Source organism: Cupressus sempervirens, chromosome 2 (assembly GCF_028749045.1).
Source record: "Cupressus sempervirens isolate cs-2001-9-10 chromosome 2, ASM2874904v1, whole genome shotgun sequence".
Taxonomy (NCBI): domain Eukaryota; kingdom Viridiplantae; phylum Streptophyta; class Pinopsida; order Cupressales; family Cupressaceae; genus Cupressus; species Cupressus sempervirens.
The window spans coordinates 632,375,601-632,519,779 of record NC_143119.1 but is presented as its reverse complement, the minus strand read 5'-3'; the positions used below and the strand labels follow the sequence as shown (position 1 = coordinate 632,519,779).

Sequence of the window (144,179 nt, the reverse complement as noted above, 5' to 3'; positions counted from 1 at the left end):
CTCACATTAGGTGTATGACCATACCAAAATTCATAAGGTGTCTTGTTTGTTCTTTTCTTTAGTTGAACTCAGTTGAGAGTATAGACTACAATACTATCTTATTCTCTCCAAAAAAGAATAGCAATCTCTTTCTCAATCATTAGCATCCTTGGACAATCAAGAATAGACTTGCTTCTTCTTTCAACAACTCCATTCTATTGTGGTGTCCTTAGTGTAGATAATTGTCTCTTGATTCCATTATGAACACATAAGTTAGTAAAATTAAAAGACATAAACTCACCACATCTATCAAATCTTAAACATTTGAATTGTTTTCCAATCTCCTTTTTAACTCTAGCTTTCTACCATTTTAACATATCAAAAGCATGTAATTTAACTTTCATGAACATGATAGTCATCATCCTAGAACAATCATCAATAAATAGTATGAAATATATGTCACCATAATAAATTCCCACTCTCATTGGTCCACATAGATCAATATGCACAAGTTCCAAGGTATCATTATAAGTATGTGTTTTACATGCAATTATTGACTTTTTCATCTCATTGAGTTGACATTCTTTGCACATAGATTCTCAAGTTTTTGATGATTTAGTAAGTCTCTAACTCTTTTTTTTTTCCTACTAACCTTAATTATTTCCTCAAAGTTAACATGACATAACCTTTTGTGCCACAACCATACATCTTCAACTTTTGCAAACAAGCAAGTATCAATTGTATGATCAAGGTAGAACATCTTACATTTAGCTAGTTCATTAGTACTGACCACATTTCCATCATCGTCAAAGATTTTCACTTTCCTATTTTGAAATTCAAGCTTATGACCTTTATTATTCAACTATTCAACACTCACATGATTATATCTTAGTCCTTAAACCCAATATGCATCATCACATTGTAAGTTATCATTAAGCATCAATGATCCAAGTATTATTCATGTTACCATGTGAAATAATCACTTTACCTTCTTCATACCTTTCATGATTAGGGTCTTTTTTATAGAAACATATACCATTTCTTCTCCATCTTTCTCATCTCCAGTATCTAATTCAATATTCTTTTCCTCAATAATGTAACATGATTTCTTCCCCTTATCTTTGTAGTCTTTTTTCTTCATGTACTTGTGATCTTTCTTCTCATTCCTATACTTTTTAGGGCATCTAGCTACAAAATGCCCTACTTAATTACATTTGAAACATATGAGAGGTAATTTACCCTTTTCTCTAGATAACCTCATTGCAAGAAATACTTCAATCTTAACTATATCATTTTTTGATTCTGACTTACTTTCATCTTTATTGCTCTTCTCCTTCTTTAAACTACTAATGGTTAGTGGAGACTTGAAAGAATTCCCAAGTGTAGGCATACTATTATCATAATTTCTTAATTCATATGTACTCAACTAACCAACTACACCATCAAGTGTAAGAGCATTACTGAGCATAGCTCTAGCTTCTTGAATTGTAGATGATTTTATTACATATATAGGTAGAAGTGTTCTAAGAGATTTACATATAATTTCATTATCACTGATAAATCCTCTAGCAACTTTAAGTACACTTACAACTTCCTTGATTTGGTTCAAATACTATGTATCATTCTCACCTTCCTTCATTCTCATGTCATCATATTTTCTTCTCAAACTCTATAACTTAGCTCTCAATACATTCTCATCTCCACCATGTAAAAGTGCCAATTTGTCCCACATGTCTTTAGGATTGGTTCAGTTCTTGATATCATCAAATTCTAGATCATTCATGACACATAAAATTTCAATCATCATGTTATTGTGTTCTCTTTTTTGATTCATTTCATCCATAATCATAGGACCAATAGGAGCAACATATGCATTGTCTAGCCAATTTAGAGCACAATCTCCAACTCTAGATAAGTGTAGCCTCATTCTATTTTTCCATGGGATAATTTATCCTTTTTCATCTTATTTTCATCTTAGGTACCTCTCCTATGTATGACATCTTCATATCTTTAGCTCAAGTCCTTTTAAACTTCTTTCTTCTAAGCACTTTTCTATGGTACTAATTGTTAGATAATTGGTGGGGGGAGGTGGGGGGGGGGGGGGGGGGGGGGTGAATTAGTTATATCCATCTATCATGCATGCCTTAAAACAATTCAACACCAAATTAAACTTCATAAATTTTCATATCACTTCATAACCACTTTCAACAACACCAAATTAAACTTCATAAATTTTCATATCACTTCATAACCACATTCAACACCTTAATTCACACTTATGATCATTTAACTTCAAACTGTCATCTCACTATTTATGATTATACAAAGTATCATAATAATTATTTTAGCTTAAATACCGAGTTGCAACATAAAACATTAAGCATGAAATAAAATTATCAACACATAAGAAATCACACAAATGCACATAAAGTTTTAACGTGGAAACCTTGCTAAGGGAAAAACCAACAACTCAAATAATTCACTCTTCTAAAGTGATATTTTCTAGGATCCAACCTTGTAAAAGGTTCACATGCACATTTTTAGTGTGACTTGGTTAGAGGATTTTAACCAAATATCATCTATACCTTATCAATCCTTGAAACTTCTAAAGAGTGGTGTTCTTTAAAGGACTTAGAAACATCACTAATATATAGGATTTCATAGACTTGTTAGGTCCACTCAGTTAAGAGATTATCTCTACTATAATGAAAAAAAAGTAACAATAAAATGATCTATTTAGGTTTAGCACTACATTACTAGTTCAAATCTATATTATACTCAGTCTTCTTCCTTCTAATCTCTTTCTAAATGATTCACACTCTTTCTCTTTCAACTTGCACTTCCTTTTCTTGATCTTTCTTCCTTTGTTCTATTCGGTTCACCTTGGAATTCTTCCTACTCAAACTTCACACTTAATCAAAATTCAAATTGCAACTAATCAGCAACCAAAATGGTCTTAATCATCTTCTTAAATAGTTAACTTCAATCTTCTATATCCTTCAATTTTGTTTCCACTTAAACACATTCGTAGATCTCAAATTCTCCCAAATATAATGCATATAGAAACTCATAAAATAAAACTTTATTAAACTTTGTGTTCATCCTTATCTATTTAAAATATCCTTCATAAGGTATTTATTATATTTTTCTAGTTGTAAACTTGTAAAAAAATTTGACTTTAGCCTTTGAAATTCTTGAACATTATTTTATTTCCATCACAAGTCAATCTTAGATATCATCTTCTTTAACATGTTCTTCCAGCTCATACTTGGTGAGTATTATAACTTGATTTGAATAAAACTATACTCGATTAACACTAGAACCACTTAATGCTAAAATCCATCTTTAATTTTTCATGCACTTAATTATTGCTTTAGTACTAGTGTATTCCTTCTTTTACTGTGTAGACTATTTGGTTAGTGAATACATGAACTTCAACACTTTCTCATAATATTACATGATTGCAAAATAATCAAATCAACATTACACTATCATGGTCTAATTCATTCAAGTTCCCATTGAATACCAATACTTATCAACTCTATCATCATCATATTGTCTTCAAATCCTCTTTAAGAATCAAATGATATGGCACTATACTGAATTAGCATAATGTCTAACCAACTAATGCTTGAAATCAATGACAATATAACAACATATATGACTCTTTTAGGGACAATAATTGTTGGTATCTCTAAGTTTTTTTGTCTATTAGTGTAAAACACTTAGTCATGTACAAGGTAGAGTCAGCCGATCATCACTATGACTGAGTTACTCTGTACAGGCTAGGTCACATAACAATTTGTAAATAACCATGAATATGTTGAGCTCTATAGGAGTAGAGCAAGTCTTTGGTCATCAAGTACTTTCAGTAGAAATTAAGTATAATGAATGTCGAGAAGCCAAAGCACATAAATGCAAAGTTATATAGAAGGAGCTGAGTAAATTAAGGCTGAGCAAAAATATAAAGAATAATTATGACCGAGCATCATAGATAGTGCATGCCGTGTAACACAAAGAGAAACAAATATGTAGAATGGTACAAACTTTGAGGTTAACCATTTCAAGTCAACATGTAAACAATATTTAATGATTTTACACATTTTCAGATGGATCATTGATCCCTAGGAGGGATGATAAACCAATCAAATAAAGAGGCAAAAAGGGAGCGTCTAGAAGACTCTAGAAATATCTTTAAATAGGAAGATCCAAACCCTATTTTCATATATGGAGTGAGCTATCCTATAAGAGACTTCATTGATAAATTTAATAAGATGGTCAATAGGATCCTTGTTGCCAGTAAGCCTATAACTAATAACTGGGAGATGTTCTTCATTAGTTATATGCCCCATGACATAAGCTTTCAGAACCTAGTAGTTGAGTTGGAGGATGATCTGCTAGTGGTCAAGAAATGGAAGAGAGAGACTCAGAGTGGAGCATCTACAAGATTTGTCCCTGGTGTAATTAACAATGTTGAAGCTATGCTTCAGAAGCTCTCTAATGAAATGATTGCCATGAAGAGAAAAATTGGTAAACCTGACACTTTGCTCCAACAACCATATCATGAAATTCCTCAAAGGAAACACAGACATACCATTGCATTTTCCATCTTCTCAGAAAAAGTTTTCAATTGAGGCACCTCCCAAAAAAAAATGTGCATTTTTTATTTGCAAGTAGATCATGATGGTGATTCATTCCTAGAAATGAACAAATATAAGAAGCTCACTACTTCTAACAAGATAACCATTGAGTATCTGGAATGTGAATTTTCATGGTGGCTCTAGAACATTCTTTTTGGAGTATGAATCAAATTTAGAGGCTGGAGTTGACTGCTTTTCCACCTTATACATAATTTAGATGACTATAGCTACAAGAAGTCAAAAGGAGAACAATCTAATGAACTTTGTTCCTTTCCAAAACACAACCACTAGCCCTTCACTAGCTGCAACTAGAGCATCTACTTCCTTATCCTAGAGGAAAGAGAAATTAAAGTTTGACCCATGTGGTAAACCTCATTCCTCATTTGATATTATATAATATTGTAAGGATGCTCATATCTAGGTGTCTCCCCTTTGGTATAACAAAACTCATCTAATTGAATTACAAAAGCTAGTAGATTATTGTAAAAGTGATGCTAATGCCAAAACACAGCCTAATGTCAACTCCTCCATTAGAAATGACCAAACTCATTTGGATAGTGGCCCATTAGCTAATGAAGAGCCTATTTTTCCTACGCTCTTCAAAGAGGAAGAAGCATAAGTTTTAGCCACCTCCTATAGTCAAAAGCTAGACCCATTCTATGTGTTCTTATACATAAATGGCCACAAGCTTAGTAACTTCATTATTGATTTTGGAGCCTTTGATAAAATCATGCCCTCTTTATTTGCTCTTGCCCTTGGCTTGACCCTCACCAAAAGTTTTGGATGTTCCTATTCCCTGGATGCAAAGCAAGTCCCTCTAATAGGTCAAGTAAATGATTCACAAGTAGCATTGTCTTCTCACCCTACAAAGAGAATGAAGCTAACTATCCTGGTAGTAGATATTTTGACTAGCTATGAGATGCTTTTGAGTAGAAGCTTTTGTAGAGACATGGGAGGCAAAATGAAGATATATTAGTTTCATTTCATTATTCTTGTGGGGAATAAGAAAATCAAGCTAGAAATTGAGGGGAAGGATAAATTTATAGTTTTAAAGTCTAATGATCCCAAGGCCTAGATCCTATATCAAGAAATGGAGTTTGGGAATTATATGATGTTCTCTAACTCTGATTATTTAGAATAAAAACTTGTTCCTTTTAGTGACAAGTACTTTGAAGGGAGTGAAAATGTCTACAAGGATTTCTCTCCTCACACCAAGAAAGAGTTGGAGCTCAAAGTTGAACAACTCAAAGATAACAAGATTTGTCAACATCTCATTTCCCTGGAGAAGCTTTTTGATAGGCATGATGCATTTATTTGAGGGGGAAGAGGAAGGAAAGGTGTAACTTCTAGAAAGTATTAAGGGATGAATATCAACACTGAGGATAAACTAAAGATGGTTAATATCGATTGTAGTATCTATAAGAAAGAAAGAATAAAAGAAAAAAGTTTAACGATAGAATACTAGGATGTGTTTTCTTGGGGCTATGAGGACCTAAAACCTTTCAGGAATGGTGAGTTCAAGCACAAATCCCCCTCAAGCCTAATGCTTCTCCCTTTAGGAAAAAGCAACATAACTACAACCCTATGGTCTTTGATGCCATCTTTAGGGAGGTGCAGAAGATGTTGGAAGCCAAAATTATCTACCTTATACATTATTCAACTTGGATAGGTACCATTGTCCCAGTCTAGAAAAAGAGTGGGGAGATTAAAATTTGCATGGACTTCAGAAATTTGTATCAAACATCTCTAAAGGACAACTACACTTTTCCTAACATGGATCACCTACTAAAAATAGTTGTTGGCTCTAAAATGATGTCCATGCTAGATGGATTCTTAGGTTTCAACCAAACTAAGGCAAACCTAAAATATTAGTTCAAGATAATGTTCATCAATCCTTGGGGAACATTTGCATATAAAATAATGCCTTTTGGGTTTATTAATGTTGGAGCTACCTTTCAATCGGGTATGAATTCCTCCTTTTCTGATCTAAAGGATAAGATAACCATCATTTAATTGGATGATCTAACAATCTTCTCCAAGAAAAGAGAAAATAATCTAAGGGACTTGGAGAAGGTGTTGAAAGGATGTAGAGAGCATGGGATTTCTATCAATCCCAAGAAATTGGCCTTTTGTGTTACATAAGGTAAACTGTTGGCTCACATAGTCTCCTAAGAAGGCATCAAGATTGACCTAGAACATATTAGAGCCATCCAACACCTAAATTTTCTAGGATGTAAAGATAAAGTTAAATCATTCTTTGGATAGGTAAGGTTTTTGAGATGCCTCATCCCTAATTTTTCCAAAATCACCAAGTGCATTATTGGTATGGTGAATGGGAGTTAGAGTTTCAAATGGAATGACTTTGGAAGAATGAATTTTGATCAAATCAAGGGTTTTATAGCCAAAGCACCTATACTGGTACATCTAGATTACACCAATGAGTTCATACTATACAACTATGCGTCAACCCATACCTTGTTTGCAATACTCATGCAAGAGAACAAGGAAGGCATCCAAGCACCAATTGCTTTCATGAGTACCCCCTTAAGGAGCATGAGATAAGATATTATCAAATTGAAAAGCATGCTTATGCAGTGGTAAGAGCTCTCAAAAAATTTAGATTCTAAGTACAACACTCTCATTTTATTGTATTTGTACCTGATTTGGCTGTCAAGAGTATATTGACTCAACAAGAGATAGGTTGTAGAACCAAAGGTGCATGGATAGATGAGGTTCAAGAATATGACATTGAATTGAAGCCAACCAAGTTGGTGAGAGGGAATGGCTTGTGCAAAATGATAGTAGAAAATTAGGACTTAAGCCAAAAAGATGAATCAATAAAGGTACTAATTGTTAGTCTTTAGGATCCCTAGTTCTCAAGCATTGCCTACTTTCTAACCTATAAAGATTGCCCTAATGGATTGACATACAAGTAGAAATGAGACCTCATAATCAAATCAACTAATTATGTCATATATGAAAATCAACTATACAAGAGGGAAATAGAAGGGACATTTCAAAGATATGTGGATAAATCTCAATAAGAGAGGCTACTTCATAGCTTCCACAATGATGCCTATGGTGGTTACTTTTCATCAACAATTACATCATATAAGATCTTAAGGAAATGCTACTACTAGCCTGACATGTTCAAGGATGTGTATCAGTGGGTGACAAAGTGTGACAAGTGGAGGATGTTCTCACACAAGTCCTAATTAGCTACTCTGCCTTTAAAGCTTGTTGTAATTTAAGGTCCCTTTTTGTAGTGGGTAATTGATTTCATTACACCAAATAGTCCACCCTCATCTACTAGTCATTTATATGTCATCACTACTATAGACTACTTCACCAAATGGGTGGAGGCCCAAGAAAGTAAGAAGACTACTTTTGAGGTAGTCTATGAATTCATAAAAGAGAATATCTTGATAAAGTTTAGAGTGCCAGTGAAGCTTTTCATGGATAATTCTTCCTTTTTTTCTTCAGGGAAAATTATAGAGTTCTACTATGACAATAGTATTCACCTAAGTTACTCATCATATTACTTCGCTTAGGGAAATGGTCAAGCAGAATCAAACAATAAGAACTTGATCAATATCATGAAGAAATTGGTCTCTGAGAACTAGAAGAACTGGTACAAGAAATTGTATGATGTGCTTTGGGTAGACAAAGTTATACCTAAAAAGGTAATCAAGATTTCCCTATTTTAGCTAGTTTACAACATTGAAGCCAGTCTTTCTCTTCCACTAGAGCTATCCATTTGTAAACTTTAGCAAGTGATTGAGGATCCAAAATTCCAAGATGGATTATAGAAGTGTATTATGTATCTAGAAAAGTTGGAAGAAGAACACATAAGGACAGTTGATCATATTAGAAAACATCAGAAGCATGTAAAGACATTCTTCAATCAGAAGGAAAGACCAAGGAAGTTCATGGAGGGTGACTTGGTCCTATTATGGGATAAAAGGAATGAGCCCAAAGGTATGCATCACAAGTGTGACTCCCTCTAGAAGGGCCCTTTCAAGATTATGCGAGAAAAGTAGAATAATTCCTTTGTTCTAGCATATCCTTCTAGAGAGTTACTACCATTGCAATGGCTAGCATATGAAGTTATATCAAATTAACAATTGAAAAATAGATAACCCCTATAGTTAAAGTTAGTCTAGAGAGGTTTCATTGTAGCTTTATAGGCTTTATTTTCATGCTTTCCTAGTTTAGATTTCCTTTCTATTGTTTTCTTAAATTAGTTGCCCACTATAGTTTGCCATTCTAGTTAATGTGAAAGCAAAGGTTCTAGTCCCATCTTAGACATTTTTGCAAATGCCTAAGTCCCTAGTTAGAGCTAGCTAGTGCCAAGTTTTAGTCTTCTCTTTTTAAAGCTTGAGGTCATAGGTTCAAGTGAGTGTCTTTCCTAGTGAGAGGTGTCTAAGTCTATTTTAAGTTGCTTACTTCTCATCTTTCATGAGTGCTCCACTCTCTTATTTTTTTGGGTCTCCCTTCACAATACCATTTATCTAATCTTTGCAAGTGGGTTTCTTGTTTTAGCAGTGCACACAAGGATAAGGTGATTTAGGCATGGTTAGGGTGTGATATTGTGTCCTCTCGATGAGAAGTAAGTGTTCTACATTTTATTATCTACTATCTTTCCCTAACATTTCATATCTTATGGATTCTGAGCTTTTGAGTTGACTTTCTCCTTGTACTAACTATAACAAGTGTGAATTTGAATGTTGGAGTCATGGAAAGTGATTAAAAGACTAAGAAGTATGCTTCTGCCTACACCCAAAGGGTTTAGGAAGTTGTGGATAGATGTCAGGGTAAGTATAATTTAGATTTATGGAGAGAAGATCAAGTGTTGCTAGGGAATACAAATTTATGGTTTTACTACCACATATTCATGGAAATGAAGCCATTTTGTTCTATTTACATTGATGTATGATCTTGAGCCAAATGTCAGTTTGAATGATCAATTAATGTTAGCATAGTGTTGAAAGAACTATTTAAAGGATCATAATAAGTGAGGCATGCTCAAGATCTAGCTTCAAGGCCATCAGATTGAAGTAAAAGGTTGAATTCTCTTTGCTGTGCCTTAGTTTGGAAAATGTTGCTGAGAAAAGAGTTTTCTACCCAAAGGTAACAAAATGGGCTAATTTTGGGAGGCTTTGAAGATACAAAGTAAAGTTACCCTAAAGTTTGAAAATCCTTTAGAGATGCTCAAAGGATACTTCCGAAGAAGTTAGTGTTGGAGATGTGAACTTGTTATGAAGGAAAAGCAGTGTTAAAAGCCTTAGGCAAAAAAAGGAAGATCGAAGTGTGCAAGCTAGCAAAAGGATTAATTCTTGTGCTATAATTTTGAATATAATGTTGCAGAAAAGCTAAGTGTTTCTTTCTCTCCTACATATGTTAATATTGTTAAGCATATCTACTTTATGGATTTTGATGTGACGTAAGGCAGTTCCCATAAAGCTAAAGTATTTTGTACTGTTAAGTGACTCTTAGTCGTATCACTTTACTTTAAGTAAAGTAAGAGTACTTTTGGGAACTTAATATTTTATGTGAAAATAAATGGAAAGTTTAAATAACCTTTACTCATGGAATTAAATGCAAATCAAGCCATTATAATCATTGGCCAAAACTTAATTTCATTCATGTGGCATGAATGTTTTGATTCCTAAAGCTATTTCATCAGAATGTTATGCAATTAGTTTCTACAAGTATATTATAATGACTATTTATTGAGAACTACATTCTAAGCAATCATAGTGAATTAAATTAGAGCTACTGGTTACAAAAGATTAATTGTCTTGGAGAGTGATTTAAAAGAGCTTACATATACATCCTTAAAGTTATACAATCTTGGTGATCTTCATAGGAGGTTCAACACTCAAACCATAAACCCAGTCACTCAGAATCTTAAAGAGAGTGGATTGGTAGAAGCAATTGGCTTTCCAATGGTAATTAATGCACTTGATTTAGTAAAAGAGTGCATACAGATATACAATCCATAAAAAAAGTAGATTTTGTTTCAGACTAGTCTATTCTCTTGTCAATTAACTAGGTGCTAATGCAGTCAACATTTGGTATCCTTGTGCAAGAGCAATAGTATGATATTGATTTTGGGTCCTTTGCATCCATGTTTAATGAGAAGAAGGCCCTCAAATGGGAAGACATGCAAAGTACCTAGTTCTAGATTGCTCGCTCAAAGAAGAGAAAAATGCCAAAGACTCTATTTATCACAAATCTTAAGTGAGATATCATTGATATCCTTGCACTTCTCCTCAAATTGAAGGTGTAAGAGGAAATTATGGAGTTCATCGAGCACTATTTCTGCCTAGTATAAGAAATATGTGCTGAGGATATGAAGATTTTTAGTGGAAATAATTAATAATTATTATACTTTACTTAAGTTTACATAGGAATATGCATAGACATATGAGTTGTCTTGTTGACAACACAGGAGTTAGCAACTTCTTTGAGCACATGGTGTCTATAACATCTCTTCTTGAGAGACACCTATGGAAATTTATCCTCTCATCATTACACAAACTCCTATGCTCAATGGAGGATAATCCACTCTTGGTGGACATGTGCTGAGTTGTGATGTTTATCTCTTTGCCGACTCCTAGTCATTCTAGTTGCCTTTATATATAGGCACTTCTAGTGTGTATTAAATCATATGATATCCAATCATCCAATCATCTGATATCCAATTATTTGATATCCATTCTCATTTGATCATGATTAGTCTCTCTTGTGCTATCTATTGAGCTTCTTGATCTTGGTGTTGAATTATTGCCTTCTTACATGGTATCAAAGCTATACCAAATTCTTACATGGTATCAGAGCCATAGGAGTTTCATTACATAGCCATTGGAGAGACTTTCTTTTTAGGTCAAGATTGGAGCTCGCTAGTGCAAATCAAATATTTGCATCACATTTAGAAGGTCAAAAAAACCCTCAAATTGACTTTTGTTTCATCAAAATCAGAGATCTGAGGTGAAATCTAGAGTCATTTGATTTTTGGAGGTACGACGATGGTGATTTAGGAAAAAAAATTATAGAGGTATTATCAAACAAAGATATCTCCTTCACATGGACTCATTTTTATGAGCAATGTTTTTTGTTTTGGGGTAGAATTTCATGATCTACACATTGCTGCAGGTTGTTTGCAATCCCTATTCCTGGATTTTTCTACAAATCACAAATCCCAATTTTTACAACTTCAAAGGCTTAGTTTGGGCTCATCTGGACACATATTGAGGTTCTATTTTTTTGAGAGAGCATGATTTTTTGTCTACTTTCTAGATCTAGTATCAGTTTAGAGTAATTCTGAGTAAACATAGTACTTTCAAATTTTGGTCTCATTTTGGCCCATTCACACTTGTAATTAATTAGATCCCTGAGAGGTCTTGTGTCTTATCTTGTTGAATTTGATATAGCTTCATATTTTTTTTTATAATTAGAAAAATTAGAAGTCCACTTTGGTTCATTTAGACAAGTGGCCTATTGTAATGTCACTAAATATAAAGTGCCAAATCATACATTAGGTGGGGTTCTTTGATTTTTTGCATTTTGGGGGTGCATACATTATTTGATATATTGAGTGATGTCACAAAGTGTCAATTTGGTTAAAGAGTTAAATTGACAAAAAAGAACTATCGAAGATGGAGTGCTTTGATGACTGATCATATAAGAGAACACAAGGAAGTATTTCCTTATCTATGTTCTAAAGAATTGCCTTCTTCTACTGATTAGATGGTTCTTATAATGATTTTTCAAGCCATTTTATAAATATTAATATGGATTGTTTTTCTATCCTTAGAAAGGAAAGTAATCCTTATGAACTTTGGATATGTCTTTGGGAAGCATATGGAGATCTACAAGTCTCTCTATTCTTAGAGGACATTCTCTCTCTAGTCACTCCAGTTACGGTACCTACAACTCCAGTTGAGATCATACCTCCTGATGCTCCTATTGCTTCTACTAATCTAGTTCCAGTCATAGATGCTCCTAATTCAGTGTAGCTGGAAACACCATGTCTTCCTATTTCAACTTTATGGGATGACTTTCTTCTAGACATTGCAGTGTTGTTTGTGGAGTCTTACTTTAAATATGTGGGAGACATTATCGATGACATCAATCTTCTCTTTGTTGTAGAGAATTCTTCTTCACTTATTGTGAGGGAACACTCTGACCCTCAATCACTTGATCATTCTTTTGAGACTCACATGATTGTGGCCACTTCTTTTCAATAGTTGGAGGAGGGCTCTTTTACTTCAAAGGAGACATATTAGTCTTTGGAGATTGTATTCCAGTTTCCTTAGACATCATATCTTTTGAGGATTCTTCCTACTAGTTGGGGAGCATTTTTTAGTACACCTATGAAACCATTTCTTCCCACAAGGAGGAACATCATTCAATTTTCATGGTGTAGTTTATTTAGTCATTAAGGAGCTTCTTTCATGGGTGTGCATTCATCATTGAGGGGAGGCTACATTGCTTCTCTTCCCATATCTTCCTATAAGGATGGGTTTTTTTTTTGAGTTTGATTCACTTTCATACATGGACATGTTACCTTATTTTCCACCTTCTTTTGGGCATCTACCAAATTGGCTTGTGGCATCTACATTCATCAAGGACTTGTCAACATATGAGAAAACTTTAGAGGCAACATCCATAGCATACTACATATGAATTCCTCATCCATCTTCCTATCCATAATGGGAAGTATACTTGCACCTATACTTGGTGTATCTTCTTCCTAAAGGGAGAAATGTCATTTGTAGCCATTGGATACTTTTTTTTATTCATGACATCCTTGTAGGAGATTGTATTTTTTCTTATGGGGGATATATGCTTGTACATGCATGATGTATGTCATACTAGGGGGTCTTGATTACTCCATCCTTGAAAGCATATTGAATTTCTTCATCTCTCTTTTTGAAGGAGGTCTTTCCCATGAGGTTTTCCCTCTTTCTCCATTTTAAGAGAGATTTCATTACATTTCATTACAATACACCTCATTGTATGTAGAGCATTGCATTTGTACATGGGTATCTAACATGGACTAGTAGCCAGGACCCACATTGCATTTTGCATTTAGCTTTATGAGCTTAAGAGAATTCCCCTAAGTTGCACTTAATGGGGGTTGTTAGTGTAAATAAATAATTATTATTACACTTTACTTAAATTTACTTAGGAATATGCATAGACATATGAGTTGTCTTGACGACAATGTAGGAGTTAGAAACTTATTTGAGCACATGGTGTCTACATCTCTTTTGAGATACACCTATGTAAACTTATCCTCTCATCATTGTATAGACTCCTATGCTCAATGGAGGATAATCCACTTTTTGTGTACATGTGCTTAGTTGTGATGTTTATCTCTTTTCTGAATCCTTGTCATTCTATTTCCCATTTAATATAGGCACTTCTAGTGTGTATTAAATCATATCATATCCAATTATCCAATCATCTAATATCGATTCTCATTTGATCATGATTAGTCTCTCTTATGCTATCTATTGAGCTTCTTGATCTTGGTGTTGAATTATTGCCTTAGGCAAATTCTTATGTCATATTAGAGCTAGACCAAATTCTTAAAATGATTGATTGGGCACAAGTCATCTATGATGATGTTGCCTCATGGTTGAATCCTGCTAGAGGATTCAAGCAATTCTATATGTCCTCTTATTTGATTTATGCTTTGGCAATACACCATTTGTGGAGTAATCTCCCTAGCATCAAAAATTATGATGAGCACACCAAGGTCTATGAATCCTACCTACATCTACAACTCCAAAGAAGCTATTAATAATATGTAGCTATCAATGATCCTTTTAGAATGAGGTTGTGTTGGGAATTGCTAGGGTGCCCAAAGAGGAGAATCTCATGATAGGAAATTTTACCTATAATCTAGTTTGGATACTCATTCATCCTATTTTTGAGCTTGTTTTATTTGTGAATAGGAGCCTATGATGGATTTCCAATGAGACTTCCCAGATATGCAGAGGACAATTTAGTTCTAGTTGACCTGTGTTGTCAAGTCCTAATGTGCTCAAATATTAAGAAGATTGTTGGGATTTTATTCCCTATTGTGGTAGGCCCATATTCATGTGCCTCTACATTAGTTGCTTAAAATATGGTAAAGAGTTTTGAGGTAAGATTAAATTATTAGATTATGAGGTGCTTAGGCCTATATATGATCTAGTGAATTTTGTAAGGGATCATTTGATGTTGGGATATGCCTATAGGAATGTCTCAGATATTGAAATTTTTTGGTCAGGGTGTCTTAATGAGTGAAAAAAATTGGAAGATATTTTGGTCAAGACTATCTATTGATGAAATAAAATTGTATAAAAATTCTATTGATGTCTCTAACCTTGCAGATGATGTAGCATACATGCACCCCACATCTTATGAGAAGATCAAGAATATACCAATTATATCCACTATACCTAGATAGTGAGTCATCAAAGTAATTGAGGTTCTCATGTGAGGAATAATCAAGAGAAAAAAAAAATGGGTGGAGTGTACTTGAACAAGAAAGAAGAGGATTAGAATTGCCAGTTCAACAGATGGAGTATCAGCTAGAGTCGCCTAGTTAGTTGTAACCACAACGACCACAACATTTCCATCTTCAAGGCCATCTCAATCCATTAGCCAAGAAGGAGACTAGCCTCCCAAAATTAATGTGCTAATCACTCTTAACTATTGGGTTGGACCTTTTTTGAACATTAGAAAGACTTGAGAGAAAGAAGATGACAAGGATAAGGGGAAGAAACAAGAGAAATATGTGGCTAAGTCATCCTCCCCTGTTCAAATCATCAATTTGGATGGCGATACTAATCCCATGGATGGCCAGGACCAAGATGTCGTTGACAATTGGATAGTAGTTATATGTATTTGTTTTCTTTTATGGCAACACATGATGTACATGTTCACAAGAAACCTTGGAAATAAAGATACTTAGTGTTTGTTAGTTAGAAAATTGTCTAAGTATAGAATTTGGTTACAATGGTGTATTTTTTTGTTTATAAATTGTTGTTGACATCATATTATGACTAGTGAAGTTAGATGGAGATAATATACATGTTGGTGATGACATGTATAACCTCAAAAGTTAGTACAAACTGTACAAAATAGAGAAAATCATGTTTGATGTGAATCAGGACAACAAAATTGAAGGAAAGGATTATTTTGTTTAAAAGATAATTACTTGTCCAATTAGGGCCGAAATCCTATATGTTTACTCTAAGTTGAAAAAGTAGATTTTGGTCTTAGCCAACCCAACAACAATTTTTATAAAGTCATGGTATTTAGCAAAGGACATTTTGCAATAAGAAGTGCAAGTGAATTGTAAGTTGTGTGAATATTGTGATATGTGAACTTACTATGAAAGGGATACATGTGAAGTTTTGTAAAAGCTATTTTGTGATTTGAGATCGAGCTAAAGATTAGAGATCAGTCAAGGCAGAAGATACAATACCCATTCCAAAAGTTTGATTACTTGTTTGGATAGTGAGCTCTTCTTGTAAATAGAAGTGCATGTTTGGGTAGTGGGGTAATCTTGCATCTACTATACTACAACTCCTAATAGGGATTCAAAGTCTCCTAACAAGGACTTCTTATACTAAGTTTTCTCACTAACTCCTAACAAGGTCCATCCTTTAACAAGGCACTTATATATCAATATTTTATCTAGTGGGTATCATCCCCACCGAGGTTTTCCCTTGGCCATGGTTTCCCTAGTTAAAAAAATATGGTGTTATGACTTATCTTTGTGCATTGTTACTGTTACTCTTCAACATTACATTATTTATTTGTTATGTATGGTTTAAAGTAAGAAATAATATCCAATTGGCGATTAAAGTTTGTAGATTTTTGATTCACTCCCCCTCTTAGTAATCCCTATTTCTAACAATTGGTATCAGAGCATAGGTACTTTGAAAAGGCTTAATAGCTTGACCAAGATCCTTATGGATATAGAACAGTTGATGAAGAACCTTGAAAAAGCTCTTGAACAAATTGATCTCCTTACTAAAGAAAGAGATAAAGGGACAGATATGAAGAATCCAAAGTTTACATTGGTCAATTGAAGGAAAAGATTGAAAATCTCAAGCCTTAAGCATGAATTGAAGATTAGAAATCTAAAGTTGAATTTGAGAAATCATCCTAGCAAAATTGATTTTGATTTGAAAACTGAAAATACAAATATGACAACAAGTTTGGCAAAGAAAACATTTGACTTTGAAAATTTGAAAGACGATCATGAAGAACTCCATAAGTACAATACTATTGTGAAAGGTTAATTAACTTAGTGCAAGTAGCAGCTTGAAAAGCTTTATTTTAGCAGTGAAAAGCTTGAAAATTTAATTTCAATACATAGACCTACTTATGATAAGACTAGTCTTGGTTATCTAGTTAACATGTCTACAAAGAAACCTAAGATTAGATCTGATTCGAAAGAAAACAAAAAATCCAATGATAAGATTGAATCCAGTCAATCTTCTAATAAACCTAAAGAAATTTAGAAAAACAAGGAAGTTGAAATCTTGGATGAACCAAAGCATGTGGAATCTCCTAAAGAAACAAGGTATGAGTTTAGAGGTAAGTGCTTTTTATGTAATGAAATAGTTTATATGAAAAGAGATTGTACTAATAAGTCATTTAATCATAATTGTCATGGTATGGGTCATAATGCAATTGATTGTAGGAAACCTAAGTATGATAATGATAGAAGAAATAGTAGAATGTCTATAAATGCTAATATTATAGATAGAAGAAGATCTAATGAAAGGACATCAAGAGAAGGAAGATCTTACAAAGAAAGAAGACAAATCATGTGTTATAAGTGTAACAACTTAGGACACATTGCTTAGAATTGTCATGCACCTAATGATCAATAGAATCCTAGAAGAAGAGTACCTACATGTTAGTTATGCAACAACTTTGGACACATAGTAAAGTATTTCAAAATAGATAGAAAATTCAGAGATAGAAGAAACAATGGAAGAAACATTGGGAACATAAGGAATGATGGAAAGAATGTCTGGAATGATAGAAGAAACTCTGAAAGTAACAGAAAAAATGAGGAACATAGAAACATTATTACTAAACTTTGAGAAGAACTTAATGAGGCATTGTAAAAGGAGTAGATATCTCAAAGGAAAAGCTAGATGATGATGAGATAGGAAGACCAAAGCTAGTTGTTAAGCTAGATTCAACTAAATTGAATTACGCTTGTTCACAACATCAAAATTTGAGAACTTCATTCAGAGATCAAATTAAAGGTAGTGAAGTTGGGAAAAGAAGTATACAATTATGTTTAGATGGTACCTAAGATCGCTCGTAATTTGGAGCTCATCCAAACAAGTTATGAAGGAATTTAGAGTTATTGGTATTGCAACAAAGGCTAATTCTATGATTGAAAAGGATTACTAGTTCCTCTCTATAACACTTGGGAAAAATGGTGAGCGGGATTGGTGAGAGTTAGAGCAAGAATCAAATTTTGAATTCCCCTATACTTGGTGAGCAGTCTAAGGATTCCCCTATCAAGTCTAGGGATGGTGAATTTGGAGATGTTGATGATGGCAAGTTCTTGGTAGACGTGGGAGGGGGGCTCAAGCAGAATAAAAAATGGTCAAGTTTGTTTGGGATTCAACCTATTGGAAAATCTGCTTTTTCGTCGGTCAAAGACATATCTGCAAAGGATAAAGGTAAGTTCTCTACTGAAATTCCTAATCAGATCATTGATAGAAACATCTCTTGTATGGATTCCACTCTGGTAGGGCGCTTCATTAAAGTGTGACCTAATATCTAAGATGGGCATGCTCTTGTCTAAAGAAAATGGTATCTGAAGGGTCAAGTGGATATTTCTGCTATGGACAAAGGCTATCTTTCTTTTTGTTTCTCTTGTTATGAGGATAAGAGAAATATCTTGTGTAGCAGTCCTTGGGTTATGGAGAAGCATACCCTGCTATTATAGAGATGGGTCCCCAATCTTTACTCTCTAGATGATTCAGATATTCAATCCTCTATGTGGGTGAAACTTCATGGTCTCTCTCTTGAGTTTTGGGTGGAAGATGTTTTCAAGGGGATTGCCAACACCTTTGGGGAACTTCTCTCTTTAGATCCGGTGACGATATGTAGAAGGAGATTGAAATTTTCTAGGTTTTGTGTTGGAGTATCCCATGGGATAGATCCCCTAGGATCTATTGCTCTAAAATCCAAACTTGGTGTTTGGGACCAGAGGATTGAATATGAATCTATCTCTTTCACATGCTTCCACTACAAGAAAGTGGGTCATAGGCTAAGATATGTCCTCTATTGAAAGGAAAGCTAAAAAGAGTGCTAAGAGGAGTAAGAAAATTTGGGTAAAGAAAGACCTATCTAAAGAGGCAGTGGTGGAAGCTGTGGTACCTATTCCTCCAAAGAAAGACCTATCATTGAGGTTTTTGTGGCAATAGTTGAGGTGCTTGATCCTACTAAGGACCAAGCTCATAAGGATAGTTGCAAAAATCCTGTGGTTGAAGCAAATGTGGTTGGAGCAGATGTTGCTTCCCATCAAGATATTCTAGTAATGCCTGATCTTTCTAATAATAGTGGGGAGAATAAGACTTGAGAAATCAAGCTGGGGAGGATAGTGTCTTATCTGGTCCCTCAAAGGAGCTTAATCCTACTATACCTTTACAAATGATGGCTGATATGGCTACCCCTACCCAAGATTCTTTGGCGGTTCCTTAGAATGGCTGCACATAGAGGATTCTTGAAGCTTTGGAGTTTCCATTAATAGAGGATAAAATTTCTAATTCAGATGGTTCTCACAAGGATGCTTTACCTCGAGCTCCTGTGTTGAAGGATAATTCTTTTTTCAGTAGAGTGGTTGAAGACATTCTTACTATTTCCCATGTTAAGGAAGTAGTGTTGGAAAAGGATAGTTCTGAGACTAATTGGATAACAGTAGGGAAAAAATCTAGGGGCAGAAAGAAGAAAGAAGATGAGGACTATGCCCCAATGAAAAAAAAGAAGAAGGGAGCCAAAGTTGATTCTAAGCCTTCAAAGGGTAAGTTTGGTTTGTCTAAGAATGGTGGTGCCACTATCAAGAATGGTGACGTTGGGTCTTCTCCATCATCTATTGGTAGAACTTCTAATCAGCACAAAAGGATAGCTGAGGCTATTAAGAGCATTACTAATGGTTGTCAGAGAACCATCCTTGAATCTAAACACTTTGTTAAATTATGAAGATTATCTCATGGAATATTCAAGGGATAAATAACCCTCAGAAATATGATATTTAAAAAAATATGATTAGGGATAATAGACCTGACATTTTTTTCATTTAGGAAACTAAGATGCTCAAGGATAAGGTAGAATGCCTTTCCATTTTCAAGGGAGGAAAGATTTTTGGGAGTGATTTTGATGGTGGATTGGTGGTTTTATGGATTAATAAATGGATTTAGGGGGATCTCATTTATCAAAGTAGAAATATGATGAATGTGCATTTTGTTAATTCTAAAGATAATTTTAGTTGGTTCCTCACTAATGTTTATGCCCCCAATACCAAATGGGGGAGGAAGGCTTTGTGGGAAGAAATTTCTAATCAGAGAAAGCTTTTTGCAGAGGATAAGTGGTTGGTGATTGGGGATTTTAATACCCCCCTAAAGGAATCTAAAAAAAGGGGAGGCAATTCAGACCATTTTGGATAATAGATTAGACCTTATGAACTTTATTAACTCTCATATGCTTCATGATCTTGATTTACATGGGATTGAGTACACTTGGATGAATAGAAGAGTTGGTAAGGATCTTATTCAGGTTAGGCTAGACCATGTCCTTATCAGCAATGACTGGATTTTGAAGTATAAATGCTCCCTCAATGATTAGGTTTGGGTGGGTTTTGATCACTACGCAATCTTCTTTTCTACTAACTCTATCAATTTTAAAAATAATTTTCCTTTCAAATTTGAAAAAATGTGGACCCTTCTTCCTAATTTGGAGAACCTCATTCAAGAGTGGTGGAATGTTGATGTTGAGTGTACAACTATGTTCAGGGTGGTGGCTAAATTGAAAAATGTCAAGAGACACATCAAAATCTGGAATAAAACTAATTTTGGTAATATTTTTGAGAACAAAAACAAGATTTTGGAGGAGCTTAAAGTAATTCAAAATAAGATTCAAGCTGATGGTTATGAGATGGTCTCTAGGGAAGAGGAGAGTATTAAACTAGTTGCACTTCATGATCTTATTTCTAAGGAGGAAATTTTTTGGAGAATTTGTTCTTGAAAGGTTTTTCTTAAAGAAGGTGATAGAAATACCAAGTTCTTTCATATGAAAACCTTGAAACATAGGATGGCTAATAGAATCTCCAAACTTATGATGGTTGATGGTCTGACTGATCATGAAGATGTCATTAAAAGGGAGGCAATGGTGTTCTTTGGCAACTTGCTGCAGTGCGACCCAAACCTGAATTTAGAAAAATAGAAAATGTTCCTAGAGAGTATTCCTTCCTACATCTCTAAAGCTCAGAACTCTATCCTAACTTCCATTCCCTCTTTGTATGAGATCTCTAAGGAATTTTTTTCTTTTGAGAGTGATAAGGCCCCTGGTCTTGATGGTTTTCCCCTCTTGTTTTTTCATAAATATTGGCATACCATTGGTTCAAATGTTTGTAATGGTGCGAAGGAATTTTTTGGCTCAAGAAACATCCTTAGAGAGTTAAATGGGACCTTCATTTCCCTTATTCCTAAGAAGGTAGGTGCTGATAGTCTAGATTAGTTTAGGCTTATCAGCTTATGTAATTCTTTTTATAAGATTATTTCCAAAGTTCTGACTCTTAGAATTCTTTCCATTTTTTTGGCTATTATTTTTGGTCAGCAAAATGGTTTCGTTCCTAGCAGGCAGATTTTGGACTCCATTATTTTGGTTCATGAAAATATCCATTCTCTAGTGGTGTCTAAGAAGGAAGGGTTTCTGCTTAAGCTTGATCTCTCCAAAGCATATGATAGAGTTGACTGGAACTTCCTTCTTAGGAGTTTGGAAGCATTTGGTTTTAATAAGAGATTCATGGATCTTATGTTTATGTTAATTTCTTCGGCTTCCTTTTCAATTCTTGTTAATGGTTCCCCTTCCTCCTTTTTTAAGGCTTCCAAGGGCCTTAGACAGGGAGACCCAATTTCTCCTATTCTTTTTATTATCTTGGCTAAATGCTTGGGAAGATTTATAAATAATATGGTTAAGAGAGGAGACTTTGTGGGTCTCAGCCCTTCTCCCTCTACTCTAGTGTGCTCACATCATCAATTTGTGGATGACTCTATTGTCATGGGGGAGGCTTTGGTGAGTAATGCTAGGAACATTAAAAAGGCTTTAACTGACTATGGGGAGGCTATTGGCCAAACCATTAATTGGAATAAAAGTGTGATTTACTTTATCAATGTTAGTGAGGCTAGACAATCAAAGATTAAAAGGATTATTGGGTGTGAGAGTGGAACCTTTCCAGGTACTTATCTGGGGCTACGTTTGGGTTTATTTCATCTTGATAGTTTTTGGAACTCTTTGATTGACAAGATTCACTTGAAACTTGTTGGCTAGAAGGGATCTCTCCTAAGTCAGGCAGGGAAGGTTATTGTTTTGAAATCTATCCTTCAAAGTGTGCCACTCTATGCTTTGAGTGTCTTTAAAATCCCTAGAAAGTTTGCACTTGTTATTGAGAAAATATAGAAAACCTTCTTGTGGACAGGTATGGAGACCAAAAAGAGACTTCCTCTTATTGCTTGGGAGAATTTTTGCATTCCCAAGGGGAAGGGAGGGCTTGGGATTCAGAGGATTTCTTTTATGAATGAAATTTTATTAGCTAAAATTCTTTGGAGATGGCATAAGGAAGAGGGGGAATGGAGGAATATCTGGGATGAAAAATATAACTGGGATAACTCTAATTTTTAGCACTTCCTATTTTCTTATTCTGATCAAGGGGGTTCTTAGATATGGAAGAATACTAAAAAATTTAAACACATTTTAAGGAAAGACTTAAATGGAGGGTTGGAAACAGTTTGAAAATCCTTTTTTGGGAAGATATTTGGATTTTGGATTATCCCCTTTGTGAAAACCCAAGGTGGAATTGGTTTATGGAGCAGTGCAAGATTCAGTTTGGTACTCTGGTTAGTGATTACTAGAAGGATGATTCATGGGTGAATCTTCTTAGGGTGGATCTAAATTTGGCCGAGCTTGCAAAATGCTTGAATGCTTGTTGTCTGAATCATGAAGATGATGTTTTAATTTGGAAAAAGGATCCTAGTGGCATGTTTTCTACTGCATCAGCTTATGCTAATCCTTTTGAGAATCATGACATTCCTTGCTGGGCTATGGCTTGGGTGAAAGGTATGACACCTAAAATTAATATCTTTTTTTGGATTCTTTTGCAAAACAAAATATTAACTCTTGATAATCTTAAGAAGAGGGGATTTTTCATTGTTAATCGATGTGTTCTTTGTAAGAATGATGAGGAATTAGTGGATCATATTATGGTCCATTGTTCCTTTACTAATAAGGTTTGGGATATAATTTGGATTTTAATGAACATGGATTAGGTCCCTCATGCTACTATCTAGATATTCTTTTCTTGTTGGAAAGATCCTTCTAAGAACCCTCTAATTATTAAATTGTGGGATTTTATACTTCCTTATCTTTGCTGGGGTGTATGGAAAGAACATAATGACAAGCTATTTAGAGGGGTGGAATCCAATCCTATTTAGGTTTTCCATAAAATCAAGGTCCTTCTACATGAAAATATCAAAATTTGTGGTAAGGGACAACAACCTTATAATGAATGGGATGTGGGGGTGATTAATAATTGGAATATTAGGAGTTTGATATTGAACATAAAGGATCCTTACCCAAGGAAAAGTGCTAGATGGGATTGTCCTCTGATCAACTGGTTCAAGCTGAACTTTGATGGGGCCTCGAAAGGGAACCTAGGCATTTCAGGTTGTGGAGTGGTGATTAGAGATTCTAATGGTGATTTTTTTGGTGGTATGGCAATACCTTTGGGGTGTCAAGCCAATCACGTAGCAAAATTGTCTACTACTCTTTATGGTATTATTTATGCCAAAGATTTGAATTTGAAGAACATTCGGATTGAAGGTGATTCCCTTGATATCATAAACTGCTTAAAGAAAATTTACCCACCTTCATGAACCAAAAGCAATATTATTTCTAAGGTAGGCCATATTATTAATTTTTTTCAAAATTGCATCATATCCCATAATTATAGGTAAGCAAATGGCTTAGTCAATTGGGCTTCAAATGTGGCGTGTTGTAATGATCAAAAAATCATATGGGATTCATATGAAACTTTATCTACTCATGGCCACGAGCATGTGAAGCATGAAAAATGGACATCCCAACAAAAATCTCTTAATAATGATGTTGTCAGGGAATTATAATTTTTACTTCTTTGAAGTGAGGTGGGCAATTATTTTTGGAAATGTGAGCAGCTCACACAAATTATGGGTTACTTATTTCTATCCGTGTTTAGGTATTGGTGAGTTCAGAGTGTTTGGGGTTTTTTAGTGTAAGAAAATTAGTGCTTCTAATTGTAGAGTGTTTGGGGTTTTTCAGTGTGAGCATACCAGTGCTTCTGTTGTAGAGATACTGGGGGAAAGAGGAAATGGGTTGAACCACCCAGCTGTGCAGAATGGAAGAATGAACTAGAGGTTTGGAATATCCTCAAGCATGGAAATTTTACCGGTTACATGGAGATACTTAAAGGAAATAACCTGGCAATCATGCACCAATCTGTAAAATCTTGAAAGGATGGCTCAATTTTGGTCAAGAATCAAAGGATGGAGGTCATAGAAGAAACCATTGCAGAGGCTACTAGTTTGGATTTGGACGGGATTAATTTCTATTGGGAAAGGAAGATATCAGACAAGGTAGTTGATGACTTTGTTGAGACTGTATAAGAAAGAAATCATCTAGTTAAGATAGGTAATTCTTACTTCAACCTGGCTTCTATGTGTCATCCGTGGTAGTTTGTTTTCTTTGTTATTATGGAATATTTGACTTTGGATGGTAGATATACAAAGTTGTATGGTTACCACTTTGTGTTGGCAAATCATTTTTTTCATAATATTAGGGTTAATTTTCCTTCCGACCTATTGCAATCTCTTGCCATCTCTACACAAGCCATTCAACGTGACCCAACTAGAGAACATGTCTTCCATGAAGGGTTTATGGTTTTGATCATGAATGTGCTCAAATCTAAAAAAATCCCAAAACCTAGGAAATTTAAAGGGGGAGATCAAGACACTGAAGGGAGCATTCAAGAAAAGGGCTACAACTTTGATACATAATATGAGGTCAAAGGAGGTCTGGTGAACCAAAAAAGAGTTTCAAATGGTAGCAATAAGAAAAGGAAAAATAATTCTGAGAAGGAGGATTCTGACTAGGAGAGGGAGAGTGATTTTGTTGAAGAAATTGTTAGAGAGTACATAAAAAATAGGGGATGCAGCAAAGGTAAGGGCAAGGGTTGTCATAATGAGAAGGCCTCTCCTCATTCTAATGATGAGCCTCTGGCTCAACTCTTGGAGAGGAAAAGGAAGTCTATGTGGCGACAGGATAATAAAAATGTTAAAAAGGTTAAAGAGGATTCTGACTATGCCGAGGATAATGAGCAGGGGTCTAAATATGATGGGGGTGATTATGTAGGTAGTGGGCTAGGGTCTCCTAAAGGTTTGTTTGGAAACTCTGGCTCTATTCAGAAAGACATTGGCATCTTAAAGCATAAATGTTTTTGCTGAGCAAGGAAATGGAGCAATTATCGAAAATGGCTAGAGGGGAAAGAACCTTAGGACAACATATTGACAAGCTCTTGGAGGTCAAAGGAAACACTGAAGAAGTAAAAAATCTTATGCATAAGATTCCTATGATGGAAGCTAAGTAGAGGGTTATGGACAAGGACATTAACAGTGTCTAGGGGAAGGTGTCTAAACTTGAAACTAGGCTAGGCAACATGGATAAGCAGCTTAAGAAAATGGTGGATAATGTAACTAATTTCTTGAAGAAGAATGAGGCAGATAAAGGCCAGGATTCTCCCTTGGCGGCTAATTCTCTAGGACCTAGTATGCGTAGCCAGACCCATTCAAAGAAGATCAAGGAAACTAGTAGGAAAGATGAGGTGAAAGCTGTAGAACAAGATTTAGTATGCAAAGAACATTAACAAATAAAGTAAACATTCACAAACCAAAAACTAAATTCACATATATGCTTAGACAAAGAAAGCAAACAAGAAGTGCAAACTTCACAAGAGAAAACACTCCATGCTTTCTTGATTCTGTAGATGTGTCCTTTTGCTGTGGATGTATGCTCAAGATGCTCAAAAGCTGCTTCAACGGAGATGGGTAATGGCAAATTGGTAGCTTTGTGAGCTCTCAATTTGGCATTATAAGGGTAAGATTGATGGCTTTGGTTCTCAAAATAGCATGGTAACTTTAGCTCAAAGATTGTTGATGAAATGGCTTGGGATGGGATTCAATTTATAGGCTAATGGGTAGAGGGATGGAGGGCTTAGATGCAAGGATGGATGAAGGCTTAAGGAGGGCTAGGATGCACTCAAAGGAGAGCACATGGATTGTGCTTGTTTAGCACTAATGGGAAGGTGACACTTGTCACAAGGAGGATGAGTGTGAGAGGGTAGGGTAAAGGGTTGGTTAAAGGCATGATGAGTGAGGTTGAGTATGTAAGAGGGATGTAAGAGGAATGAGTGTGGAAGAGGGAAGAGTGTGGAAGATGGGTGTAAGAGTCATGAGTGGGCTTGTAAGAGTCTTTTATGTTTTGTAAGAGCACTCATGACTTAGTGGTTGGGTTTTTTGAGGGGAGACTTTGGTTTGGATTAGGAAAGTCTTAAACTTGTTTAAGGAATGTGACAACATTAGGGGGTGGATTAGGCTTGGGTTTAGGATTAGATTAGGGATGTTAGAGATGTGCAAGTGGATGGCATTAATGAGGGTGGGTGAGTTAGTGGCTAAGCTTGGTTAGTATGGGTGGATGGGGTGGATTAGGCTAAATGGAGGATTAGAGATAGGTTAGGGGTTTTTGAATTTGAGGATTTCATTTATCAAATAGATTTATTTAATAAATGGGGATTTTTGGAATTAGATAGGAGAAAAGGATTTAATTGATAAATAATAGATTATTTGATTTATCAATTAGGACTATAGATGATTAATTAAATTAATCAACTAGGGATGGCAAAGGATTAATTAAATAAGAATTTAATTAATGATGCCTTTAGAGATGGCTAAATTAGATTACCAAAGCAGTGTAATCAAATTTAGGTGTCTACATTTTGCCCCTCTTTGACATAGTGTTGAGACAACACTATTTCAAAGAAGTTCGAATGAAGATGACACGAGGAAGATGTTTTAGCAACAAGGTTGCCCCAGTCTCGGATAAGAAGAGGAGAGACTAGACTTAGATGATGCCCCCTCAAGAAGGCGGCGGGGAGAGAAATGAGGCTCGACGACTTCTTGAAAAGTACAAGAAATTGAGACGAGCTGAGACGTAGGTTGGCGAAGAGAAGGGGCTGAATTAGCTCAAACTCTCACTATGGGAGAATGATAAAGGGAAATCAGAGGCACAATAGTAAAGCAAGCTTAAGACTTTCCAGGATTGGGGGGGGGGGGGGGGAGATGGAGGAGCAGAGCGCTATAAAAGGAATCCATGGTAGGGAGATGGATGATAGAATGATAAAGCTGATGCAATAGGATTTCAAAGAGTCAGACTGGCGGAAGATGGGTTTTGGAGATCCCTAGGACTAGGATTGTGGATACCTAAAGCTAAGCGTGAGGAGTGATTCAAAGAGATACTGATGCATAAGCTGGGGTAGGAGTGACAGATGTAGGATATGGATGGGGGATAATGGAGATGAAGGGAATCCATTGAAGCTTTTTGAGCGGGGGGATACTTCAAAGAGAAGTACCACCATGTAGTTGAGCACTAGATTTGCTATAGGACTGTTGGTTAATTGCCAGGGTTACCAAGAACATCAAGGCCTTTTTACCAACCATCCAGAGGACTGACGAACTGACTCAAAACAAACACACAAGGATTGCCCCAGTATCACACATGAATCCCAGAGGAAGCAGCGGGGAAACGACACTAGGTAACCCACAAGTAGAAAAAGAAAACAAGCAAAAGACCTGATCAAGACCTTACACTCTAATTGCCCCATTCGCAGCATACCATGATATGGAAGATCGTGGCAACCTTGAGGAGGGAACAAGGAGATTGCTTGGAAAAGATATTTCAAGACCCAAAAGGGAAGATCCCAAATCAAAAGAAAGAGAAAATCCAAAAGAGAACTATTTGCCAATGAGATGGGTAGGATGAGGTACTAATGGACCAAGATCAGACATGAGGAAAGCTATATCCTGCAAGGATCTATCAGAGAGCACCTAAGCTGATGGATCTAGATGAGTGATGTGTCTGGCAAGCTGAACTAAGAAGGATAACACTTTGGTGACAGGAGATCTAGCTAAAGGATGCATTGGAATATCTAACCAAGGTGTGCGATGTGTGCAAGATGTCGACCAAGGATAAACTAACACGAAAGCCAGATAGATACAATGATACTAAGCTAAAGAGGATGTACAAGCTGACAGAACAAGATATGTTACAAATATACAAGTTTGTTCATGTTTTGGTTTTTTTGTGAGATGGAAATGTTTGTGAAGGATGGGATGTCTATAATAGTTGATACGTGGATAGGTAGATGGTTTGTGAAAAGCTTAAGGAAAATGGGATTCTGTGTGTGCATGTGATAGGATACAGGCTAGGATACAAGATTATTTACAAGCTGGAATATGGTACAAGCTTTGGACAAGATTCAGATATATACAAGGTATGGTACAAGATTTACAAGGTATAATACAAGCTTTGGTATAAGATTTACAAGTTGTACAGGAGGTATTGACAAGCTCCATCAGATTTTGGATATTTGATTGGAACACCAAGGGAACAAGCAGGTGTTTTATGGGATGGTGGGTGGATGGATGAGGGATATGATAGTGATAGATAATGGATTAGTCTTTAGCACACAAGGCGCCTAAATTACCAGGTTTTCACCAAGGTACCTATCCAAGGCGGTTGAATTGCCAAGTTTTCACCATTGGATGCTTATTTCTCTTTACTATTTTTTTGTATTTTTCAAAAGCTGGGTATACCAAAGATCTTCAAGCATAGAACTTCTTGAGATGAATGATGTTAGTGGGATCATTCAAGAGTTCTCCTTCTGGTGTAGATAATTGATAGGCTCCAGAGCCAAAGGAGGCAGTAACCACATAGGGACCAAGCCATGTAGGTTCAAACTTGCCTTTCTTTTCTCGATCTGCTTGGACTTTCATATTTTCTTTGAGGACCATATCACTTGGCTGAAAGTGTCGTGGGAGCACCTTCTTGTTGAAATTCCTTTTGAGATGAGTTTGGTAGACTGTGAGATGGTCATAGGCTTGTTGTCTCTTCTCGTCTAAGAGATCTAGCTAGGTGAGTTGAGCTACTCTGTATTCTTCATCTGAGATTTGCCCTCGCAAAGATATGTGTAGTGAGGGAAGTTCAACTTCTATAGGTAATACCACTTCGGCACCATAGACTAGGGAGTATGGAGTTGTGCCTGTGGATGTACGGAAGGAAGTTTTATAGGCCCATAGAGCCAGATTTATTTGAAGGTGCCAATCACGACCGGAATCATTGACAACTTTCTTTAGGATTTTGAGGAGGGTTTTGTTAGTTGCCTCTGCCTGGCCATTACCTTGTGGGAAATATGGGCTAGAAAAGTGGTGATGGATGTGGAGGGAAGTGCATAATTCTTCCATGTTGAGATTTTCAAAGTTACCTCCGTGGTCAGTGAAGATGGTGGATGGGATGCCAAAGCGGCAAACAATGTGGTACAAGATGAACTTGGAGACCCTAACTCCTGTAGCTGAGACTAGGGGGACTACTTCCACCCACTTAGTGAAATAGTCTGTAGCTATTATTATCCATTTATGTCCATCAGATGAGAGAGGGGTGATAGTTCCAACTAGATCAAGGCCCCAACAAGCGAAAGGCCAAGGTGGTGCAATAGGCTGTAGATCTTGTGCTGGAGCGTGCACAAGATTTGCATGCTGCTGACATGGGAGACACTTTCTGACAAAGTCACAAGAGTCTTCTTCAATGGTAGGCCAATAGTAGCCTGCTCTAAGGATTTGTCGTGCTAGGAGAATACCACTCGTGTGGGCACCGCAAAGTCCAAAATGCACTTCTTTTAATGCCATCGCGGCCTCATTTTCATCTAAACATCAAGAGAGAGTATCGTGATAACCCGGATGATATAGGGTATTGGCTATGATAACATAGCGGGATGATTTTTGAATAAGGTTCTAGCGTTGGGTGCATGTGAGGTGAGGGGATATGATACCATCGTTAAGGTAAACATGAATTTCATGGTACCAAGGGGATTGGGGACCAACCAAGATACAAACACGATTTGAATCCTCATTCGCATAAGCGGGTGTGAGGAGCTGCTCAACTAAAAATTCATACTGCGTAGCATCTTGGGGAATTTCCAAGAGTGAGCCGATAGTGGCCATGGTATCTACTGCCTTATTCTGCATTCGAGGCACTTGTGTAAACTGAAGCTTTGTAAAATGCTGGGTCAGTTGATCAACTAGCTCTTTGTAGGGTAATAGCTTTTCATCTTTGGTTTGATATTCATTTAAGACTTGTTTGATGATGAGCTAGGAATCGCCAAAGATTTCTAACTCAGTGATATTCCATTCTGCAGCTATCTTTAATCCTGCTACAATAGCTTCATATTCTGCTATATTGTTGGTGCTAGGGAATTGTAGCTTGAAGGCTTTTGGAATGTAATCTCCTTGAGGTGTAACTAATAATATTCCTGCCCCTGATCCATGAGAGGTGTATGAGCCATCAAAATAAAGCTTCCATGGGGGCTGTTCTTCAATTAGGCAGATATGCTCATCTAGAAATTCTGTGAGCAAAGGATATGCATCTACTAGAGGTGCATCAGCTAGGTGATCTGCTATAGCTTGCCCTTTGATTGCCTTTCTGTCCACATACTGGATGTCAAACTCACTTAGTAGCATAACCCATTTGGCCAAACGGCCTGTAAGTGCTATTCTGGAGAGCATATACTTGAGAGGGTCAATCTTGGAGACTAGTTGGATGGTATGACTTAGCATGTAGTGGTGAAGCTTTTGAGTTGAGAAAACAACTGCCAAACAAGCTTTTTCCATAGGAGTGTAATTGAGTTCATAACCAAATAGGGTTCTACTGATATAGTAGATGGCTCTCTCTCTGCTATAATCATCATGTTGTGCTAGAAGTGCCCCTAGAGCAGTAGGTGTTGCTGATATATACAAGATCAAGGGACGACCAGGAATTGGTGGAACCAAGATAGGGGGATTGGTGAGATACTGCTTGAGCTGATCGAAGTTGCGCTGACATAAAAGACCCCACTTGAAGTTCTCATTCTTCTTTAGCAAGTGTGAAAACGATGTACACTTATCTGCAAGTTGGGAGATGAAGCGCCGGACAGATTGAAGTTTTCCTTGAAGAAAGCAAAGCTGTTGCAGTGTCTGGGGAGGAGGCATGTTTAAGATAGCCTTGACCTTTTTGGGGTCGATCTCTATACCTTGTTTAGAAACTATGAAGCCTAGAAGCTTGCCAGATGTGACCCCAAAGACACACTTCTTAGGATTTAGCATGAGATGATATTGGGCCAACCTATTAAAGACTTTCTCTAGGTCAGCAAGATGATCCATGAAGGTGTGAGATTTGACTAGGATATCATCCACATAATCCTCCAAAATGCTATGGATAAGATCATGGAAAATGGCTGTCATAGCTCTTTGATAGGTAGCCCCAACATTCTTTAGGCCAAAAGGCATCATGGTGTAGCAAAAGGTTCCCCAAGGGGTAGTGAATGCTATCTTATGCTGGTCCTCTTCTACAATCTTGATCTGATTATACCTGGAAAATCCATCCATAAGGCACATAATTTCATGTCCAGCTGTAAGATCTACAATCATATCTATGTTGGGCAAGGGAAAATCATCCTTTGGACAAGCTTTGTTAAGATCTCTAAAATCAGTGCAGATTTTGATGTCACCGGAAGGCTTAGTGACAGGGACCATGTTGGAGATCCATTCTGAGTAGTCGATAGGTCAGATAACCTTAGCAGTTAACATTCTTTCTAATTCAGCTTTGACTAGTAATGCCACCTTGGGGTGCATTTTTCTAAGCTTTTGTCTGGCAGGCTTGATCTTTGGATCAACTGCAAGATGATGAACTACAAGCTTTGGATCAAGTCCTGGCATGTCCTGATATGACCATGCAAATTGGCCAATGTTCTCTCATAAAACCTCAAAGAGGAGGTCAGCTTGGTCTTGTGATAGGGATGCAGCAATGTGAACAATTCTAGGGATCTCTGAAGAACCAATGTTGACTTCTCTAGTATCCTCTATTAGAATAGAAGACACCTCTGGTCGATTATCTTGAGGAGGCAATACTAAATCCTTATGTTCTGCTTGTGGCTCTAGATTTTCTTGCTAAGGGGTTCTCTTCACTGCCTTAGCTAGTCCCAGATTTACCTTAGTTCCAGTTTTGGGTGTATCGAAACTAGGTTGGGGATTTTCTCCAAAATACCCCTTGGGATCTAGCTTGTAGATGTAGGCAGAATCTAGCTTTGTCTTCTTATGAGGAGTTTCGGCTCCCATGAATCTTAGAAGTGCTTCCTCTGATGCGAACTCATCAATATGTATGACACTTGGTTGGTCCCAATCTATGAGTTGTGGATGAGCAAGTGGTAGGTCAATGAGATGGATGGATAGTTCTCAGAGAACAGAGTCTCCTAGGAAGATTTGGTCTGGGATATCGTCGTAGGCTCTCTTTTCAACTTCCTCAGGAATGTCTTCGATTTCGACAAGGTCACGGTGGATGTTCAAAAAAGCGTGACCGTTCTTGTTGGTGCCCCTAGTTGTGGGTATGCCAAAGCCAAGACCTGACTTCATTTCCCAATTATGTGCTTCGATGGGACATTGCATGCCCCTTTCTTCTGGTCCTAGTCCACCTCCTTGATAGTTCCATTTTTCAGTGATGAGCTTATGTTGTTGGGGATACTTCTGGTTGAAGTGATCAAGGCGTGCTTGATTTCTTGGAGGTGCATCCTTATGTAACCAATTGTTGATATCTGGAGTGAGCTCCTCATGAAGAGGCATTTTTGAGGACACAAAGGTGGTTGGGCCAAACCATTTGTATCAAGGAGGTGGAATCTCCTTAGCTTTGTGATATGTTGGCCGTCCATGGGTATGTGGATCAAGTGGGATTGCTCCGACAGCAAATGCATCTGATAGACTATATTCTCCATAGCCTTTGTTGTTGATCTTTATAGTAGATAGGGTGGAGGCGAGGATGGTTTCTGCATCATTATAAGTGTGGGATGAGCTGGTGATGGTTGTGCCGATGTCTATTCTAGGGCAATGGTTTGTATATGAAGCTTCAACCGCATTGCAGTAAGCAAAGGGTTCTGGATTGGCATGGATGGTTACCTCAGTGCCTTGATGCAGAAATTTGATGCACTGATGGTAGGTGGATGGAACAGACTTCATAACATGAATCCATGGGCGACCGAGGAGGATGTTAAATGGTAGGTTTAGATCAACAACATGGCAAACTGTCTCTTGGATGACCGGCCCAACCTTGATTGGTAGCAAAATAGTCCCTTCTGTGGTCCTTTCCAAGTTGTCATAAGCTTTGATGGTGATAACCTCACTGATCATATCTGCCTCAGTATACCCAGCTTGTTTTATGAATTTTAGGGTGCAAATGTTCAAGGCTGATCCATTATCTATCATTACTCTTTTCACGAAAAAATTGGACACCATGATGGCTATGCGAAGTGGAAGGGTGTGATCTGGCTCAACTGCGGGTATGTCGGTGGGTTTGAAAGATAGGGCACATGAGGATGAAAGGTGTCCAAAAGGATTACAAAAATTAGTAGCATTGATATCAGAAGGGACACAGGATTCTATGAGAGCACTATCAAGGATGTCTTTGTACACAGGACTAGTGCGGAGAAGGTCTAAAATGGAGATTTGGGCTGGCATGTTCCCAAGGTGTTCCAAGATATTGTATCGGCTTTTTGATGGAGCTGATGGTGCTGATGAAACTGGTGGGCCTGCGATGTTAAATTGAGCTCTTCGAGTGGTGACCGCACATTCATTGTCTGGTCCTCGAATATTGATAACATTGACAGAAGGCTCTTTCTTAGATATACAACCTATAAGGCTACCATAGTCTATATAGGATGAAGTGTGGTCATTGTTCTTCCCATGCTGTTGGTTTGGCTGGCGGTTGTTGGTGTTGTTTTGGATAGGTGCTTTTCCAGGATTTTGGTTGTTGTGTGGAGGAAAAGCATTTTGATAAATCTGTAAACCTGCATTGGGAGAGGTTTGGGCACCAACAGTGATTTCCTTCGGATCAATGAGGTCCTGCACATAGTCTTTCAGTTTCATGCATCTGAGGGTGGTGTGACCGTTTACCCTATGGAACTTGCAATACTCATTGTCCTTGTACCATGCAGCTTTGGATTGGCTTGGATCAATTTGCTGGGTAGGAGGAAATTTGATGAGGTTTTCCTTAGCCAATTTCTCAAAAATAACATCCAATGGCTCACCAAGGGGTGTATAGTTTCTAGGTGCAGGTTGGAATCTGGGCTTTTGCCCTGCAGCTACATTGATGGCATTAGCTTGATTGTTAGACCCTTGAAAGTTGGGTCTTGTATTGTGGTTTTGATAGCTTTGGTTATTTTGTTGTTGGTAATTGATAGCTTGTTGGTTGTTTGTTTGATATGGTGGGTTAGACTGGTTTTGAGAAGGACCAACAATATTCACATGTCTGGTGTCAGTAACCCCATCTGTTGCAACATGCTTGTTTTTGTTCCAATACCTAGACTTGTCATTGGAATGTGATTGATTTTGGTTGGCCTCTTTGTAAATCTTTACCACACCATCTTTGATGATTCCTTGCTCAAGAATCATTCCTTTCTCTTTGATATCCTTATAGGTCTGCAAACAGTTCATGGTCATGTGGTGAGCCAAGCTGGGATGTGCATTATCAATAAACATTTTCACCACATGGCGTTCTGGCAAGGTGCAGGATATGCGGGTGGTAAGGGTTTGCCATCTTTGCAGGTATTCGACAAGGCTTTCTCCACCTTTTTGCTTGGTGTGGACAAGATCAACTATTGATAGCTCTGTTTCAACAAGATGGGCATATTGGGCTACAAATGCCTCAGATAATTCAGCAAAGTTTTTAATTGTGCCATAGGGGATTCTATAAAACCATTCAAGAGCTGGTCCAGCCAAGCTTTTGGGAAAAAGGCGCAAGAGGAAGACATCATTGTATGCCACGTCTTGGAAATGCATGTAAAATTCTTTGATATGTGTGACAGGGTCTCCTTTTCCTCTAAATTTGTCAAATTTAGGTACCTCAAAGTGTTTGGGAAATGGTGTCATGGTAATGGCTCTGTCAAATGGGTAAGGACACACATTCTCAAACTTGAATGTCTTTGGATCATTCCCTTCTTGGATGGCTTTCAGAGCTGTCTTCATTTGCTCCCACTCTGAATTAATAGGTGATGGTTGGGGTGCCCCCAATGTAGGAGTGCCTTGAGGTAGGTATGTGCTGGATGGGGCCATTGAATATGGATGGTTATGAGGGATTTTCTGATAGGGATTATAAATTGTTTGGGCAGCTGCATGGTGGATGATGGGTTGTTGAGGGGGAGGTGGCGCATATTGCTGCATGTGCTGCGAGGCTTGCTGTTGATATGGGATTTGAGGTTGGGATTGAGGAACATAAGCTGGCTGTGGGATAAATGGATTGCTTTGTGGAGGTAAGGTATAAGATGGTTGTGAGGCTTGAGGAAAGGATCGGGGGGCTTGTGGGGTTTGACCAATATATGTGGGTTGTGCCCCCATTTGGGATGGTATCTGCAAATAATTGGTGGTTGTCTAGGGTGGTGGATTACCTCCTAGAAGTGGCATTGAAAAGTAGTTGGTAATAGGAGGTAATGGATTAGTTGGTGGTGGAGGTGGTGGGAATTGAAAGCTTGAGAATGGAATTGATGGGGTTTGATAGCTTGGTGGCTGGATTTGGAAGCTTGGTATAGTGGTGGCAGGAGCTGGGGTCACTTGGGAGCTTGGTAGAAGATTGGCAGTAGCTTGTGGGATTTGATAGCTTTGTGGAGTGAAGGTAGTAGCTTGTGGATTTGTGGCTAGTGGTATTGAGCTCCCACGACCTAATGGAAATGATGGGATTGTGCTTTGGGCTGTGGTGAACAAGCTGTGGGCGATGAAAGGTTGATTAATTGGCCCCATGGGTGGCATCCCTCTTGTATATTGCTGAGGTTGGCCAAAGATGCTAGCACTGATTTGGGAGATGGGTGGATTTGGAAGGCTGGGTTGGGGGGCAGCAGCAATAGTGAAGGGGGTGAACGGTGAGATGTTTTGGGTAAAGGGGGTTTGGAGCGGAGAGGTATGAACCAAGGATGGAGTGGTGGTGGCTGGGTTGGCTTGCGGCATGGAGATTTCAACTTGGGTGGATGATGGTATGTTTGGGTCTGTTGGGTCATATGGATTGGCTGAAGGCTCTTCTTTTGGAATATATTGAGGATAATTTGGATCATAAGAGCCTATGGGTGGTGGCAGCTACCCAAACAACGGGTGAGATGGATCTGATAATGGAGGGGGTCCTCGATATACGCAAGGTACGTGAGGCCCAAATCCGTAGATGAGACCAAAAGGATGTCACACAGCCGAGAGGAGCGGTAACCCACTTCTCCTCTTTCACTTCTCAAGGGTATAAAGTTCCTTGAGGCTTAGCTCAAATGACATAATCTTGATCCCAAGAGAGGTGTCTTTCGATTCACCTCCCGATTCTTATACTCCACCGGAACGCTGGAGTTGAGGTCGTCCAAGGGGTGATGAAATCCCCAAGTAGGCCTCCTAAAAAGAAACAAGGTTTTGGATCCTAATCTTATGCACCCAAGATGGCCTCGAAAGACGACAAGGGGAGAGAAGACTTGGATGACCTTGGGCTAAAAAACACGCTTGTTCTTTTACCAACTGACTCTTATGTGTGCTAATCTAGACTTTGCAAGCGCTCATGTTTAAGAGACAATGTTCAATTTCAACTTGAAGCACCAACAAAAGTAAATCGATCAAAGAATGCAAACAATAAGAAGAGTTAGGGTCAACAAAAGCAAACTCGCGCGCCCGGAGGCCCTCCATGTCAAGTATCGATTAATTTTGTTTAAGGCATTCAAGATTGAGTGTGAGTTTTTTTTAAGCCCAAAACAAAAGTGTGTGAGATTCGATTTCAAGCGCGCGCCCGGAGGCTCTCCACGTCAGTTGTTGTTCAATTTTAGTGCCCAAACTTGAAGTGTGATCGATTTAATCTAGAGTTTTGGCCATTTAAGAATTTTGATAAAGTTAAAGCAAACGTTCAAAGACCAAGTGAGTGAGTTAGATTGTGGAACATTTAACACCTTTTTCAAGTAGACCCATCCCCATAAATGGCGCTGAGATTGCAACCAATGGTTAATATTTGATGGGTGATTAGAAAAGAGGTGAGTCCAAGGAACTATTCAAATTGATTTTTGTAAATTTGTATTTTAACTTAACAAAGTTTCTTAAATGTCCAAAAATCAAACTTTACATAGATTGCATGTGGAAAAGAGATTTGTTTTGTTCAATTTTAGAAGCTCCAAATGAAGTGTTTTGATATTGCAATGGTTAATTGATCCTTGGCATTCAAGATTGGATTTGTTGTTTTAAGCATGCATTCCAAGGAAAGTTGATTTTAATCCATGACATTCAAGAGTGTGTTTTGGGCAACATTCATTCAATGGAAAATGTGTTTAACCATTCAAGTTCATTTTTTTAGCAACATGCATTCAAAGACAAATGGTTAAACATTCAAGTTCATTTTTTAGCAACATGAAAACCTGCAAGAAACATGGTTAGTGGTTCCATATGTGCTCCAACCTGCAATGAGACAAAAAAAAAGCAATTTAGTTAGTTAGCCAAAATCTTCAAAAATGAGAGCTTAACTATGGAAATTTTTTTTAAAACTTTTTTTTGCTATTTTTTCTACGCGTAAAAATGCTTAAAATGGTCTAAATCCTACGGAACCACTAAAAGTCAAATTTTGATTTATACTTTTTTTTTTTTTTTTAGCTACAAAGTGCAAAAATAAAGATTTTAAAGCAGAAATGCAACATAAGCAGGCAGAGACGACAATCTATCAAGCGGAAACGCCAAAATATGAAGATGCTAAAATACAGAGACACTAGTATTCGAAGACGACAAAATAGATTTGCGGCACAGAAAACAGGTGACAAGCAGAGACATCGATTTGCGCAAATGCGGATTTTTGCAGACGACAATTTGGATTGGCGGTGGCGGAGATGTCGATTTGCACAGATGTGGATTTTTGAAGACGTTGATTTGCGCAGACGCGGATTTTCGCAGACAGAACAGGTTGCAGACACCAAAACTACGCGAAAAAAGTTGAAAAACACAAATTTTTTTTTTTAGATGGTATTTCTTCTTCCTAAGTGCATTCTTTAACCTGCAAAAAAAAGAAAAACACCCTCACAAAAAACTCAAACAACAACAAACATTAGATGGTTAGAAAAAATGACATATAGATGAAAATAGATGATTAAATGACCCATAGTGGGGTCCCACCGGGCGTGCCAAAATGTAGAACAAGATTTAGTATGCAAAGAACATTAACAAATAAAGTAAAAATTCACAAACCAAAAACTAAATTCACATTTATGCTTAGACAAAGAAAGCAAACAAGAAGTGCAAACTTCACAAGAGAAAACACTCCATGCTTTCTTGATTCTGTAGATGTGTCCTTTTGCTGTGGATGTATGCTCAAGATGCTCAAAAGTTGCTTCAATGGAGATGGGTAATGAAAAATTGGTAGCTTTGTGAGCTCTCAATTTGGAATTATAAGGGTAAGATTGATGGATTTGGTTCTCAAAATAGCATGGTAACTTTAGCTCAAAGATTGTTGATGAAATGGCTTGGGATGGGATTCAATTTATAGGCTAACGGGTAGAGGGATGGAGGGCTTAGATGCAAGGATGGATGAAGGCTTAAGGAGGGCTAGGATGCACTCAAAGGAGAGCACATGGATTGTGCTTGTTTAGCACTAATGGGAAGGTGACACTTGTCACAAGGAGGATGAGTGTGAGAGGGTAGGGTAAAGGGTTGGTTAAAGACATGATGAGTGAGGTTGAGTATGTAAGAGGGATGTAAGAGGAATGAGTGTGGAAGAGGGAAGAGTGTTGAAGATGGGTGTAAGAGTCATGAGTGGGCTTGTAAGAGTCTTTTATGTTTTGTAAGAGCACTCATGACTTAGTGGTTGGGTTTTTTGAGGGGAGACTTTGGTTTGGATTAGGAAAGTCTTAAACTTGTTTAAGGAATGTGACAACATTAGGGGGTGGATTAGGCTTGGGTTTAGGATTAGATTAGGGATGTTAGAGATGTGCAAGTGGATGGCATTAATGAGGGTGGGTGAGTTAGTGGCTAAGCTTGGTTAGTATGGGTGGATGGGGTGGATTAGGCTAAATGGAGGATTACAGATAGGTTAGGGGTTTTTGAATTTGAGGATTTCATTTATCAAATAGATTTATTTAATAAATGGGGATTTTTGGAATTAGATAGGAGAAAAGGATTTAATTGATAAATAATAGATTATTTGATTTATCAATTAGGACTATAGATGATTAATTAAATTAATCAACTAGGGATCGAAAAGGATTAATTAAATAAGAATTTAATTAATGATGCCTTTAGAGATGGCTAAATTAGATTACCAAAGCAGTGTAATCAAATTTAGGTGTCTACAAAAGCTGCTACTAAAACCATGCATTCTCTGGTGGACTAGGCTGTGAATCTGATCAATACTCCTTGTCTGGTCAGTTGTTGTACCTTTGTTGGAAGCTATCTTTTCCAAAACTATCCTCTATTACCTCTTTTTGTTGTATAAGGTTTGTTTCATGTTTGTTCTTGGTTTCTTGTCTCTATTGTCCTTTTCTCCTGCTTCTCTCTAGAACTCTGCTATTATAAAGAATTCGGGTCCTTTAAAACCTATTTTTACTTAATCAAAACAAAGGCTAATTCTATAACAAAAGATGAAAAGTATTTTTTTTAAAGAGAATTTCATGATGCAAAGTCTTGTAGAGTTTTTCTATGATGGAGACTAGCTATGGCAAACCTCAGGTGGCACTTGAAGATCAGATAGATGATCTTGAGTAATTATTCGATTCTAGAATGAAATTGATAGCTTTTTCGTGTTTGCAAAATACATGATTAATGAAAGTTTAATTTGATGTAATAAATGGAGTACAAAATTGATTATCACTTCATTGCGAACACATCCAAAGTGAGGAGCACTTAGAAGTGACTTGTTAAGGCAATTTTTGAAGCAAACCCTATTTTTAGAAAGAGGTATTTTATCAGTTTTTTTTTGAAAATTAGTTTGGTAAAAGTTCCTTTTTGATAGAGTCATGGACATGTTAGTAGTGCATAATGTTGAGAATGAGGATAGACCTAAGTTAAAAGTTGTTTCCAAAAAACCTATTGAAGGAAACTCTAACTTAGCATTGTCTATCACTTCGAACAACATAGTATATCTTGAAGATGTAGGAAGTTATCTGAATAGTAAGTTTGAGTCTATTGGTAGTGAATTCATGAACAAAGATATGGAATTTTTTTTCAATCAAGACATGACTTTGAAGCCTAAATTTGAACATCTAAAGGAATTAGACTTGTTTAAATATCACTTCTACTGTGATTTAGACACATATGAGTGGACACACATAATATTGAGTAGGATACATGATGGTAAATTATGGATTCAAGACAATTTATTTGATAATTATTAAAACCTTATTCATGAGGTAATTGGTCTTAGTAAACAAAGTAGGGTACCTGTAGGTGAGAAAATGGTCAAGAAGAAAGTTGAGAGTTATACTAAAGTAGTGTATAATGGAAATGCTATGGTGATCATCACTATCAAGCAAGATGATGTAAGATCTTTGAGTCAAATTATTGCTATTCTATTTGTTCAAGTTCAAAGATTGATGTCCTTTCAACAAGATTAATCTATGCAACATATAAGATATGTGTAGAGAAAGAACAAGTGAATCTTAGTGAAATACTGAGAATGCAAATCTTAGAGAGCCTATAAAAGATCTAAAGGAAAAAGAATGATGTGTTTAGGTTCTAGTCATTGATCAATCACATATTATTTCATGTACTTAAAATATTTCCTTACTTATTAGTCATAGACATAATGAGTAGTGATAGATGCATAATGGAGAAGATTACAAAAGTATGCAGAAAGCATCCTACAAATAAGATATTAGACAGTGGCAACCTAATAATGAGAACATTTCAGAATGAAATGAAATAGAGATTAAAAATTGCACATGCAATTTTGGACATATTTAAAAATGACATTTACATTTTGGTTGATACTGATTATACCTATATTCAAGAAGTGGAACCTGAGAAAATATTTCTTGATCCCTTGAGTTATGAATTAAATGATGATATAGTAGTTATTTATATTGACTTGTTATTGAATTTAGATAGAAACAAAGTAGAATACAAATCTGGTACATATGATGAGATTACATAGTCAACTCATTAAGAAACCTTAGAGAAGGCATCACACAAGAAAGTAGATTTTATAATGAAGCAGGCACTATTAGAGGTTAGAATGACAGAGAGTGAATATGATGTTGTATGACAAATGATTAAGAAAGGAATACTGAACATTCAACCTTTGTAAGTATTTTTTATAGAGAAATCTTTGGAATAGAGAATTCCATATGCAACAGTATCAGATGTTCAGCCTAGTGAACTAAAAATAAAATATGAAAGATTGGTGGAAGTAGTAACTACTAAGACCAAGAGGGTAAAACAACAAGCCACTAAACCAAGAAAAATATAGAAAAAATTGTTAACAATTGATTCCAGTGATGAAGAAGATGAGGAACAAGAACTCAAGAAAATAGAGAAATTGACTCCATCAAAGCAATCAATAGGAAAACCTCAACAATCTTGGAAGCCAAAGATAGAGAAGATCAACATAGCTATTTCCAATGAAGGTAACTTTGTTCAAATGAACAATTTTTATGATTTATATAATAGTTCTAAAAAGGATCATATTGATATATCTACTGTGAGATATATTATAGTAAACAATCTAAAATTGAAGGATCTTGAGACCATAATTAATCAAAAAGTCTATGAGGGACTCATTTAGAATAAGGCTCTTGCAAGGGAAGAAGATCTAGAACTTTGGAAGTCTATGCTTAGAACTATTTTCAAGACTAATTATGAAAAAGAAATTAAAAGATTGTTGAATAACCTTGCACCATATTTAAGGAATAAATTTAGAATGTTTCTATTCATGTTTGGTGAAAAGGATAAACTAAGAAGTGAAACTATAGTTGCTATCAATCAGATGTTGACAGAGTCAAAGGTAGCATCTTCTCCATCACCTAGAACCTAAAAAGTGTCAGTGAGCAGTGACACTATGCAAATTGATCAAACCAATGTTACCATTAACATTGATGATACCAATCCATTTGGTGGTTTTGAACCTAATGAACCAGACACCAAGGATATTGAGGACAAGTTGAGATAGATTGTAGTAGAGAAAATGTTACTTGAAGAAGAAAAAAAGAAAATACAATAAGCCATGAAGAAATTGCTTCAGGAAGAAAAGAAAAGAGAGGAAGAAGAGGAAAAGAGAAGAATTACAAAAGAAGAGATGAGGAAGAAAACAAAGGAAGATGAGAAGAAGAGATTGGAAGAGAAAAGAGTAAGGAAATAGAGGAAATGGAAAATAAAGAAGAAGAAGAGAGAAGAAAAAAAGCGGTAGCTAAGAAAGAAAGGGAGGGTAATACTAAACCATCATCCACTCTACTCTCTCTTGCTAGTTTAGCTACTGATGATGACGATCAAATAGATCTGATCTCATCCCTAACAAAGCTTATTGAAAAAAATAGGAAAGTGAAAGGCTTATAGAGAACCGTAATGGAAGTTACTAATAGATTGCACAATACCTTGGCAGTACAACATAGTGAATTAGATCCTGAACAAAGGGCACAAGTAGTGCTGAAATCATTTGATGAAAAGTCTACCAATTTATTGAATATTGCAAAGGCAAAGGCACAAATTTCCCATGATGCTAACTTGTTTAGCACCATCTGTCAAAACATCAAGAATGATTTGATTAATCTTGATACTTGTATAAATAAATTTTAGAAATGGCAACAAGATAGAAAAACTCTGTATACTAAGTATACCTTATCATAAAAGCTGACCAAAGATATTGATAGTTAGATAGAAGGAAAGATGAGTGAGCTAGAGGCTTTACCCAACCACATCCAACATCTATCTTGCAAAGTAGATGATTTTGAAGGACAAATAAATCCATCTTATGGTGAAAACAACTTCTTGTGGCACCTTGGATAAATACCATGATGAAAACTTGGTAAACAAGCATCATGCATAATTCTTCCATCCATGACATCCCATCATGATCTTGCTTATCCTTCAGATGTCCTCATTCCCAAAATCATTTAGTCATAACCTCCATAATAAACTTTGCTATCCTATTTAGTTACCCCTTTGGTCGTGATCAATGAAAGAAAGAAGAAAACTCAATTCCTAGCAATCTCTTGACATGGTCATTTTCTTGAATTACTTACATGATATTCTTCATTACACCATGAGCTTATATTGCTATATCCCTTTTCCATAGCTTGGTTAATCTTGTGAAGACTTTCCTTGAGGGTAACATTCACTCACTTCATACTCCTTTCCTATCCATCTCTGCCTATCGACTAGCTTGTTAGTACACCTTGTCCTCAACCTTGCTATATCTTGAAGGCAAAATCAATGTAATCCTTCTTCAGAGCTAGTTATCTCTAAAAAGTTTTAAAACTTTGAAAATATTTTGAAAAAAATCTAAAATTGCAAAGTGTCTTGAAAAATCTAAAAATTTCAAAATGTCTTGAAAAAATCTAAAATTTGTAAAATCTCCTGAAAAAATAAATCTAAAAATTGCAAAAGTCCTCAAAAAATTCATTACCCAAGTGAAAACCTAGCAATATGGTGCCTTGGTAATACCAAAAAAAAAAAAAAAAGAAAAATACCAAAAAATTGAAAAAGAAAAAAGTGCCATTGATGAAAACTTGGCAAATAAGCATCATGGTAGCAAAAAAAAAAGAACCTTTTGCAAGAAGGTGAAAACCTGGTAAACTGGTGCCTCTTGTTCAAAATGCTATATCTTGTACTACATCTTCTGGCTCATTGTATAGCTGCTTTCCTACTTTTGTTTACTACTTTCACTCATGTATCCATGGATTGAATCTTGTCATAACTTGGGGGTAACCCCAATAGTGTCATAGGAATCTCTCGCATCAGTCACTAGTTGTTCTAACTATGTCTGTCTACTATTGCTAGTGTCACTTAGAGATTCCTCTCACATAATCTCTCATGTTAGTCACCATATACTATCACTAGTGTCACTTAGAGATTCCTCTCATAGAACATCTCTCACGTCACTCACCACTTTTTTTGACTATCTCTGCCTACTATTGCTAGTGTCACTATAGAAATTCCTCCCATGAAAGTTCTCTCTTGTGTCAGTCACTAGTTGTCGGAACTGTGTTTGTCTACTTTCGCTCAGTTTCCTACCAAGGATCTTCTTACTGAAGATTCCTCTTTGACTTCAATCAATAGTCATTTTGACTGTGTCTATCTACTATTGTTACCTTAGTGAAGAGATTTATTTCATATAGGTTCTAAACATTAACACTTGACATCAATCCTATAACATAGAAAATGAAATCAAAATGAAATCAAAATGATGACTTTGTTTGGAATATGCTGAGCTTTTCTTCACTTGTTTTCTTTTGCTTTATCATGTCTCTTTGCACAACTTAATAATATCACTTTCAACTAGAGAAGCAATGACTAGGGGCATGATCTTTTCTTTTCTTTCTATTTGTACTTTAGTTCTAATGATTTGAAGCATCTACATAAAAGGGGTGTCCACTATAAGAGCCTTTATCTTTTATTGGATGGCCATGTGTACATCGACTCCTTTTATATAGATAAATTAGTGAGGTTTTTTCTTCTCCTTGCTTGTTGTAGTGAACTCTTTATGCTATAATAAATTCTGATACTCATCCTGCTAAGTGAACGTATGGGTCATTGCGAGTATACCTAGCACACTTCTATCTTAGGTTATGAATGCAAGGGTCATTGTGGACATAATACTTACTGATTACTTAGCATAAGAAGGATCTCTCATGTGTCTGGTGTGTTTGCACACAAGAAACATTTTGGCCATCCTAGCATTTATGCTTTGATGCTTATGTTAACTTGCTACATTAAAAGTGACAAATGTTTTGGTCATTCAAGCTTCTTGTGCCTTGTATGCTTACATTTAATCCTATCAAAACTAGAACATATGTCTTATTCATATTTCCATGATTGCAATGTCAGTGGAAATTGTATGATATATGGGGTTTCTCTATATGCTCAGTGATGATAACTATAGAAGCTTGGTAACCAATTCTAGGGTTACATTTAGCCTAAGGTTGCATTTAGCACAGGGTTACATTTCATGAGCACATAATTTGAGTACAAATCTACTTGCATTCTTTGTGATGAGGGATTTTTGGCTTCTTCAAAGTATCATGCTTCTTTGTGCCTGCATAAGTGTTTGGTTCTTTGGTTCATCCTCTCAATCTTCATGGATTACTTGTCACTATCAACAAACATAACACTACATGATATGTTAGTCCATTCACATTTTTCATTTCATACATACTACGATGAATCATATCATCTACATTGCATTCATACATTGTATCAAATGTGCATCCATACATCACATCATATTTGCATTCATAATGATAAGCATAAACATCTCATGTACAACAAACTATAAAGATAGAAAGTGACACATGCGATGGAACTCAAATCAAAATCTCATATATGTATGAAAAGTGTACATTCGGGGCAAAAAATGAATGCTACTCGTGCATTGTCAATTTAAAAAATGATACAAAATGGTGCTGGTACATCAATTGATACATAGCTAGATCAAAATTAGATGAAGTAAAGCCAACTCTCTCTTGCCACCTCACCTCCTAGTGGAGGAGGAGAAGGAGGCATGTCTAGTTGTGCTACAGGCTGTGCTCCTCCGGACTCTTGTGCATACTATGGAAACTGAGGTACCTGCTCAACCTCATCTAGCACAACTACTACATAAGCTACAAAATAATAAGCTATCCTAGCTGACTATAGTCAGATTTCATCCTAACGCTACTCTAATCTTGTATCTGCTAGCTCTAGTTTCTCTTGCAGCCCATGGATCTCACACTCCCTGTCTGCTTTCTAGGAGTCTCTCAAAGCTACCTATATCTATAGCTCTCCTAGCTACCACTATGTGGTCCATATGCACTCTTTAGCTCTCCTCAAAGCCTCTTGAGTTTATACTAGGGCATCTCCACCTTGGCTCCCTATAGATGTGATTGGTCTCGAGTGAGGGGCGACATCGTCACACAAAAACTGAGAAGAAAAATTTCAAAAGTCCTATAACCTTGAAATGCATAAAAAATTAAATTTGAAGCAAGATTATTGACTACTCACTAGAGGTCTATAATCCACCGGTCGACTATGTCATTGGAAGCGCTTGAATTGATGAGAAGACATAGGGAGCACCATTTTCTCCTCAAAGCTCTCTTCCCCATAAAAGACAAAAGCACAAATGATTTGAAAATGACCCTTTGGGCCCATATATTGGTTTTGACCTAATTCTTCAAAGTGCTCCGATTTCTGCAAAAATCAGTCTCTAGCTAATTTTACTACTCTAAATCCATTTTCAAGATCGAATTCAAAATTTTACACACTTAAATAGCTCAAAATCACATTTTCAAATTTTGGGACCGAAGTGATCGAATTCTTGTGTAGTCCAATTTTTTGATACTTTTGTGAATCTTGGAATATTTTCAAATCACATTTTCTTCAACTTTTCAAATAAAATTTTGGAAAAAGTCAAATCTGGTCAACTTTGGTCAAGCTTGGTCTTTTGGGTCTCGAAATCACTTTGCATCAACTTCAAAATTTCTTTTGACTATTCTGGTCTCTTTTATATTATTTTGTACCTAAGATTTCTCTAATATCTTTCACTATACTATTCTACATCACATTTTTGGTGTGTCATCTTCAATTTCACTGCCAAGGGTGCAGGATGATTACATCATTAAATCTAATTTTCAATTAATTTGAATCTTATGTTCTCATCACTCAGGGAATCTTATCACTCAAGGCATCTTGCTCCCTTCTATCTTACATCTATCTCATCTTTTAATTAGTTGATCACATCTTATAACATTTCTAGTCAAAGTTCGATGGACAGGTATTGGGATAGTCTAAACCCTAACTGTTGAGGATCAAGCCTCATTCTGGGGATGATTCTACAACTCATGATTGGATCTTACTATATTTTATGGACTAGTATTTAGGTGTTCTATCTAGACTCTGGGGGATTAAACTCCATTCTAGAGATAATTCCAAATTCTTGCTAGGGATTAAGCATTGTTCTGGAGATAATCCTAACTTTTGCTGAGAAATAAGCCTCATTCTAAGGATACTTCTATGAATCATGATCAAATCTTTGTCATCTTTTAATGGACAGGTATCAAGATAGTCTAAACCCTAGCTCTTGAGTATTGAGTCTTGTTCTGGGAACAATTTTATGGAATTTGACAATCTTTAAAGCTTATTGATCTAGGTATCTAGGTGTTCTACCTGGATTCCCTAAGGTTAAGCTTCATTCTAGAGATAACCTTTAAAGTCTTATTGATCTTAGTATCTAGGTCTTCTATCTAGATCCCCAAAGGTTAAGCTTCATTTTGGAGATAACCTCTAAAGCTTATCAATCTCGGTATCTAGGTGTTTTATCTAGATCCCTTAAGGTTAAGCTTCATTCTAGAGATAACTTTTAAAAAAAGCTTATCAATTGGTTTCTATATCATCAATTTTAGAACCAGCCTCATTTCTTAATCTGTGCATCGTACTTCTAATTTCTTTGAATCAGATGTGCTGCTTGCACATTCATTCAAAGGGGGCAAATGTAATACCCCAAAATTGGCACATTGTCATGTTAACCAATTCTAGTCTATTTGATTATTCCTAAGTCCTATTTTACTAGGCAATTCTGGTTCTGATTATTGCTACTTGACCTAAGTGTCAAATGCAGAAACCATAATTTGCATTAATCACACTCTTTTATTTAATTCCTAAGTATTGACTCAATTTAGCTACATTAAACCCATTGATTAAATTAAATTTAATTATAAGTGTTCATACTTTAATTAAATCAAATTACTTATTTAGCTAATAATGCAAATGAATTAAATCTATTTAATTTAATAATGTCCTAATTTTAATTATTGAATTTAACAATTAATTAAAGTTTATACATTTATGAGGTCATATTTCACTTTATTAAATTAAATAATCTCTTCAAATCCTCTCTTTAGTTCCAAAATGGAAACTTTGAGTGAACTATCTCTCAAATTGGAATTATCTTAGTTAACTTGCTCTCACAATCATGTAAAACTCAGTTAACTCTTCATCACACTTACATCTTAAAAAGTTAACTTCATCTGCATAAGGAAGTTTCCATCTCAACTGAATCTCCTCTTCAATCTTGACCATTCATTTTGATTAATCTTGACCATCGATTGATTCTAAAAATCTATTTAGGAGGACTTCAATTCCTCATTATGGAGTTTGAATATTGGATGCATCAAATTACTATCAAAATAGATACTCAATTGCTTAATACTTTCATAGCTTTCATAATTGCTTATTCTTCATATCATATAGATTAAAATGCACCCATATAGCATAATTTTTTTTTCTTCTTTTAAGATTAAAATTCATTTTCATCTAGATTAATTGCACTATCATACAACTGCATTAATCCTTCATACTAGGGGTTTGGTTGCCTACTTCTCATTCTGAGAGCAAAGGCAAAATCCTTCTAGTTAGAAGGCAATAGGTTGCACTATTGGATTTCTTGGATAAACAATTCAATCTTTATTCTAGGTTGATCTATTAGGTAAAGACCATGTTGAAGTGTATATGAGGATCAAAGGCCCACATTTCACATATATAGTGGCTAGTATTCACAGTGACATCAGGAAACTAGAACTTTGTAAGGAAAATATTTTGAAGAGGATACCAAATTTCAAAGAATCTATTTCTCTAAAATTATCTTTCATTGAGAAGTAGTTAGAGGAATGTGTCAAGGCCAAGGACACATATTCTAACTTTTTGTATTCAGATCTTAATGCAGTTGAGATTGAATCATATGCTCTATGAACAATACTCATGTCAGCTGAGTCCACCAAGGAGACATGGACTAAGGAAGGACAAAATTTTTGGATAGATTTTGGTCATTTTGGCCTTTTCCATTGATGTCAAAGGGTTGGGGGGGGGGGGGGGATTGAAATTGAATTATAAAAAGGGGAGAATATTGTAAAGTATATTGTAAGGGGGAGCATATGTAAAGTTGGACAAATTGTATTAGATGTTATGTGAGGTGTTATTTATTTTTATTCTGTTAAGTTTTGTCACTTAGCCAATTTTCCCTATTTTATTGTCATTAATGCCAAAGGGGGAGATTGTTGATAATTGGCTAGTAGTGACATGGAATTGCTATCATTTATGGCAACACATGATGTACATTTTCACAGGAAACCTCAAAAGAAACATACTTAGTGTTTGGTAATAAAATAAAATCTAAGTATAGAATTTGGTTACAATAGTGTATTGTTTTTTTTATAATTTGTTTCTGACATCATATTATGACTAGCAAAGTTTGATGGAGATAGTATGCATATTGATGATGGTGTGTATAACCTCAAAAGTTAGTACGAACTATACAAAATAGAGATAATCATGTTTGAAGCAAATTAGAATAACATAATTGAAGGAAAGGATTATTTTGTTTATAAGATAATTAGTTGTCCAATTAGGGCTGACATCCTAGATATTTACTCTAAGTTGGAAAAGTAGATTATGTTCTTAGATAACCCAACAAAAAATTATGTAAAGAAATGGTATTTATGCAAATGAAATTTTGCGATAAGAAGTGCAAGTGAATTGTAAGTTGTACAAATATTGTGATATGCAAACTTACTGTGAAAGGGATATATGCAAAGTTTTGTAAAAGCTATTTTGTGATGTGAGATTGAGTTGAAGATCAAAAATAAATCAAGGAAGAAGATACAGTACCTATTCTAGAAGTCTAATTACTTGTTTGGGTAGTGAGCTCTTCTTGTAATTAGAAGTGCATGTTTGGGTAGTGAGCTTCTAATAGGGTTGGAATCTCCTAATAGGGATTCAAAGTCTCCTAATAGGGACTTCTTATACTATATTTTTTCATTGAATCCTAATAGGGTCTATCCTCTAACAATGAACTTATATATCAATATTTTATCTAGTGAGTATCATCCCCACTGGGGTTTTCCCTTGCCCAGGGTTTCCCTAGTTAACAAAATATAGTAGTGGGTGACTAAATTTTGTAGATTACTGATTCACCCCCCTCTCAGTAATCCCTATTTCTAATAGATGCATCTTAGCATGTGGATACCTTCTGCCTTTTAGTAAATAAGGTGGTTACCTTACCTATTGCTTCTTAGAGCAAGCCAACTCCATTGATTCTAAGAAAGCTTTTTGACCCCACAACACTATAATCTACTATCAATGTGCTCTTTATAGAGTCTTGGCTCAAGGATACCATTGATAGAAGAAGAGGAGATACGAGGATGTAGCCCTATCAAAGGACTTGATCACACAATTCACCTCATCTCAGCCATCAAAGAAGACAAAGAAGTAGAAGAAAATCATTGCATTAGCTACAGATTCAATAATTGGCCATATTCTAGTTGAGATTTTAGAGCCTCGAAAAGAAGGAAGATTTCAAGAGCTCTCAAAGGATAAATTCCAAATTAGAACATTGGATCTTGGAATTCTAGTTCATGAATCCATGATGAACATATGGAAGTCAACTAATGAGAAGATTAAGGAAAAGTTGGAAGAGCTAAGAGTAGAAAAGGAGATATTGAAGGCCTCAAATTGGGAGGTAGTGGAGTACATAAAGTCCAAATTTGGGAGTACTTATTCTAGCCAATTTGACCTAAATGTAGAGGAGAAAAAGAACCTACTACTCAAGATACAACAAAAAAGACAATCCAGGTAGATAGGCCAGGTATGGGTAGATTAAATCAAGGCTCAAGGCCCCCCATTAGCTAAAAACTTGGGAATCGTAGTGTTGGATGTTCACAAGCTTAGAGAGACAACCTAAGATCATAAAACAACCATATAAAAGGAAACACATAAGCTAATAGAGAAATTGGCCCTTTTATAAGAAATGATAGATATGAAGACAAATGTGACCATTGCTCATGGGATTTTGAAGACTGGCAAAGAATTAGTTTTCCACTAGAAGTAGTCCTTGGAGTTTGTCATAGAAAGCTCTGTGAGATCTATAAATGAACTCAAGGATATGCACGACCTAGTGCAAAAGATCATTGCCAAGTTGTTTCAATATTTAAAAATCTTGCACACAAAGTCCTTTATGTCTACAAATGGCAAGCTGGTGGACATTAAAAGAATGAAATCCATATTTTTGGCATTTATTGATGAGGTCATTGACCCACACAACTTGCAAGTGTCCAAGGTCTAGAAACTGTTAGTAGCAAACATAGTCATAAAGAGAGAAATGGAGAAGTTACAATCAAGGGTGACCAAAATCGATGAAATCATAGAGATGCATGACTACTAGATGATCCAAGTTGACAATATCCTCATTCTAGGTGTCAAAGAGCTAGATAAATTAACCAAATCCATGTAAACATATAAGGCTAAATTAGTTACTTCCAAGAAGGAATGATGATTTTTAAGCTTTTCAAGACATATGTTATTCTTCCCCTCCTCTTTCTTTTGTTTCCATTCATGGTATTTTTTCAATCTCTATAACAAACAATGATTCATGCTTGTACGTTTTAGATTATTCCATTTAGAGATGCTCTGCAAAGGTAGTAATCCAATGTGACTGACCATTTTGAGAAGGCCTATAAATGTAACATTTTTATTTAAATAAGATCAAAAAAATTTACATTGGGAAAACCCTTGTAGCTGGGACTATTGTATGTCACTATGAGTTCATTTTAAGTTTTTTTGTTCATCTAGTTTAGAAGTTGAGTTTATGGAATGAATGTGTTAATGTTGATAGCTGAATGAATGTGAATGAACTTGGCTTTGTTTCCTTCATTCAATAGATTGTATGGCTTACTATATTCAGCATAAGCATGTTTTCTATTCTTTTTGGTATGTGTGTTTATCTTAGTTCTTTACATAAGGAAGCTAGAAATTGGTGTGTGGAGTAGTTGAGGGATTGAAAATCTAGGTATTGTCAAAATATTGGCTAACTCTATAATCTGGGACTTGCTCTCATAGTTATTCATTCATGTTTCCATTTCTTTACATTATTAGTTTGAGTAGACTACATCTTGTGAGATTTCCCCCTTCTTTGCCTAGGCTTTTTAAAGTGTTGAGCAACTTGGCTCTTCTACTCTCTAGTTAAGAGCATACCCCCAAAAACCAAAAGAAAAATTCATTACATATCTTGTACTTATAAGGGAGCTATACCTTTCAATTTAGGAGTCTTTGATAGATTAATACATTGACCCATTCTATTTTTAACTTTTGTGTTTTGCATAAGCCATTGGGCAACTCAAGAGTCATGGTATAAACCAAATACGAAGGAAGACAAACTATTAACCAATGGTTTTTGATGACTCTACTGGGGAATTACTTATACGTCCTAACTCCTCCTAAGAAAGTCTATCTGTGGCTTGACTAAGAAACTTAGAAATTATCTCTATGGCACTCAAAAAGTTGATACATATATAAAAACTCTTAATGAGAAATAGTGTTGCCTCATGAGGGACAAATCCTAGTAGTGCAACCTAACCTTAGTTTCCAAGAAAAGCAAGAAGATATCATAAATTAGTTGAATACCCTTGCCTGGAAAAGACAAAAGTCCCTAGACCAATATAGAAGAGTAAGCTTCTCCCTTGAGAGGGAGGAAGGAAATGTTTAATATTGGGAGGGAGTATTATGGGAAAGAAGATTAAGAGAAGTGGGTCCATTATGAGCTAAGAAAGTTCACCTTGGATTCCACATATACTTGCAATCCTCATGGTAAACGTAAAGTTGACCCTGTGTTTGAAGAATTGTAGAAAGTTGATTTCCCTATATTGAAATATCCTATAGGAAGAGGGAGAACACATTCTTAAGATCTAGTGTATCAATGTATCTGTGGTGCTCTTTTTTTGCCTCCTCATCCTATTGTCTGAATATGTAGCCATTCATTATTGCCTCTTATTTTTTGTACTCAAATCCCATCATTTTGTAATACCCTCACTCTTCACGGAGTAGTTACCCCTACAAATGAAGTTAAGGTCACCCAATCCAATGGAGAAGGTGATCACACCACCTCAAACTGATTAGGAAAACTATGTAAGGAGCTATATATCTAATGACTTATCTTACATCAATTCCTAATATAGATTGTCCAACAATTCATATTTACATGAGATAAGATGTATTAGAACATATCTATGAAAAATATAGTGCAACAAAAACATTTACATTTTGGGTGTTGGGCATCAATAAAATTGTCTATATTGATTGAGAATCACAATATTGACAAGTACCTCAAATGTCAAATTTATGTAGGCCGAATTAGATAGAATTGACCAAGCTATATAATGGAGATCGAGTTTAAAAGTTTAGTAATGATCGAGACAACATAGAGAACACAACATTAATGGAGACCCTAACTTGAATTAATAGAGGTATATATCAAGAATTTGAAGACATTATACACATCTTACATTAAGATTTAGAGAGAACAGAGCAATTAGAGCAATTTAAAAAGAAATTTTAAATCAATTGAAAGCAGACTAGAAGAGGATGAGTGATTGATTATTGATTTTTAGTTATTTTGAGTTGTTCAGAAAGCAAAGTTTCAAAACCCTAACATGAGAAAATGACATCTTCATCATCTATAGTGAATACTCAAGGATAAGAGGTAAGAAATGTTCAATTGGCGAAGAGTGACACTTGTCCTCCACCCAAGTATCATGCTATTCCTAAAATTTCCATGGAAGTAGATTTAATGGGTGCATTATCATCAATGCCACCTAAGGTTATTATGATCCGTCATGTAGAGAGTTGTTATATGTACAAAATTGGCAAAGTTAAAGACTATGAGATTCGTGTGGCATATGAAAAAATATGTGATTTAGGTACATTAAAAGACGAGTTTAAAATTGTTGAGGGGAAAGGGTTAACTCATGCCCTAGATTTTCCAAGAAATTTCAAGATTGAATGGATTAAGGCTGTGCTGATTAGAATTCATGATATGGAGTTGTGGTTAGAGAAAAAACTAGTTAAGATTACAAAGAAGATAATTCATGCTATTACTTGCTACCCAACATTTGACAAGAAGAAGATAATATATTTTCAAATCAAAGAAGCTATTAAGAAAAATGCAAAATCTAAGTAGAATGGACGCGACATGTGTATTTCAACCATCACTGATCCATTGATCAAGTTTGAAATGAGAGTGATCTCTCATAAGTTTTTTGAGTCAAGATGACTAAATAGTGTGTCGTGTAAGAAAGTTGATTAGGCATAGAATATTGTGATGAAGGATTATGAATATGATCTTGTTGAGTTACAAAAGTTGCAACTAATAGAGAACTGACATCAATTAGGAAAGCAAAGATTTCATTGTGTAAGTTTAGATCATTGATTATGTGTATTTTCTTTTACACACAAAATTATTTTCTACCTATTGTGAGTGTTGTATGGAAACAAGATAAACCTGTTACAAGGTAAATTAGTGAGTATTAACAAATTTGGGAGAAAATTTTGAGAATGTTCTTGATGGATATTTTGAATGATTCAAATAGAAGATGAGAAAGAGATTAAGGATTCCTACATCCTTAGTTAAGAAACACTATAATGGTGTATGTTTTCTAGTTGATATAGATAACACATTTGTATAGGTAGTTAAGCCAAGGACAACATGGCTTCAACCTTTTGGCTATGAAATTGAGAGTGATGATGTGAGTGCAACCATTACTACATTACTTAAGTAGGAAATTGATGCAAAGTTTGAGCCCTTTGGAAAATTTGAAGAAGAAAGAACTGGAATAATTATTTATATCAAGATTGCTTCTACTAATAAGAAGAGAAATACAATGATTGAAGACCCAGAAGAGAAAATAGGAACACACTCCAAAGGAAAATAAACTTTTATATTGACACAAGGTCTTAGAGAGGATTAAAAAAAAAACATTGATGATGAGGAAGAGGAAGAGAGTGTAGAGAAATAGGGTAAAACCCTAGCACTTGTCACCCACATGCCAAGAAGGCTATAACAGTGAAAACCACTAAGCCTAAGGTGAGGAAGGATGAAAATAAGATAACACCTAAGCCCCTCTCTCTTCCTGCACCATAAAGACTAAGGACTAGGGTAGTGACAATGACCAATGTTAAGCCACTAGTCAAGAAAGGAATGATAAAGATGTGTTGTCTGACTTTTAGTTACCTATTTTTTTAAGCTTCCAAATCAACCCATCAAGAAAATCTTTTTTCGGTTCATTTTGCTAATTATGTTGTTGTAGGATTCCTCTTATAAGAAGATAGAATTTGGTGAAGGCACTAAACCTAAATCCTAATCCTGAAAGTTTAAATGTTCAAAACTTTACACGCACTTGGTTTGAATCAAAGTCAAAGTTCTAATTCTAACTTACAGTTTCAAAGATTATGAGCACAAGTTACCTGTTTAGATAATTAGATCATTAGTATGAAAGTTTAGGTTTGAAGTTTAGAATTTTTCATTTCAGAGGTTTATGTAGAATTAATGGTTCAAGGAAAGTCCATAGTTCAGGTTCAAAGTGTAGATTTATAAACATAGTTTCAATTCAAGTTTAAGAAGACAGATTCAGAGGTCAAATTGGAGAATTTGGAGGCACACCATTACAATTTTAAAGTTCGGGGATTTCCCTTTATGTTTACCTTTTTGTTTTCTCCATATACCTGCAAAGTCTTTCATGAATACTCTAAGAGCACAAAGTATTTTACTACACAAGAATCAACCTTCCAGATGCAAAATGGATATATGAAGAAAAGAAAGTGAATGTTTTAAAAGTTCTAGCTACAAAATGATAAGATGTCATATGTAGACTCTATAGAAGATTTGACTTCCTGATTATTAATTTGTGGTAGAAAATTTCCTTACTATTGAGAAAGTGGTTTTGAGGAAGGAGGAACATTTGAACAAGGAAACCTCTGAAGATGAGGAGGGTATTTATAAGATAGAAGTACTTGCAAATCACTATGATCTACTATTCCTTGAAGGTCTTGCACAAGGACTGCACATATTTATTGGCAAAGAAAAGTTCCTAACTATAAAGTGACTAATATATCAGTCAAATCTATGCTGAAGATGCATGTCAAACTAGAGACATCATTGATAAGACCATTTATTATTTACATTGTATTGAGGAATATCACATGCGCAAGGAAATCACTTATTGGAAGTTAACTCAAGAATTGACTTATCTATCAAGTTGAGCATACATTTGTTTGCTTGAATAATGAAACATAGCTTGCATATGAGAACTTTTTAACAGAATGCCTAGGTTCAAAGTTCACAGCACCATCAATGCACAACACCAAAGGAGATACAAAGAACCTAAGCCCGATAAATAGGCAGGGGTGGCTTGTGGTTGGTCACTAAGTTTATAGACTAAGAAAATAACACCAAAGAAGAAGATGTGGATTAGTTAAACATATGTCAAATTTGCAATGAAAAGTTTAGTTATCTATTGTGTACAAGTAATGAAAATCCAGAGCTATAGTCATCAACCCACGATGTTGGTACTGTGTACACTAATATGTTAGCAAGAAACACTAATCTATTTAAAAACCAAAGCATTAACTAACAAAATTAATATAAAATTCAAGAGAGACAAAGTGAGATCCTCAAATGAGAATATGAGCCATGGATAGGCTCTCTCAATGAGGATGATCACTTGATGTATGGGTGTGTCTATTTGATATGGATGTATGCTCAATTACTTCAATGTTGGAGATGGATAATGGCAAATTGATAGCCTTGTGAGCTCTCAATTTGGCATTATGAGGGTATGGTTGATGGCTTTGTTTCTCAAAAAGGCATTATAACTTTACTTGATGGATTGTGTCTAAAATGGCTTAGGATGGGATTCTTTAAATAGGCAAAGGTCTTGAGGGATGGAGGGCTAAGATGCAAGGAGGGCAAGATGGTGAGGGAGGGCTAGGATGCACTCAAAGGGGAGCACATGGATTGTGCTTGTTTAGCACCAATCAGAGAGTGACACATGTCACAGGGAGAGTCAAGGCTTTAAATGGCCCTCATAAGTGCTTGTAAGAGCAATGAATGAGCTTGTAAGAGTCATTCATGGCTTTGTAAGAGCACTTATGGCTTGGTGGTCAGGATATTTTGAGGGGAGACTTTGGTTTGGATTAGGAAAGTCTTAAGCTCATTTAGGATTGTGTAAATGATTAGGGGATGGGTTAGGCTTGGGTTAGGATTAAATTAGGGATGTTAGAGATGTGCAAGTGGATGGTATTGATGAGGGTGGGTGAGTTAGTGGATAAGATTAGTTAGCATGGGTGGATGGGGTGGATTAGGCTAAATGGAGGATTTAGGATAGTTTAGGGGCTATTAGATTTGAGGGTTTTATTTATTAAAGTGATTTTAATAAATTTGGGATATGGAATTAGATAGGACAATAGGATTTAATTGATAAATAGTGGGTTATTTGATTTATCAATTAGGACTATAGATGATTAATTAAATTAATCAGCTAGGGGATGACAAAGGATTAATTAAATAGGAATTTAATTAATGATGCCTTTAGAGATAGCTAAATAGGATTATTGAAGCGGTGTGATCATATTTAGGTGTCTACAAGTACATCTTCTCACCAAGTTCATGCTTAAGCAGAGAACCCACAACCACGTGAAGATGACTATGCTTTGTTCATACACAATACACATTACACAAATGTATTAAAAAAATTTGTGAAGCAACCAGTAGAGAAATCATATGATAATGCTTGCAGGTTACTAGGGAATAACACATCCTTGTTTATTCCATCATCTGTGCAAGGCTTCATTGTTTTCACAAGCAGTATTTTATCATGGCAATGATGTTTAACTTCTACATAAATATAATGAGGATCAAAAATTTCCAATTTGATAATGTGTCCTTGAGAATTAATATCAAAGACTCTTGATGTAAGAACCATGTTCCTTCTCCAGAGATGAGTATATGCTCGAGCCTATATAAGAAGAATAATAACAAGGCACTCGATAGAATGCAGAGACACAAAGGGATCAAAGGGGCTCCTACATAATAAAGATTTTAGTCTTGTGTATGAGAAACCAAGCACAAAAAATTTAATCTTCAGGTTCAGTGAACCAATTCGATATGCAAAAGCATAAGATAATGTATACAAGACGTTTGACATAATGTCATAAACTATTAAGGAATTTCATTCCACCAAGAAAGTATTAGATAATTGATTCAAATGCAATAGGATGGGACATTGACTCAGTTGAAGCATCATAGGAAAGTTAAAAGCATGATATCAACATAGAAATGAGTTGAGATAGAGTTTTGAATTAATAACAAGATAGTAAGAAGCTAGCCCAAATAAAAAATTAGATGGTTCATTCATCCAGAATCATACATATGATCATAAAAAAAATTGTGCGAATGAGAGGAACCCAATAAGATGGATTCAAAGCCTAATATGGTTTTAGATGTAAAATCATTTTGTGAAGTGTCTCAGTGAAGACATCAAAAACATTGGTGTGAATCTGCACTTGATAGCTAGGTTGGTTCCATATATTAATAAGTATTCCTCTAGGGAAACCCAAGAGATGTTATTTATGCCATCTGTCAAAAAGGTGTATAGTATATGTATACTATATAATAACTACAAATATAATCATATACACGATGTTATAATAAGTTTTTGGAAGCTAAACAGTATGATTTCTTTAAAATACTAGTTGGAAGATGATGATATTCAAAAGTCAGTTATCTTGGGAATCAAAGAGTCGCAATCAGAAAAGGATATGTTAAATAGGAATTTGATGGAAGAAAAGAGGGGCTTCTTTTCCTACATATAGTTAGAGAGCTAGAGTAGAGGAGAGGTCATGTTAGTTTATGTATTTCATTTCATTGCATATAGAGGTTATTATTATGATTTCTATAATAGATTTGACAAGAAAGTGTGAGCAAATAAATCTGGGTATTGTATTTGTGTGTTCAAAATAGAGAAAAGTTTCATTCTGAATCAGAGTGTTTAGTTGTTACTTTTCTGATTATATTCAATCATAGTGTTGGTATATTCAGTCTTGGACACTATCTTGCATTTTGTGTCAAATATTGAATGTGATGTAGATCATAGTGTTTGCATGCCTTCCTATGATGGAAATTGGAATATTTAACTCAGACTCCATTTTTCATTCTACATTGCATCTGCATTAACAAATTCTTCATATTGCATTACCAATATTAAGGAGTCGTAAGATTGTGAATTCTTGGGATTGGCTAGGTTTAGGATCTCAAATCTGCCCGAGCTAGTCTTGCCTAGGATTAGCTTGGTTCTCCTCTTCCATTCTCGGGTTAAGAATGCATCTTGTTAGTTTAGGAATAAAAAAAATTCATTGCATATCATTCCATAAGGGAGCTATACCTTTCAATTCAGAGGAAATCTATCAGCTTCATGATAGATGATCCAATTGTTGGCATCTAATTGTTCTTTCAGATTTGGGCATTTGAGAGTTTATTTGACAAAGAACAATCTGTTTACCAACAAGATGACAAAATCAAGTAGCACAAGTGCAGTTAAGTGGAAAGTGCTAGCAACTATAGGATAGACAAAGAAAAGAAGGCTAGTGAAGTAGAAAGGTATTAAAGGGGAATATGCAAAGAGGTTTGAGTCTAATAGACTTGGTCATCACCAAGTCACTATGCCTACAAAGATAAGAACTATTGACAAGGTATGTGCCAACATCAAAAATTCTCTAGGCCTATCAAGATTTAGATATGTAAAGTAAGATACATTTAGTAATGTTGATAAATCTAAGGTAGAGGAGGCCATGATAGAAATGATGGCTAATAATAAGATTTCCTCTATAGAATTAGAAAAGAAGATTCTAAGTGATTTGTATAGTAGACTTGATAGCGAGTGGAAATAGGAAACATAAACTAAGAATCAGATAAGAGAAGGCATATTAGTAAATATTATGCTTGAATTGACAAATAAATAAAAGGAAACATTTTTAGAGAAGTATAGGAACCTATTTGTTCCTAAATACATAACATTCATGATTTTATAGAATAAATTGAGGCTATTGTTCAACTAAATGAATTGTTATGGAAGAGCATTTTTGGATTAACCACAAGAGGAGTTGAACAGGAGAAAGAAATTAGACATTGTAACCATTGAAGATGATCAAAGTGATGATGAAAGTTCATGTATTTTGAGCCCATAGGGAAATGTATCACCCATTCATATTACTACACTTGACACTCCTATATTACATAAAATAATGGACTATCCTAAAGAAGGAGATACACTAGTACAAGTTGTTGATGGTTAAACAAAAACTCTGGAAGCTGAGGAACTAGAAAAAGAATTAAATGTAGATCCATCTACTATAGGTCAAGAGTGATAACTTTAAGAAACCCCTCCGAAAAAAAAACCTAAAATGCTGGCGAATCCTACATTTTGTGGGTAGGAAAATTTTAATGTTGAGGGTGATTTTTTTGTTCCATATAGGGAAATAAAATATTATATCTTGGCAATTTTTTTCTTGCCCTAGAAAAAATCATTTTAAATGTTGTGAATTAATGTTTTTTTTTCCAACGGATAAATAAATGATGGCTATTTTTTCCCTTTCCAAAAATGAATTAATAATGTCAGAGGTGAATTACTTATTTTGTAGAAAAATGAATAATAATGGTCTTGGCTAATCTTTAGTGGTAAACTGAAAAATTGTTTAATTTGAAAGTGAAATTTGCACATGTATTGGCTAGTGACTGTACTAACTACTGAGTAGTCACTTCAAATATCAACTTGTGTACTATATTAGGTGTGTTTTGAATAATATCATAACATTCTTATGTCAGTATCACTATTACCAAGCCAGTTACCATCACTTTTATATTGTTAATAATAAATGAAATAGTTTTATTGATTGTTGATTAGTTAGAGATCAACAATAGAAGATGCATCTCTGGGCCACTCGCTTCAAAAGGCCTGGACTCGCACATAATTCTTTGGAATAGAGACATGTGGAAAGGTTTTCATGGAAATCATTACTCAATGTCAGGCACTATCAACTATCTGACATTAATGCCAATATATTTCAACATTTCACACACTTGAAAATTAATAAGAATACAAAAAATAAGATATGAAAGATCAAAAATGCCAAAGAAATAAATGCAACTACCATTAAATAGCCTCTTCAATTCCTCTTTCATTATGATTTCTCATATTCTTCAATCTGAATTCGATTTGCAGTTGTAGTTTGTAGAGTTTCTTGAATCTTAGTCATGGATATGCCAATTCACCTAAAATGCACTACAATAGCTCTACAAAGTCCTTTTATCTACCATGTTATATTCATGGTACTCTCCCATGAATTCTTGAGAAATGATAAGAGGTACCATGTGTCCACGAATATTACCTCCCACTTCCTCGCGTCTCTTCTCGACCTTGGAGGCAGTCAAATAGACATGTTGATGCTTCTGCATAACATTTTTAATGAAATGTTTTAGAAGATGTCAAAATTATTGTCTTGGCCGAGCAGGTACCAGGGTCAAGCATTGGCATCCCTTTTGCAGATGTAGTAGACAAGTGCTGGGAGGAAGGCATAGGGTTCATTATACATAAGCATCCTTTCTTGGTCGACATGAACGAACGACAATTGACTCGCCATTAGAAGTGGGCGCATCTAGGAAGGGATTTCTTATGGAAATGGTTATTGTTGGATGACATCAGCGAGACTGACTTCGCATGGCAAGATGAGTTTAGCGACATCATCTTCTCCAACAAATTTCTCGCAGACGGACTTAAAAACCTTTTTGATTAAAGGCTTCAAGCCCTCGGCCCCTTAGCTCGCTTATGCTTCCAGCCTCCTTGGTTCCATGGTTCCTTGTTCCCTGTTTCCGAATATTGTTTCCTTACCCGTTGCCCTTAGGGAATTTTTTTTTTTAAAGATATCTGCATTTTTATTTGGATTGGGCCTTGCCCTTTTTTTGTAAATTATGAAACAATAAAACTAGGCTGATTTAATCAGCTATTTTGAATATCTATGCTATGAATTAGTACTATGTACATTGAACAGTCTAAACTATTTTCAATGAAAACAATAGTTTTTGGCTTTTCAAATTGTTGTTCTTGTTAGTCTATGACTTTGTAAGTTTGTTTATGGCATCTTGATTCTCAATGCACTATTGAAATGTTACTGTTAGTCTACGACTTTGTTAAAAATAGTTAACTGTTAATAATTAACTATTTTTCTTTAATCTGATTAGTTAAAACAAATGGAGCTTCAAGGAAAACTAAAGATTAATAGATTATAACCTTAACAAAATTAAATATAATTTTGATAATTTATGTGTCAAATTTTTATTCCATACCTATCTTGTCAACTATTCCTAACTTTTTTTTTTCATTATAAAATCTTTTAAATGATGAAGAATAGTTTATAAACAATTATCACAATTTTTAATATATGTTAAATTTTAATAATTTATAGATATTTTAACTATAAATAATATTTTAATTTTGAAACTAAATAATAAATATGAATAAAAATATAGCATTTGCAATTATATTTTTAAATTGTAATTATTTTATTTACATTAAATTATTGTCATTATTATTATTTCATGATATCTTGCACCAATTTTATTTTATAAAATTTAATATATCTTCATTAAATTTTTGATATCATCTTTACAATAAAAAGCTTATGATAGAAAATAAAATCTTTATTTATATATATTAAAACTATTAAAATAATTATTGTAAATTATATTATATATAAAATATTTTATATAAATAATTAAATTAACATCATGATTTTGACATGCTCATTACTCAAGTTTAAAAGTAAAATAATAATAATTAATAACAATTTCTCTTATTTTTCTCTATATTAATTAATATACTATGTAAATTCTTTTCAATGACCGCGCACAATTTTGGGCTAAATTTTAAAATATTGAAGATAAAGTCTATTTCTACTTGAAACTGGGACACGTGTACTTGAAGATTTGCCTGAAATCCTGACTGTTGCATAAAAGAAGGATCGACGGCTCGAGATGAATTTTGAGTCGATTTGGAAAATGCTTTCCCATGTGCCTATATTAATCTGAAATTGTGACACATGTCTGGTAATTGGCAATTGGAAGACTCAGTTAATATTATTAATAATTATGTTTATAAACAATTATCACAATTATCAATATATGTTAATAGTCTATAGATAATTAAACTATATTATATTTTTATTTTGAAACTAAATAATAAATATGAATAAAAATATAACATTTATAATTATATTTATAAATTTTATTTTTTTTATTTACATTAAACTATTGTCATTATAATTTATTAATAATTATTTGTACTTGTGAGTAGGTACTAGGCTTAGGGCTAAGAGCTAAATATTTCATTTTCAATGTGATTTATTAATGTTAATATTGTTTTTTTTAATGTAAGTGCATTGGTTTATATTTTATATTGTAATAATGTATTTTTTTATAAATTATAATATGTTTTTTGTCATTCAATTAAAATAATATTACTTATATTATATAATCATTTAAGATTTATTATTATTATAAAATTATTATTATTATTATTTATAATTATTTATTATATAATAAAACATATAATATAATATAATTATTAATATAATATAATTATAACCATATGATATATATGTAATAGAACATATCTATCAATGATTATATAATAAATTTATGAATAAAATTTAAATTTAAATTAACATCATTACAAAAAAATATAATTATATTACATTTTTATTAATTAAAATATTTTATATATTATAATAAATTTATTAAATTTAAATTAGATTTATATAAAAACTAAAGGCATGTACCAGTGGCACTTGTTTCATATCTTGCACCAATTTTATTTTATTAAATTTAATATATCTTCATTGAATATCAATAATTAAATTAACTCAAAATTGGGACACGTGTACTACAAGATTCTACTCAAAAATTGAAATCTTGATCGTTGACTAAAAGAGAGATCCACGGTTAGAGATTAATTTCAGGCCGATTTGGGAAATGCTTTCCCAAGTGCCTAGATTCATCCAAAATTGTGACATGTGTCCTTGACAAGTGTGATGATTGACAAACACGTGTCACAATTCTAGATGACTCTTGACAACAGTGATATCACTCCACAAATTCACCCAAAAATCATATTGAATCATTGATAATTAATTAATTTTTTTATTAATTAATTTATTTAAAATGAACAAATTTATTCAAATGTATATCAATGTAATAAATTTTTACTTTTAATTATTTTATATTATTGTTATGTACATTACTAAATTATTGAGTCTTGACTCTATGTCATTTACATATTGTCATGTACATTTTACAATGTACATACTATTAATAAATTACCTAAAACCATTAATTAATTAATACTTTATTTTTAACTATTAACCCTATCTTGTATATTTTTAGAGTAAGAAGTTAAAAGTTCTCCACATTGAGTCCAAAACGATAGGGTTTTCAAATTTTAAATTTTCTCAAACTAGCAGAATTCCATTTTGTGTTATGAAGACTGAAAGTGTGAAACTTGAGTATCAGATGATAACATCAATTATCCAATCTCGATTCTAGGTATTTAATTTTTTAAAAACTTTTTTCATTGCAATTTCAAGCAATAGAAATCTTGATTTTAATTGTCTTAGGTTTACACTTTGTAATTATTTTAAATAGGGTCTGAAGAAGAATTTTGTCTAATAACTAGTAGTAGGCATGAGCAAAACAAAGTAAAAAACCTCCCTTATGAGTGCAAGCATAAAGGAAAAGAAATACATTATAGAACTCAAGCAAGTGCTATAAACCCCAAGTTTCACCAATGAATGTCATGATATTTTTGATCTTGTTATCAATGGAGATTTAGGAATAATGGAAATTAGACATTCATTGTCTAGTAAGTAGAAAGATCCACTAAAGGGGAGAAATTATTACAAATATAACAACAATATTCATGCACATACAAATAAACTAGTTGCTGTCATTACTAGATTAGCAAACCTCACTGTACCTAAAGTATTCTTTTGCCCTAAAATTGTAATGCTATGCACTCAGAATTATGATGAAAATAGAAAGGCAATCGTAAACTAAAACACATAGGAGGAAATTTTATCCATAACTGAGAGTGAATTTTTCACTCTATTAGACCTAGGGCTAGGTTTTAAACCAGAAAGCTTTAACAAGCACATTGACTTGGATAAACTAGCATAGGCTTATGACAAACTAGAAAGAGTTTTTCAAGATTCATTTATTAAGGGTTTAATAAACTATGAGTCCTCTACTAGTGTTACACTGGACATAGACCATAAGCCTCCTTATCAGTATGAAATTTTTGTGTCATGGGTTCAGAATACTATTTCTTTGTTATCATTTTGTCTGAGATTGGACAGTAACAAGGTAGGCGGGGCCAGTGTTTTTGAAATGATTTATAATATCCATTGTTGAGGTCAGTTAGTTGAGAAGGTAGATGTAAGATATAATTTTGTTCAACACATTGTTGAATCTATACAACAACAATTACTGATGATTAAACAAAGTACAACTATAGGCAAGACAAAGACATTTAGGTTCACAAGTTACTTGTGGTACCTTCTTTTAGAAAAGCATTGCCCAATATGTGAGACAAAGAACAACAAGCTTGATATTGAGATCTATAAGTTTGATGAGAAAACCCATAAGAAATCAAAGACTCCAAGTTCAGTAAATGAGTGGACACATAAGATGAGGATAACTACTACAAATAAAAACTACAACCATTTTGTAGACTTCTTTTTGGCAGCTATTTATCAAAATATTACAGGCACTGCAATGCCTAGATTGCCTATGTCTTGTAAAGATTGCATTCAATTGTGAAGTTAGATTCAATTGGCTAACTGGTTCTTCATGAAAGAGTACACTGTCTTTAGGTTTTACAATTCAATGATTGAACCCTGCAAACTTCCAATGCATGCTACAGAAGGGTTTTTTGCACTGGAATATGTACGTCAGATGAAGAGCATAGATGAACTTTTCAGTGGACAACAAAAGAAAAATATATTTTCTTCCTTGCCTTTCACAATTGGAGACCTCACATTTGAGAGAAAGGCTTTCAAAATGGCAAATGAATTGGTAACTTTTTTTGGCTTTGATTTTGTCAGTCACTAGAATTATGACCCACTGAACATAATAAAAATGAGACTTATTTCCAATGAGAACTCTACAAGAAAATATCAACATCAGGAGATGCCATTGATAGAAAAGTTAAAAAACAAGGATTCATGGGATGAGGTTAAGAAAGAGATGGAGAAACATGCAATAGAGAATAATGTTTCAATGCAAGAATTATCATCCCAAATTATGACATTGCACAAATCAGAGCCTCTGACATACTTAAATTTCTAAAAGAAAACATTTGAACCTTCTAAGAGGTCTATGCCAAAAGAAATTAAAGAGGCATGCATAGCTGAAATGTGGTGTCAAACCAAGATGACCGATTTTTGGAAAATGAGACAAAATTTGGGTGAACCAATGACATCAGCTAGTTTTGATGAAATTGAGGAGGATGCACTTTTCAACAACTATTGGAATAAAGAGCATCCAACTATACTATATGATTTTATTAGTGACAATGACAATGAAAGACAAATGGATCTTGAGTCTAATGTTGACTTTCAAGGTATTTAGGATTTTGGGTCAACTAGGGGTAGAGATATTGTTAAACTTTAAATGAGTGATTCTGTTAAACAAATGTATAGTGAAGGGGCAACTATGATACAAAAAATGGGTTATGCAGGTATAGGGCCCATTGGTGCAAGTGGTGAAGGGATTTGGAATCTAGTTCTAATACTAGACACACCTAAAAGAGGATGTAAACCAATCATTGAAATCTCTGAGATAGGAGATGATTCATCTAGAAAGGGAAAAAAATAATATACATTTGCTTCTAAAGGTCATCCCAACACATTATTTGTTAAATCTTCAAATCTAGTTGTAGTTGATCCCACTAGCACTGGCACTGGCACTAGCATGGATGAACCTTGTGCAAAAAAGTAAAAAGTTATGACAATTACACTGCTAACAATTTTAGTGGTTACTTCAACACTGTATGTACTAGTAGCTTCTATACAAAACCCAAAAAATAATCCTAAAATGCATTGATTTGGAATGGGCCATCTTTAGTCTATTGGAAATCCTCAAAATAAAATTTTAGGTGAAGTAAGTTTAACTGGAGTTGGAGGAGCATATAATGATACAATTGATAATTCACCTCTCAAACACTCAATTGTATCAGTAAACTCAGATTTTAGTTTGAACAAGTTTGCATCAAAGTTTGAATAGACAATCGAAAGAAATAGACAAATTATGAAGACTTTGAAAAGTGATGCAGTTACTGAATGTCAGGGATTTACTAACAGAATATTTCCAATATATGATCCAAACAATGAAATGATGAACTTCATGGCTATTATGCCCTTGGGTAGAGATAATAATCCACCACAAAATGTAATAAATCATAACAATATACAAGTTACCAGTCTTCAAATGTATTTGTGAAAAGTGAAAAATATTGACAAAATCAATATATCAAAAGAGAGCAACAAAATGGTCTACTCTACACTTCTGAAAGCAGAGAGGGGAAATAAAAGGCTTACAGAGAAAACATCAAAGTTACAAGCAAAGCTTGATAATGTGAAGGCGAAGGAGAAAGAAGCAGACAACAGGTTTAAAGAATTGCAAATCAGGATAAAGAAATCTTCTCCTACAGAGGCAATTGTCTAGCAAGAAAAAAATGAATGAACAAGTGCAGAAATTGACTAAAGAATTGGATGAATGCCAAAAAAGACTTCAGCATGAACGAGCCTCTACTGCACAATTGTTCAAGTCTATAGAGAGTAATGCACAACTCAATAATAAATTGAAAACTGACTTGGACTCTGCTATTTAGGAAAATAATATTTTGAAGATTGAATTGGAGAATGAAAAAAAAAATTCGGAGTCTAGGGCAAGGATGATTTTTAATTTGCAAAAGGGATTAGGGAATGAGAAGAAAAAAGAGGAGTCTAGTGCAAACAAAATCCACAATTTGAATAAGCAATTGGAGAATATAAAAAAAGAGAGGAGTCAACTGCAAAAACTATTAGTGATTTGAAGAAGGAATTGGAGAATGCAAAGAAAATAGAGTCTAGTGCTACTGCAAGCACTAACACAATCCACCACATGAGTAGGGAATTGGAAAATGCAAATAAAAAAGAGGAGTTAGCTATAAAGAAAATCCTCAATTTGAGAAAGGAATTAGAGAATGTGAAGAAAGAAAATTCTACTCAAAGACTCCATGATTTGAAGAAGGAATTGGACAATGCAAAGAAAAAGGAGTCCACTGCAAAGACAATCCATGATTTGAAAAGGGAACTTGAGGATGAGAAGAAAAAAGAAGTAACTACTGCAAATACAATCCAAGATTTGAAGAAGAAATTGGAGGATGAGAGGAAGAGAGCAACTAATTGACAAGGGCAACTAGATGAAATATAGAAAAAGAGTGAAAAAGAGATGTCTGAAATGAAGAAAAAGATGGAGAATGCAATGGTAAAAAATAGAACGACCTCTTTCGAAGACCATCAAATGAAAGATACTATAATAAACACGGTTAAGCTTGTCAAACAAGAAAATTGGGACAAAATAATGAAGAATAGTGATAGTTTGTTTGAATGGTTTGATTTAAATAGTAATCTCAAACTTGTCTTTGAAAAATGTAAAAAGTAATATTGTGGATAAAAGAAAAATCTTCACCAATTCCTTAAAAATTCTTTCTGACCAAATTTTGAATAAAGTAAAGAGATCCTGTGATAGGGATTTGGTGAATCATGGAATAAACAACTGCTTGGATGCCTCTATAATGACCATTGAAGTCTGTGACAATTGTGAACAAGTAATGGAAATAGTTGAAGCTCTCAAATCTACTTCCAAAGACTTGATGAAGATGAATAAAATCATACTGAACTTGCTAATTGTTAGATTACCAAATCTAGCTAACTCAGATGATAGATTCATTGGAAAATAAAATTACATGAAAAAGCTGTAGGACAACATGAATTCTGATTTAGGTAACTTGCCTGAGGAAACCACTCCAAAAAGAATTTCACATTGCATCAAACCACTATCAACAATGAATGAAGTTATAGATAAATTCCTTGATTCATATAAAACTATCTCTTAGAAGTATTTATTGTTGATGAGGTTACAACTATTTAGCTACAACCTCAAACAAATGGAGTGCCCTAAAGAAATTCATTGAAGGTAGGTCATCTTCTCAAACTGAAGCTATTACTATTACTATCAGTGGTAGTCATAGCTGATAGCACTAAGCAATAACAATTTAGTAAGTGATAGTATTATAATTGTTTTTTTACTTTTTACTCTTTAATTTCAAATTTTGGATTTAATTTCAACATTTTTTAATGTTGATTGTTACAAGAATCAAGAGCCAACATATCAGGATAGTTGGGCAGCTAGGCACTGGCATACTATTACTACACAGAGTAGATGGAAAAAATTTCCCTAGTCCTACTGATTAAAAAAATTGTACAATTGGCAATGTGGCAAATTGGCAATGTGATTGTATACCAAAGTAACAAGAATTAGAATTGGATTGGAATTGGCAAGCTCAGATCAAATTGTGAATCAAATTGTTGAATCGTGTGAATTGATGTGATTCTTGGAACTATGTTGTATACACATAATGTATTATGTAGTAATAATTTGATTATATATACAATTACAAATCAACCTACAACTAGTGTTTCTGCCTTGTATCTGTAAAAGGGAATTCAAGGTCAATGGTCATTTCAATTTGACATCAAGTCATTTGCAAAGGGTTGTAATTGTTTGTAATTGTTAAATTTATTATGTTATAGGCTAATTTATAATTATAAATTATAATAATTTTTTTAAAAAAATAGAGCTTATTCTGTTAAATGCAATATGTTACAATTTCTTAAAGAAATTAGAATCAATGAAAATCTCAACATGTTAAAAGAATACAATCAATGAAAATCTCAAGATGTAAGTTTGTAACATCAACATGTTCAAATTTTTTTTAAAGCATCTATAAAAAGATAGTGAATGAAGGCTATAAATTGAATTCTACAAACATAATTAATTAGTAGATAGAGTCTTAGAAGTTGAGGTTGAGAAGCTACTATAGTTGCCAATCCACCTAGACTAGCTTAGTATCACTATCATCAAATTCCTCTTCATTTATTGCATATAACTTTTCATTGTCTATTGTGTTTTCTTTAGATTCACTATTAGCATCAATATGCATGCCAAGGTCAACATCATCTTCATTGCTTCCAATATCAGGACATGAACCACTACCACTACCATTACCACCACCACTGCCACTACCACTGCCACCGCTACTGCCACTACCACTGCCACCACCACTACCACTGCCACTGCCACTTGGTCTGAAATGTTGGTAATCCCTCTTCTTTGACATTGGTTTCTCCAAATGCTAAGAGCCCTATCATGAGGGAAACTTTCTACCTCATACCTAGAATTATAGAGCCTCAAACAATTATCCAAAATTTGGTCTAATTTGTTTCTAACCTTTGACTTTAGGAAGCCCAAAGTTCTAAAACTCTCGCATCCTCCACTAAACCCAATATCATTGTCAAACATAAATCAGTAAGCTTGAAATATTCTGGTATTGACTCTCTTAATTGATTGCTCTCACCAAGGTTTTTCCAAAGCTTTGTTACCACTCCCTCTTCATTTGGGTTCTCCATAAGATCATATTGTTCTCTCATTATGTTTCCAAAAGAATATGATTGATCGCTCAGTTGAGATTCATCTAAAATTCTATTTATAATTACTCCATTGATTACTTTAGGTTTGGAAAAATGCTAAATAAGAGTCATTATCCTTCTTTGAAAATTAGTCAAATAGTTTAGCGACCAATATTGTGGAAAAATAGTTGACATTGTTTCGAGCAGTTCCTCTAGGGGGAATTTGAATCTAATTTCTGACGAAAGATTTTAGCAAACTCACTGGATAGTGTCAAGCACAGAGTCTTTGATCTTCTTGAAGTCTTCACTTGTAACACATGAAAGTACCTTCTTTGGTTTTGATTCAACTTCATTTCTTGGTTCATTGGGGTTGGAGTAGGGGTTGACGCGAGTATAGTACTGCATCCTGGCATAAACCTCATTGTTTGCGCCAATATGTAAAAAGTTCTCAGGATTGTTCAAATCTATGATTTCTATCCACTTTGCAAACTTTGATTCATCTAATGGTAATAATCGATATAGAGTATCTAGGCTATTACATGTCATTTTATATAGCTTACTATATTTTGCAATGTACGTAGCTCTTTGTGGAACCTTTTTTATAATATTTCTCATGTCTTGTAGTAAAGGAGAATAACTGCTAAAGTTAAGAGTATCTTAACATTAGTTAGACTTTTGTTAGGATAAACCACGGACAGAAATAAAAAACTACATGCAAATATAACCAATAACAAAAAAAAAATAGAACACACAGAAATGAACACAAGGCACCAAGATTTAACGTGGTTCACCCAATCCCTGGGCTACGTCCACCAAATAGCAAGTCCGATCTTATTACAATCGAGTGATTACAACCTAATTACAATCTGTAATCCCTTACAGCTCAATACCGCCGCAAGAACTAATTTCGTATCACAACATTATGAAAAATACCCAACCCTAAGCCCTTTTTATACAAGTATTAAACCACTTTAGGGTTATAACATGTCAGCCATATGTCGGCCATAATATGTTGGCTACCATGTTGGCTACTGCCCAAAAATTGTATGGAGTATGTACAGTACTTTCCTGATCAGTCACCACAATCTAAAAATCTCCCACTTGGGGACTGATCAGGCTCCACACTAAACAACAATCTCCCACTTGGAGACTGATCCTGTAGCAATACCACTACCACATGGGGCTCCCATTGGATCAAACCATCCTGGACTCTACTGTTCTTTTATTCATGTTCAGTCTAAAAGATGGTATGTCCCTGACAGGATATTTGCCTCTTAAACACCAAAGTACTAAAACTTCAAGGGTTTGACATTTCGTCAAACAATTAGCAATCAAACGCTGATACTAGTAAATGGTTCTGATTTGAAGAACTACTAAAATTACCCCAACTGAGGTACAACAATTTGTCAAATGCCAACTTTATTTGCTAAATTAAACAACTTACAAATGCTATAGTTAATTAGATGCACCTGGCAAGAGAGGAATCGATACTGAAATATTGATTGAGACTTTGTTTTACAGTTGCTTCGACTCCATCCATAATTGTTCCTCAAATCATATATATATATATTCCCGTTCCTAAGATGAGACCATCAGGGTGGAAAGAAACAGATGTGTATCCATCCTCTAAGGAAGCATCACTAACCTGTTGTAGGCATGAACCAGTTGCAAGATCATAAAGCACCAGAGTTTGTCCATTGAAGCTGTGACAAAGTAATTATGAACAGTGACAGCATTGATCCTCAGCTGAATGGTCTTTCAAGGTATGCCAGCAATTGTAGCTTCCATCTTCATTTCCTTGACATATCCGAACAGTCTTATCTGCAGGAGATCATCACGTGGAACAATCCTTACACTGGTAACCTGGATATGACAAAGCAACCGTTTGCTGTACCCGGACATTGTGGAAAGAATATGGCCCGCTGAGGGGTCAAAAACAACAGCATTACCATCAGCACCACCAGTTGCTATGAAATCCTCCAACGTTGAATCCAAGTCGGGTCGAGCTCTGCCAGTCCTCTTGGAAAGACGTTTGCCGTATATTGACCTCTGCCCACGTATCCCTCTGCGGATTTATAACAGCCAAGACGCGATGTGGCTCGATCACATCCCCCACATCTCCATTTCGAGGGCTTGCAGAACAATGATCAGATCTGAACCCGCAGTTGTTTCACCGGCCCCATATCATGTGATCTTTACTGGTTTTTAGGACGAGACGGGAAGGTTTTTGAAGACATCTATTTGCAAGGCTCAGAACCCTCAAATCCAATTTTAAAAAAAACTCCAAATATGAGATTGCCGCTGATGTGGTATTGCGATCTGACTTGCCCAAAAGAACAGCTTCAGACTTCGGCCAAATACGGAAATGCTGCTGAAAGTTTGTCCGCTCCAGTCGCCTTACCTCTGTCTTCTCTTACTCACATCGTTGGCAGGTTAAGCAAGACAAATCGTCTTTGGATGCTAGACAACTCATGGTATTGCCGGCACTGGATGTAAGATGTTATAACTCACAATGATAATGCCGACTGTCCAAGGGAAATGGAATTTGGCCCAAACCTTATATGGAAGTGCTGGACTGTGACCTACAAATTTTAATCTGGTTCCCCAATGCTTCACGAGAATGATCTCAATGGTATACAACGACGCTTGCAAAAACTAAAATCTTCAAATACCAATCCTTCGAATTTGGCCTTAGGCCACAAATTTTGCCTCGATGAAATGACTGAATGTCACCTCCAATCTGCAATAATTCGGATGATATTTCACACCCTCAAAATCGCGTACCAATTGAGAGTTATCGTTCTCAATGGCCAACTGTGACAATTGCCGAAACCCTAGGTTCCCACAATGCACCCGTGATTGAATCACAACCTGAAAAATCAAGAGAGATAATCAACTGCCTGATTCGAATGGAGCCCCGGGGTGCCTATTTATTCTTTTCCTCCATCCTCTCCAGAGACTTCTAGAACCTTTTTGATCTTATCCCTCAAGTGACTTTATTAAATACTCCAAGTAACTTTATTAAATACTAAAGTTACTTTATTAAATACAAGGTCATCTTTTAATATTTATTTATTTAATTAAAATAACTAATTAGTCGTCCTTGGACAACCATTAATTAAATTAATTAAATCGAACTGTCACCAGAAAATTGGGGACATGACAAAAGACCAACCGAAGCTGAAGAGGAGTTCAACTTCTCCCTTTTTACAACCTTTGTCAACATATCTGCTGGATTGTCATTGGTATGTATCTTCTCTAGCTTTAACTGTCCATCCTCCAAAATTGACCGAATGAAATGGTACCACAACTGTATGTGTTTGGTCTTAGAATGCAGAGCTGAACTCTTAGCAAGATGAATGGCACTCTGACTATCTGTGAACAAATAATTATCCTTCTAAGGATGTCCCAATTCTTCCAAGAAGAACTGAAGCCATATCATCTCTTTGGCTACCTCTGTAGCAGCAACATACTTTGCCTCTATAGTGGAGAGAGCATTAATCTTCTGTAACCTAGAAACCCAGCTCATGGCTGCCCCACCAACAGTAAAGACATAACCTGTAGTACTCCGCCTGGTATCAATATCCCCAGCCAAATCTGAGTCAACATAGCCTTGTAAATTAGTAGTAGAGCCCCCAAAGTGTAAACACTTATTGGATGTTCCTCTCAAATATCTAAGAATCCACTTGACAACATTCCAATGCTCAAATCCGAGATGACTCATATACCTGCTAACAACTCCCACTGCATGTGCAATATCTGGCCTAGTGCATACCATAGCATACATCAAGCTACCCATAGCTGAAGCATAGGGTACCTTGGACATCTTATCCTCCTCTTCTTGTGTCTTGGGACACATTTCCTTAGTCAATTTCAAATGACTGGGTAAAGATGTGCTGACAGCTTTAGCATTCTCCATAGAGAAACATTGCAACAACTTCTCAACATAATCAGCCTGAGATAGCATCAAGGTTCTATTCTTCCTATCTCTGCAAATCTTCATACCAAGGATTTGTTTTGCTGCCCCCAAATCCTTCATAGCAAATGCATGTGCTAATTGGCATTTCAGCCCCTTAATATGATCCATGTTAGACCCAGCTACAAGCATATCATCAACATATAAACATAAAATAATGTAGCTATCATCATCCAACCTCTTAAAATAAACACAGTAATCTGAATGACACCTATTATATCCATGCTCATGCATAAAACTGTCAAATTTCAGATATCATTGCCGAGGTGCTTGCTTCAAGCCATATAAACTTTTCTTCAATTTGCACACTAAGTTCTCCTTAACTTTGACCTCAAAACCCTGTGGCTGAGCCATATATATTTCTTCATCCAAATCACCATGAAGAAAGACTATTTTAACATCCATCTGCTCTAAATGCAAATCTTCAGTGGCCACAAGACTTAAAATAGTATGAATAGAAGTCATTTTAACAACAGGAGAAAATATCTCATCAAAATCAATTCCCTTTTTCTGTGCAAATCCTTTTACAACTAACCTGGCCTTAAATCTTTTCTTACCTCCTTCCTCTTCTTTCAACCTGTAAACCCATTTATTCTGTAAAGCCTTTTTACCTGCAGGCAACTTGCACAAATCCCATGTCTTATTTTTCAACAAAGAGTCCATTTCATCTTTCATTGCAGACTCCCACTGAATCTTAGTATCCACCTGCACAACTTCATCATAACTTTCAGGTTCACCAGCATCAGTAAGTAAAATAGAATACAAAGAGGGAGAAAACCTTTGTGGAGGTCTAATTTGCCTTGCTGACCATCTAACATTCACTGGTGTGTGTGGTATTTGTTGTTGCAGTTGTTGCACATCATGAGGAATGGCTGGAACATCAGCTTTTGGAGTATCATCCAGCACTACATAATCATCTTCTTTCTTCTCATGTTGCTGCAAAAGATCTTTGTACAACACTTTCTCATTGAATATGACATCCTGACTTCTAATAATTTTAATATTTTCAAAATCCCAAAGCCTATAACCAAATTCATTAATGCGATATCCAAGAAAGACACATTTCTTTGATTTAGCTTCTAGCTTGGTTCTATTTTCAGAGTCTATATGAGCAAAAGCTTCACAACTGAAGGTCTTGAGAAAAGAATAACTCACCTTCTTACCAATCCATGCTTCCTCTAGAATACCACAGCCCAAAGGAGTAGAGGGACCTCTATTAATCAAATATACTATAGTATTGACAGCCTCCACCCACATGTGTAAGGGCAACCCAACATGCAACCGCATGCTCCTTTTGCACTCCATTATAGTCCTGTTCATGCGTTCAGCCACTCCATTTTCCTGTGGAGTCCTTGGAAGCATTTTTTGTCTACGAATACCATTAGTGGAGCAATAATCTTCAAATTCATGACTGCAATACTTAGCACCATTATCAGATCTGAGACATTTTAATTTCTTACCAGTCTCATTTTCAACCAAGCATTTCCATTTCTTAAAAGTTTGAAATACATCAGATTTCTATCTAAGGAAATAAACCCATACTTTTCTAGTTGCGTCATCAATAAATGTAACATAATAATGAGAGCCACCAAGGGAAGATACCTGGGCTGGTCCCCATACATTTGTATGCACAAGCTCTAATTTCTCCTTTTTGTTTTCCTTCCCTGTCTTTACAAAACTCACTCTCTTTTGTTTTCCATACACACAACTTTCACAGAAATCCATATTCACACATTTTAGACCTGGTAAAAATTTCCTTGAATGAAGTACTTTCATACCTTTCTCACTCATGTGCCCAAGTCTATTGTGCCACAGCGCTGTGTCAGAACCTACAGCAACTATTTGTTCTCCCTGCTCAACTGCAGTAATTGTTCCTGAATATTCATTTTTCTCTGAAAAAATCAAAGTAGAAGGAACAATATGACCTGTACAAAGATATAAGGTGCCTACTTTCACACCTTTTGCTACTACAAGGGAACCTTTTGAAACCTTCCAATTTTTATCATTAAAAGTAACTACACAACCCTCATCACCGAGTTGCCCTGCTAAAATTAAATTTCTACTTAGTTTTGGAACATGTCTTACCTCATGTAGTAGCTAATGATTCCCATTCTGCAACTTAATCTTAATTTTTCCCTTTCCAACAATCTGACAGGGTTCATTATCCCGCAAATAAACAAGCCCAAAATCCCCTTGGACATAATCAATTAAATAACCTCTATGAGGTGTAGCATGAAATGAAGCACCAGAATCCAAAACCCATGAATCATCAACACTCTCTAAAGATAGAAGCAAAGCATCCTCTTCGGATTTGTTACTTACCACATTTGCCTCCTTGTCTCCATCTGATTTATCTCCTTCATTTTTCTTTCGATTCCAACAATCTTTCTTTTTGTGCCCTGGTTTCCCACAGTTTCAGCAATCATTTGGTCCTCTCGATTGAGACTTCCTCCGCTTTGACTTTCCTCTTGATTTCCCATGATTTCCAGAGTTACTTCCTCTTTCAGTCGTTATGCCCCTACTTTGTGCATTTAAAGCACTTCCTAATGTAGATCCACCTGAGGATTTTCTACAAGTTTCCTCACTTAAAATAACACTGATCACATCATCATATTTTAGGGTACTAGATCCAGGAACAGAATTACTCACCGCCATTACCAAGCCATTCCAACTTTTTGGCAAAGAACACAAAATCAAGAGAGCCCTAATTTCTTCATCAAAATTGATACCCACAGAAGATAATTGACTAGTAATAGTATTAAACTCATTTAAATGATCTGAAACAGATCCACCTTCTGCCATTTTCATATTAAATAAATGCTTCATGAGAAATACCTTATTTGAAGCGGAGGGCTTTTCATACAGTGTCGCTAGGGTTTTCATCAAATCTTCTGTCGTCTTTGCTTTTGTAATATTAAATGCCACCGATGGTGCCAAGCATAACCGAATGCTTCCGAGTGCCTTTCTATCAAAAAGATCCCATTCAGCCTCTGACATAGTTCCCTGATTCTTGGCTTTTCCTTCCAACGACTTCCATAAATCCTTCTGATATAAATAGTCTTCCATTTGCATCTTCCATAACTGGAAGTTCTGCCCATTAAACCTATCAACCCTCAACTTACCCTCATCTACCATCGCTCCCACTCAACCGTGAGACTCCCACTTAACCGTGAGACTTTCCTGCAGAGGATAACTGAAAAGACAACCTTGCTCTGATACCACTTGTTAGGATAAACCACAGACAGAAATAAAAAACTACATGCAAATATAACCAATAACAAAAAAAATAATAGAACACACAGAAATGAACACAAGGCACCAAGATTTAACGTGGTTCACCCAATCCCTGGGCTACGTCCACCAAACAGCAAGTCTGATCTTATTACAATCGAGTGATTACAACCTGATTACAATCTATAATCCCTTACAGCTCAATACCGCCGCAAGAACCAATTTCATATCACAACATTATGAAAAATACCCAACCCTAAGCCCTTTTTATACAAGTATTAAACCACTTTAGGGTTATAACATGTCGGCCATAATATGTCGGCTACCATGTTGGCTGTTGCCCAAAAATTGTATGAAGTATGTACAGTACTTTCCTGATCAGTCACCACAATCTAAAAACTTGAATATAGCCGAGGGAATTTATCTTGCATAGAGTGGATTAGTCCAAGAAATGAAGGATATTTAGAGATTACTTGATGCATTAGTCCATCTAAAGAGATCCATCTGGTATCATTGTCTTTAAGAAGCTTCTTCCCATCAGTAAATGTTTGAGAAAAGTGTTGAAATTCTTGGATTCATTTTGGACTTCGAAAAAAGTATTGGAAAATCTCTTTGATTAGAGATTCCACTTTACTTAGAAAACCAAAATTTCTAACAATTCCAAAAGTTAGATTCATTCAATGGGCCATGCAATGAACGGGAATAGCATAGGGTACCAAATCATTCTTGATCTTTTTGCAAAGACTGCCTTTATGACCTTGCATAATAAAAGCTCCATCCACTCCAACACACACCAAATTTTTGGAAATCTCCATTTTATCTAAACCTCCACATTCAATTAGAGTACTCTTTAATAAATCATATAAATTTTCAGTTGTCGCACTACAATTCAATTTAGCAATAGATAGTAGAAAGGGTTGATGACAAAGATTGTTTACAATATAAACATGGATGCACACCCAAGAAGTATTATCAATTGTTGTAACTTCATCTAAAGAAAGTGCAATGAAATTTGTGTGTTTTATTTTCTCCTTTATATCTTCTTTTTCAACCTATGCAAGACATCTAGCCCATTCCCACCCACTGTTTACTAACTAGTGATTGATCAGATAGTTTCAAAGTTTGAAAAGCACAATAAGGCAATAATTGAAGGGTAGTTTGTCATAGGAGATCCTCTACTCAAAATATAAAATACCACACTTAATTGAACTAATTTTCTCATATTTTTCACTTCCATTTCTTTCCTAATGAAATATTTTATGGAACCTTTTACTATAGAATGCTTCTCCTGTATTTGTTGGTGTAACGCGTATATTTTGACATTCCTAATATGCAAATAGTTGGCCTTTTTTTTTGAAGTTAGCATGGATTTTTCAAATCTATCTATAGTTTTCTTTTTGTAAACTTTATCGACATGATTTTCTATGGTATCAAGTTTAAGCTACAACCTCTTCTCCTTCTTTGTTATATCTGTGTAAATCTTACATCTGCATTCTACAGGAGGCTCACCATCAATTGGATTGGGCACTGGTTCAATGAACCATTACTTTTCCACCCATTCTAACTAAAAATTCCTTTTGGATAGATCCTAGTGAGATTGATCTTTCCTTGATTCCAATTTTCTTTTCCCCTTTTGTGTATGAACATGATTTATGGAATCACTTTTGGTTTTCTCACCCGACTAGTCTGGGACAGAATCCAACTCTATAATATCAGTTTCTAACTCCCTACTCAGGCGAGGTGGCTCCAAATTATGTTCAATTTCATTCTTGACTAAGATATTAGGTTCATCAATTTGAACTTCAATATAGTTTGAGTCTTTAACTTGTGATGAATCTCCTTTTTCAATAAGCACTAGAGATCTAACTTGTGAATCTTGTAGGCTGCCAACATTTCCACCACCAAAATATGCCACTATGATTCTGTGTTTTGGTAATAGTGGCCTCTCTTGGCTTTCAAGGATCCTCCTAAAATCCATGTTACCCCTCTTATTTGACATTGCAAATCGATAAAGGCTGTAAAAAATAAATCAACTTAGTTGTTGAACAAAAGACTCAAATAGTGATGACTCAAAGATTGTGAACAATGATAGTAGACTACTTAGACTAAATATAATAAGAATAATATGATTCATTCTCTGAAAAATGGTACGAATGCTACATTACTATAGTCTACAGTACTACTCAATATAATTCACAAACCTATAGGCTCTAGCTATCTTAGTATTTGATATGTCCAGTCACTAATGAGAAAACTAAAAAGTAACCAATACCACTATACTAGTATGGTAGTACCACTATAGATGTAAAAAATAAATTAAAAATCACTTGCCTTTTATGAAAACTAGGGTCCACGACTCAATGGGCAATACACTCAGCACTCTAAAACTTCGGTGGCAACAAGAAATGCCAATCTCTAGACCAGAAAATAAAGAATTGTGTAGAATAATAATATCTTATAGTCCAATCTAGGTTGGAAAATTATGTAGGATTAACAAGTGGGAATGCCAAATATAGGTGAAGCACACCTTCCTATGCAAGCCCACAATATGAAACAGTTGGCTAAATGGGGATGGTGGTCGACACATATCGAGAAAATGGTAGGTGATGCCCAACCCAGGGGAAAATTATTTGGTTGTAGTAATGGCGAAATAACGTGGGCCAATAAGAAACAAACATGCAAAAGCTGGAAAATTTTTTAAAATAAATGTATCCAAAATGTATAATGCATTGGCAATTGGATTGATATTTTTGACCAATCATTTGATAACTAATGGGTCACTACCACAAGCATTGAACCCAAATTTGATAAATATCCAGTGACGCAGTTGGCCTATGTTGCATGTGCTATTCGCCAAATGACGATTGACCCATGAGACAAGATCGCCAAAAGGTGAATATTCACCACTAAAGTAATCACTACAAGTCAATAGGGAACACATTTATTAGGACCTCAGGATGAGGAAAATAAGGAGGCTAGACATAAAGAAGAAGAAATAGAAAAGAGAATTCAATGTTGGTTGCTACTATTGTTGTTCCTAGTACTGAAATACAAGAAAGATTGAGTGGTGACATCCCCTCACCTATTCTAACTCTAGCAGTGCTAAGAAAAAACACTCCAAAGAAAAGAAAAGGCAAGAAGAAAAAGGACAGTTCTCCAAATAACACTATCACTCTAGATGGAATTATTGAAATGCCAAAATGGGATTTGAGCACTCTTACATTCAAGAAAAATATCATCATACAAGATATTATAGAAAGAAAGAAAATACAAGAAGAGATGAGGCAAGAAAAAAAATAGAAATAGGCATTGCATGATATCAACAACATATTTGTTGATGCCTCTAATATTCACATAATTTATGAACATGTCCCCATTATCTCTCAGGTGGTGCAAATTTTTTAAAAACTCAGCATTGAGGCTATTAAGGCAAATGAAAAACTTATGGTTTGGTCTAAAATAAATTTGAAAAGAGAATAATAGTGAAAATTTATATTGTCGTTGCAATCAAAAAGTAGAATTGTAGGCACTAGTACATAATTTAGAAGAATTTGTAAATAAAATTCAAGATATTTACAATACTCTTTGTGATGTGACAAGATTTACTAATGAATTTTAGGAAAAAATTCAGAGGATTCAAGTTAAGATGAAGCAATTCGGAAGTTCTATCTCTCAGTTAGTTGAGTTAAGCTCAATGTATTATAATAGATTGTTGTTTGTGCAAGCAAGGTTGGCCGAGCTCCAAACAATATATAGCAAATTGAGGGAAATTTTTCTCTCTATCCAATTAATTTTGATACCACACTTAGAGGTTATGCAATGAGAGATAACTTCAACAAAATATCTAGTGCAAAGAAATCATAATCTTTCTATCTTCGATAGCTTAATTGACTTGGTAGCCAATTGGGAGTTAAGATTCATGTTTTTGAATCAGCAAGAACCACATGGGATCATGTCCTTGCCATGATAAATCAAATTCATAAACTATTCATTGAAAAATATGGTTTAATTCCACCCACTCAACCCTATTAGTAGATATAAGTGTCAAAAACAAGGGGGAATGAAATGAAATGATCAAGGGGGATAGAGGATTTATACTATGAATAATGTGATGAATAAGTTACAAGGGGATATATAGAATGATTAACTAGAGTTTCTAAGCTTAGAATAGAAGAAGGAAGACAAGGTATAGCAAAGCTATAATTAGATTATTTTGAGTCATGTAATATATGTATATTATATTCTAAAAGAAAGTTTTAAAGTTCTATAAGAATTGGAGTAGAGTCCCAAAACTATAATAAAAGTTATCACTTAGAAGTGCAACAAACCACTTCCCCAATACAATCTAGGACTCTAACAATGGTTCTCAAAATCCACACTATCTATACTAGATCTCTTTCAAAGTCTAGAACACCTTTAAGCCTAAAAAGACAAAATCTTAAGACCAAATGTTTCAGGGATGAAATATAGTCTTTTTTAACTGTAAGATACAAATCTCAAATGTTGGAAACACAAATTCCACAAGAATAACTTTTGAAATTCAAGCTACACACCTAAACCTCCATATAGGGCTACAAGGAGAAATCTTTGATTTATGAAGGCAATTTACTTGGACCTCTTACCACAGAAAGTCTTAACCACCTCTAGACTCTTTGATCCACTAATCAACAACCCTTACCAAGTTAGGACTCTTGACCATTCTGCTAACTTAGGTTTCTTAAAATTCTCTCTTAGGCCTAATAGGTCTATTAGGTAACTTTTACAAAGAAATTAATATAATTTAAAAACATCTTCCAACCAAACCAATTGGAAAAATTTAGGAATATCACAAAACATCTAAATCCAAGGATTTAGGTTTCTACTCCACCCTTGGGCCAAGTTGTGCAAAAATCCAAATTTGGATAGTCTCAACATACTTTGCCTCTTGATATGAGACCTAAAAAATCTTAAAATACATCCTCTCACCTTTCTTTATGCCAATTATCCTTTATGCCAATTCTCTGATTCTTCCCATGTTGGAATCTTTGGGAGAAAGAGATTTTTCCTCGAAATCCTAGTTAGGACCTTCTTGCAACTAGCAAGCACACAAAATTGAACAAATTTCTTTCTACCCAACTTCAAGACTTCAAAACACTTGAAATATATATGCATAATAAACTAGGCCAACTTTTCCAATCCTTCAATGGAACATTTGAATCTGTACAAGTCTGTACGACTATATTTTCAAGCAGTTTTAATAGGAAAACTAGAAAATTTTATAGATTTCAATGAAAAGCATACATTAGATTCTTCTCCTCTATTGGAGAAAGGTTTCTAAAACTTATTTAACCATTTCCAAGCATTTCCAACTGAAAAAGATGGTTGTGAACATTGGGATTCAAATCTTGCACTTTTTGCATAAAAGTTGCATTATGCAACATTGATAACTTTTTGAAAAGTTGTCAAATATTAACAAACTTTCTAAAACCTTAATCCTAGACTCTACCTAAAATCTTAGGAGGGTTATGAACAACTTTTAACTTTTATTAAACCTCCTAGACTAATTTTTCCCATTTCTAACTTAGAGATTGCCCATAAATGGCTAAAGTAGATAACTAGGTATATAACATACCAATTGTCACCTTGCCTTATAAATAGAACATTATTCCTAACATTGGAATCAAAATCCAACTACTAACCTAAACCTTTGTGTTTGACCCTCTAGATGTGCTTACAATGGATAAATTTGAAGGTGTTCCTACACCACACTCTCAGGTTGCATTGATTTGAAGTCCTCTTGAGATAAGGTCTTGCAAATTTAAGCCATGGTTCTAGATTTCTTTCTCATCCATCCATATAGACCATTCTTTAGGACATTCCAGCCACTGAACCAAATACTTTTTGTACACATTCTTCCTAGTTTTTTTGATGACCTTTGTGTTGAAGATCTTTTCAAGCTTCCTTGGTTCATGGGTTGGTATCCTTGCAACATCTTCTTTAAACTCTTCAAGCTGCACTTCTAAACCTACATTCGCACTACCTTTCTATGGGGTTAGATTACGAATGTTAAATATAGGATAGATACCAAGGTGTGAGAGAAATTATATCTCATAAGGATTCATTCCATGTTTATTCAATATCTAACAAGGTCCTACTTTCCTCATAAGTATCTTAGAATGCTTTCCCTTTGGAATCCTCTCCTTTTTCAAATATGTCTAGACCAAGTCTCCAACTTGTGACTGAACATCTCTTCTATGTTTTTCTTTTTCTTGTTTATACTTCTCTGCACTCTTCTCAATTCTGACCTAATTGAGTCATGAATCTCCTTCATGCTTTCTAAAATATCCTCTCCATGGGTGTTGATTGGAGCATTTGAAGGTAATTCCTTGAGTTCTAAAGTGTCTCTTAGATTCTGTCCATACACAATCTAAAAGGGACTCTTCACTGTACTCTTGTTGATTGAATCATTAAAAGAAAATTTTTCTTGGGGTAGGAGTAATTCCCACTTGTCTCCATTTTTTTTGTTAAGAACCTAAGTATATTTCCAAGAAATTCGTTAACCACCTTTGTTTTCACATTTGTTTGTGGATGGTAGGTAGAGCTAAAACTTAGATTGGTTCCCAATTTTTTCCACAAGGTCCTCCAAAAGTGACCAACAAACTTCACATCCCTGTCTAATAGTATGTTCTGAGGCAAACCATGCATCCTAAAAATTTCTTTGAAGAACAAACTTGAAATTTCTAATGCATCATTAGTGCTTTTACAAGGGATGAACTGAGCCATTTTACTAAACCTATCCACTACAACATAAATGTTATCATTTCCCTTCTATGCTCTTGGCAATCCAATCACAAAGTCCATGATGCAACTCTTTGAAGTCCTTATAGGAATAGGTAAATGTTGATATATCCCTACATTAATGGATGTATCATAGCTCTTTAACAAATTATACATATCTTTACAATCTTCCTTACTTTAGTATGAAGTTTTTCCCAATAATAGAACCTTCTTACCTATTCTAAGGTCTTGTCCAAGCCAAAATGTCCTCCCATCTTGCCTGCATGTTTCTCCCTAATGGCGTTCTCTCTCATTAAAAATTATGGAATGCATAGTTGGTGTCCCTTGAATAGTAGCCCATTTTGAATCAAGTAATTTTCATATTTAGTGTGATAAGCCTACAAAAGTTAGAACATACCTTATAGATATCCTTGAAATCACCATCATCCTTATATAGGTCTTTTAATGAATTTATCCCTACACTTTGGAGTTGGATTTCTTGCACAACTAGGTTCCTCCTACTTAGTACATCTACCACCTTATTAGCAACTCCCTTCTTGTGTTTTATTGAAAAAGTGTAAGCTTGAATTGATTTGAGCTTGACTGTTTAAGAAACTTAAAGCTTAATTGTATGTAAAGACTGTAAACTCTTTTAGAAGGAGATATTTCCTCCATTTCTTCAATGACTATACTAAGGCATGAAATTCCAAGTCATAAGAGGAGTACTTCCTCTTGGCTTTATTCAATTTATCACTAAAAAATGCTATTGGCCTCCCCTCCTAGCTCAAGATAGACCCTATAGCTAGGTTTGAAGCATGACACTCAATAGTGAATGTCTTTTTAAAATTAGGGAACACTATGATAGGTTTATCCATTACCTTTCTCTTTAGAATTTGGAAAGCTTCTTCTACATCCTTGTTCCAAACAAATTTACATTTTGTCTCACCCTATGTAGTCTCAAGAATAGGAGCACATAGCTGACTAAAGTCTCTAATGAACCTTCTATAGAATGAAGCAAGTCCATGAAAAATCCTAACTTAAGTCATGGTCCTAGGAGAAGGCCAATTTAAGATGGCTTCCACCTTCTCAAGATCCATTTTTATATTACCTTTTGAGATTACAAATCCAAAATAAATAAGTTCTCCTTGCATAAAAACACATTTATCTAGATTTATGAAAAGCTTTTCTTCATGCAACCTCTTCAACACCAAGTTAAGATGTTTTAAATGCTCCTCATTAATATTACTAAAAATAAGGATGTTATCAAGGTGCACTATGACAAATTTACCAAGAAATGGTTTGAGCATTTCATTAATGAGTCTCATGAAGGTGCTTGGAGCATTTGATAGGCCAAAATTGGTCTCAAATATATTTTTCCACTCATCAAAATCCTTAATCCTTATTTGGTGATAGCCACTCTTCAAGTGTATCTTAGAATAATACCTTTCTCCCCCTAGTTGATCCAATAGGTCTTCTATTCTAGGCATAGGGAATCTATACCTAATACTGATTCTATTTATGGCTCTAGAATTAGTGCACAATATCCATGTGCCTTCCTTCTTAGGGTCTAAAAGAGTAGGTACTACACAAGGATTGAGGTTTTTTTTTATCAAACCCTTATCTAGGAGTTATTTTATTTATCTTGCCATTTCTTGATCCTTATATGGGGTTAATTTGTATGTTTCTTTATTAGGAAATGTTGCTCTTGGGATCAAATCTATGTTATGGCTTATATCTCTAATTTGGGCCAACTCACTTGGCAACTCTTTGGTGAAAATGTCCTTATATTGATCCAATAGGTCTACAACCTCTTTAGGACATACATGTCTCAAGGGTTTTAATTCCTTCACAACCTTCTTAGGTCTTTCATCCTTAGGAAAAATCACTAGGGCATACCATGGAGCCTTTTCTTCTTTCATAGTTTTAAAAAATTCTTTTCCATCTACAAACAAAAATTTAGGATCCTTTTGCTCTTCTGCAAAATTTGGCAAGCGTAAGAGAGTTACCTATTTGCCTTTGTAGTTAATGGTGCATGTTTTCAACCTTCCATCATGGTGTACCTCCAGATCATATTTCAAAGGTCTCCCTAATAGAAAATGACAAACATCCATTGGAAAAATATCATAGAGGACTCTGTCTTTGTATTTTCCAAGTTGGAACTCCACCCAAGCTTACTCCTCTATGAAATTTTGTTGCTTCTTTTTGAGCCATGACACCTTGTAAGGGTTTGGATATAGCACCCTTCTTAACTTTAACTTCTTTTTTTATTTCTTTAGACACCAAGTTGTCTATAGACCCACTATCAATCAACATGTTGTAGACTTTGTCTCTAGACTTATAGGTGGTCCTAAATAGAGTCTTTCTCTGAGGTGGTTCATGAGTGCTTGGAGAATTCAATAGTGTCCTCTTCATCATAAGGGATTCTCCCTTCTTAGGTGTTGCATATGATTCGTGTGTATATTCTTCCTTACTATCTTCTTCTCTAACTAAATTTTCCCCTCCTATCAGTTTAATTCTTTTCCTTTTCAGGACACTTAGATGCCAAGTGTATTGGTTGGTTACATTTGTAACACCTTGGAAGTCTTGACGATCTCCCTCAAAATCTTCCCCTTGAGTCTTCTCTTATCCCTCTGTGGTATCTCCTAGAATTTTTCTCACCAAAGAAATTTTCCTAATTAGTCTCCCCATAGTCTCTAGGAGTTTGTCCTCTACTACTGCTTGATCCTCTTTCTTTGTTGCCAAAGCCTCTTAGGCCTCTTCATTTTCCACCTTGATCTTGCTTCCTCTTAAGCTTTTCCTCCACTTTCAATGCTAACATAAAGAATTTCTAGACTATATTAGGAGAACATAGACTCAACTCATCTTGTATATTCATCCTTAACCCTTGCATATATCAAGAAATTTTGATACACTCTAGGTCCACCAACTTAGATTTCATAGTAAGTTTGTGGAATTCCTTAGTGTAGCTAGAGGCATCCATTTCCTTTTGTGTTAGACTTTGCCTCTTCTTATGAAGTAGAATCTCACAGTCCTTAGGTACATATGCTTCCTTTACCAAGGTCACCATCCTCTTCCATGTACTTATCTAATTTTTCTTTATTTTCACCCTCTCTTCTTGAGTGAAATTCCACCAAGTTAAGGCTAACCCCTTCAACTTGGATTTGGATATCTTAACCTTCTAATGCCCTTGTATCTCCTCATAGTAAAAGAATCTAATGAATGCATCAATCTAATCCATCACTTCTTCTGAATCCATCTTCCCACTGTAAATAGGAAGATCAAGTTTGGTGTCCATGGTCCTTCTCTCCATGGATTTCAAAGTCTTTAGGAACAACCTCTATTCTTTAAGAATATCTTCCTCTTCCTCCCACCAAGTGGTTTCTTCATCACTTCCCTCTTTATCAATCTTAGAGTTATCATTTAATCCCTTCTTGACATTGTCTTTTAGTTTTTCCATCTCTTTCTTCATCTACTTCCATTCTTCATCATGCTCCTTCACTAGTCTCAGTAGTTTAGTATTTATCATTTTATTAGGAAGTTCACCATCATTTTCCTTTTCTAACATGGTTGCAACTTTGTCTTTCTCCAAGATCTACTTGTTTCTTTGATACCACTTGGAGAAGAGTCCCAAAACTATAATAAATTTTTTCACTTAGAAGTGCAGAAAACCACTTCCCGAATACAATCTAGGACTCTAACAATGGTTCCCAAAACCCACACTATCTAGACTAGATCTCTTTTAAATTCTAGAACACATTTAAGGCCTAACAAGATATAACCATAAAAAAAAAATGTTTTAGGGATGGAATATGGTATTTTTCAACCCTAAAATACAAATATCAAATGTTAGACACACAAACTCCACAAGAATAACTTTTGAAATTCAAACTATAGACCCAAACCTCCAAATAGGGTTATAAGGAGAAATTTTGGATTTATGAAGGAAACATACTTGGAGCTCTTACCACAAGAAGTCTTAACCACTTGTAGACTCTTCAATCCATTAATTAACAACCCTTACCAAGTGAGGACTCTTAACCAATCTCCTAACTCAATTTTCTTACAATTCTCTTCTAGGCCTAAAAGGGCTATTAGATCACTTTTAAAAAGAAAGTACTAGAGTTTGAAAAAACTCCCAACAAAACTAGTTGGAAAACTTTAGGATTATTAAAAAACATGTAAATCCAAAGATTTAAGTTACTACTCCACCCCTGGGCCAAGTTGTTCCTTAAAAACCCAAATTTGGACAGTTACATTTAGATGCCTATCCAAAGGGTTTAAAGTTTTCTCTCAACATACTCTACCTCCTGATCTAAGACCCCAAAAATATTAAAACACATCCTCTGACCTTCCTTTCCACCAAGACTCACATTTTTCCCATGGGGGAATCTTTGGGAGAGAGAGATTTTGTCTCAAAACCCTAGTTAGGGCTTTCCTATAACCAACAAGCACAAAAAATTGAACAACTTTCTTTCTATCCAACTTCAAGAATTAAAACCACTTGTAATAGAGTCATAAGAAACTAGGACAACTTTTCCAATCCTTCAATGACACATTTTAATCTGTACAAGTCTGTACAACTATATTTTTAGGAAGTTTTAATAGGAAAACAACAAGATTTTATTGATTTCAATGCAAAGCATAAATTATATTCTTCTACTCTATTAGAGAAAGGTTTATTGACGTTATTTAACCATTCCCAAGTAATTCCAACCAAAAAATATGGTTGTGAATGTTGGGATTCAAATCTTGCATTTTTGTACAAAAGTTGAAATATGCAACATTTACAACTTTTTGAAAAAGTTGTCAAATGTTAACAAAATTTCTAATACTTTAATCCTAGACTCTACCTAGGATCTTAGGAGGGTTATGACCATATTTTAAATTTTATAAACCCTACTAGACTACTTTCCCCATAAATGGCTAAGGTAGACAACTAGCTTTATAACATACCTATTGTCACCTTGCCTTACAAACATGACATTATTTTTAACATTGGATTCAATATCCAACCACTCTTCTAACCATTTTTGTTTAATCCTCTATATGTGCTTGAAATGGATAAGTTTGATGTGCTCCTACACCAAGAACCAAGTCATAGGCTTAGGGGGAGTACTATAATTTTTTGTAATGTAAAGATGTTATAATGGAAAAGTGTGTTTTCCACTAATGTCAAAGGGGGAGGTTGTTGGTATCTCTATGTTTTGTTGTCTATTAATGTCAAACACTTAGTCATATATAAGGTAGAGTTAGTCATCATTGCAACCAAGTTACTCTACATAGGCCAAGTCATGTAAATACTTGTAAATAATCATGTATATTCCAATCTCTATAGGAGATAAGCAAGTATTTGGTCACTGCGTATTTTTAGTACAGGTCAAGTATAAGGAATGATGATTAGACAAAGCATATAGATGTTGAGTTATACAGAAGTAGCCAAGTAAGAAAGGCTAAGAAACAATAGGGAGAATAGTTATGACTGAGCATCAGAGATAGTATGTGCAAGGTAACTATTGGAATACTTTTAGAATACCTCTAGGGGAGGTGTGAATTAGTTATCCAAGGTCTAGATGTATAATTAAAACTTTTCACAGCTTAGCAAACCCATAAAACATTTATACTTATGGATGCATCCTTAAAATTATGCAATCACTTAAAACTTGTAGGTTATTGTCAAATCAACTTGCAAAAAATGTAAACATGAAACACAACAGATTCATCAACACACTTGACACAATGATTTATGTGGAAACCAAATTTGGGAAAAAACACTAGTAACATGTTACTCCTTTTTCACTCTTCTGAAGTGATGCGCTATAAAAGGCCAACCCTATTATAGGTTATAGTACACACTATTAAATGTGATTCTGTTAAAGGATTTCAATCACCCTATTAGGAGTGAGCCTTGTTAGAGGACTTTAGACAATTCACTTGGAATTTCACCTAGTTAAAGGATTTACAAATGACTTTTAGGTCAACCTTAATTGAATGGATTTACACTAGATTGATAGAATTGTTAGAGAGTAATGGTAAGGCTTGGTCTAATACATCCTACAACTTTATTCGTAGATTATAGATCACTATTTAGTCCTTAATTCTACTTGGAATTCATACTTTGTAGCTCTGATAGCTTGTTGACCCTGCAAGCATTCATCTCATTAAGCCTCCTTTCTTAGCATGTCAATGCAAACTCTTCGCTCAGATCACTTGATGAAGCAAAGCCCTTGACTCCTTGTCTTCCTTAGGTTCTCTTACCTAACTCACTTTTCTTCATAACCAACCATTCCTATAAATAGGAAATTAAGATATTTTTCTGCTAATTTTTCATTATCCAATTCAAGGTTAGGATAGATTAGGTGGGATACAATGAATCTATCCCACATTCCATCTCTCTTCTAGAAACTTCTCCTAGAATTTTCCTAAAAAATAGTTTATCCTAAAATTTGTGCCACCAGCTGATCAACCTAGTTCACATAATCCAAGAAAACAAACTTGTCAACTTAGATTCATTGAATTCACAATATTTTGAATAATACATCAGCTCACAATATCTTGCTTCTAATTCTTATCACATACTTCATTTCTCAACATCCACTGTAAAATACTCGACATGATCTAAAGTTTACTGGTGCTCGATATCAACTAAACTTTACTCGATATCCATTGTTCTACTCAACATACATTATAATGAACTTTTTGCTTGGTTTCAACTAATTTTTTGCTTAGCTTGCACTAACTTTTCTTAGCACCTAGTGTCAAGTCAGTCAAGCTTGGTAGAAAATATTTTATGTAACTCGTTCTTCTAAACTTTCTTAGTGTAACCAAAATTTGTAACCTTAAGTAGATTATCAATTCATCATGTCATCACTGTCTTAATTGATTCTTGTACTTCTTTATATATTCATAACTCAAACTTTCCTCTAAGTGCTATTGTTACATCTTTTGATCAAATCCTCTTCATCTATTATCTAAGTGATAGTACTTAAATTATATAAGTAGTTATCTTACCAAAAAATAGAAGGTTTGACATCAATGAAAAAATAATGATTGAAACATACAATGTCCCTCTTTCAACAATCTCCTTATACAACATCTCTTTTCAATAAATTTATCAAAAATCTCCCTCTTTGGCATTGATGGAAGACCAAACTAATCAATCGAATCAAAAAAATGGTGAACAACTTGTTTAAGCAAATTGACTAGGTTAAAATAGTAAGACAATACTAAAAAAAAGAAAACAATTCATTGTATTTAGAGCTCTTCCTCTATCAGCAACTTCGTTCTTTTGAATAGGTTACAAAACTCTTGATAACTCCCTTTGAGTTTATAATTCCTTTAAACTATAATCTCCCTCTTACTAGGTAGATATTAGGATTTTTCCCTCTTTGCTTTGTCTCCCTAATCATAATTATGTTTTCCTCTGATTAGCAATATTAACAATCATAACTATTGATCAAAAATATTATCTCCCTCTAAGATCAAATAATCTCCCCATCAGTAATTATACATACTAGTTTGATCAGTAGAATATCTCACTCTTTGACAACAATTGCAAAGACTTGTTAGCTTAACATGTAGATATAAGCTTTTTTTTAGTTTCTTCCTCTATCACCTTGCTTGTGGCTGATTCAAAGTTTTAGTTTGTTGATTAATTTAGGCAACTCCTAAAGTACGATCCTTTGCATCAATTTGTAACATATGGAAATTAGATTGTTTGATGTAGGGCATGCCTCTTGTTACTTAAATAGATTTTGATGGGGTATTACCCCTAGTTTATCTCTTAGATACTCATGAGTATCCTTAGGTGATGCTTTTGTGAAGATATCAACAATTTGTTCTTTTGTGTTGACATATTCCATCTTCAGTTCTTCATCTTGAACTAATTCTCTTAAGTAATGATACTTGATTGCAATGTGCTTAGTCTTTGTGTGCATCACAAGATTTTTTGATATATTGATAGCACTTGTATTATCACAATAAAGTATCACTGGTTCTATGATTGCTTCCTTCAATCATTTGAGTAGCTATTTGATCCATACAAATTTTGTGCAACTTATAGAAGCAATAACATATTTAGCTTTAGTAGTAGATTGTGAGGTGCAATTTGTTTCTTACTAGTCCATGTAACTAGTCTCTTTCCTAAGAAAAATGCTTCTCCACTAGTTCTTTTTCTATCATCAATGTTTTCAGCCCAATCAACATCAGTATAGGCTCTTAATTCAAATTTCTCATTCTTATTATAGTATAGACCAAACTCTTCTATTCCTTTTAAATTTCTCATGATTCTCTTTATAACCATTAAATGATTCTCCCTAGGATTTGTAGAGAATCCTATAGCTATCCCTACAGATAATGCAATGTCAGGTCTGCTATGTACTACATATTGTAATTTTCCAATCATAGACCTATACAGTGTTGGATTTACTTCAACTGAATCATCATTCTTTGACAACTTAAGTCCTATCATCACAAGTGTACTTACTAGTTTGGAATCCTCCAATCCAAAAGTTCTCAAAATTTCCTTTATATACTTTGATTGAGTGATGTATATACCATATTTCATTTGATATATTTGCAAACCCACAAAGAATTTGATTTCTCCAAATGTAGACATTTCAAGTTCTAGTTTCATCTAATTTGCAAAATCTTTACATAAAGCATCTTGTCCTCCAAATATGATATTATCAACAAAATTTTTAGATAACAAAATACCTTTTCCTTTCTTTTTCTTCATGTATAGATTTATATTATCATTAGTCCTTTCAAATCCAATATTCACAAGATACTTATGAAGTCTCTCATACCATGCTCTTGGTGCTTGTTTCAAACCATATAAATCTTTGTGCAATTTGCATACTGTGTTCTTATTGTTAACAACAATAAAACATTCTAGTTGTTCTATGTGAATTTCTTCCTCTAATATGCCATTCAAAAATGAATATTTAACATCCATTTGATTTTGAAACCTTTGTATGCAGAATAAGCAAGTAAAGTTCTTACTTCTTCCAATCTAACAATAGGGGTGAATGTCTCTCCATAGTCAATTCCTTCTTCTTATGCATATCCCTTGCAAATTAATCTTGCTTTGTTCCTTGTGACTTCACCATTTTCATCTAACTTATTTATAAATACCTACTTGGTGCCAATTATATTTTTATCTTTTGGTCTAGGAACTAGACTCCATTTTTTGTTATCACAATTTTTTCAATCTCTTCTTCCATGGCTTTATACGATCATCATATTCTAATGCATCTTTTACTATTTTGGGTTGCTTCATGCTCAAAAAACATGTATCATATCTCAATCTATTTCTTGTCATTGGTTCAACATCTTTATCTCCAATGATTTGAGTAGTAGGATGATGTTTCTTCACATATTTGGACAATCTCAGTTCAGCTCTGGTTTCTTCATTTTGCCTTTCAACATCAAAATCACTATGTACACCTCTGTTAGGTAATTCAACACTTCCACCAATATTAGAATCATAATGTGCTTCTATTTCATTCTATAACTCGGCATCTAAATGTGGCTCAATTCTTGAATGCAACTCTACATTCATAGTTTGTGATTCGGTAGATTCAACATTTACTTAAGCTTTCTGTTGATTTGTAGCATGATTTGTAACGTCTTCTTCAGCAGGCATACCTTCATAAGAGTATAGAAATGATTTGTATTCTTTTGGTTTTGTCATAGGTTCAACCTCATACACTTCTGTATATTCATCAAAATTTACATTTGCACTTTCTCCAACTTTGTTAGTATTAGTATTCAAACACTTATAAGCTTTACTTCTTGTGGAGTATCCTAGGAATATACCTTCTTCACTTTTTGCATCAAATTAAAAATTCCTAAAATCCTTAAGAATGTAACATTTTCTTTCAAATATCTTAAAATATTTTACATTGGGTGAGTATCCATATCATATTTCAAAAGGTATTGAATGATTACCTTTCTTGACTTGTACATGGTTCAAGGTATAGATAGATGTACTTATAGCTTCTCTCTAGTATTTCAAAGAAACATTCTTCTCCACCATGAGTGTTCTAGCATAGTCCATTATTGATCTATTCCTTCTTTCAACAATTCCATTTTGTGGAGGGGTTCTAGGGGAAAATGTCCATCTTTTGATTCCTCTATCATTATAGAACATTTCAAATTCATTTAATGTGAATTCTCCTCCTCTGTCAAATCTCAAACACTTCAAATTTTTATCTATTTCATTTTCAAATCTTGCTAGGTATCACTTTAACATTTTTAAAGCATCCAATTTCTTTTTCAGAAACATAATTGTCATCATTCTAGAATAATCATCAATAAACAATTTAATATACTTATCTCCTTTATAGCTTTCCACTTTAATTGGTCAGAATAAGTTAGTATGAACCATCTCTAGTATTTCTTTAGAGGTGTAAGTTTTGCTCTTAAAACTTGATTTTGTCATTTTGCCTAACTGACATTGTTTGCACATTACATTGTCAGGCTTCTTCAACTTAGGAAAGCCTCTAACCTTCTTCATATTATTTATACTAACCAATTTATCAAAGTTAATGTGCAATAACCTCTTGTACCATAGCCATACATCATCAAAATTTACATCAAGGCAAGTAGCATCCTCTATGTCAAGATAGAATAGATTACTCCTAGTTTGATCACCTTTTCCAATCAGTTTCCCATTTGTGTCATATATCTTAGCAACCTTGTTTTCAAACTCAACTTTACATCCCAAATTATTTAGTTGTGATACACTCAACAAATTATAGTTAAGTTCTTCAACATAAAAGCATTGTCACATAAAATATTATCTGTGAGTTTGATAGAACCTTTTCCTTTTATCAAACATGGTGCATCATTACCAAATATTACACTATTTCCATCATAACAATTCAAGTTAATGAACTTACTTTTGTATCTAGTTATGTTCTATGAGCACCAATTGTCAATGATCCAGCTGTCATTCATTTTCACATAAGTCACAAGTACAGTTGCCTTATCTTCATTTGATTCATCCTTCATTGCAATATATACCACTTTATCATCATTTTCATTAGATATTTCCTCTTTAGCAATGTAGCATGAATTTTTGCCTTTGTTTTTGTATTCCTTGATGTCTTCATCTCTTCTATTCTTGTATCTATCATTTCCTCTATAATTTTTCTTCTATGGACATCTAGTAGCAATATGACCAACCTCATTGTAATTGAAAAAAATGATAGATAGCTTACCTTTGAACTTGCCTTTACCTTTGTGGAATCTTCTTACCAGTAGTGCTTTGAGTTGTTCAACATCCTCCTCATATGTATCACTATCACTGGATACATATTTTATCTTTATCTTTATCTTCTTCCCATCAGGTTCCTTCAATGACACTTTATATTTGAAAGCATATTCAATACTCTTAGGTTTGTAATTATCAAACATAGATAGATCAAAAGTAGTGAGTCTACCTATCAGACCTTCATGTGCTAGATCATTCCCTGGTATACATCTTAGTTCTTGAATTACAAAGTCTCTAATAGCATAAATAAGAAATAGTGTTCTTAAAACTTTGCTCAACACAATATCATCATCTAGTTTTCCATTTGTTCCTCTTATTGCATTAACTACTTCTTTTATCCTTGCAACATATTGAGCAATATTTTCACATTCTTCCATTCTCATTTCATCAAACTTACCTTTGAGGCTTTCAACTTTGGCTTTGAGAACATTGGTGTATCCTCCATAGATGGAAGCTAGGACAACCCACATTTTCTTTGCACTATCAAGACCTTTAATATTATCAAATTCAACATAACTTAGGGTAGAGGCAATCTCCAACATTTCCTGGTTGTGTTCCTTTTTCTTTCTCATATCCTTAGCAGTTGGAGCTCTAGCAGGGTCAACATGCTTAATGGTAATAGTACATTATAGATGATCTCCAAGTCCTCCAAGGTATAGCTTCATAAAAAAATTTCATGCAAGATAGTTATCTCTATTAATCTTTGGTACTTCTCTTTTTGACATCTTGATCTTTGTGCTTCTAGTACCTTCAAACTAGTCTTCTTTAAGCTTAGTGAGGGAATACTTTTAGAATAACTGGAGGTTTGAATTAGTTATCCAAGGTTCATATGTATAACTAAAAATTTTATAGCTTAGTGAACCCATAAAATATTTATACTTATGCATGCATCCTTAAGTTTATGCAATCACTTAAAACTTGTCGGTTACTATCAAATCAACTTGTAGAAAATGTAAACATGAAACATAACAGATTCATCAACATACTTGACACAATGATTTATGTGGAAACCCAATTTGGGAAAAACCACTAGTAACATGCCACTCCTTTTTCACTCTTCTAAAGTTATGCCCTATGAAAGGCCAACCCTGTTTAGAGTACACACTATTAAATGTGACCTTGTCAAAGAATTTCAATCACCCTATTGGGAGTGAGTCTTGTTCGAGGACTTTAGACCATTGACTTGGAATGTCACCCAGTTATAGGATTGACAAATGATTGTTAGGTCAACCTTAATCCAAAGAACTTACCCTAGACTAATACAATTATTAGAGAGTAATAGTAAGGGTTGATCGTATACAACTTACAACTTCATTTGTGATTATAGATCATTGTTCAATCCTCAATTCTACTTGGCCTTGATACTTTGCAGCTCTTATAGCTTGTTCACCTTTCAAGCATTTATCTCCTTTAGCCTCCTTGCTTAGCATGCTAGTGTAAACTCTTCTCTTAGGTCACTTGATGAAGCAGGACCCTTGACTCCTTGTCTTCCTTAGGTTCTCTTACCTAACTCTCTTTGCTTCATGACCAACCATTCCTATAAATAGGAAATTAAGATATTTTGTAGTTCATTTTCCATTGTCCAATTTAGGATTAGGATGGATTAGGTAGGATACAATGAATCTATCCCATATTCCATCTCTCTTCTAGAAACTTCTCCTAGAATTCACCTAAAACATGGTTTATCTTGAAGTCTATGCCACCAGCTTATCAACCTTATCTTCCACTTGGTTCACATAATCCAAGAAAACAAACTTGTCAGCTCAGATTCATCAAATTCATGATTTTTTAAATAATAAAATAGCTCAACATTATTTTTCTTCTGATGCTCAACATATATTATGTTGTTCGACATCCATTGTGAAATTATTTGGAATGAACTAAAGTTTACTGGTGCTCAACATCAACTAAAATTTACTCGGTATCCACTGTTCTACTCGACATACACTAGAATGAACTTTTTGCTCGGCTTCAACTATTTTTCTACTTGGCTTGCACTAACTTTTCTCAGCAACTTCTATCCACTTGGTCAAGCTTGGCAGACAATCTTTGTGTAACTTGTTCTTCTAAACTTTCTTAGTGCAACCAACATTTGTAACCTTAAGTAGATTGTTAATTCATCATGTCATCATTGGCTTAACTGATTCTTGTACATCTTTTGATTTAATCCTTTTGTGATAGTACTTAAATCATATAAGTAGCTGGATTACCAAAAAATAGTAGGTTTGACATTAGTGGCAAAACAATGATTGAAACATACAATCTCCCTCTTTCAACAATCTCCTTCTACAATGTTTCTTTTCAATCAATTTTTTAATAATAATACAGAGAGAATAAAAAGTCAGGAATGGTACAAACTTTGAGGTAAACCATTTCAAGTAGACATGTAAACAAAAATTAAGAATCATAGAATTTTTTATAGATGTTTTTACACATTTTCACATGGATCATCAATCCCTAGGAGGGATGAACAACCAATAAGATGACGTGAAAAAAGGGAAGCATCTAAAAGACTCTAAAGATATCTTTAAATAGGTAGATCTAAACCTTATTTTCATATATAGAGTGAGCTATGACAGAAGAGAGTGTGAATTGTGCGAAGGAGTTAAGTTTTGGATGTTGCCTGCAAAAATTCTAAAGAATAGAATTAGCAACCTTATGAAGCAATGAAGGATAGAGTAAAGATATATCAGATTGGAGATCAGTTTAGAGATTAGAAGGAGGAGATATGTAATAAGCAATTGTAAGTGAAGACCAAAGAATCAAGTACTCAATCAGTGAAAATCTCTCAAGAGAGTAGTTTTAATAAACCTTTGTAAATCTCCTATTAGAGTCCTTACTTGATTGCAAGTGTAAAATCCTTTAATCAAGGTAGATGTAATAGTCTTAAAGCTTTTAATAAAGTAGACCCCTCACAAGGCACTAATATATTTTGGTAAATATGTGACTATGTGACTAAGCATTCTAGTCACACCACTAAAAATATTAGTCACATGAATAAAACTAATCACATTATACCATTTCTTTGTAATTTACAATAATAGGTGACTAAATAAGTGACTAATTTGATCATCAGATAAAATCAAAAGATCAAACAAATATAAATGACCAATTAAGCGACCAACTATGTGATTAAATAAATGGTTAAATAATTAGTCACTAACACTTAGTCACTTAAACAAATATGATTAAATAGGTGAGAAAATAAATGACTAAAGAGTTAGTCACTAATAATTTGTCGCCCAAACAAAAATGATTAAATACATCATTATTATTACTCCTTTATAACATTTTATAATAAAATCATAAACTAGTAGATACATGAATTTGATAATATAATAATATAATTTATTATTAGGGTGAGTCATAAATACCTTTTTTTGTAGGTACTAATGGAAAACACTAAAATAAAATAAGAAACAATGTCAAATTAATAGGATATGTATATTTTTGTATAGAGGTTCAAAACAAACAAAAAAATTTAAGTGAAAGTGATCTTCGTAACAATCAAAATGCAATTAACAAAAGAACCGTTTATCCACAAAAAACAAAAATAAATAATATAAATAATATATAAATTAGCATATGAAAAATTAATGACCATTAAATTTATAACATAACATTGCACAACCTTCAAGAGTTAAGGACCATGAAGCCAGGAATTGTTGTCCATATAGTCAAATGACAAGATCAGGTCCATATTAGCTTTAAGCTTGGGCCAATTTATGTACCCAAATATAACAAGTCCATTATGAATAAAGTGTGATGGCTAGATCCATCAAAGATCCACATGAGATGCACCTAGTTACAAAACCTTTGTGCCCTTGCATACCTAGGGCAAACCCAATGCCCATAACCAACTTTTATTTTCTTCTAAATCACAATGGAGGCATACCAAGATTTAAAAAATTTAAACATGCAGTAGCTACACTAACATTATACAACCAAATGTATGTTATGTGGTTAATTTTGTATATCAAGTTGTAGAAAATAATATTTATTTTATATATATTTATATTTTATATATTCATATAAAACACTTGAGCCATGTTGAAGTCAAATTAATAAGATGATGAACCACCATAATAAGCATAGAAAAAAACCAATCTCTAATCCTTTACCTAAATAAGAAAATTATAAATTGTAATCAGAACAATAAGAAAACTATGATTTTTTTTGACAATATATAACATTGATTCTAAAAGTGAACTACCAAGAATAATCAAAATACTTTTCTAAGATTTTCCCATATTTTTTATAGCAAGAAACAAGTTCCAAGTTTAGTTTTAGTTTTTTACATATGATTATATTTGAAATTCAAATAATTGTCTTATAATTTAATTTATATTGATTATGCATGTTATATAATATATATTAATGAAATAAACTCATTGAAATATTTCTTATATAATAAAATTATTAACAATAAAAATCATGCTTAAAAATATATATTTTTTATCATTTGAATCATGATAATCATACATTAGAACACATATTTTTTCACATGTTATAAAAATCATAGGAAGCACAAATGCAAGATACAAAAATTAATTATCTTATTTCAATTTCTATTCATCATCAAATGCATACTGATCAATTATGGGAGATACATGTTATGCCCCTCCTCATCTTTTATAGTATTTGTTAATCCTTTCCAAAAATCCTAGATACATGAATAAGAGGTTGGTTTTACCACAAAAATATGTGAATGCTAAGGTTATTATTCAGACAAATACTTAATGGAGGTTTTTTAGTGGGTGGGAATAGGAATTTGTACAATTATTTCCTCTTTCGTGATTTGGTTGCCTTTTCATGTGCAAACAAGAGCCAAAATAACCCCTACAAAAGTTGCAAGCTTGAATTTAATCATTTGATAGCCAAATGGTGTTTTTATAGTGCTTGAGTGTTTGTGTGTTCTATGTTCAATGTATGCATGCAAAAAATATCTCCACCTCACTATAATAAGTGGGAAGTTGTATATGCGACATCCACCTACACATACTTCTTCTATTGTCTCCTACTCAACATTCTCCATCTTCTCCTCCTTGTTCTTTTCTACTCCTGTACTTTTCTCGCGAAGAAAGCTTGTTACAACATAATTATGAAAATAAGCAAGATAAATCAAAGTTCCAATCTCTAATTGAAAGTATCGATGAAAAGGATTCTGGTAACTCAAGAGAAAATTTGTTTATCTTTTTCATGGACATTGAGGGACAAATGAATCCTATTGAGTGGGGATTGGAGTGTTTTGTACCCCAAGTTGCCACTGTAATTAAGTGGAAGATCTTGTTTCTAAAGTAGAGGAGATATGCTTTGGGTAAGAGGCCAATGAGTTTATAAATGGAGTCTTCTTCATTGTCCTTTACTTTTTTTTTTGTCTCTAGAAGAGGAAAGGGAAGTATTGTAGGGGGCTTTTCAACAATCCTTCTAGAAAAAGAAGTTTGATGCAAGTCAAGGGGGTTTGTAGAGAGGGAATTGTTAGAAATATTCAACGCTATGCTAAGTTACTAAGAGGGGAGGGGTGAATCAATAACTTCTAAAACTTCAATAATTTCAACTCTTAATCCAACAATCCAATTAGCATTAATCCATTACATATAATCTGATCTAGTTGCATGCATAAGAAACTAAAAATATGAAAGCATTCATAACATTGTGACACAAATATTTGGTGACCCAAAAACCTTCCAAATAGAAAGTAAAACTGGAGTGGGGATGATACCTACAAACTTTAGTACTGCAATATAAAGCTAGCTTGCAAAAGCCTACATTGATCATTTTTGATGATCCACCCTATTAGGAGCAATAAGGATTGCTAGGTCCACCTTATTAAAGGCTTTACAAACATAAAATTAAGTATTAACGTGGTAAAGAGATTTAAAAAATATTGTTAGGTCTACCTTGTGAAAGGATTTGACTAATCCACATGTTAGGATGAGATAGCAGATGATATCTGATCTACAAGTTGGTTTGCTGAATGAGATTCCTTTATGTACTAATCACCTTGATGTGATAGATATTTCCTTGCTGCTCCTTATACTAATGTAGCCTTTTCAATTCGCTCTTTTTTCTCTTCTCTAATGATTATATTAATTCCATGCTCATGTTCATCCTTGGATAAAAAATAATTAATTACCTATATATCAATCCAATTATATAAGTGTAATGAAATAACTTGCACAATTGAATAAATAATATGAAATATTATATAAATACTTGATAATAGCTAGGAGTAATAGGCCACTTCGAGGAGGCAACCTACAAATATCTCTAATGAGAACACACTTCACCAAATGATGATGAAATAAGACTCACAATCTCCTATACATACCTAATTATGCTTAGGTTGAATAGACACAACCCTTCATAACACCTAGGAAGACCAACCTACCTAAATTATAATATAATAATTATAATATGACTTAATTAAGGATTAAGATAGCCACAAGTTGACTATTCATAACCCTATATACAATAATATTAAGGGTGTAGCATGCCCCCTATCTTGAAAGAAGCATTGTCCTCAATGTTAATCATGTGCAGATTCTTTTGAATGAACTCCTTATCCTCCCATGTGGCCTCTTCAACTAGTAAATTATTCCATTGGATGAGATACTAAGTCAAGGTTTTGTTGAGCACTCTATAATCTAGACACATGCAGCAAGTTTCATCCTTCTTATGCACCAACACAATAGGTGAGGAGTAAGAACTTTGGCTATGCCTGATAATTCCTGCCTCTAGCATTTCCTCAACAATTTTTTCTATCTCAATTTTTTGTATGTGTAGGTACCTATAAGGCCTAATGTTTGGTGGTTGACTCCCTAGAACTAGTTGCATGACATGGTCATGATCCCTCCAATGATTTCTTTAGTGGCGAATATTTGCTAATTAGCTATTCTGTCTCTTTGAGAAATTGCAATTTGGCTAATGAAACCTACGTATGGGGTCAACCATGTTGCTGAGATATTAAATAATTTGGGTTAAAATCCAAGGCTAATTGCTCATTAGTTTACACATAATTGGTCCAAATCCCAGTCCAATCACTAATGTAATCTACATTTAGAACACAATTATTTTAAATTTTTTGCCAGCGTTTCCCTAATGTTTTCTTATTGGACAGTGTTATTTTGCCCTAAAAATAAAATAGTATTTTCCCTCGGGTTGAGCATTGCCTACCATTTTACTGACATGTGTATCCAATTATCCCTATTTAGCCAACTATTTTATGTTTTGGTCTTTGGGACATGTGTCCTAATTCTAGGAAGATTTAGACTTTATGGTATGTAATTTAAAATTAGACCCAAAATATAGTTGAAACCATTGATCTATATTACATCAACGGTCCAAATTAATTCCTTCCATCATAAAAATGATAACATTAAACATGATGATGACCAAGTTGGCAATAAAAAAGGGCACATTATTAATTAAATCTTAATGGATTGGCATACTACAAGTACATTGTATAGTGTACACTTGGCATGTGGGCCATGGACCACTTGTGACTATAAATTCACCAAAATTTTACATAATCTCTCTTTGGAAAATGACATATTATCAAACTATATTAATATTTTATGTTATATGAAATAATTAATTCACCTCTTACATTACAAAAATGTTTATGATTGACAAAATAAATTGCCTACATTTTTTTGCATACCAAAAAAAATAATTTTAATTCACCACAATTATTATTAAATTTTGATAAGAAAAGGAAAATTTCACCAATAGAAAATAATTTTCTCCCTTGCCTCGAATGAAAAAATTGCCCTTGATTAGAAAATTTTCCTGCATATTTAATGTTGAATTCTCCAGCATTTTACATATTTTTCTCAGGAGGGGTTTCTCAAAGTTATCCTTGGATCCCTCTTAGGAGGAATTCCTTTAGGCATATCTCCAAGAATCATTGAGTGACGACCAATTATTGCTTGTAAATTTAGATGGGTAAGAGAATTAGATTGGGAGACTTTTAATGAGCATAGCTGGGCCACAAATCCATCCGTACCTTTCTTAAGAAGTTTTTACATTTGATGAGAGCTTACCATCTACAGGGATTTTGCCTTTAATCTCCTTAGCTCCACTATCTTTCCTTGTGATTGAAATCACATGAATAGTTATTGGAAGTTCATCTCAATTGTTCCCAATGTAGTAAGCCATTATACTCCCAAAATAATATCTTTCGTACCCATGGATATCACATAAATTGGGGTTTCAAGTTGATAATCTCCCATGGATAATTTGATGCTATGACACTTCCCCAAACAACTAACTATGCCCCCATCTACAATTAAAATCTAAAACATTGGGGCTGGATATATAAAACAATTTAGAAGAGTAGCCAAATTTTTGTTGATGAAATTATGAGTATTTCCTGAGTCTATCAACACTATTATTTTATGCTTCTTTAAGAAACCCACTACCTTGAGAGTTTGTGGTGCACTAAAACCTAAAAGTGCATGACAAGAAATGATTGGTTGAGAATCATGTAATTCCTCACTTGAATCCCTATCCTCCTCTAATATGGGCTCATTCTCTTCTTCCTCCCTTGGACCTTTAATATAGAACAATTTCTTTTCACATTTATGTTCTCGACTATATTTGCTATCGTAATTGAAACACAACCCTTTTTCTATTTTCTCCTCAATTTGTTGTGGAATCAACCTAGTAGGTTGAGGAAGATAAGGTGTTGAAAATCCTTTGTCTCTTATCACATTAGCCCCCTTCTTTCTAGAAATCAATAACTTCTCCTCTACACTGTGTGCCAATATAAAAGACTCATATACTAAACTGGGACAAAACATGCATACCTCATGTTGAATGTGATCCTTGAGACCACCCAAGAATAAATCATTCAAGTTCTCCTTTGTAATTGTATCCATTCTTAAGGATAGATTATGGAATTGTTGAATATAATCCTTAGTTGATCTTTTTTGTTGAAGCTTAGCAAGTTGGCTAAAGAAGTTTTCTGTCACACTATTGCTATATTGTGCTTGGAGTTCTTCTGTAAAAATTGACCATGATATAGTGAGACCCTTTTTCCTCCTATAAGTACAAAGCCAATGGTACCAAATTAATTAATTTGGATCTAGATATAAGGAAGCCATTGTAACCTTTTGCCTATATAGGATTTGATGTATTTCAAAAAAATTCTCCATTTGATTTATCCATGTTAGAGGATCCTTGCCATCAAATTTGCACATATCCACCTTTGGAAAAAAAATTCTAGATCCTATAGGATTGATAAAATTTGTGTCATTATTAGTTGACTTGAAGGTTTCACCTTTATTTCTTGAGAGCTCCTTCCTTGTTCTATTCATAAAGGTGCTTAACATGCTTTGTATATCTGATATATCTCCTTTTAGGTCACACATATCCTTCTTAACCTCTTCTTTGAACTTACTAAATTCCTCATTGCGCTTACTATCCTCTGTTGCTTCCCAATATTGATCAGAGGTTTTCCCCGGTGTGGTAGAATTCATTTTGCCTCTTGTTGGAGGCCCCATCATGATGGAAATCAATGGAAATTCTTTGATTTATTATTTTTTTATTGTAACTTACTTGGGCCAAGAAATCCTTACTTAGAAAAAAATGCCCCAAAAACTTAGTAAATTTGCTGCCTTAAGAGAGAATTTTCCTAATTTTACAATATCTTGCTTATTTTTGTTTTTTAATTTCTCCAAGATTTGAATTTAGGCTCCTCTACTATGTATTGAAACACCCAATACATGTTATACTCCAATTCAGCAGGATGTGAGATATATGAAGATCTCAAAAAATTGTGTAGAAATAGTAATTCTGCAATCATTTCCTCAAAATTACTCCAATTCCTCTAAATATTGGATTATAGATTTTTTAATATGATCTTAAAAAACCCTTTAAAAATCTTTGAAAAATTCACTAAAATCTGAAAGTTATGCTCTTCCCAAAATTGCTCCAATGTTGAGAAAAAAAGTCTTGCTTCGATGGTGCCAAGATCATGCTCTAATACCACTTGTAATGAAATAACTTGCACAACAGAATAAATAATATGAAATATTATATAAATAATTGATAATAGCTGAGAGTAATAGGCTACTTTGAGGGGGCAACCTACAAATATCTCCAATGAGAACACATTTCACCATATGATGATGAAATAAGACTCACAACCTCCTATATATACCTAATTATGCTTAGGTTGAATAGGCACAACCCTTCATAACACCTAGGTTGACCTACCTATCTAAATTATAATATAATAATGATAATATGACTTAATTAAGGATTAAGATAGCCACAAGTTGACTATTCATAGCGCTATATACAATAATATTAAGGGCATAGCAACAAATTAAAAAGTAGACCACAATACAAGTTCCCACAAATATTACAAAGTCGACCCACATGAAGACATTTGGGTTCTGAAGACTAACACGATGAGGTTCTAATACTTGACATCCAGTATCAATGCTTGACATCATCATGCACTTGGTAGATGTAGAAGCTTAGTCCATACTAATCACTTCCAAGTAGTCTTGATCTCGGTCTACACTAGTGACTCGGTAGATACTATGAGACTCATCATATAAACTGAGTCTCTTGATTTAAATTGTATGACTCGATAAACACTATCACTTTGAGCTTGATATAAACCAAGTCACTTGGTTAACACTGAGTAGCATGGTTTAAAAAAATGGAGTTGCATCACATACACTATGAAATTGATGAATACTACACAGCTTGACTTACACTGGTAAACTTGACATACACTAAGATACACAGTTTACACTGCTAATCTTCACTGTAACTATGATTGCTTGGTAACCACTAAGATTTGTCCAAAGGGCTCAGTAGCAAATGTAGAACTTAGTGACAACTAAAATACTTGGCAAGCACTAATAGCTATACAAAGAGTTTGGTAGCTATATACAATCTGAATAAGTGTGTCTCACTAATAACAAACTTGACTGATATGTCAACAATATCCCCCTTTGGAATTAGTGGAAAAAACACTTATCAGCCAAAACTGAATTCAAATTTTTTTTGAATACCTTTTATCCATCACCTTGTGATTCTAGCTCACTAGAGTATACTATTTTTGAGATTTTTAAAAATTGATTTTGTACGGGATATATTTGTACATAGTAAGGTTCTTTTATATAGTATACTATACATCTTCTTGCTATGTACAACATATCTCTCTGTACATATCTTACTCCCCCATTGATTTTGCATGATCTCCCCCATAACATATGTCTTTGACCATACATATATCTTTCTTTTTCTTTTTGACATTAATGCCAAAGATGTATTCTATTTATTTACATAGTAACACCAAAATGAGATAAAAAATCTAAATGTACCTTGAGAATGATCGCCAAGGTGTTATCCCAATTGTCTTACAGGGCCTTGCATGAGTGAAATGCAATTTGGACCTCTACTGACAATTCTATCATATAATCCACAATGGAGAAATTATTGTCATGGATGAGAGTTTTTGAATGTACAATATGTTTCTGTAGTGCATCCATGATAGGAAGAATCATATTTTGTATATCTATCAATGTGGATCTTATCCTTGCTTCTTCTCTAAGCAGTTTTGCATGCATATCTGACAAAAAAATTATCTTTTGAAAATGTACAGAGCTTGAACTAGGGTCAAGTTGTAGCTACTAAGCACTTGCCTTCAAATCTTCATCTATTTTGGATAATTTGTCCTTTATTTCCTTAGTGAACTCAAAAAGATCACATAGCTTTCCAAAAAGTGATGACACATTTGTACAAGATGCTTCTAAATTGCCCAAAATTGTAGAATGTTCTACTTAATAAATGGCTATCTACTAAGCAATGCGCTCCAACACTTTATTATAAAACTTCTCTACTTTTTGCACTAACTTAACTTGTCCCTTAGTATCTTTGTTAAATTTCTATACTACCTCTCTTAGCTAATACAAAATTGACTGAGAAGAGTCAACCTTAATACCTATGGCCTCTTCCAAAATGTTCTTTGCATCTTCAATTATTTTAAATTCGTTATCTCTCACCTATCTTATTTTTTTTTGTTTAGCCTTCTTTTGGAGGAGTTCACAAAATAACCGCATTTGGTCTAAAGTAAGCTTGGAAATGTCCTAATTTGGGATAAAAATTTCCTCATTTGAATCAATTTCTTCCTCTAGCTCTTTTCCTTTACTCAAAACTTTTGTGCTCAATTGAACCTTGGGCTCAACTATCCTTACACTTATTACTTTTGTACCTTGAATAGAAAGAATTGTAGACATGCTAGGACTAGCTATGAAAATTGATACTATGCTTATTGAAGGAATATTTACAAAAATACCTAAAGAATCCAAAATTTATGTGCTCAAAACTAAAGTAGTCAACATGGTTGATGAAGGAAGAGTTTGCAGCTTGGTACGTGAAGTGGAGGTCACTTCTGTCAGTGATGTGCTGAGATGAGTAGGAGCAAAGAGTGATTGGATATTTGGATTGGCACTAATGGTCACAATAAATTTTTTTGGGCTATCTCCATGCTTGATATTGTCACTGGTTTTCTTGGAGAGTGAGGAAGTGAGGCAATGACTACTACAACTATCTTAACTAGATTAGTCTCCTCATCATCTTTCTTTTCTTCCTCGATAGCCTATTTTCCTTGATCCTCTTCATCTTATTCATTGTCAAAATGAGTTGCTTCCTCAACATTATTTTCTTCATCTTTCTCTTTATCTTCTTCTTCATCATCATCATCTTTAACATCAACTAGAAAATCACCTAGTTTATGTAATAGATAAATATTCTTCAAAGTGTTTCTTGCATTCCTTACAACATGCTCAATGTCTTTAATCAAAACTAGACAAGTATTAAATTTTAGAGTCAAATTTTCTTCATTTTTCTTCAATGATTCTTTTACCTCAACATCTAATATGCTCAACATTAGCTACTTCAAGGTTTTCCCATATATGTCTTTGATAGTTTGCATGGAAAAATCCCATCTTGGCTTTATCTTTTCCAACAAAATATTAGGGAGCTGATAAGTAAGCTGATCTAGTGAGTATTTCCACTTACCCATTTTGTTCATCACCAAGTCCTCAATCTGCTTCTTTTTATCCTCAGTCCTAGTCTCATATTTTAATGCTTTAATGTTGGTTATGCCTACTTCTTCCCAAAGTTCTTTCAGTCTATCTTGGAATGTAGGTGGAGGTTTCCTTAATATAATATCTCCTCCTTCCTTGTTAGAATTCTTCCTTGAGGATCTCCTTATGAAAAATGTAGTGGATGGTTTTTGTGGCTTGGTGATAATCACCTTGCCTTTCTTCCTTAATGGCTCTTCTTCCTCAGATTCTACCTCATCCTCTATTTCCACATCCTTTGCTTCCTCATCTGCACTTTTTCCTTTGATTAACAAAAGGGTAGAACATGTTTTAAATTTAGTAATCCTCTTCTTTCCTTTGTTCACCACTTGAGGGAGCTTTATTTCAAGTTCAATCCTAGCCTTTGCTTCATCATATGTTCCAAAATATGTAGCGTTAGGATCATTTGGCTCATTGAGAAGAGCTTCAATGATGTCTTTAGTTTCATCAATATTAACCTCATAACTAAGAAGTTTTACCCATGCAAGTCTAAGCTTAATTACTTGAATGTACACTTTATCATAATCCACCATGAAACATACATCATCCTTATAATCTTCAACTAATTACTTGGGGATTCAAAATCTATTGTTAATTTTCTCTTTGAATGAATCAAAATAATTATCCATAATACTATTTTAATTTTCACCCATTTTAGAAATTAACTCATTTATTTGATATAACATAGGCGCATCTTTTCTCCAAAAAATAGTGTCTTTTGAAGGGAATTAGAATTTTTGAATATAAAAGTATAGACAAGTTAACAAGTAACCAAACATAGATGGGTTATTCTTTGAAGTTCTTATGCTTTCTATATTTTTGTTGAACTATTTCAACAATAACTTGGCAAAGTCGAATGACATGTTGTTCTTTACCACCTTGTATGCCAAGTCCATAGCTTCACATGACACATTATTCAACCTGCTAGAGCTATACATTTTGTGCACAATGTTAGAATACCAAACATTAATTCCATATCTAAAACACTACTGATTTTCATTTCTCTACCATCTCATTTTGTTAGGGTTTTCTTTTCAAGTTCAGCCTAACCTAGGGTTTTTGTTTTTTTGGCCTTGGTTAACACTAGGAGGCTAGTGATTCAATGAATCATCTACTTTATGATCAACATTAGTTGTTCCAACCAAAACTGACCATTATGCACTTGACTAAGGATAAACCTAATCCATTTAACTTAAAATTCATGGGGCATGTGAGGGATGTAAGTTAACCCTTTGGTTTCTAGGTGTTGGTGCTCAGGTTTCAAAACTCTAATTACACATAGTTGACCTAGGGCATCATCCATTACCAATGTACCAATCTCTTGAATAACACATTTATAATGAGTGTGAATATTGTTTACTAGAAGTACCTTTGGAGGGATTTGAGACTGTGCTCCACTTAGATCTAGGGCTTTAGCAATCATAGAAGTGAGCTTGAAATATGGTGCTTTCTATTCCACTCCACGAACCAAGAAGTTAGATCCTTGCTTAACCTTGCTACTACTGGATGCCATCTTCACTTGGTAGGGTTTGAGGGAATTCAAAAAAAATCGTTGGAAATTCACTCAAATCACTTAGAAGCTCTAAAGCTTGCACTTTTGCAGTAGCAGTTGAAATTTCACAGTAAGAAATGACTTTGATTTCATTCTTTTTGTTAATTTTTTTTCCATAAATCCTTAGTACAAAAGGTAGATCAGTTGACATCATATTGACAAACTATCATCTACTACGCTTACATTGAACACTTGGCAAAGTCTTTGTGACTCAGTAACCATAATCATTGTTATCAGTCCTAACCTTGCTCAATAGAGTCTGTGACCCAACCTTACTTGATAGAGAAGATAACTTGGTAGACACTTGTACTTGGTGACCCCTTTGTATCTTGAATACTAATTTGGATCATTTTGCTCTTTCAATTTGGAACTATTTTGGATGTCTTCTTTGATAACATAGTTCCAGTTTTTCTTTTGAGAACTTAAGTAGAGATGATAGAGTCACCCAATTCTTGAGTGAATTGATCATAATTACTTGGACCTATATCCTTGGTAGACTTTGGAACCCATTTCTATCTCATCTATTTTTGAATGTTATAAGATTTTTCCTTTTTCTTGTCTTCAATTCTACCAGTAGTCATGCAATTTTTGGCAAGATGACCAAGTTTTGTACAAATGAAACATCTTTTAGTAGTGTCATTTTTCCTCAAATGATGATTTACAAAATTTATTCCAATATGTCCAAATTCTCCACAATAATGATATCTACACTAGGTATTGTAGTCCCAACCAAATATTGCTTTCACAATTTGCTCTGCTGGATTAAATACCGTGGTTTTGCATTTTGATGACTTATGTCCATGTTTCTTAAATTTATGGCATTTGCCTTCAAATTTTGGTTTATCTTTGCATTCATTAGCCTTATAATCATGTTTATTACAATTGTAGCATTTTCAATTAAATTTTTCTTTTCCATTGCTCCAATATTTGTTTGATGTATGACCTATCTGTTGACATATCAGTCAAGTTTGTTATTAGTGACACACAATTATTCAGATTGTATATAGCTACTGAGCTCTTTTTATAGCTATTAGTGTTTGTAAAGTATTTCAATAATCACCAAGTTCTATAATTGCTATCGAGTCCTCTGGACAAATCTTAGTGTTTACCAAGCAGTCACAGTTATAGTGAAGATCAACAATGTAAACTGTGCACCTCCTTGTGTGCCAAGTTTACTAATGCAAGCTAAGCTATGCAATGTTTATTGAGTTTGCAGTGTATGTGATGTGAATCTAGTGTTAACCAAGCTACTCAACATTAACCAAGAGACTCAGTTTATACCAAGCTTGAAGTGATACTATTTACTGAGTCATACATGTAAATAAAGAGACTTAGTTTATATACTGAGTCACCAGTGCAAACCAAGTTCAAGACTATTTGGAAGTGATTAGTATAGACTAGGCTTCTATGTCTACCAAGTGCATGATGATGTCAAGCATTGACATTGGATGTCGAGTATTAGAACCTCACCAAATAAGTCTTCAAAACTCAAATGTCTTCATATGTGTCAAATTTGTAATATTTGTGGTAACATGTATTGTGGCCAACTTTGCAATTGGTATAATTGGATTGATATATATGTAATGAATTGTATCATATCCAAGTGTGCAATGAGTATGAGCATGAAATCAATGTAATCATCAAAGAAGAGTAGAAAGAGAAAATTGAAAAGGCTACAGTAGTATAAGGAGAAGCAAAGACATATCTATCATAGCAAGGTGATTAATACTGAAAAGAATCTCATTCAACAAAATGAGTTGTAGATCAAAGATCATCTACTATTTCATACTAATAGGTGGATTAGTCAAATCCTTTCACATGGTAGACCTAATAGTCTTTTGTAAAGCTCTTTATCAAGTGCACACTTAATTGTATGTTTGTAAATCCTTTCACAAGGTGGACCTAGCAGTCCTTATTGCTCCTAACAGGGTAGATCATCAAAAGTAATCAATGTAAACTTTAATAGGCTAACTTTATACTATAGTACTAAATTTTTTGTGTATTATCCCTATCCCCAAGTTTACTTTCTATTTGGAAGGTTTCTAGGTTACCAAATCTTTGTATCACAGTGTTATGCTTTCATGTTTTCAATTTCTTATGCATGAAATTAGATTAGATTATATGTGATGAATTAAGTGATAATTGGATAATTGGATTAAGAGTTGAAATTTTGAAAGTTCTAGAAGTTACTAATTCACCCCTCCCCTCTCAATAACTTAGCATAGTCTTGAATATTTCCAACAATTGGTATCAGAGCATTGTGGTTCTCAAGAGAATGTTTAAAAAATTGACAAAAGATCAAGGCTATGGAGATATTTAGACATGACAAAGCTATTGATAATGAAAAGCTAGATTTAGAAATGGCCATTGCCCAAGTCAAGAAAGCAAAGGAGTAATTCTCTCAATCCATGAAAGGATGAAAAGAACTTGCAATTCAAATGAATGATCATCTCTACATTGAAGAAAGAATTGAAGACCTTCATTCAAGGAATTTAGATGAAGCCAATGAAGCAATCAAAGAACTCATAGAAAAGAATGATTCTCTACAAGAAGAGGTAAGAAAACTTAAAAGGGGGTAAGAAATTCAGGCAGTAAGGTTATGTGAAGTCATGGAATAGGAAAACAAGATAAAAGAAGAGATAGGTGGAGGGAATAATGAAAATTTGAACCAATCTCTTTAGCAAGCATACCTTATTGATCAACTCTCCAATGAAAATGAAGAAATCATTAGCCTAAGATTTGAAAATGAAAGAATGAGAAATGATCCAAAGCCTAAAAGGAAAATCAATGAAAGATTACAAAATGATCTAAACTTTGAGAGGCAAGTTAATGAAAGAATGATGAAATCCCAAGTAGACATGAATGAATGAGCAAAACCTCTATAGGAAAAAGGAAAAGTAGGAATTGGATAAACAAAAGAAGGAGAATCATCCAAGCAAGGACCTTAAAAGGATCAAAGACCTACTTGTAATCACTATGGTAAGATAGGTTATACATCAAACAAATGTTGGAGAAATGGAAAAGAAAAATTTAATAGAAAATGATACAATTGCAGTTGGCATGGTCATCAAGATAATGAATATAAAGAGAAACCAAAATTTGACGAAAAATGTCACAAATGTAAAAAATATGGAGACAAATCATCAGAATGAAAAACCAAGGTATTGAATCCAATAGAGCAAATTGTGAAAGCAATATTCGATTGGGACTACAACACCTAGTGAAAATGTCATTATTGTGGAGAATTTGGACATATTGGAATAAATTGTGTAAAGCATCATTTAAGGAAAAGAGACACTACTAAAATATGTTTTATCTGTACAAAACTTGGTCATCTTGCCAAGAACTGCATGAATACTAGTAGAATTAAAGGTGAGAAAAAGGAAAAAGCTAATACCATCTGAAAACAAATGAGATAAAAATGGGTTCCTAAGTCTATCGAGGACACAAATTCAAGTAATGATAATCAAGTCACTCAAGAATTGGGTGACTCTGTCATTTCTACTTAAGTTCCCATAGGAGAAATTGGAACTATGTTATCAAAGAAGACATCCAAAATAGTTCTAGATTAAAAGAGAAAAATGATCCAAATCAGTATTCAGGATACAAAGGGATCACCGAGTACAAGTGTTTGCTAAGTTAACTTCTCTACCAAGTGAGTTTGGGTTATAGACTCTATTGAGCAAGGTTGGGAATGATAAAGATGTTTATGGTTACTGAGTGATGAAGACTTTTTTGAGTGCTTAAAGCAAGAATAGTGGATGATAGTCTGTCAACATGATGTCGATCAATCTACCTTTTTTACTGAGCATTTATGGAATAATTTTAACAAAATGCATGAAATCAAAGTCATTTCTTACTGTGAAATTTCAAGTGCTATTGTGAACATGCAATCTACAGAGCTTCCCAGTAAATTGAGAAAATTTCCAGTGAAAGTTTTTGAATTCCCTCAAACCCTATCAAGTGAAGATGGCATCCAACAAAAACAAGGTTAAGTGAGGATTTGACTTCTTGGTTCGTAGAGTGGAATGGAAAGCACTGGACTTCAAGCTCAGTCCTACAATCACCAAAATCTTAGATCTAAGTGGAGTGCAATCTCAAATTCCTCCAAAGGTACTTCTGGTTAATGATATTCACACTCATTTCAAATGTGTTATTCAAGAAATTGGTACATTGGAAATGGATGAGGACCTAGGCCAACTATGTGTTAATGGAGTTTTGAAACCTGAGCACCATCACCTAGAAACCAAAGTGTTAACTCATCTCCCTCACATGCCCCACAAATTTCAAGTCAAATGGATTAGGTTTATCCTCAGCCAGGTGCATAATGGTCATTTTTCAAATCACTGGCCTCCTAAAGCTAGCTATGATCAAAATGACAAAAACCCTAGGTTGGGTAGAAATAGAAAAGAAAGCCCTATCAGAAAGGGACAATAGAGGAATGAAAATTAGTAGTGTTTGTGATATAGAATTGAGGTTTCATATTCACATCATTACACATAAAATATATAACCCTAGTAGGTTGAATAGTGTGTCATGTGAAGTAGAGGACTTGGCATACAAGGTGGTAAAGGACAACTTGTAATTCAACCTTGCCAAGCTATTGTTGAAATAGTTCAACAAAAATATGGAAAGCATAAGAACTTCAAAGAATAACCCATGTAAGTTTGGTTCCATGTTAACTTGTATATTCTTTTATGTTCAAATTTTTTTCCCTTCTAAAGGTGCTATTGTGTGGAGAAAAGATGTGCTTGTGTTATATAAGATAAATGATTATATTTCTAAAATGGGGGAAAATTACAATAGCATGATGAATAATTATTTTGGTGCATTCAAATAGAAAATGAACAATAGGTTCTAAATCCCCAAGAAAAAAGCTAAAGATTGTAAGAATGATGTATGTTTCATTGTGGATTATGACAAAGTGTACATTCAGGAAGTTAAGCCGAGAATTGCATGGGTAAAACCTCTTGGTTATGAGGTTAATATTGATGAAAACTGAAAACATCATTGAAGCTCTTGTCAATGAGCTAGTTGATCCTAAGGCTACATATTTTGGAACATATGATGAAGCAAAGTATAGGATTGAACTTGAAATTAACCTTCCTCAGGTGGTGAACAAAGGGAAGAAGCGGATTACAAAAATGAAATCTAGTTCAACCCTTTTGTTAACTGAGGGAAAAGGTGAAGATGAGGAAGTCGAGGATGTGGAAGCAGATGATGAAGTAGAATCTAAAGAAGAAGAGCCATTAAGCAAGAAAGGAAAAGTGATTATCATCAAGCCCCAAAAGCCATCCACTGTAGTTTTCACAATGAGATCTTCAATGAAGAAATCTGACAAGGAAGGAGGAGACATTATATTTGGAAAACCTCCATGCACCTTCCAAGAAAGATTAAAAGATCTAGAATCAAGGGTAGGAATAATTTTTTTTAAATCATTAAAATATGAAATTAGGACTGTAGAGAAGTAGAAGTAGATTGAATACCTAGTAATGGATAAGATAGGTAAATGGAAATACTCACCAGACTTGCTTGCTTCTCAAATTCGAAATAAGTTATTAGAAAAGATAAAAGAAAAAATGAGATTTTGCCATGCAAACTGTCAAAGACATATATGGGAAAACCTTGAGGTAGATATTACTGAGCATATCTAATGTTGAGTTAAAAGTGTCATTGAAGAAAAATGAAGAAAAATTAACTCTGAAGTTTAATACTTATCTAGTTTTGATTAACGACATTGAGCATGTTGTAAGGAGTGAAACAAAAACTTTGAAGAATATTTATCTATTACATAAACCAAGTTGTTTTCTAGTTGACGTCAAAGATGATGATGATGAAGAATACAAGAAGAATGATGAAGAAGAGAATGTTGAAGAAGTAACTTATTTTGACAATGAAGAAGATGAAGAAGGCCAAGGACAAGAGGCTACCAAGGAAGTAAATCTAGATGATGAGGAGATTGATCTAGTTAAGATAGCTACAAAAATCATTTCCTCACTTCCTCACTCTCCAAGCAAACTAGTGACAACTTCAAGCATAGAGACAACCCCAACAAGTTTTATTGTGACCACCAGTGCTAATCCAATTGTCCAATCACTCTTTTCTCCTACTCAACTCATCACATCAATAATAGAAGTGAATTTCACTTCATCTACCGAGCTACAGATTCTTCCTTAATCAACCAAGTTGAGTACTTCATTTTTGAGCACAAAAATTTTGGGTTCTTCAGATATTTCTATAAATATTCCTTCAATAAGCACAATATCAATTTTTATAGCTAGTCCTACAATATCTACAATCATTTCTATTCTAGGTACAAAAGCAATAAGTGTAAGGATAGTTGAACCCAAGGTTCAACTGAGTACAAATTTTTTGAGTAAAGGTAAAGAGCCAGAGGAAGAAATTGATTTAGATGAGGAAACTATTATCCCAATTTGGGACATTTCCAAGCTTACCTCAGACCAAATGCAATTATTTGGTGAACTCCTCTAGAGGAAGGCTAAACACAAAAAACTAAGAGAGGAGAAAGATAAGGAATTTAAGATAATTGAAGATCCAAAGAACATTCTAGCAGAGGCCATAGCTATTAAAGATGAATCTTCTTATCCAATTTTGTATTAGCTAGTAGAGGTAGTTCAAAAATTTAACAAACACACTAAGGGACAAGATAAGTTAGTATAAAAAGTAGAGAAAAAGTTTGATAGTAAAGTTTTGGAGCACATTGCTCAACAGATAGCCATTTATCAAGTAGAACTTTCTACAATTTTGGGTAGTTTAGAAACATCTTGTATAAATGTGTCATCACTTTTTGGAAAGATTTATGATGTTTCTAAGTTTACTAAAGAAATAAAGGCCAATTTGTCCAAAATAGATGAAGATTTGAAGGCTAGTGCTCAATAGCTGCAACTTGACCCTAGCTCAAGCTCTGCACATTTTCAAAAAATAGGTTTTTTTGTTAGATATGCAAGCATAATTTCTTAGAGAAGAAGAAAGGATAAGATCCACATTGATAGATATACAAAATATGATTATTCCAATCATGGATGCACTGCAGAAACATATTGTACACTCAAAAAATCTCATCCATGACAATAATTTCTCCATTGTAGAACACATGATAGAATTTTCAATAGAGATCCAAATTGCACTTCACACATGAAAAGTCCTGCAAGACAATTGGGATGACACCCTGGTGATTATTCTCAGGTTACATTCAAATTTTCTATCTCATTTTGGTGTTACTATGTAAATAAATAGAATAAATCTTTGCAATTAATTTCAAAAAGGGAGAGAAAAAATATATTGGAGAAAGACATATGTTATGGGGGAGTAAGTTATGTATTGAGAGATATGTTGTATATAGCAAGAAGATGTTTAGTGTACTATATGAAAGAACCTTACCATGTATAGATATAAACCTTACAAAATTAATTTTGAAAAATTTCAAAAAAATAGTATATTGTACTGAACTAGTATCACAAGATGATGGATAAAAGGTATTCAGGAAATTCCTTCTTGAAATTAGTTTTGGCTGATAAGTGTTTTTTTCACTAATGCTAAAGGGGGAGATTTTTGACATATCAGTCAAGTTTTTTATTAGTGACAAACACTTATTCAAATTGTATATAGCTACCAAGCTCTTTATACAACTATCAGTGTTTGCTAAGTATTTTAGTTGCCACTGAGTTGTATAGTTGCTACTGAGTCCTCTGGGAAAATCTAAGTGGTTATCAAGTAGTCACAGTTACAATGAAGATCAATAGTGTAAACCGTGCATCTCAGTGTATGCTAAGTTTACTAGTGTAGGCCAAGCTATGTAGTGTTCATCGAGTTCATAGTGTATGTGATGTGAGTCGAGTGTTAACCAAGCTATTTAGCATTAACCAAGAGACTCAGTTCATATCGAGCTCAAAGTGACAGTCTTTATTGAGTCATACAATGTAAATCAATAGACTTAGTTTATATGAAGAGTTTCATAGTATCTACTAACTCACCAGTGTAGATTGAGTTCAAGACTGCTTGGAAGTAATCAATATGGACCAAGCTTCTATGTCTACCAAGTGCATCAAAATGTTGAGCATTGATAGTGGATGTTTTTTATTAGAACCTTACCAAGTTAGTCTTCAGAACCCAAATGTCTTCATATGCACTGAATTTGTAATATTTGTGGTACCTTGTATTGTGGTTAACTTTGTAATTTGTATAATTGGATCGATATATGTAATGAATTGTATCATATCCAAGTGTGTAATGAGTATGAGCATGAAATCAATGTAATCATTAGAGAAGAGCAAAAAGAGAAAATTGAAAAGGCTACAATAGTATAAGGAATAGCAAAGACATATCTATCATAGCAAGGAGATTAGTACTTAAAAGAATCTCAGTCAGCAAACTGAGTTGTAGATCAGAGATCATCTACTATTTCATCCTAACAGGTGGATCAGTCAAATCCTTTCACATGGTAGACCTAATAGCCTTTTGTAAATCTCTTTACCAAATGCATACTTAATTTTATGTTTGTAAATACTTTCACAACGTGGACCTCATAGTCCTTATTGCTCCTAATAGAGTAGATCATTAGAGGTGATCAATGTAAGCTTTAATAGGCTAACTTTATACTATAGTACTAAATTTATGGGTATCATCCCCACCCTAGTTTTACTTTCTATTTTGAAAGTTTCTAAGGCACCAAATCTTTTTGTCATAGTGTTATGCTTTCATGTTTCCAATTTCTTATGCATGCAATTAGATTAGATTATATGTGATAAATTAATTGATAATTTGATTATTGGATTAAGAGTTGAAATTGTTGAAGTTCTAGAAGTTACTGATTCACCCCTCCCCTCTCAGTAACTTAGCATAGTCTTTAATGTTTCCAACACTATGTTACCACAATGATTTCAAGTAGGCCTTTGGTTCTTTTGAGCTCCTTTCTTAGATGATTCTCCTTCTTCTGTATATCCAATTCCTGCTTTTCTTTTTTGTCTATAAAGATTTTTCTCATTTAATTGATTCATGTCTTGTTGTGATTTCATCATTCTTTCATTGACTTTCCTCTTAGAGTTCAGATCATTCTGTAATCTTTCATTCATTTTTCTTTCAAAATTTAGATCATTCCGCATTCTTTCATTTTCAAATCTTAGACTCATGATTTCATCATATGCATTGGAGTGTTGTTCAACAAGGTCTACTTGCTGAAGGGATTGGTTTTGAATTTCATGGTTCCTTCTATCTATCTCTTCTTTTATCTTATTTTTCTATTCCATGACTTCACATAACCTTACTACTTGAATTTCTTACTCTCTTTTAAGTTTTTTAGCTCTTCTTATAGGGAATCATTCTTTTCTAGGAGTTCTTTGATTGCTTCATTGGCTTCATCTAAATTTATTGAATGAAGATCTTCAATTCTTTCTTCAATGTAGAGATGATCATTCATTTGAAATGCAAGTTCTTTTCTTCTTTTCATGGATTGAGAGAGTTGTTCCTTTGCTTTCTTGAGTTGGGCAATGGCCATCTCAAAATCTAGCTTCTCATTTTCAATAGCTTTGTCAAGTCTAAATATTTCCATGGCTTTGATCTTTGCTCAGGTTGTTAAGCTTTCTCTTAAGAACCAAAATGCTCTGATACCAATTGTTGAAAATATTCAACACTATGCTAAGTTACTGAGAGAGGAGGGGTGAATTAGTAGCTTTTAAAACTTCAACAAATTTCAACTCTTAATCCAACACTCCAATTAGTATTTAATCCATTACATATAATCTAATCTAGTTGCATGCATAAGAAACTGAAAAATATGAAAGCATTCATAACATTGTGACACAAAAATTTGGTGACCTAGGAACCTTCCAAATAGAAAGTAAAACTAGGCTGGGGATGATACCCAAGAACTTTAGTACTGTAGTATAAAGTTAGCCTATTAAAGCTTACATTGATCACTTTTGATGATTTTCCTTGTTAGGAGCAATAAGGATTGCTAGGTCCACCTTGTGAAAGGATTTACAAGCATACAATTAAGTATGCACTCAGTAAAGGAATTTACAAAAGACTTTTAGGTCTACCTTGTGAAAGGATTTGATTGATCCACCTATTAGGATGAAAAAACATATGATCTTTGATCTACAACTTGGTTTGCTAAATGAGATTCCTTTATGTACTAATCACCTTACTATGATAGATATGTCTTTGCTACACCTTATACTAGTGTAGCCTTTTCAATTTTCTCTTTCCGCTCTTCTCTAATGATTACATTAATTCCATGCTCATGTTCATCTTTGGATATAAAATAATGAATTACATATATATATCAATCCAATTATAAAAATTACAAAGTCGACCACAATACAAGTTACCACAAATATTACAAAGTCGACCCAGATGAAGACATTCAGGTTTTGAAGACTGACTCAGTGAGTTTCTAATACTCAATATCTACTATCAATGCTCAACATCATCATGCACTTGGTAGACATAGAATCTCTATCCATACTGATCACTTCCAAGTAGTCTTGAACTTGGTCTACATTGTTGACTTGGTAGATACTATGAAACTTGTCATATTAACTAAGTCAATCAATTTACATTTTATTACTTGATAAAAACTATCACTTTGAGCTCGGTATAAATTGAGTCACTTGGTTAACACTTAGTATCTTGATTAACACAAGAGCTGCATCACATAGACTACGAACTCAATGAACACTACACAACTCAACTTGCCCTAGTAAACTTGAGATACACTAAGATGCATGGTTTACACTGCTGATCTTCACTATAACTATGACTGCTTGGTAACCACTGATATTTTTCCAAATGACTTGGTAGTAACTATAGAACTTGGTGACAACTAAAATACTTTGCCAACACTAATAGTTGTATAGGAGCTCAGTAGCTATATACAATTTGAATAAGCATGTGTCACTAATAACAAACTTGACTAATATGTCAATAGGAATAACCTTTGTGGTTTCACCATTGGATGCACCAAAATGGGTATATGCTCTAACCATTGAACAACCTATGATTTAACCTATTTTTCTTCATTCATATGAAGATCTCATTGATTATGCATGAACTAGTTGATGTCATCCACTCTTCATCTTCTTTGATCCATATTCTTATAAGTACCACCCAGTGACATTATCTTTCCTTTATAAAACTTCATTCTAATCCTTGATCTAGATTTGGAGTAATTTTCTTTGAAGGGTTTTCTTGGATAAGCTTACCATATTTAGGAATATCATCTGGTCATCTATATGTAAGAATGGGCAGTTAAAGTGAATGGAAATCTTATTGATTGTGCAAGAATTAAGTTCACATCCTCCCATCTTTATCTTTCTTTGACTTGATTACTTGTAATTACTGACCAAGAAATTCTTCTTGAACTTCCTTTTTCTAAATTCATGCTAGTATTTTCAATATGTAGTGTCTTGTTTGTAAAAATAGAATCTAGAGTAAGATCAATGCAATGTTATATTTTGTGCATCAGTGATATTTTTCTTGTCATTCCTTTGTAGATCACATTAGTGAATTCCTTGAGTAGTCACAGTCTCTAGTCTATCAGAGTTGTACCATTCTATCCGCATGAATTAATTGTGTTTTACTATTGATGGATGTTAGTCCTTCAAGTATTCCACCTATTTGGGCAACACTTTTGTTGATAATAACACCTCTCACTTATTCATGGACTCTAGATCATGCCTAAAGATGACTTGAAGATCCACAAGGAGTAAATGCAATACTCTCATCAGTGGTAATTTCTATTGCTAACCAGAAAGCCATATTTTCTCTTATAGAACATAATAATGAATGGTAAAATATTCCCACTATATTAACTAGCATCAATGGAATCATACTAGGGTTAGCTTGGATGTTACTAGACTATGTGAATTCGCAGAAATAATTTTAGATAAGGGCATAGGAATACCATTGAAGTGGACACGATATAAAATTAACTACTTCAACCTATTATGACTTGGACAAGAAAAGACATGCCACTAGTATTTACAATCTTCAAGTTTAGTGTGCTTGTGATTACATCTGTGATTTTGTGTTCTTCCTCTTCTTGAGACCTATCTTTCTCTGTGTTGTTACAACATATGCATTGATCCTTGGAAATCATAGTTTATTGTCTTCATGTTATTTGGAATCATTAGTTAGTAACACAACTTATTCTCATGTTTGATATGATTATTCTAGTCCCATTCTTTATAGTTCATAGTTGGCCACACTTTACAGTTATACTCTGTAACTTTATGATGCATTTTCATTCAGATTCATGGAGGTCAATATTCATAATTGATACAAATATCACTATGGAGGAGGTCAATATTCAAGCTTGACAATTTTTTTTGCCTATTCTATGAAAATTATAATGGTGGACCTTTCTCTTATCAATTTTCTATTAGTGGAATTAGCTTTTATTGTCTAGTCAAGGAAATTTAACCTACCCTTGTCATTAAATCTTGATTATTACATTTATGATTTAGTCCAAAGACATTTTTGCCTAACTTGGTTGCATGAACTTCTCATTCAAGTGAAACTCTCATCTTTCATATGATAGGTCTTAGTTTGTTTGATGACATGCTTGATTTTATGATTTTAATGTAGCATTGTATACTATGCAAAGTTTTTATTTTTTTAATGTAAACTTTTCTTATTGAATTTTACCATTATGTTGTAGTGTAAGTGATCCATATGAAATTTGAAAAATATGTAGAAATCAGCTAAGTTTAGAATTTTTATTCTCTTTGGTAAATAGTAATAGTAAGTAAATATGCTACTAAATATGCAAGATGCACTGTCCAAATCATCTACTCAATATGTCCCAAAAATGCCATTAGGAGGCATCATTTGTGATTTACTTTCTCCCCTGGAGGGATTTAATAAGTATAATAAAAAATCAATTTAATAAAAGTCAATCCAACATGAGAATATTAATCTATGAAGTCATTCTATACAATTAATTTCATTAAAGTAGTGAAGAATGGACAACATATTAATGAGATCTGTAGGCTAATGAGCATTCTAAAAAAAATACTTTGTATGGCATAAATCCTCAGTTCTACCAATTTTGCATTGTATTCAACTTTTGGATCATGCCTAACTTATCTAGCCATTCATTAATCTTTTTAAGTTGAGAAAACATTGCTACAATATGGTTCTTCTCTTGCTACAGTGGGCTTTGACTTGCTGAAGTTTTTGTGATATCTTCATTTTCATTATAGTATTGAAATCTAGTATTTAAGACATACCCATTTGAAATATGGTATTTAAGACATCCTCATTTGAAATAATATCAATTAAATTCTCCTAATCCTCTTTCTTATCAACAACCCTACACCTTCATCTAACTATTTATTAACCTTTGAATCAATGGAAAGGAACTAATGCCTAAACTATCAATACAGAAAAAAAATCTTCCTTTTGAAAGTATCCTTTCCAAATTCAACTATATTTGTAGGAAGTGAATCCCAAGATACATAGAATCTTGATAACAATCAAATCTACATGAAATCTTGGATTATGATTAATGTGAGAGTGATAGTAATAGTTTTGAAGATCTAATTGATGATGATTTAGGCATAGAGTCCAAGAATCCCACCTTATAGGTATACTGCCACGATGCATTCAATATGTTTAATTTTCCTAAAGGATAAATTTTTTCTTTTAGGACATGTAAATCTTATCACGTCATAGTTCTTGCATCCTATAAGTTGATGTAATGCCCTACCTAGAGATTCTTGGAAACAAGGGTGAAATACAAGCTAGAATATATTTTTTAAGTGCACATGTGAACAACATACACAGATCACAAAGACACAACAAAAGACTTAACCACCATCTCGAAAACCAACAAGTCTCCAAACACCACTACTAACCAAAATGACTGATAATGAAGGATGCATAACTAAATCCAAATTGAACACATTCTAAATTCAAAATACAACACTAAAGGGTTGAAGAATGCCTAAGAGGGTATCTCGAATGATTCCCAAAAAGTTTGGATCAGACTGAAAAGTGCCTACTACTTACCTGCATAGGTTTTTTTACAAAACCCAAGCGATACTTTAATACAGCACTGGGTGATACTTTCCAGTATCGCACAACCTTTCTATAGAAGGATGGTGACACTTTTAGGGAATGGGCAATACTTCTCTCAAGGGCGTGCAATACATTAAGGGTATCAGACGATAGTTCCTACAAGGGTGTGCGATACTTGAAAGTATTGTATGAAAATTCTCCAAGAGGCATGTGATACAATTAGGAAACACATGATACAATAACAATGGGCACCTGATACATTATTGTATTGCACCATGCTAACAAAAGGTCAGCCAAGAAACACAAGAACACTTAAAGAAAACACAAAAGGGAAAAATAGAGAATAAAACCTCCACACTAGGGAGTACCGAATCTATAATTCAAGGGATGAAAACTCGAACACACTATTGAAAGATGTAATCTACATGTAACCATCTAATAGGTAGTAAGAAGCAAAAGTACAAAAGGAACATCATAGTGTACTAAAGAAACATCAAAATAACTGAAATAACATCGCAATGAACAAAATTACCAAACTAAGTACGCAGTTCCTCCCAACTATCAATGGCATGATAAGACCATCATGGGCCCTAACCATCCCCCGTGCATAACATCCCAAGCCACCGACCAGATCGTCAGTACTATCGTAATAGAGACATCACTACTCAACATGCTACAACATAAGCATAAGGAAATGTAACATGCTGGAAACAAGGCATATGATAATCCTAGAAGTAAATAACATCACCTATCATATGATAATCATCATAATAAGGAAATGTGTTAGTAACTAACATCATGAAAACATGATATAAAAGCATCCTAATGAAAGCATAAGTCACCAGAAAGAATACTCTAGCAACGAAGGTACCAAGTGAAACATACATCCATGGCCGTGCTAGAACAATAGATCATCTTTGAACATTGTTCCCTAGTAGTGGTGTAGGTAGCTACACCTCCCAGCCACATTGTACCCATAGGTCCACACCCACCATGCTGATGGAGATAATGACCAACCACAAACACACGTAAAACAACATCCATGGCTAACACACATGCCAAGTAGTATGATGACTAAATCCAAGACAAAGATAATGCATAAACTATAGGTCCTAGTTAGACACCTCAATGGGCTACTAAGTAGGGGCTGACATAATGGAGAGTTGCTTGGCATCGACAAGCCCAAGTTGGTACTGGAAGCTCTCCATTTCCCAATGAAAGGAGCACATCCCAAAACATTTTATTACCTTTAAATTTTATTACCACCCAATGTTTGAATTTAGTTATCACTTGTTTACAAAGCTTTTGCATGCAAACCCTCAGGAAATAGGCACTAGGTTACAGAGATAGTAGCCCCCTCCATATGCTATCCTACCCTACCCATGCTCATCCAATGATGAGTGCCCATAGGCATGAAAAATCCCAACCCAATCCTAATAATCATAAGTTTTAGAAGTACCACAAAAGATCAGGCCCTATAGGTCACCCAAAAAATGTATGCGTGTGTACTTGTGTGTGGTGCATCACCATCACAAAGATCAACACAAGGACTGGATGAGAACACACACATAAAGTCAGTCAACTGAAATAGAATCGGGAGGACAAACACAACACACATCCCAATGCAACATAAAGTGAAAAAGTGGTCTGACAGATATCCAAATAGATCATTCAAGTCCACGACTCACATTGTGCTAAGAAAACCCAAGAAAACAAGGCAACATGCAAAATGAGGCAAAAACCCCAAATTTTGAAAAAATTCAAAAATTAAAACCCATTTGGCCTTTGGGTGCAAAAACCCCAAAAATCCAAAAATAAATGAAATTGGACACCGTATGCACAAATGGCTAGCATAATGGCTCAAAATCCCAAACCTTCACCCCAAAAATAGGGAAAATGTTGATTCTTGACCAATTAGGCAGAACTAACAACCAAAAATGGAGGGAAACACTAGTTCTCAACTTACTAACATACTGCTACAAGAGATGGAAGCTGAAATGGAGTGAAAACAATAAAATGAGAAAGTCCTACCTGACAGCAAAAGGGGCAGAAACTAAAACTTGCACAGTAAAATAAATCACTCGTCGAATCTACCAAAACTCACTGCAAAGCACAGTCTACTCGAGCTGAATCCAACAAGACCAACCTCATGAAGATTCCACGCTCATAGCTCCCAAAATGAACAAAAAAAACCAATTCTTCATAAGAGGATTTCCAAGTTAGCTCTCAAATTTCTATTTCTAAAATGTGAGAAGTGAATAATGAATTCACTTTTCCAATACTTATTCATTTTTTTGAGTGAAAAGTTGGCTATGGAAAATAGCCAGTTGGAGTAGCTAAACTCTGAATCGACCCAAACAAAAATAGGTTATTATCTATAATGGAAATTCACCTAAGGAAAAGCTGCCAAAAACTAAATTTGAAAAGAATAAAAACCAAAAAACCCAAAATCATAGAAAATCACTTAACACTTTTGCAACAATGTGAACATCTAAATGCATAGACATGCTCACTGGTCTAGTCACATAATGTAGATGAGTTTAGATTTACTAATCATCGAAAGGTTTTAATTAAAACAATTAAAATAAGGATATGTCAACCATATAGGGATGACATTGGTAAAATATGAACAGTTGAATCACTAACTCCATGAAGCACTGCTAGGGATATAATTCTTGCACACTAAAACACACGATTAAGTGCAATTGCATATAATATCATAGCCAAAGAAACATGTATAAAAAATACCTATTTAATCTATTTACATCAATTATGTTCGCATAAAGGGTAAAGATACAAGAATGAAGTAAATAACCATAACATACAATACATCTCATAAACTAATCAACAAATATGTCCAATAAGCCATATAACTAGATATCATCATAGATCTACTGTCATCTTAAAATAGCATCAACATGCAAATATGATAAACTGAATAGTATAGCAGTAAAGCATCTATGGTACTAAATCAAAGTATAACATCTGACCCTTAGGTCATCATAGGGTACAAAGTACATATAATAAAAGTATCAAGTATCTCTTGAATCAAAATAGACATGGTATAGACTGCAAACATGAGAGGTACTATAGTGGATCTGGGGCTTCAATTTATATTATTGTAGGATGTTCTACTTTGAACCAAATGATATGTGTTATGTATTTGCACACAATTATATATTTTTATTATTATCAAGGGCCAGTGTATGTTCATTACATTTTATTCTAGGGCCTTTTCTTGTTGTAGATAACTTCTTTTGATTCTTAAACATTTATGATAGCTTTTGGAAGCATTTCTACTTGTCCTATATTGTTAGAAATATTGATAGCACTTGTGTTATCACAATAGATAACCACTAGATCTATGATTTCTTCTTTCATACCTTTCAATAACTATTTGATCCACATAATATTTGAACAATTTACTACAACTTCCACATAATTGGCTTCAGTTGTAGATTGGGAAATGCAATTATGCTTCTTTCTTGTCCATGATACCAATCTCTTTCCTAGAAATAATGCACCTCCACTATTGCTTTTTCTGATATCAATATTTCCTACCCAATCTAAGTCTGTAACACACTTAGTTCAAAGTTATTATTTCTTTTTTAATATAATCCATAATCTTATGTACCTTTTAGATATCTCATTGTACTTTTCATTATCATCATGTGATTCTCTTTAGGATTTTCTAAATATCTAGCAACTATCCCAACTTCTAGAGAAATATCTGGCCTGCTGTGAAAAACATATTGCAATTTTCAAGTCATGGATCTATATAGGGTCTGGTTCACATCAAAAGAATCACCAATCTTAGATAAATTATGTCTAGTAGACAGAAGTGTACTCGCTAGCCTAGAATATTCCATACCAAAAGTCTTTAGTATCTCCTTGATATATTTGGATTGTGTAATGAAAATACCAAACTTTATTTGACACACTTATAGTCTAACAAAGAATTTTATTTCACCAAACATAGACATTTCAGATTCCTTCTTCATTTCATTAGCAAGTGATTTTCATAAAGCTTATCTTCCTCTAAATATAATATCACCAACAAATATTTTTACATAACAATACTTCATTGTTCTTACCATTCTTCAAATATAGGTTACTATTATCATTTGTCCAAGAACTTCAAAACTAATCTTCACCAAATAGTTGTGTCATATTTCATACCATGCTCTTGGGGCTTCCTTCAATCCATAGAGATCTTTGTTCCATTTACATACCATGTTATTCTTGTATGAATCTAAAAATCCTTTTGGATGATCATTGTATACTTCTTCCTCCAGTATACCATTTAAAAATGCAGATTTGACATCCATGTGATATATGCTGAAATTTTTGCAGTTTGGGTATGCAAGCAACATTTTTGACCCCTCCATGTCTTGGCATTGGAGCAAAAATTAATCCATAATCAACTTCTTATTCTTGAGCATAATCTGTGCATACGAGTCTTACCTTGTTTCTTTTTACTTCTCCATTCTCATTGAGCTTGTTCCTGAAAACCCACTTTATCCCTATGACATTTCTATCCTTGGGTCTTGGCACTAAGGTTCAAGTATTGATCTTCTTAATTTGGTCAATTTATTTGTTCATTTCCTAGATCCAATCTTCATTGTCTAAAGCATCCTTTATTGACTTGGGTTCAAACTTACAAAGTAAGCATGTATTATCTTTGAATCTTCTTCTTGTCATAACACTTGATTCAACATCACGAATGATTTGTTTAGGTTTATGATTATTCTCACATATTTTTCTAGCACATGTGGTTTCCTTATCTAATATTCTATGGGTTCATCTTGAAAATTAATCTCAAGTTAATTTTCTCTCTCTTTCTCTAGTTCAGGTTCAGGTTCTGTATGCTCATAATTTTCTATCTAATGTTCGACATTACCTATCTAAGACTCGACATCTTTAGTTTATTGCTTGATTCCCACTATCTATTGCTTATAAATTTTCATTTTCATTCCATCATGTCCTGTCTAATGGGAACTTGTAGCTTGACTTGTCTATTTTCTTTGAGTGTTGGGAGCATCATCATCGACATAGATGAATGTACTATAGTCTTTAGGTTATTCATTACATGAAGTTTTACCTCTATCTAAAAACTCATCAACTCTCATATTTCCACTTTCCACAACTTTTTTAGTGTTAGAATTTAAACACTAATAAGCTTTTCTTTTATTGGAATGACCTAGGAATATGTCTTCATCACTTTTTGCATCAATATTTCTATTCCTATTATCTTTCAATATATAACATCTAGTACCAAAGATTTTGAAATATTTAACATTAGGAGAATAACCATACCATAGTTCAAAAGGTGTAGTATTTGTACCTTTTTTGACTTGTACTCTATTCAGGGTATAAATAGTAGTACTAACAACTTCTCTCCAATATTTTTGTGATACATTCTTCTTCATCATTAATGTTCTTGTATAGTCCATTATTAATCTATTTTTCCTTTCAGCTATTCCATTTTGAGGAGGGTTCCTTGGTGCTAACACCTATCTTTTGTTTCCTTTATCATTATAGAATGTATTGAACTCGTGTGAAATGAATTCACCAACTTTTTGTAGGTTTATCTCTCTATTTGGTCCTTATGCCGGTTTACTGATAAGCCTTCCACTGAAATCTCTAATCTTGATTTTCTTGGAGACTCTTCAAGAAATAAATCAAATATTCTCATCAACACTTAAGCCTTATGCTCTAATGTACTTATCAATAAAAGCATCATATTTCCAAGATTTCTATATTAGCTTCACATTCACTCACACTCTTACATATTTCTGATCAACCTTTCTCTATATGTCTCACTTTACATACAAGCTTCTTAAATAGACACACACACATAAATTATTTGGCTCTATATCTCTTTAAATAGGAAATTTATTCTTTATCATTTTTTACATCCACTATAGATCTTAGGGTTTGTGATTAGGTTCAACTTGATTCACTATATCTGTCCATCTTCTTGATCTTCTTCTAGAAAATTCTCTAGAATTCATTTGTTAGGTCCTTACCCAATCCTTGCCTTGAATTTAATGATTCAACTCATCAATCTTATTTTCAACACAATTTACATCTCCCAAGAAATCTACTAAGTTGGCTTGATCCCACAATTTCCTTGAATTCATTCTTATAATGTCACTCAATAATCTCTAAAGTATGGCACTCAGCCATCACTAAAATACTCAATTGTTGTAAATATTTTTGGATCGGCATCAACTATATTTCTTAGTCAATGATAATGCTTTGTCAACACTAGATTTTCTCAGCACTAATTATATCTCGATTAACACTAGCATTACTTGACACTGATTGTATTTTATACTTCTACTCAACTTTTCTTAAATTTTTTGACATAGACAATCACTTTGCTTTATGAAAGTCTATCTAATATAATATCCATTGTAACTTCCTTTTCATAACTCAACCTTTCCTCTAGGTTCTATTTTTATGATAAAATTTTTGAATCCTCTTCATCAATCAAATAGATATGATATTTATATTAGGTAGCAATATGGCTTATCAATATTTTTGACATCAATGATAAAACAACAATTGTTCCAATTATAAGTTTCAAACACTGTACATACATACACATGTAAATACATACATTCACCATATATCTATATTTATATTTCTATGTCCTCTAAAATCTTGTTTTAGGTGCATAAGGTGGTTCATCAAGGCTATGTAAATCATGCAAGTTTCAATGAGCTTTCCATGTCTACAACCTCGCCAAATTCAAGCATGACCCACCTAGGGATTGCTAGAAAAAATAAAAAACAACATATTTTGACCTTTAATATTTTTCAAGGTAAATTAAACTATGTCTAGTTTCATTTCCCCAAGAGTCATTGAGTTTCAACTATGGCAATGAGTTTTAGACACCATTTTACAAGGCACTGCCCAATTATAGCCTAGAATTGGCAGTGACTAAAGAAAATTAAATTAGTCTAACAAAGCTAAAATGAAACTTGCCAATTTTTTATAGAATTCCTTAATAAGATAATCTAAGTATTCAGAAAAAAAAGATAATAGTTTCAATTCATATTTGCATATTTATAACAATTGCAAAACTTTCTGCAATCCAAAATTCACTGAGTTTTCCTGTTTACTTTCTAATACTCAAACTCCCAATTGTACCTAGGCTTTGGAGTAGGCTTCATTAGGTTCAAATGACTTGTCTCAACCAATCCTAAGCTAGGTATAACTATTTTTTCTCATCTTGGTGTATATGCAATTTTTGTGCAAAATGTTACTCAAGTTGCAACATGACAACTTTGACAACATTTGCAATTTTGACAACTTCAATACAATACTTGGCTTCCCTACAATTATTTGATAAATTTTTTGACCAATGGTGTTTTTAAACATATTAGACCCAAATAAAACTATTTTTGTCATTTAACCCATGCTCTGAGCTTTTGACCAAGTTTGACGTATTTGGAATCCTCTTGTATTTGCTTGACAACTTTTGGCACTATTCATATGAAAGTTTTAAAAAAATAAGAAAACATTGAAGGAATTAAAAAATCACACACTTGGGATATAGTTTAACCTTTATTACATCCTTGACTTAGTCCTGAGTCTAGAAGCCAAAAATTTGCACTATGATTTGAGTGCATCCTAGGGGTGCTCCTACACCATATTCTTAGTAATGTGGGAATCAATAATCTAATAAATTCTCTCAAAATCCTCTTTTGGAAATTTATGTGCTAATAGATCTAAAAATATGAAATTTTACTCTTCTATCCACTCCATTCACCATCATTAAACTCATACAAATCTGCAACATTTAATATTGCAAAAATATCAATTCCAATTGGAAAATCAATGTCATACACATTAGATGAAACTTCCACAAACCCTTGCATAGGTTAATCATTAGCCTGATCGGGTTCGGTGATATTATATCACATCACCATCACATAATGCCATTACGCACACAAGCTCTCACAATTACTGTTCAACTCATCCTTTCAATTCCTCTAAGCACTCTCATCTTTGATTACCTTTATGGGCATTGGTAATGATCACAAGTTAAGGGAAATATCAAAGCACTTAAGCATCTCATATTCACTAGAGTCAATCTAGAATCCTAGAATCCATGGCATGTTTTTTGGATAAATTTGTAGATATGAAGGAAAGATGGTGAAGCTTGTGGTCCAGGACATAGTTATAAAGTTAAATAATGTACCATTAGATGTTGTAAAATTTATTGTTAGAATGAAAGAGCAGATAGCTAAGGTGACCCAAATGTTTTCTATTAATTTAGAAGATAGATTAAGAATAGTTGGAATTTGTGGCATGGGAGGTGTGACGAAAACCATCCTTGCAATGGTGGTATATAGTGATATTTACCTCAAGTTCAAAGCTGCATGTTTTATGTTTGATGTTCACCTCAAATTGTAGCAAGTCAACGGCAGAAGTCAATTACATGGTTAGGTATTGAAAGGTTTTTCTAAGGTAGAGCTCCAAGTAAATGATGTTTCTCATGGAAAAGATCTAATCAAAAATCATTTAAGATATCTCCATTCCCTTGTCATTCTTAATGATGTAGATAACTCTACACAATTGAATGCAAGTAGGGGAGCTTGGTTTGGGCCACTATTAGTGAACATATTTGTCTTCCAAGAAAACATGGTTAGAATTCTTTAGAATAACTGAGAGGGGGGGGGGGGTGAATCAGTTATTCAAGGTCCAATAATGTCCAATCAAAACTTTCTAATAAAATGAGAGTGAATTAGAAGTACTATCCTTTTTACTTTCTTATCATGCATGCAATTAAACATTAAACAATCATGAAAAGTAAACATGCATCACACCATAATACAAAGGATTTTGGTGACCCAAAAACCCTCCAAGAATAAGAAGGTAAAATTGGGGTGGGGATCACACCCACAAAATAATTGTGCAATTAATTTCAACCACTTCTGATGGTCTGCCCTGTTAAAGGCCTACCCTGTTAAAGGCTTTACACACTGTAAGATATGACCCTATTAAAGGATTTCTACACCCTATTAGGAGTGTTCCCTGTTAGAGGACTTAAGAACATTCAACTTAGAATGCCACCCTATTAAAGGATTTACATAGAACTGTTAGGCTCACCCAAGTCCATGGGATTTACAGTTACCTTCTCAAAAGAATCTTTTATCCCTCTCTAAGGATCTCCTATCCTCCTCCTAAGGATCTCCTATCCTTCTCCTAAGGATCTCTTTATCCTTATCTTGAGGATGTCTTTATCCTTCTCCTAGGGATCATCTATCCTTTTCTTAAGGCTTATCCACCTAGCTGTTAAGCTAACCTAGCAATGTAGGATTTCAATATCTAATACAATGGTAAGAAAGTATTAGAAGGGTTTTGACCTGATAAAGATTGCAACCCTATCCTTGCGGTCCCAAACTTTTCTATCTACCAGGGGAGTCTAATGCAGGAGCATCTAGATCACTCTTTAGTTCTTTTCTTTGCTTGGCTTTTCTTCCTTGTAGTGCTGACAGCTTGTTCACCCTTCAAGATTTGTCTCCTTGAGTTCTTCCATTCGTAATGCCAATGCACTCTTATGGTCACTTGATCAACTCAGAGTCTTGATGCATGACCACACTTATGACCAACTCCCTTGCATGCTCTTTTGATTTGTCACCTCTAACTCCTTATAAAGAAGTTCTGTTCTTCATTTCCCACTCAAATCTTAATTTGATATGAGAAAATGCTATTTTTTTCCCTCCAAATTTTATAAATGTAGCAACTCGACATCATTGGTTTACTAATGCTCAGCACCTTCTTTATTACTCGGCTCCTACTATATTTACTAATGCTTGACACTTGAAGAAACTTGCTCGACATCCATTACCTTTTTTTGATAGTCAACACCTGAAGGATTCTATGTCACTTAGCACTTGAACAATCACTCAGCTCACACTGAAGTTGAACTTTCTCAGCTCTCTCCAATGAACTTAGTTAGGATTTACAAATGACTTAGTTAAATATTACATCTTTGATGTGTCTTAGTGTGTCCATCCTCTTAGAGTATGTCATCAATACACTATTTCATCAATGGCTTAGTTGATCCTTATACTTCATTACAACATCATAACTTAAACCTTTCTCTAGGTGTTCTAGTTACATCTTATTGATTGCCTCCTCCTTGTCAATCAACCAATTGATAATATTTGGATCACTTAAGCAATTTTCATTCCTGCAAGTAGCAAGTTTGACATCAATGATAAAACAATGATCGAAAACATTCTTTACCCATTCTATTATTCTTCATCCATGATCCTTTCAATCATTTCCAACAATCTCCCTCTTTGGCATTGATGGAAAAACAAACTGATCAATTGATTGAGTTGATCAACTTAGTTACCACCAAAATTATATACATTTTTTGTTTCCCTCTTTTGCTAATACAAACTAAATCTTTTATTCTACTTCTCCCTCTTGACTGTTGCATCCTTACTACTGGTCTCATACATCTCCATATCCTTACCTTTCATTGATCAATTTCTCATAAATCTCCCTCTTTGACAGAAATGCCAAAGATGTAGCATCTTCAACTTGCTAAATGTAAGCTTTGCATCTTATGTTTTCTCCCTCTGTCCCCATGCTTATGACTCATCTAAATTTTTTGCTCCTATTGTCATCCTCTACATCATTCTGATGATCTACTCCTATTGATGTAGGGTAGCTTCTTTGTTTCTTTTAGACTGCTTGAGTTAGGGGCATTACCCCCAACTTGCCTCTAAGATATTCATAAGGAGCCTTGGGAAATGGTTTGGTGAAGATATCTAAAATTTGTTCCTTTGTGTGAATGTACTCCATCTTCACTTGTTTGTCTTCCACCAATTCTATGACATAGTGATACTTGATTACAATATGCTTGGTTTTTGCATGCATTACTAGATTCTTGGATATGTTTATAGCACTTGTATTATCACAATACAGTATCAAAGGTTTGGTTACCTCTTCTTTCATTCCTTTCAACAAATTTTTAAACCATACTATGTTTGTGCAGTTGATCGCTGCTACCAAATATTCTACTTGTGCAGTGGACTGAGATGTGCATGTTTGTTTCTTGCTAGTCTAAGTATCTAGCCTTTTACCTAAGAATAATGCTCCTCCTCTTGTGCTTTTCCTGTCATCAATATTGCCTCCCCAATCTATGCCTGTGTATGCATTGAGCTCAAACTTCTCATTCTTTTTGTAATATAGGCCAAAATATCAGTTCCTTCAAATCCTATTTGCACTAGATACTTGTGAAGTCTCTCATAACAAGCTCTAGGTGCTTGCTTTAATCCATATAGAGCCTTGTGTAATTTTCATACCTTTTTTCTTGTTATTTTCATCAACAAATCCTTCTGGTTGCTCTATATAGACTTCCTCTTCAAGTATACCATTCAGAAATGTGGACTGAACATCCATTTGATAGACTTTAAATCCTTTGAAGGCTGCATATGCTAGTAAAGTCCTTACTCCTTCCATTCTAGCAACTAGAGCAAAAGTTTCTCCATAGTCTACTCCTTCTTATGCATACCCCTTAGAGACTAGTCTTGCCTTGTTCCTTGTGATTTCACCATTTTCATCTAACTTGTTTCTAAACATCCACTTGGTTCTAGTTACATCCTTTTCAGTTGGTCTTGAGACTAAGGTACATGTCTTGTTCTTCTCAATTTGTTCTATTTCTTCTTTCATAGCATTGTACTAGTCATCATCTTTTATGGCTTCAATTACTATTTCTAGTTCCATTTTGATGAGCAGACATGTCTCACTTATGAGTCTATTCCTTGTCATTGGTCCTGCCTCTTTGTTTCCAATAATTTGATCTGCCAGATGATGTCTTCTTACATACTTTGCCAATACTGGTTCTTTCCTTGTTAGCATGTTGTCTCTTTCAGAATCTGAATCCTCATGCATATTTTCATCAGGTATTTGTTCATTTCCTTCATGTTGGCTATTCTTAGAATCTGAATGAACATTCTTTATATTTTGCAGCTCGACTTTTGAATGTGTCTGCTGCTCGACATTCACTGTCTATGACTCAGCAGATGCTAGATTTTGTTACTGATTGTCATTCTGAGTTGCAACTTCACCATTATTAGGTATACCTTCATAAAAGTATACAAAGGTCTTGTATTCTTCTACTTTCTTGGTGTTCTCAACACTTAGAACTTCTGAAAGCTCATAAAATTTCACATTTGTGCTTTCTACTACTTTGTCAGTGTTAACATTCAAACACTTATAAGCTTTGCTTCTAGTAGAATAACCAAGAAATGTGCCTTCCTCACTTTTTGCATCAAAATTTCCATTTCTAGACTCTTTATATATATAGCATTTGCATTGAAATATTTTGAAATGTTTTACATTAGGAGAATTCCCATACCATAATTCAAAAGGTGTGGCATTTGTACCTTTCATGACTTGAACTCTGTTGAGTGTGAAGGCTTCAGTACTTACAACTTCTCTCTAGTACTTGAGTGCAACATTTTTCTCCATCATTAAGGTCTTGGCACAATCAATAACTAATCTATTCCTTCTTTTTGCTATACCATTCTAAGATGGAGTCCTCGATGCTAATGTCTGCCTTTTGATTCCTCTTTCATTGTAGAATTCTTCAAATTCTCTTGATGTGAATTCGCCTCCTCTATCAGATCTGAGACATTTTAGGCTCTTCCTAGTCTCTTTCTCAACTCTGGCCAAGTACCATTTGAACATTTGGAATGCATCTGATTTTTGTTTCAGGAACATGACTGTCATCATCCTTGAATAGTCATCTACAAATAGCATTATGTATCTATCACCTAGGTAGCTTTGCACTTCAATAGGACCACACAAGTCAGTATGAACTAGCTCTAATAATTCATTAGAAGTATAAGCCTTGCTTTTGAAATTTGAATTGGTCATCTTCCCTAGTTGGCATTGTTTGCACATGATGTTATCAAGCTTCTTCAACTTTGCTAGACCTCTGCCTTTCTTCATTTTGCTGATGCTTATCAGATTGTCAAAATTTACATGACATAGCCTCTTGTGTCATAACCATACATCATCAGTTTGAACAATGAGACAAGAAGCATCTTCCATGTCTAGGTAAAAAAAATTACTCCTAGTCTAATCACCTTTTCCTATTAGACTTCCTTGAGGATCATAAATCTTAGCAACTCCTTTTTCAAATCCAACTTTGCATCCTATGTTGCCTAACTATGAGACACTTAGCAAGTTATAATTCAGGCCTACAACATAGTATGTATTATCACATGATATCTTTTTAGTAAGCTTGATACTACCTTTCCCTTTGATCTGACATGGTGCATTGTTACCAAATATAACACTATTTCCTTCATATTGAGTGAAGGAAATGAACTTAATTTTATCTCTAGTCATGTGATGAGAGCATCTGTTGTCTATGATCCATTAATAATTCTTGTTCATGCAAGTTACCAGGGTAGTTGCTTCATCTTCATCTGATTCATCTTTCATACCCACATAGATTACTTCATCATCATTCTCATCAGAGTCTTCTTCAATAATGCAGCATCTTTTTCCTTTACCTTTGTAGTACTTGTTGTCCTCCTTTTTGTTCTTGAAGTTGCCTCCATCCTTGTAATTTTTCTTTTGTGTGCATCTGGCTGCAATGTGACCAACTTCATTACAATTGAAACAAATGATTGGTAGCTTACCTTTGAATTTTCCTCTTCCTTTGTGAAATCTTCTTGCTAGTAATGCCTCCAATTGGTCTACATCATCTTCATCAGTGCTACTGTCACTAGATACATACTTTTCTTTTCCACTCTTTTTCTTTGTTTGCACTTCCTCATTGTCTTTTATTGTCATCTTGGCTTTGAATGTAGATTCAAAGCTTTCTGGCTTGTAGTTGTCAAAGTTGGATAGCTCAAAGGCAGTGAGTCTTCTAATTATTCCTTCAAATGACAATGCATTTCTTGGTACACACCTTAGCTCTTGGATGGCTGAAACTCTTATAGCATAGATAGGAAGTAAAGTTCTCAAGTATTTGCTACATATTTTTTCTTTTGCTAACTATCCTCTTAGGCTTCTTATGGCACTTACCACTTCCTTCATCCTTGCACCGTATTGAGCAGTATTCTCCGCTTCTTCCATTTTCATGTCATCAAAATTTTCTCTTAGACTCTCTTGACATTACCATCTCCTCCATATATTCTTGATAATGTTTCCCACATCTGATGTGCAGTACCACATTCTTTGATGTCATCATACTCAGCATAGCTTAGTGCTAAAGCAATATCTAACATCGTTTGGTTGTGCTCCTTCTTCTTGCTCATGTCATCTGCAGTAAGGGGTCCTATAGGGTCTACATGATCAACTATAATTGAGGTCTATGCATAGTCACCTATTAATCTGAGGTGTAGCTTCATTAGACTTTGCCATTGAAAAAAGTTGTCTTTGTTTAGCTTGGGAAATTCTCTCTTGGACATCTTGATCTTCCTACTGCTAGTACCTTGAAACAAATCAACAATGTGCTCTAATACCAATTGTTAGAATTGTTTAGAATAAATGAGAGGGGGGGGGGGGGAGGGGTGGTGAATCAATTATTCAAGGTCCAATACTGTCCAATCAAAACTTTCTAATAAAATGAGAGTGAATCAAAAGTACTATCCTTTTTACATTCTTATCATGCATGCAATTAAACATTAAACAATAATTAAAAGTAAAAATGCATCACACCATAATACAAAGGATTTTGGTGACCTAGAAACCCTTCAGGAATAAGAAGGTAAAACTGGGGTGGGGATGACACCCACAAAATAATTGCGCAATTAATTTCAACGACTTCTGATGGTCTGTCCTATTAAAGGCCTGCCCTGTTAAAGGCTTTACATATTGTAAGATGTGACCCTGTTAAAGGATTTCTACACCCTGTTAGGAGTGTACCCTTTTAGAGGACTTAAGAACATTCAACTTAGAATGCCACCGTATTAAAGGATTTACATAGAGCTATTAGGCTCACCCAAGTCCATGGGATTTATAGTTACCTTCTCAAAAGAATCTTTTATCCCTCTCTAAGGATCTCCTATCCTCCTCCTAAGGATCTCCTATCCTTCTCCTAAGGATCTCTTTATCCTTCTCCTGAGGATCTATTTATCCTTCTCCTGAGGATCTCTTTATCCTTCTCCTGGGGATCTTTGATGCTTTTCCTGAGGCTTATCCACCTAGCTGTTAAGCTTTATCCCTCTCTAAGGATCTCCTATCCCCCTTCTAAGGATCTCCTATCCTTCTCCTAAGGATCTCTTTATCCTTCTCCTAAGGATCTATTTATCCTTCTCCTGAGGATCTATTTATCCTTCTCCTGGGGATCTTCTATGCTTTTCTTGAGGCTTATCCACCTAGCCGTTAAGCTAACCTAGCAATGTAGGATTTCAATATCTAATACAATGGTAAGAATGTATTAGAAGGGTTTTGACCTGATAAAGATTGCAACCCTATCCTTGCAGATTTTAGATCACTCTTCAGTTCTTTTCTTTGCTTGGCTTTTCTTCCTTGCAGTGCTGACAATTTGTTCACCATTCAAGATCTATCTCCTTGAGTTCTTCCACTCGTAATGCCAATGCACTCTTATGGTCACTTGATCAACTCAGAGTCTTGATGCTTTGCTCTTACTCCTCACTGTGTCCTCTTCTTGACACTTCACACTAGCCTTCTCTTGGCTTCTTCGCATGACCACAGTTATGACCAACTTCCTCACATGCTCTTTTGATCTCTGACTTGTAACTCCTTATAAATAATTTTTATTCTTCATTTACCACTCAAATATTAATTTGATCTAAGAAAATGATATAGTTTTCCCTCCAAATAGCTTCTTCTAGAAACTTCATGATAAATCCATTAGCATTCATCTTGAATTGGTTTGCATGGTTCACATGAAATTATGTGACATCTACTCATCATCTTTATCATCCAACTAATGCACAAATTTCAATGTAACAAACTGATCATTACTGATCTGATGAATCTTTGACTTAACAAATAATGTAGCAACTTGGCATCATTGGTTTATTGATGCTTGGCACCTTCTGTGTTACTCGGCTCCTACTGTATTTACTAATGCTCAGCACCTGGAGAAACTTGCTCGACATCCATTACCTTTTTTTGATACTCGGCACCTGAAGGATTCTGTGTTATTTAGCACCTAAATAATCACTCGGCTCACACTGAAGTTGAACTTTCTCTTCTCTCTCCAATGAACTTAGTTAGGCTTTACAAATGAATTAGTTAAATCTTACATCTTTGATGTGTTTTAGTGTGTCCATCCTCTTAGAGTATGTCATCAATACACTATTTCATCAATGGCTTAGCTGATCCTTATACTTCATTACAACATCATAACTTTAACCTTTCTCTAGGTGCTCTAGTTACATCTTATTGATTGCCTCCTCCTTGTCAATCAACCAATTGATAGTATTTGGATCACTTAAGCAATTTTCATTCTTGCAAGTAGCAAGTTTGACATCAATGAAAAAACAATGATTGAAAACATTCTTTACCCATTCTATTATTCTTCATCCATGATCCTTTCAATCATTTCGAACAAACACTTAAAAATTTATCCTAAAATTCTTAGACAAGAAGACCCAATCAACACTAATAGTAGGGTTGCTTCATGATTAAAAAGCATAAGTGACCTATGAATTATTTGGGTATAGTCCCCATGCAAAATTTGCATTTTATTTTCCTAAGCTATGAACTATACTGATTTTAGCCTGAAAGAAATAAAGGTAATTTTACATCTATGCATAGCTATGACATAGATGCTAATGTTAAACTAGTAAAGAGGATATAGAAAAAGGGAGAAAGAAAATAGGAAGGAAAAGATCAGACAAATTTGATCCCTCTAACCCTTCCATTGCAAGAAGATGATGATCAAATGAAATATTCTTCTTCCAAGGACATGGTCACATGGAAAATCAAAGCTTTTCATGGCGCATAAACTATGAACATAAAAGCATTGAAAATAACCAAAAAGACTCAAGGTCGTATTTGATCTAAAGAAAAATGTATGAACACAAAGTTTCAATAAATAGTCTCTTTTATTCTTTCAATACATGAACTACAAGTGCAAAGAACCCAAATTACTAAACACAAGTTCTAGGAAAATTATACAAAAACACTTTTATTCCTCTTCCTCTCCTTTGCAATGAAATTTTCAAATACAATTCCCCTCTCTCTCTATAAATCCTAATTTTCTCCCATAGTACAACATTTGTCAAAGAAGCTAAAAGTGGAACCCCGCATTTGGAGTGAATTTTCTCTTTTGAAGCTATCTCTCAACTAAACCTTTTAGTTATGTGTAAATGATCATTAAAAGATAATAAGGGACTCATTATTGAGAGTCTTTTCTTTCCCCCAATCAAAATCATGTTTGATTACAGGAATTCAATTATATCTTAACATTTTATGATTATCATATGGTATGATAATCTTCTAGATGACATGTGTCTATACTTGACACATGGCTATAGGCCAATCCAACAAACTTATATACCATTTGGTAAAATTTTACATTCACTTAACATAACACTTATATCCTCTAGGTTAGTAATTACTTCATACTTGAAAATGATCATTGTACTTCCACAAAAGATTGGATTGTGCCTTGTGCATGATCATCTTTGAGAAGGGATTTCCATAATATGAGACTCTGTGAAAAACATGTACTAGGCCTTCAAGCCATATGTTCCTTATAATATAGTTGAATGATTACACTTTCAACTTTTGATGATACTTTTTCATCATTGGGTATGCATTCACATTATAGACTTGGTACATGATGTCAAATAGTTGGTGCATACATCCTCTATGCATCCAACTTTTACACAAATATTTGTGATGAATCCTTAATATTCATTGAATGTCTAATGGTTATTGATCACATGTGTGGGGATGACTTGTATTATTTTCTTGTAATCTACCTTTCACCATTTTCTAAAATTCTTTATGTGCATCTTCATACAATATTTCTTCTCTTAAAAGATTCGAGCTCATACACTTGTTTTTGAGGACTATGTTCTCCCTTCATGATGTTTGATGTCTTCCATTGAGAGGCAAATAAAAATGTCACCTTCACTCTTCAATGATATCAATCACTGGTTGGATTCAAGACTTCACTTCTCAATAGTGATATGAGGCATGATTATTAGTGTATATCAAGGCTCCTTTCTCCTCTATGACCAACTTAATGCTTCATTAGATAGTCAACATTTTATTTATAGACTTGACTACACTATCATTAACTTGAAGTTCTTGTAGTTACTCATCTTTTCTTGGATCATGATCAATGTTTTCCTTGATAGGCTAGTATCACAATCAAGTTTTCTCTTCATATCTGATAAGAAAAGTGTTTGGGCTCACATATATCATAGCTAGCTCCTATATCCACATGGTTAGATGATCACCTTTGTACCTAAAATTTCCTTATGAAATATTTCCTTCAACCTAAATAAAAATCCATATTAATATATCAAACATGATTTGTGAACATCAAGATCAATTGGGTGCTTTAGATGTCCTTGGCTCTTGAATATGATGCTCTCCATATTCTAATTACTGGTTCAATTTTTGTGGTACTTACTATTTCTATTATTTGGCACCTTGTAACTATTCTCATTATACCCATCAATCTCTTCTAATTTTCCTTAGTTGGTGTATATTCTATGAATGAACAAGTTACCTATGCTAGAGACACTCATCATGGTTACATGTTGGATTTTAAGAAAGTAGGCTCAATTGCTTGCAGTTGAGTAAAAAATTGCCTTATGACAAGTCAAGATGCCATTGAAAGGTGAATATATTTTGTGCCTCTTGGTTTCTCTATAGAATAACCTAAGTTCCCTCCCTTGAGGCATTCTATGATATAGTCGACCCATGTCTTTTCTTTTTTAATACTCATAATCTATGTATGTATATCCAAATTCATTATGAAGTTGAAAAATGAAGTGGCAATCCTTGATACTTGGTTCTACATAGAATGTAGTGTTCTTGTGGGTATGAAAGAAATTAAGAAGCCATGGAATTTGATAGGTGGACCTATGTCCACCTAGAAGCATCTGCTTGGTTGATCTAAACCCTTACAACTACTTTGAACCTGAATTAAAACTTTGAAAGCTTCCCTCAAT

The 144,179-nt window shown here is 34.3% G+C and overlaps 1 pseudogene; it reads left to right on the top strand.

Annotated features, from left to right (window-relative positions):
- Nucleotides 1–73,375: 73,375 nt before the first annotated feature.
- On the top strand, nucleotides 73,376–133,698 carry LOC149574954 (disease resistance protein Roq1-like; annotated as a pseudogene).
- Nucleotides 133,699–144,179: the final 10,481 nt, after the last annotated feature.